General features: G+C 47.7%; 6 protein-coding genes across 8 annotated transcripts; 4 read left to right on the forward strand and 2 right to left on the reverse strand.

The window, feature by feature from the left end:
• The first annotated feature begins 1,063 nt into the window (after positions 1-1,063).
• LOC122364071 lies at positions 1,064-39,290 on the forward strand. 2 transcript variants are annotated; one of them, XM_043334131.1, is made up of 12 exons: positions 1,064-1,184; positions 12,049-12,113; positions 20,842-21,099; positions 21,378-21,507; positions 21,718-21,801; positions 25,321-25,463; positions 26,652-26,788; positions 27,793-27,947; positions 36,225-36,303; positions 36,597-36,759; positions 37,103-37,271; positions 37,619-39,290. In XM_043334131.1, the coding sequence occupies exons 2-12, from the start codon at positions 12,060-12,062 to the stop codon at positions 37,816-37,818; spliced, it is 1,572 nt and encodes a 523-aa protein (XP_043190066.1). In that variant the 5' UTR covers positions 1,064-1,184; positions 12,049-12,059; the 3' UTR covers positions 37,819-39,290. The 2 variants fall into 2 exon arrangements, with proteins under 2 accessions (XP_043190066.1, XP_043190065.1); XM_043334130.1 differs by lacking the exon at positions 1,064-1,184 and adding an exon at positions 4,934-5,051.
• A 3,803-nt stretch (positions 39,291-43,093) lies between these two features.
• Positions 43,094-58,384, forward strand: LOC122364053. Its single transcript, XM_043334098.1, has 3 exons — positions 43,094-43,447; positions 44,804-52,092; positions 58,127-58,384. Exons 1-3 carry the CDS (start codon positions 43,227-43,229, stop codon positions 58,288-58,290), a joined length of 7,674 nt encoding a protein of 2,557 aa, XP_043190033.1. The 5' UTR covers positions 43,094-43,226; the 3' UTR covers positions 58,291-58,384.
• Positions 58,385-71,677: 13,293 nt separating this feature from the next.
• LOC122364050 (PI-stichotoxin-Hcr2j-like) lies at positions 71,678-80,873 on the forward strand. The gene is made up of 2 exons (XM_043334093.1): positions 71,678-71,843; positions 78,653-80,873. Exons 1-2 carry the CDS (start codon positions 71,747-71,749, stop codon positions 78,910-78,912), a joined length of 357 nt encoding a protein of 118 aa, XP_043190028.1. The 5' UTR covers positions 71,678-71,746; the 3' UTR covers positions 78,913-80,873.
• A 2,067-nt stretch (positions 80,874-82,940) lies between these two features.
• On the reverse strand, positions 82,941-119,526 carry LOC122364052 (calexcitin-2-like). 2 transcript variants are annotated; one of them, XM_043334096.1, is made up of 6 exons: positions 118,861-119,526; positions 88,935-89,050; positions 85,868-86,058; positions 85,165-85,408; positions 84,308-84,405; positions 82,941-83,456 (listed from the first exon to the last, which is right to left on the reverse strand). In XM_043334096.1, the coding sequence occupies exons 1-6, from the start codon at positions 119,403-119,405 to the stop codon at positions 83,319-83,321; spliced, it is 1,332 nt and encodes a 443-aa protein (XP_043190031.1). In that variant the 5' UTR covers positions 119,406-119,526; the 3' UTR covers positions 82,941-83,318. The 2 variants fall into 2 exon arrangements, with proteins under 2 accessions (XP_043190031.1, XP_043190032.1); XM_043334097.1 differs by lacking the exon at positions 118,861-119,526 and adding an exon at positions 108,732-109,366 and having other exon boundaries at positions 82,945-83,456.
• Positions 101,561-108,040, forward strand: LOC122364051 (coiled-coil domain-containing protein 39-like). The gene is made up of 3 exons (XM_043334094.1): positions 101,561-102,167; positions 103,461-105,987; positions 106,308-108,040. The coding sequence occupies exons 2-3, from the start codon at positions 103,957-103,959 to the stop codon at positions 107,376-107,378; spliced, it is 3,102 nt and encodes a 1,033-aa protein (XP_043190029.1). The 5' UTR covers positions 101,561-102,167; positions 103,461-103,956; the 3' UTR covers positions 107,379-108,040.
• A 1,237-nt stretch (positions 119,527-120,763) lies between the features above and the next one.
• LOC122364072 (galactoside alpha-(1,2)-fucosyltransferase 1-like) lies at positions 120,764-127,637 on the reverse strand. Its single transcript, XM_043334132.1, has 2 exons — positions 127,450-127,637; positions 120,764-122,255 (listed from the first exon to the last, which is right to left on the reverse strand). Exon 2 carries the CDS (start codon positions 122,199-122,201, stop codon positions 120,936-120,938), a length of 1,266 nt encoding a protein of 421 aa, XP_043190067.1. The 5' UTR covers positions 122,202-122,255; positions 127,450-127,637; the 3' UTR covers positions 120,764-120,935.
• Between the last annotated feature and the right edge of the window lie 16,542 nt (positions 127,638-144,179).

The raw sequence follows: 144,179 nt of genomic DNA on the forward strand, positions 1-144,179 counted from the left end.
CCTGAAGGCCCCACTGAGACCCCTTTCCTCTCTTCAGTCCTCCATACCGGCTCTTTAGGCTAAACATCGGCTCCTGTGGCCTCCATCCCGGCTTTGGAGGGCCTCCATACAGGCTTTTGGGGTCCGATGCCGGTTTCTGGGAGCCCTCAAAAGACTTTCGAGGCTATACTGTCTTCTGAAACCTTTCAGCAACTTTCAAGGGACCGACCCTGATCGGAGGGCTCATTCAGTCTGGGGAGTCATGTAGGTCTCTGGAGGAGTCTCTATGTGGTCGGTTTCCAAGGGGCTTCTGACAGTCTTCTTGGAACGGTCTCGTAAGGCCCTCAATGGTCCACTGCGGATCCAGAAAAGTGTTTTGAGACGCTGCGGGCGGTGGCTAGAGTAAAAGATTAGCCGATGAAGAACTAGCTGCATTTGCTTCTTAATGCTTTCATTATTTGAGATAGGTTAGTACACTGCAATTTCAAACCTTTTGCAGAACTTGTGTGTATAGGGATAGTTTTCCAAAATCTTCGTTTTTCATAAATTTAATAATAATCACTAAAAAAACTGAAAGGGGGCCCAAAACTTCCAGAGGGGCCCCTTGAGAAAACTTTGCACCCCCATCCAAAATTACCTTCCGCCGCCACTGTTATAATATATGGAAAAGACAGTGTACGACGTAAGTCGATGTGCCACGGAACAAGCACTATACGCGCGCTGTGGTTACCAAAATTATTAAATACAGTTACCTACATATGACGTCTAAGACCATTGTGGTGCGCGTACATGAATGGGGCATAAATATGAGAGCGACAACCGTAAAGGTGTCAACAATGAACCACGGACACTAAAAACCGAAGGCATTTTAGTTGACCTCACGCACTCGGGGTTGGGTCTGTCCCATGTTCTCTGGCCAGGGGTGGGGGTGGGGGTGGGGGTTGGGGTGGGGGTGGCTGAACCGGCGCCGTGTGAGTGAACCCCGCCGTCCGACGTGTGACGTCACGGGGCCCGGCGGCGCCGATTGGCGGCTCGTCGGTGTCGTCGGCGCGCCGGTCGGCGGCGGCGCCGGCCCACCTCACTCGCCTCCCGGTCCGCCGCACCGCGCGAAGCGACGCCAACAGTGCGCAGAGGACTGAGCGACGGCGCCGACGCATACCGCACGCGCGCCGAGCCGCCGACACCGACACTGCCGACAGCACCAGGTGAGGAGCTGAGCGCGGGTCCAACAGCACCTGCAGCTCAACCAGCTGTTTCGTGGAGTAATACCTGATTTTCATGTCATGCATTTCGATGTTAGAAGTCAAATTTTGTTAATAGCAAAACGCAGGGATTCAAATAGATCTGTTCTTTGTTGCACCAAATCACCAAATCCAGAGACTCGGTGTTGTACAAGGGGATCAAAGTTACATATACGGGGACAAGACTGAAGTTTATTTAAATTCCCACGACAAGTATCCCTGATGGAAAGTTCGAATAGTGTCGACTGTCGAGGAGGATGGTGGGTTAACAGATGTTTTAATATTTGCAGTATTTTAACCTTCGCATGTGAAAGGGGGGGTTGGATAGACCCCCTCCATCCCCATGGCTTTTCGCGAATAACTCGCACAAAAAGCGGCCGATCCCGGCGAAACTTTCAGTACCCTCGAGTTGATCAATTTCACACCTACTCTGAGAATTTCATGACCCTGACTCAAGTGACCTTTGACCTGTGACCTATTTGTCGAGGCCATGTTTGGCCGGAATCGCGATTCGGCGAATGTCGGCTCGCATTAGCCGCGCGTTTGCAAGCTTTTCGTGATTTCAAACGTTCAAACATGTGATTTGATGTTGCTCCCATGCATAAGGGTAGATGTCAAGGTCACCTGAAGCTCAGGTCAGGTCATCCGAAATCACTTTCATGCCAATTCATTAACTTTTTTAAGGTGGGAGGGTCCCTTTAAGACCACTCAAGTCACAAAGCTGGTTGCAGGAGGTTATATTGATAGCCGGTCCCGTAGCTCAGTTGGTAGAGCGTTGGACTCCGCGTGGTGAGAGCACGCGTTCCCGGTTATAACAGTCCGGGTTCGAAGCACGATGGGCGCTTGACATTTACGTATGGGCCTCCTGACAGGTATGGTTGCGGTTGGTGGCAGGCCGTAGCCAGGCGAAGTCAGTGAGGGGGCCGGCCGTGCGCGGCTATGTGCGCATGTTAAATTTTGGACTCTAAATTCTGCCATAGAACCGGAATTGCGTGATCGGAGGGTAGAGGGCAGGGTCACCGCAACAAGCTTCGCTTAGCGGTGGATCTGTCCTTGTGAATCCTTCCTATCAAAAGGTTCGGAGTAAATTTATTAAAAAAAAAATCATTCAGTTCGACATCACTGTCAGCCCATGTCCTTTTGAGTTCATTGGCGACGAATCCAACTAGCTTGCCCAATGGGATCTGGAGTTATTGACGAAGTACTCCAATGACCTTAGTGACGCCATATGTGACGTCAGGTAAAGTTTATCATGCAAAAGCTAAGCTTTGGAGCCTGCAAGCGGTATGGTGCCGTCTATTGATAACTAAACGCTGAAGCTTCGGTTTTGTCCTCATCACTGAAAGTTGAAACGCGTGCGGCGCGATGTAATCAGGTGACAGGCCAGTGTTAAGGTACTGCTCAAGCCATGTGTTCAGGTGTTGCTGGACAAAGTGTAAAGTGTATCGGAAGATAAAGAGCTATTTCTTCGTGTTTTTTTGTTGTTTGGTTTTACGTCTTAATGGAAGTAAAAATGTTCGATAGAATGCTTTCCGAAAGCAATTCAAGCTTTTATATGTTGCCGGCAGCACTGTTTTTGGTGGCAATTCACAGCATTTCCAATGAGAATGTGTGATACTAAAGTGATACCACATGCTGCTTGATTGCTTTGAATGGAGTAATTCGTGTAAAATATCGGCATTAGTATTCCGTTCTTGAAAAGGAGATTGTAAAAATATAGGGGCATTCCACGTCAAATCAAACACCGAAATCCGTCATCCCCTTCGATTTTTCTGAAAATTTGTAGGCAGACTGGGCATGGTTCAAAACTGAGTTACGTATAATATTTTCGAAATTTGATAACGTATCGCTGAGATATAGGTCATCGAATATAGCGAAAAATGCCACACATCAATTTTTTAAATGGCTATAACTCTGGTTCCTTTTCTGGTATCAAAATGGCATTAACAGGGTCTTGTAGGCAATTGATAAGGCTTTGATTTTTAATTATAAAATTAAATTGAAGTGACCTTGAAATGCATTTGACCTTGAATTAAAACAGAAAAATTTAAATAGCAAAAAACACGTCACTTTCGATTTGGGTAATTTTTACATATTATGTCCGTCACAATGTTCCTAACCATCTGTGAAAAAATTGGAGTGGGCCATTCATAACTTTCGCGGCAAACGCCGTTTTCATGCATCAACATCACGCAACCGCGCGTGACCTTGAAAGACAGAGTCAAGACATGCTTGCTTGTGTACACTTTCTGAAATGAATGATTGCTGATTAGTGATATCCCAAACTCTTCGAGAATGGAAATGCATAGTCATCGTAGCAGACTTGTGCCGGGATCAAAAATCAAGATCCAGGATCCTCAAGGTCCCACGGCAAATTCAATTTTTAGAATCCAAGGTTTCCAAGGTCCAACGGCAAATTCAATTCCTAGAATCCAAGGTTTCCAAGGTCCCACGGCAAATTCAATTTCTAGAATCAAGGTTTCCAAGGTCCCACGGCAAATTCAATTTCTAGAATCCAAGGTTTCCAAGGTCCCACGGCAAATTCAATTTCTAGAATCCAAGGTTTCCAAGGTCCCATAGCAAGTATACTTTGCAGGGTCCACAGTCCCCAAGGTCCCACGACAAGAATGCATTGCAGGATCCACAGTCCCCAAGGTCCCACGACAAGAATGCATTGCAGGATCCACAGTCCCTAGGGTCCCACGACAAGTGTGAATTTCAGGATCCACAGTCCCCAAGGTCCCATGACAAGTACACACTTCAGAGTTCAGGGTCCACAGTCCTCAAGGTCCCACGGCAAGAATACATCTCAGGATCCAAAGTATTCATGGTCCCACAACAAGAACTTAAACAAACTAACATTCTGATGAGCAGACTTACTTCTAAATATTCTGCCAACGGATGCCCAGAAACATTGAAAGGGGCAGAACCTATGCAAACCTGTGGACTGTGGTGGTTTTATCGTTAACCAACATAGGTAGGGGGAGCTTCAACACAAGTTAAAAATGAATCATAATATCAATATCTCCTTCTTTAACCTGACAAATTCATAAAAAAATATAGGTAGGTAATAGGTACCTTGCAATTTGTATTGTCATGTCCCTTTCAATTCAATCTTACCTTATCAGTAGGCATGTAGGACAGCACCTTACAGCTATTGAAGACAGACATTCAAGTATTCTTTCAGGCAATATAAAAAAAACCAGAAATAAAACCTACAGGCTTCATAGAAATGGAAAAGTTGAATTGGATAGGTATATGCTTTCGATTTTCTGCACATTCAGTTACATAATGCCTAGGATAAAAAGTAAAATATGTTCTAAGTCTTGTTTGCGCGAGCGCTCACAGAAAAACTGATCGACTAAGCCAATAGAATTCGAGTATCAGCGAGCGTAAACCTTACTTACTGTTCATTCACATTAGATTGAAGGCTCTGAACAAAATTCCATCTGACAATTTTTTCGTCAGCCGGTTATTCGTCGGCAAATTTTCGTCTGACTTTTTCGTCTTGCATTTTTTCGTCTGTTCGAATTAATTTGGCGCATTTTTCGTCTGAGTATATTTCTGTCCGGCATTTTTTCGTCTGGACGAGGCGGAAAATGTCCTTATGAAAATAATGCGCGGACTTAAAAATGCACAGACGAACAAATGCATAGACGAAAGTCTGCGGACGAAAATCTGCAGACGAAAAATTGTCCGACGAAAACCTGCTAAACGAAAAAGTTGAACTGTCATGGAATCATTGCTTATATAGCTTGACACTTACTTGGTCAGTGGGTAGCTTCCAAGTAGCTTCAAGCCCGGCATATCACAACCCAGAAAATATGTGAGGTGAGATTAGAAAAGAACTTTCCAAACCACCACTGTCCACTGTTTGACAGTTTCATAATCCATGTTCATTGATAATGTAAAAAGCTACCAAGTCTCTTGTTCCAGTTCTGCCTCACAGCCATGGCAACGATTTTGCTCTATAGGTATATGTCTACACAGTCTGGTTCGTTCTCTTCGTGTAGCTATCTAGCCCCTTGCAGCTGGTCGCTCAACCATAGATATTTATTGAAGTGCTTACAGACAAAACCTAGTGCAGGGTCCTTAGTGGCCCATGTGCAACATAAACCTCATGGTCCAGCTTCCAGGATTCTTGAGGTCCCTCAACAAAATGATGGTGTAGGTCCAGACCGTTCTCCTAAGATCCCATGACAAATAATAAAACTGGTACTGAAGGTCTGCATTCTGCAGGGTCTTGCAGCATACCAAAATTTTGAGGTCCTAACCCCTGGGTTTCCATGGTTTTAGGGCATATGAAATGTTGAGGTCCTGGGTTTCTAAGGTCTCATGTCACATGAAATGTTGATGTCCTGGGATTCCAAGGTCTCACGGCATATGCAAATGTTGAGGTCCTGGGATTCCAAGGTCTCGCGACATATGCAAATGTTGAGGTCCTGGGATTCCAAGGTCTCGCGGCATATGGATGTTTTAAGGTCCTGGGATTCCAAGGTCTCGCGGCATATGGATGTTTTAAGGTCCTGGGTTTCCAAGGTCTCGCGACAAAAATGACAATGCAAGGTCCAGGATCCATCAAGGTCCCAGACCTTGGACTCTGCGAACCCTGGATCTCGGATCTTTTTGGGACCTTGGCACAAGTCTGCATCGTAGTCAAGCATTCACGTTCCATAGTAAAAGTGTCTCAGGCAAACGGTATTTTGCGGTGAATTTTGAGCCGTGTGGAAATGCATCATGAAGTAAATTCAACGAAAACATTATCACGCAACGATATCTTCACGTCTTTTGATCTTCACTATACGAAAGAACATACATTTTTTAGTATGTATGGGGAATTTCTAGTTAATCCAATAATAAATATGGCAGTTAGAGGCCTGCTAAGAGTAACATGTCGCCGGCTAAAGCGGGCTCGGCCGATGCGGGAAAGGCAGCAATCACAATTTTGTGTTTACACGTTCATATTTCAATTGTTTACCAACCGATTTTCAAAATTCTGTCACCATAAGATTGCCTGTACATTTCTTAGTCTTCTCACAAAATTTGACGCGAATCGAACGTAATCAGCGGTAGGGAGCGCGATGTAAAGACAGAACCGTTCCGTTCCGTTCCGGCACAGTCTACAATTCAGGCGGCGCGTAGCGGTCGGCGCCGGCTGCAGAGCCGCCGCGTCGCTGCGGCGACAGGATGTTCACTTTACACCGCATTACTAGAACAGTTGTGAACCGATTTTCTTATTGCTTGCACGATGAGATGTCCAATTCAATTCTTGACAGGTAGCCATAATTAATTTCGCATTAATCTTATGAGATATTGGCGAAAAACAGGAGGAGTGGGCGAAATTCGCTCTTCCCCCTCCACTGCGCGTGCTAACATACGTTTGCATATGTGCAATTTTCTTCAAAACTTATGAATGGCCCACTCTAATTTTTTCACAGGTTGTTAAGAATATGGTAGGCAATAAAATATATGAAAATGAGCCAAATCGAAGGTGACGTGTTTTTTGCTATTTCAAGATTTGTGCTTAAGAACAGAGTTAAGCAAATTTCAAGGTCATATATTTAAGTAGGTGCAATTCTAAACAAATGCTTAAGAAATTACCTAAACAGTAAGGTTTATTTCATTCAAATCAAACTAGTACAACCAAAGTTATGGTCGTTCAAAAATATAAAGATGCAACATTTTATAAAAATTTGATGCCCTATATTTAGAAGACCTGTGGTCAGAATGTGCAAAAAACATCAATGTAATGTCCGGGGCCACACAGGAACTCGCTCACAAATTTATAATGAAATTGCTGATGGTAAGGTGCAAAACAGCCGATTTTTGTTCGATTTGACGTGGAATGCCCCATAGCATCCTTTGGCGCTTATGGACGATCTTGCACCAATTTGGTGAAGTGATATGAACTGTAACGTCGGAGTAGGAGTCGAGAGTCGCAGTCGGAGTCGGAATCGGTATGATGAATGGGGAATCTGAGTCGGAGTCGGAGTTAACCCGCGCCCCACTGGGGTCTGTGTATAACACGCCCTACTGGGGGGGGGGGGGGCTATTCATAGCCCCCCCTCCTAACTCCGAAACTACTGGGCCGATCGTCAAAATTCAAACGGCGTCTGATAGCCCCGGAAAAACTGTCGAGCGAAACCTAATTTCATTGACCTCGAGGTCACCGATGACGTCACAGGTCAGGTCAAAGTAAAAATTATTAGCACTTTGGCTTGTTCACATTTTGGGCTCTGGCCGCCGTCTTACAAGTCAGATCAGGCTCATTTTTGGTTTCCACACTCATGAACAGATGCTCTAGATACCTTGAGGGTACCAAACTTGTACTTTGATTTTCAGGTCAGGGTCAGGTCATCACAGGTCACGAAAATATTATATCATGCGTCGGTCACGTGACACATGTTTTATGGTCCATTTAGGCCATAGATTTCGAATTTGATGTCGTCTGTGTCATTCGAGGTCATTTTGAGTCGAATTTAGCTTAGGTCAGGTCACTTTCAGGTCAAAAAAGGTCAAATTTTGAAGTTAAAATTTTTCAACAAAAAAGGTGTCTATTGGATGCAGTTTGAGCTCAGGAACACGATGGTGCCATTTATATTGGTGTACGATGTCAAATACGTACTGAAAAAGTGATTTGAAAAATTAATAACTGTGAATTTTTTGCAATAATGCGTATAACTTGGCCATTTTTGAAGATATTTAGCTAAAACTTGCTAGAGTTAGTCATAATCATGCGTTCTGTCACATATATTCCGGTTTTTTCGAAAAGTAAAAAACTTTTTGAAAAAATATAAAAATATAAATTTTGAATATTATTATATAAAATTTTCGAAATTTTCAAAATTTTGAAAATCCGAGATAGCAGTTTGATAGCGCGGTCAATTTTGAGTCCTTTCATGCAAAGAAATTGGATCTAGCTTAAAAACTGAGCTCTTGGGAGCGATTGCCGTGGTTCAATGTTTTGCGTCGAAATCGGACGAACATGACGTCACTCTGACGTCATTTCCGGCCGACCTATGGTAGCTACGAAGTTCAAATTTTGACACAAGGTGTCAAATTGATGCAGCCGAAGGTACTGAAAGTTTGGCGTCGATACGTCAAGCGGTTTGGAAGTTATTGCAGAAAAACGGGAGGGGGGCTAGAAATAGCCCCCCCAGTGGGGCGCGGGTTAAGAGTCGTATTTTGGACCCAAAATTGCAGTGGTTGGTCTAAGCAGTCGAAAGTAGGATTTTTTCTCGGCTTGACTACGACTCGAGTTACCGTGAGTTGCGTAGGTCCATGTGGCATTCCTGTCATGGACTTGAAGTTTATAAGTCCTCTAAAAAGTTTTCGCAAAGTTTCAGCAATTTATTACTTGCTCAAGCGAGTTTCAGTACTGCTTTGGTGACTTCATGCTATCATGTTTGCGTTCATTAATTTATAACTACATTTATTTTCTTGAATCATATTTAGTAAAAGATTATTGGTATAAATACGCAGCAATAAACCATAAACATGCGTGAGCCAGAAACAATCAAGCAACCGAAGACAAATCATAATATTTGTATTTGGGTATTTACTATTCTATACTTCAACTTGAACAAGATGAGCGCATAATTACGCGTTACATTAGTGACACTTCTGTACCTCTCAGTGATTCATTGACTGTTGGTACGCTTGGTAGCTGCTGTTCTGCCATCCATGCCCAACAAGTTCAACGACACTGGAGATGTGGCTAAAGTAATTGGCAATGCGGTTTATGGCTGTTGACGCCGTCATGGCTGGAACGAATTTCCGGATAACTCCGGAATGAATGATTCAGCATTAAAACTGGATTTTATGACGTCTCCCTGGCCGTGTGTTATCTTCATAATACGGCACGCTTCATATGTAATGCTATAACTTTGTGAGCCATGTTGATTGATTATGTTTTGGGTTAGGGTATCGGTAATAACATTAACAGAACATATTAATAATGCAAGACAAGTCATAATAACAGTTTGAAAAGAAGGTAAGATAAATAACCAATCTGCAGCCCATCACAAAAACTGATTACTGAAAAAGTACTGGCAAGCTGATAAATTACTCGCAATAACTCGGCGCCAACCGCAGAGCGCCACATCACCGTCTAATCAGGGTAGTGGCACGCACCGTGCGCCGTCCCGATTCGCCGGTGCACGCACTGTGCGCCGGCGTGCCCTGGGTGCCCTGGGTGCCCCGAGCGACCCGGGGCGGTGCCGTGACTGCGGGCGGGCGCCGCACGCTCCGACGCTCGTCTTGGTGTCGCCTGCCACGCTCCGAATACAGCTCGGCGAATAACGGGTCCCCGCAGCCACCGCCACTGCCGCCGGCGGTGTCGGGTCCGACGGCAGACCGCCCGGTCCTCGGGAGTCTGAGTCACTGACTCACTGAGTGCCCAACGAGTCGGGGAGGCACCCAGCTGACCAGTGCACTGGTCACGGTACGGTACAACTGTGACTCCCTTTGTATCCGACTCGGTGTGTACCTACTGAGTCCTATTGAGAGTTACAGCCTGGAACGGCCTCACATGTCGGCAGGGCCACTTGACTGCGCATTCGATAACCATAACAGGAAATTTAGTTAGTCAACCGGCAGATACTAATTATTTGATAAAAGAACATCTTCGAAAAGGTTCGTTGCATCAAATGGCTTTTTTATTCAACAAGAAAGGCATGGACATAAGCGATGGACAAAAACACGAACAAAGGCACTCCGGCCAGAACACATTCGTCACACTCAAAATCTTCAACATGTAATTTAAAACAAGAACCAAGCAATTGCAGCCCGGAAACCGCTTCAAGGCGTGTTCAATTTGTTGTCTGACAATTCTATTGTCGACACCTTCGTCCATTTGTTCTCACCCGTCTCCCGTTATTATTGCTCCGTTTTGAACATTCGATTAGTCCCGGACACCAGAGAAGGTCCGTTACGGGCGCCGCCGGGGCATTCAGCGGTCCTCAGAGGTCAGGTGTGGGCGGGGGAGTCACACCTTCCGATACCGGTGGCGACAGGGGCCGGCGCGCGTGAGCAGCTCCAGTCAGCGGCGCCGGCCGGACCGCGCCGTTTTTGCCGCGGCCGACCCGCGCTGCTGATGAGCCATTCGTGACCGGCGGCGGGCAGTTTTGGCGCCGGTTTCCTGGCCGTGGGAGAACCCCTGAAGGAGGGGGAAGGGGCGGCTGCCGGTGACGCGTCGGAACTAAATGGCCGTCGGCGGCAGCCAGCCACTTTGCAGGTCCAGTGGCTGGTCAGCGCTGGCCCTCAATGCAGCGCCGACCTGCGCGGGTAGATCTCCGATCAGAAATGTCGTCTATGATATCATACAACAACAACAACAACAACAACAACAATCACAAAACACATTTATTAAACATAAAAAGGAAATAAGCAAATGTAAGTCCAGGTGGTGGTACAAAAGCTAATGCTTAACTCGAGGCACCACCACCTGGCAACATAAACAGAATAAATGAATGTGGTCTAATCCAGGGCCGCGGAGGTCGGCTGTCGCGGCAATTAGCGGTGATAAGTGGTGATGGGCGGGCCAGCGCCAGTCCACCGAGATGGGGCTATATCAGTCTGGATCATGATGATGGTCACACACACATTCACATATCAATATAGCCAAACACATGTCGAACAGCAGCCATGATGCTAGCGCAGCTAGACGCCCAGATCGGCGCCGCTAGTGGCTCACACGCGTTTAACCTGTGGTCGCACGGAGGGCTCTCTCATGGTTCCTTCTGCTGATATGGTCGAGAAGACATTCCATTCTGACTAATTACAGACTGCATTTCCTGCTAACGCGCCGTGCCTATTTGTCACGGAAAGTGAAGACGATGACAGCCAAACAAAGTGGTGCGTGAGAGATGCTATGCCTGGTTAATCTGAGAAACATGACAAAACATTGCCAACCGCTCCGATTCAAAAGCCCGGAAAATTAGTCTGAACGCTTCTCGCATTTCCGAAGCTGGCGTAAGTGCCCGAGGTGTCATTTCACGTCATGGCGCACATTTTCTCACAGTTTTCCGGGTTTGTGTTCACACATTAATGGAGTTTTTGTTGGCCCAGACGGACGAGCTATGGTGCATTGTTCTATCCTTTCGTTTAGTTGCCGTAGTGAGAACACGGACCCACTTCTGAAGGCTGAAGCCACTTTGATTATTATAGCCTGACTTTATTATTAAATCAGTTGAGACAACTTCAACAATTGAGACACCTTCAACTTTAAATCAGTTGCGACAGCTTATGCCTTATCATACATTTAAATTTTCATTTCCTTGTTTCGTGCAGGCTTCAACGGCATGCAAATATGCGTCTTATGCGTCGTCACTTTTGTATTCTCATCAAAACAGGGAATATCTGTCTTAAAGTTTTATCAAATAGGATTGACGCACTTCAGTAAGTTTGTGGTTGAACTGTTGCGCAATTATTAGCCGTTTTCACGACGGGCTATCCGGCGAATGCACCTGATTTGACCAAATCTGCACCTAATCTCTTTTACAGCAAATATCTTTATTTTATGAATTTATTTCAGTGTTTTAATCGATGACACTCTCTGATAATATGACAAGGCAGGCAAATAAGCAAATAGTGCAACCTTAGCTGATAGCTACTAAGAGACACACTGAACCTGATTTGATCAAATCTGCACCTGATCTGCACCAGATGTGCACCAAATGTGTACCAGATGGCCGTCGTGAAAACGGCTAATGTATAGTCCATTTATCTTATTTGTTCAACCGTTCACCGCAATTGTTAGGCGGAAAGGACATTTCAGCATATGCTTTTGTCCTTGTGTTTTGACTAAATTGATGTTGCTTTGTTCCAGCTACTGACAAGATGCTGCCAAGGAAGCGCCTGTTTGCATTGCTGGTGGTCCTCCAGGCTGTTCAGGTATGTGCACTGCAATGGGCCGGGTCGGTTGCTGGTTATCATAGCAATGTGTGGAGCTTGGATCATTGGCTTTTGGACCTTTGGCGGCATGCAATTAACTTGCTGATATGGTTGATATTTAACATTGCCTTGTAATTTTGCATTTTGTGTCATTATTTTGCGTTACTTATTAAAAAATGGATCAAATATCTATCTCAATGTTTGTAATTTGTTCCATTGTATTTTGCCTTGGAGTTGTATTTTTCAGCTCTAAGCTTAAGATGATACTTCAACCACACTGGAGCTTAGTCAAACATTAAACATTTTCATCGGTCGGTATTTGGTGCCCAGGCAGCGTTCTCGGTCGGTCGTTCACTCTTTAATTGGCAGCTCGCTCGCTGAAGCGCACCTGACGAGCATGTCGCGAGCCCCGGCGGGTGGCCCCCGTGTATTTAGTCGCCAGGACGGACGCTTTTAGGGGGCACCCCTGGACGGTGCAACAATAACGAGCGCTTCTGCCAACCATCGCGGTGCACCCCTCGAAGCTCACGCGACCGAGACATCAGACGACAAGCTCAGCACAAAGACCTGACATTTGTGGAAAATGATGTCATTTTGTTTATGATAAATAATGGCTAATCATACTTAGTGAGGTTGCAATAGCTTCTTGAGCTCCTAAATATAGCCTTGGATGTACTGCAGCTCCCAGTTTGGCCAATCTGTTTTATGTCTACGAGCGTCATTTGAAAATGCACGAAAGTATCAAAATAGATAGCACTAGGGTGACCCGCGTGCTCCGCAACGCGAAAAGGGGTATTTTCGATTGACGGGTGTTCGGTTGTTCTTGTGTCGGTTGGGTTATCTATCCATTTCGGTCGATTGCTTTTTGACGGCTAAACGTTTTGGTTTGTGGAAAAAATATCCACCGCATCGAGGTGCCCGTGTCTGATAAGCATGCTTTCCACTTCAGAATCTGTCAAATGTGCTTTATAATTGAGGTGCGTAGTTTTAAGACAAATGAAAGGCGTAGATAATTTTCGCTAAAAATGATTTTGCAGAGGTTTGAAACATTTATATTTTTAAGAATACTGTTGCTTGACATGCAAACGTGATGATTGGATCTTGGAGAGAATTGAATGCTCTTTCCAATGATAGCATTTTCAATTGTCAAACGTATCAGGTTAAGCAGCAAAATCCGTGTAATTATTTAGTGGCACATTTTGGACAAATACCATTTAATTCAGCGATTTTTTCCACATTGTTTTTGATCAATTAGCTTTTCATAATTTTTCCATGAGAGACGGTACATTTTTATTGCTAATAGGCGCTGTTTCAACTCATTCTGTCTGACGATCACCTGAAATTAATATAAAATCCAAAATCCGTCCAAAACGTCCATTTTTCAAAAGAAAGTGTCCTCCCCGGTGCACGTGGCGCGTGCCAACCCCTGCACCGCACACCATTCGATAGCCCGTTCGATTCTCTACACGATGCTGTTTTCCCCGTACCGGTCGGGTCCACGGTTACCGAGATATTGCACCGGGACCGGACCCGTGTCGGGCAAATTTGGCTGTTTTCGCCCGTTTTGGCCAGCCGATTAATACATGTAAAGTCTATGACGCGAATTTGCACTTTCTGGGCACGCGCCACGCGCTCGCTATCGATCCGATCGAGCTGAGACCCATCAAAGGCACGTTGTCCATCCTTGTTCTATGAGTTGCGCAAACTTCAGCGCGGTAGGTGCAACGGTGTGACCTGTAACCCGCGCTACGTAGCACCATGTCGCGACCTTCGTAATAGACAGGAACTACGTCACCTCAAATAGTAATATAGACAAGCGGCTGCGCCACTTGCTTTGCTGCGTGGTCATAAAATGCGGCACCAGCCAATTTGCTTTCGAATGGTGTTCGATTCAAATCGATGCGTCGTCTAGAAGCATAAATATGGACAGAAATGTGAAGAGAATTTAAAAAAGAACTGTTCTGAGGACTTCGTTGGATGAAATTTGGGTGATACGGGGTCAAGACGGGTCGAGGGGGTCACCCCCGGTCACTTTGGGTCAGGCCAGGTCACATAGGTCACCGACTCACCTCCCGTCCCATGGGATCAGCCCGGGCCACACTTCTATTTTTGCCTCCACCACTACCCCTACCCCTACCACTGCCCCTACCCCTACCCCTACCACTACCTCTACCACTACCCCTACCCCTACATCTACCCCTACCCCTACCACTACCACTACCGCTACCCCTACCCCTACCACTACCCCCCTACCACTACATCTACCACTACCACTACCACTACCCCTACCCATACCACTACCCCTACCCCTACCACTACTCCTACCCATACTCCTACCCCTACCACTACTCCTACCCATACTCCTACCCCTACCACTACCCTACCAGTGACTACCACTACCCCTACTACTACCCCTACTACTACCCCTACCACTACCCCTACCCCTACTACTACTCGTACCACTACCCCTACCCCTACCCCTACCACTACCCTACCCCTACCACTACCCCTACTCCTACCCCTACCCCTACCCCTACCCCTACCAACACCGCTGGGTCATGTCAGGTCACATAATAATTGGATCCAATCAGTACTAAAATATCAGACTTAAAGTGTTCCCAGCCCTGCCCCTATTCGTGCCATTCCATTACGTTTAATCGTATTTGTCGGAAATGACGCCTTGTGGCATATGTGGCGCATTGCGACAAACGCGGCGCATTTTCACCCGGCGATTGAGCATGCATCTTGGCACCAAATTGTACCCATATCGGACTATATTTGACAAAACTGTGCGATTTGCGGCAAAAATGACGCCTTGTCACCAAAGTGGCGCCTTGCGGCAAACTCGGTGCATTTTTTAACTCGTATCACAAACTGTTCCTATTGAACGAAAATCAACACATTCTTTCGCCACCATTTATCAAAATCAATTTCACCATCCGCCAATGCGAGGCACCCGCCACCGATCGGCATGCATTTAGTTCACAAAGTTTGTCGACCCCGGCTCTCAATGAAGATATAAGAACCGATCAAAATTTCATTGGCGTTCTTCCGGCGCGCCCCACGCGCAAACCGTGCACCCCAGCGAGTCGGAACCTAGAAAAGGCACTGACCCGCTCTGTCACCTATAAGGTGTGCAAATTTCAACCCCCTACGATATACCGTCTGCCCTGTAGGCCGGCTAAATTGAACCCACTACACGGCGTGGCGGACAAACAAACAGACAGATGGATCCTGTTCAAATAGTAGTATAGACAAGCGGCTGCGCCACTTGCTTTGCTGCGTGGTGAGCAAATGCGAAAGCAAATTGAAAAAAACGCCCGTCCGCCGACGAACGCAAACATCGCACAAACAAAAATAAAAAACGACCGCCTCCAACCGCGAACAACACCGCAAACGCCGCAAAAAATGAAAACCGCCCGCATCCCGCGCCCGCCCGCCGCCAACCGCAAACGCCGCAAAAAAATTAAAACCGCCCGCATCGCGCGCCCGCCCGCCACCAAACGCAAACGCCGCAACAAATGAAAACCGCCCGCATCGCGCGCCCGCCCGCCACCAAACGCAAACGCCGCAAAAAATGAAAACCGCCCGCATCCCGCGCCCGCCCGCCGCCAACCGCAAACGCCGCAAAAAAGTTAAAACCGCCCGCATCGCGCGCCCGCCCGCCACCAAACGCAAACGCCGCAACAAATGAAAACCGCCCGCATCGCGCGCCCGCCCGCCACCAAACGCAAACGCCGCAAAAATGAAAACCGCCCGCATCCCGCGCCCGCCCGCCGCCAACCGCAAACGCCGCAAAAAAAAATGCCCGCATCGCGCGCCCGCCCGCCACCAAACGCAAACGCCGCAACAAATGAAAACCGCCCGCATCGCGCGCCCGCCCGCCGCCAACCGCAAATGCTGTAAAACTGAAAACCGCCCGCATCGCGCGACCGCCCTCCGCCAACCGCAAACGCCGCAAAAAACGCCCGTACCTCTACCCCTACCAACACCACTGGGTCACGTCAGGTCACGGACTAAGTTAATATAATAATAAGTACTAAAAATAAGACTTGAAGTGTTCCCAGCCCTGCTCCTATTCGTGCCATTCCATTACGCTTAATCGTATTTGTCGGAAATGGCGCTTTGTGGCGTATGTGGCGCATTGTGACAAACGCGGCGCATTTTCACCCGGCGATTTACCATGCATCTTGGCACCAAATTGCACCCATATCGGACTACATTTGACAAAACTGTGCGATTTGCGGCAAAAATGACGCCCTGAGATAATTGTGGCGCATTGCGGCAAACGCGGTGCATTTGTAAACTCTTATCACAAACTGTTTCCATCGAACGAAAATTAACACATTTTTCGCCACTTTTCATTCAAATTAATAACTTGCCGATCCGCCAATGCGAGGCACTCGCCACCGATCGGCATGCATTTAGCTCACAAGTTTGTCGACCCCGGCTCTCAATGAAGATCTACGAACCGATCAAAATTTGATTGGCGATCTTCCGGCGCCCGCCACGCGCGAACCGTGCACCCCAGCGAGCCGAAACCTAGAAAAGGCGCTGACCCGGTCTGTCACCTAGAAGGTGTGCAAATTTCAACCCCCTACGATATACCGTCTGCCCTGTAGGCCGGCTAAATTGAACCCACTACACGGCGTGGCGGACAGACAAACAGACAGATGGATCCTGTTTAAATAGTAATATAGACAAGCGGCTGCGCCACTTGCTTTGCTGCGTGGTGAGCAAATGCGAAAGCAACTTGAAAAAACGCCCGTCCGCCGACGAACGCAAACACCGCAAAACGCGCAAAACGCACGTCTTAAACGCGAACGCAAACGTCGCAAAAAATCGCTCAACCGCCGCAAACCGCAAAACAAAAACACAAAAAACGCAAAAAAGACGCCCGCATCGCACGCGCCCTAACTGCCAACCGCAAACGCCTAAAAACGCCCGCACGCCGACAAACGCAAACACCGCACAAACAAAAATAAAAACCGACCGCCTCCAACCGCAAAACAACACCGCAAACGCCGCAAAAAAATGAAAACCGCCCGCATCCCGCGCCCGCCCGCCGCCAACCGCAAACGCAGCAAAAAAAACGACCGCCTCCAACCGCAAACAACACCGCAAACGCCGCAAAAATGAAAACCGCGCGCATCCCGCGCCCGCCCGCTGCCAACCGCAAACGCCGCAAAAAGAAATTAAACCGCCCGCATCACGCGCCCGCCCGCCACCAAACGCAAACGCCGCAAAAATGAAAACCGCCCGCATCCCGCGCCCGCCCGCCGCCAACCGCAATCACCGCAAAAAAACGACCGCCTCCAACCGCGAACAACACCGCAAACACCGCAAAAAATGAAAACCGCCCGCATCCCGCGCCCGCCCGCCGCCAACCGCAAACGCCCCCCCCCCAAAAAAAAATAAAACCGCCCGCATCGCGCGCCCGCCCGCCACCAAACGCAAACGCCGCAACAAATGAAAACCGCCCGCATCGCGCGCCCGCCCGCCGCCAACCGCAAACGCTGCAAAACTGAAAACCGCCCGCACCGCGCGCCCGCCCTCCGCCAACCGCAAACGCCGAAAAAAAACGCCCGTACCTCTACCCCTACCAATACCACTGGGCCATGTCAGGTCACGGACTAAGTTAATATAATAATAAGTACTAAAAATCAGACTTAAGGTGTTCCTAGCCCTGCCCCTATTCGTGCCATTCCATTTCGCTTAATCGTATTTGCCGGAAATGGCGCATTGTGACAAATGTGGCGCATTGCGGCAAATGCGGCGCATTTTCACCCGTCGATTGAGCATGCATCTTGGCACCAAATTGTACCCATATCGGACTATATTTGACAAAACTGTGCGATTTGCGGCAAAAATGACGCCTTGGGACAGATGTGGCGCATTGCGGCAAACGCGGTGCATTTTTATACGTGTATCACAAACTGCTCCCATTGAAAGAAAATCAACACAATCTCTCGCCACTATTTATTCAAATTAAAACTTGCCCATCCGCCAATGCGAGGCACCCGCCACCGATCGGCATGCATTTAGTCCGCAAAGTTTGTCGACCCCAGCTCTCAATGAAGATATAAGAACCGATCAAAATTTCATTGGCGTTCTTCCGGCGCCCGCCACTTGCTTTGCTGCGTGGTAGGAAAAAATTGCGGCACCAGCCAATTTGCTTTCGAATGGTGTTTGATTCATGTCGATGTGTCGTCTAGAAGCATTGATATGAACGGAAATGTGAAGAGAATTTAGAAAAGAACTGTTCTGAGGGCGTTTTTGGATGAAATTTGGGTGATACGGGGTCAAGACGGGTCAAAGGGGTCAGCCCCGGTCACTTTGGGTCAGGCCAGGTCACATAGGTCACCTTTCGTCCGCTGGGATCAGCCCGGGCCACTGTTCTGCTTTTGTCTCCACCACTACCCCTACCCCTACCCCTACCACTACCCCTACCCCTACCACTACTCCTACCACTACCCCTACCCCTACCACTACATCTACCCCTACCCCTACCACTACTACTACCCATACCCCTACCCCTACCACTACCCCTACCACTACCCGTACTACTACACCTACTACTACCCCTACCACTATCCCTACCCCTACTACTACTCCTACCACTACCCCTACCCCTACCACTACACTACCCCTACCACTACCCCTACCACTACATCTACCCCCACCCCTACCACTACTACTACCCATACTCCTACCCCTACCACTACCCCTACCACTACCCCTACTACTACCCCTACTACTACCCCTACCACTACTACTACCCCTACCACTACCCCTACCCCTACTACTACTCCTACCACTACCCCTATCCCTACCCTACCCCTACCCCTACCCCTACCCCTACCACTACCCCTACCCCTACCCCTACCAACACCGCTGGGTCATGTCAGGTCACAGAATAATTGGATCCAATCAGTACTAAAATATCAGACTTAAAGTGTTCCCAGCCCTGCTCCTATTCGTGCCATTGCATTACCCCTAATCGATTTTGTCGGAAATGGCGCTTTGTGGCAAATGTGGCGCATTGCGGCAAACGCGGCGCATTTTCACCCGGCGATTTACCATGCATCTTGGCACCAAATTGCACCCACATCGGACCATATTTGACAAAACTGTGCGATTTGCGGCAAAAATGACGCCCTGAGATAATTGTGGCGCATTGCGGCAAACGCGGTGCATTTGCAAATTCCTATCACAAACTGTACCCATTAAGCGACAATCAACACATTTTCTCGCCACTTTTCATTCAAATTAATAACTTGCCGATCCGCCAATGCGAGGCACCCGCCGCCGATCGGCATGCATTTAGTCCACAAAGTTTGTCGACCCCGGCTCTCAATGAAGATCTACGAACCGATCAAAATTCCATTGGCGTTCTTCCAGCGCGCCCCACGCGCGAACCGTGCACCCCAGTGAGTCGAAACCTAGAAAAGGCGCTGACCCGCTCTGTCACCTAGAAGGTGTGCAAATTTCAACCCCCTACGATATACCGTCTGCCCTGTAGGCCGGCTAAATTGAACCCACTACACGGCGTGGCGGACAGACAGACAAACAGACGGATCCTGTTCAAATAGTAATATAGATTACGAGTACACAAATGCAATTTACATTTATGCCTACCACGACCTTGACTGCCATGACTGTCGGCTCGGCACGGGGTGGTTGACCCTGCAGGGCCTCCTGGGCGCCGTTGGTTTTAGTTATCATTTTGCAATCAGCCCGCCCCATTGTCCTGAATCGCAGCCGCCAGCCGGAACCCTCTGTAAGTGCCACGCGACCCGGGCTGTCCGATGAGCACCTCGTCACGTGATCAGCACCATCACAAAGGTTACATGTCATGTGACTCCGCGACCGTCTCCGGAGGCGGATGTCACGTGAGTTCCGTCATGGCCTTTTCGCGAGCGCGTAATGAACTAAGCGCGGCCACTGAGCATGATGAAAAGGACGTAAATAATCACTGGCGGACGCGTCCCGGTGGGCTGTCGGCCGCGACGGCTCCCTCCCTCCCCTCCCTCCCCTCCGCCGTCAGCCAGTGACCCCTGGCACTCGGCTGGCTGTGGTCACGTGACCGGCCGCCCGGAACGTCTCTGGCTCATAGGCCGGGAGTACGTGGTTAGGGCCGACCGCACCCGACTGTCTGCGGAGCCGCGATCCTCCACAGGTGGCATTCGGAGACCGTTTGGCACGTGGCTGTCTCTCGGTTCAGCGAGCTTTGAGTCATAAATGTGACAGATGGGCTGTTTCGGGCTTGGCACCTTCATTTTCAATCCATTCCGTTGGTTTTAATGATGTAGTTAGAGAAATGAAGATAATGGTCCAGAAAGCTTTCCATTTCACTAGCAACGAGAACCAAAACGAGAACCGCTCATTTAACTAGATGCTAGTAATGCGCCATCTGGTGTGTCGTCCAACATATCACCATCAGATTAGTTATTGAGCATTGAACCGTCTATGGAGTGGGAGGCCACTACGCAACACTTCGGAAGCCGGCTGAGTGACCACCAACGTCCCAACACTCTTCTCTTTGCGTCTGAACCATCAGGGGCCCTGGTAGGCGATCATTGACACACCGCTCCCACGTTTGATCACGGTTATTGCCGCTGACAATGACACTGATCTGCGCAAGGTCGTCCTGGACCCGCCTTCACCAGCCGGTGGGAGGCGGCGTGCGCTCCCAAAATCAGCCGACATCCTGGGTCTTTGTCGCCAGGTCCGCACTCAGTTCGACATGGGCACCTTCAAGGTGGTCACTGGCCGAATGTCTCGCGACATGACCACCGTCGCGCCCGACGCGTCGTCCTCGTCGCCCCAGACGGTGCCAACTGCGTCGGCGTCGACGGCGACAGCGGTGGAGACGGTGACGGAGCCCGGGGCTGCCACCGTGGAGCTGCGGACCACCACGAGGATCGCGGAGCTGCTGGACACGGTGGAGGACAGCCTGCTGCCAGCGCGGACCGCTGGAGGAAATGTGAGAGGAGGGGAGAGGGGAAGAGGGAGGAGGGAGGAGGGGTAGGGAGGAGGGAGGAGGGAGGAGGGAGGAGGGAGGAGGGAGGAGGAGAAGAGGGAGGGAGGGTGGAAGGGAGGGAGGGAGGGATGAGGAAGAGAGGAGAGACGAGAGAGGAGCGAGAAATGAGGGAAGAGGGAGGAGGAAGGAGAGCGGACTGAAGTGACGAAGTAAGCCAAGTGACGTGGATGACCGGGAGGCCGTTTCTGTTACCCATCAGTGACCATTTCCCTACCCGCCAGCCGGGCGCCGCCCTGCTGCCGCGCGCCGGCCGGCCGGCGGACGACCCTCCGGAGCTATATTCGGGCCGTAGCTCGTGGGACAGGATACGGGAGGTGCGCCGCAGGAGCATGAACATGACGCGAGTGGAGCGTAAGTAGATGGAGCTGGGCAAGGGAAAATTGCTCTCACATTCTGACGGAAACCTCAGATTTTCCCGCTTCAGCTTGCATCACCATCTAGCAATTATAACAACCATGAAATGAATGTTAATAATTGTAAATAGAGATAAGCCCAGATCGATCGTTTCATAGATAATTGTGCAGGTCGCTTATAAAATGTTTGTGTTGCTTTTCCCAACAGACATCGAAGCGGAATGTCAAGACGACTTCATGCGGATCATAGTGCATTTCAACGGTACCTTCAGCGGACTTATTTACTCAGCAGGTACGTCCCTTTTTAACAATCATCAACACAATGCTATACTCAGCTTTAATATGTATGCGATGTTGATCACTAAATCCTGAAATATCTTCATGCTGGCATGCTCATAAAATACTGCACAATGCTGATACGGAAGCGATGCGAAGCCTGCGTATAGTGCATGTGTAGCAGCGCTATAAGTATCATTTGTCACACCCTACTTATACGAGATATGCGGCCCGGGCTCAGCTTCTGCTCTACCTGTCCGTTATTTCTGAGAACACTGCAGCGGCGACAATTATTGCCACCGGCGGCGTGCGCTGAAGGCCGATTACAGCACCGGGTGCCCCATATCGGTATAATAAACCCACCCGTCGGCAGTATAGACACACATTTCGTACTTTAGAAGACGGGATGCAGTCTAGGACCGCACCTGGCGAGTGTTGGGAGGCGATTAGATACAGATGAGTTCAGATGCGGTACCTTTGCCATACGGCATTCGTCACTCCTCATTTTCCGAGGCTAGTCAGCAACACAGTTATTTTCAGAATGCATCAGAATATCCCTCAAGATGGGTTTATATGACATTTTTCCTGCTACTCACTGACACAGTTTTCTGACCTAACTTTGAGAGCACCGCTAAACGTGAATAGTTTTCGATATCCTGGCTGTACAGCCTAAATGGAAAACAGTTGTCGAATATGTGCATTCACTCTCCGTACTTTTTCAATCTTATGTGCGTGAGAGTTACAAAGTCGGTAAGCACTAAAACTGCGTATATTAGTTGCACCGCAATCGGTACTCGCAAGAGCTATCCTAGCCAGAAGCCGGCTTATGGAGACTGCACGAACACAATAGCAGTAGCACCAGGGAGACTGCATTATCTCACACAACAGTAGCACCAGGGAGACTGCATTATCTCACACAACAGTCCCGTAGCTCCCGTAGGCCGGTCCCGTAGCTCAGTTGGTAGAGCGTTGGACTCCGCGTGGTGAGAGCACGCGTTCCCGGTTACAACAGTCCGGGTTCGAAGCGCGACGGGCGCTTGACATTTATGGGCCTCCTGACAGGTATGGTTGCGGTTGGTGGCAGGCCGTAGCCTGGCGAAGTCAGTGAGGGGACCGGCCGTGCGCGGCTATGTGCGCACGTTAAACTTTGGACTCTAAATTCTGCCATAGAACTGGGATTGCGCGATCGGAGGGTAGAGGGCAGGGTCACCGCAACAAGCTTCGCTTAGCGGTGGCTCTGTCCTTGTGAATCCTTCTCATCATAAGGTTCGGACTAAATTTATAAAAAAACAGTAGCACCAAAAGACTGCAACACCTCCCACAACAGCAGCACTAGGAGACTGCAGAATCTCACACAACAGTAGCACCAAGGAGACCGCATTATCTCACACAACAGTAACACCAAGAGACTGCAACACCTCACACAACAGCAGCACTAGAAGACTGCATTATCTCACACAACAGTAGCACCAGATCGTGGAGCCTGCACGCACTCACAAAACAGTAGCACTAGGTCCTAGAGACTGCAATACATCACACAGCGGTAACCCCCAAATGTCGATTATTGTGCGGCATCAACGATAGGTCGTAAAACCAAGCTTGGGAGCTGATCCAAACTCACGGATGAATTCAGGTGAGGCGTCAAAGCCTTTATTTGTTCCACATTACGTTACCATGACCTCTGGTCATCAAACACTGCAGTCGCTAAATCTAAAATTAAGCCTCATAAGAACTTCTGTTTCTGTCTCACAAAGATTTATGAGATTTGATAGGATCCATAACATTTGACAAAGATCCATCCATTTAATAAAATGGCACATTGGCTATCAAATTACAATGGGGTATGCAGCGTTGCATCCGTTGTTCTCTATATATCCCGGTCTATCAAAGAACAGCTCCAGTGCAGTAAGTGCAGGGAGATACGCCGGTTGCACCGGTCACTGTGTCAGTGGTGGCGTCTGCGGGCCCATCTCAGCTTCCCCTCCGTGGACCGCTGACCATGGCAACAATGGGCCGTCCAAACACTCCAGACACTCACTATTGTAGCCGCTCTGCTTCAGGTTCCCTTTCCCTCTTCTTTTTTGTTTATTATTATCTCCAAATACCATGAGTGAACAGAAAGGCACCAACATCACGCTCCAATGTTCGGAACAGTTTAGTTATGCTCGAAGCCGAGAGCTGCTAACGGTTCCGACCGGCAATTTCCATGTCTGTTCCGTCGGAACCAGTGGAAGGTCTTGCAATGCCGCCGCTACGCCAAGTTCAGTAACCCTGGCTCAGTCTGCCCACCGGAGCAGAACTGCAACGTGGCATGGGTGCGCGTGCGTCGCGTTTCCTGCGGAAGGGGTAATACGCTCCGTCGACGGCGTCGCTCCGGCTCAGAGGTGTCATGTCTGTCATTATACGGCTGCGTCGCGCACTGTCAGCCGATGGGACGGGCTGCACCGTCACCGGCACGAGCTGTGTCAGTTCCGGACCCCTGAGGGCCCCTGCTGCACTCGCCGCAGCTGCTGGATCTTTTGCGGCTCGGCTGGCCGCCCGCTGCCCGCCGCACGTGCCGTCTTCATTACCAGTGACCCATGCTGATCGGTGGCGGTCGATCTCTGATCGGTTCCTCAAGGTCTCGGAAAACACGGAGCATGACGAAGGCATTGCCACCGACTCGCCAGGGCATTGGCGCTTGGCTGGAGTGGAGTACATAATAGTGGAATGGCTAACCCACCCCTGTGCCAGCCTCAAGATTCCGCGGCCAAGTGAGGGCATACTGATCCCGACTGTGCAGTGGATTCCGACCGAGGGGTTCTTCTGCCAGCACGGCGCTGACGCCGGTCGGTGGGCGGGGCGGCTCATGTCACTCCACGTCGGGTCACGGGCTGCCGCTGAGGCGCGCTGAAGCCGTTATTTTCCGGTGCAGTCGCGCGCCGTCTCCGTCGCACCTGCGCCGATTTGGGCGCCGGGCGCGAGCCCGACCCTCCGCGCCGCCCGGTCTGGGTTGTTTCACGCCACGCGACTCTGAGCGTCTGTAATGCGAACCGGCCGTGCCGGCGAGCGGCGGGCGGTACAGGGGTGAATACCAAGTCCAGCCGACAGCCGGGGTCGGTGTAGAGTCCCGCAATTGCCCCGGTGCCGACAGTGGTTTTTGCCGGACGCGCTATTTGTTGGGGCTCCCTCACGAGTTCTTATGACAACGCCGCGTTACGGACCGCTGCTCCTGACGCCGTACCCTGCTAATTGGGTACGTAATAGAGATGGATGGTGATCTTTTGACAGCGATGTGCAATTAGTACGTCACGAATTGTACAGGAAGTGTTTCTTTGGTTAAACTGGGGAAAACTCAGGTATATTCTAGTAGGTGCATGCTAAACTGTGACTAAGAAAAAGTGAATGCACTCGTATGCATGTATACCGATAAACCATGTATGTATACCGATAACCCACTGACGCTACCAAATGTTGAATGCTGAATCTGATTGGCTCACCTGCATGTTCAACTATTTGGTGTTTATCGTGACTCCAATTTGTCCTTTTGTCTCAGGTTACGCGTACGACCCGGGCTGTATTTACATCAACGGAACGGGCCGCAACGTGTACGAGTTCCTGATCCAGCTGAATCGCTGCGGCACCCTAGGCGGCAACAACAAACGAGATGTGGAGGCCCAGGGGCGCGACATTGCCGGGGTGAGTAAGGGTAGCACGCCGAGAAGGTTCGGTGGACATCTGAGCACATGTTATTAACGAGTGAACACTGACTCCAAACCGGAAACTGATAACTGAACACTCACCACGTATTGGATTGACCATGCATCTGACTACTGACTTTCTGAGTACATACCACGCAAGTCAATGGATTGAGCCGAGAGCGCAGGCTTCCTTCGGTGTTTGACAATGTATGCACTGCTTAATGATTCATCGAGTTGTGAAGCATTTACCTAATGGCATTGAATATTGCATTTTAACGAACCATTACTCCTAACAATCCATACATCAGTTGAAGTTGTTACATTATGCTTTAATGTGGTGTGAGTTATGTCCTGTCCCACACCACCCCCTATTCAAATGTCGGTGCCGGATAGGACACAGGGGAGCCTGTTATTGTTGTCCAATTTAGCGCGGACGATGAATGTTTCCTGGGCAGAGAGCCCCTTTACTACGGGAACCTCTTTCCTGTTCTTGTCACAGCCCTCTCGTCATGCTGATGAATAGAGTCGATTTTTTTTCCGGAGCAATTTGGGTGTGACATTCCAGTTATTCGATACACATTCGACTGCCCTCACCATCCACTATCACGTGGAAGAATAGCCGTGTGGATTTAGCAATATCATTGACCTGACCACAGTTGATCGTGATATAAAGCCTTTGGTGAGGAGAATAGGAGCTTGCTTCACCGTGTCCAGACCAAATTCAGTCACCTTTCTTCTATTTCAGCCTCGTTATCCCCTAAGTAACTCCTCATAAATACTGAATTAGAATCCCACAGTTCCCTCTAAAGTTCTGTTTGCACCCACGCTATAATCATCGTTTTCTCAGCACTTATTTGGGGAACAAACCGACTTGGAAGCGGTCAGTGAACGAGCCGGTGCAACGTGTGAAAAGTGGAAAATGCCACGCTTCCGTAAGGGCACCGTGGGAAAGCGTCATGCTCTAACTTCCGGTGAATTGCCGTTTAATTTCGCGATGAGAATTAACTCGAGGGAACACTGAAAGTGAAACGAAAAGAAGCCTGGGATTTACTTGATAGCAATTAAAGAACCTGAAAGCCCAGTGCACTGCATGTGGCTGTTGTAAGCGCGCTCTCCACTTCCTTCCGTTTCCTTCCGCTCTCGTGTTTTGTGTAACGTATAACATTCCATGTGTTTTGACCGGCAGAAAAACTTCATGTGGAATACAGTTTCGGTGCAGTACAACTCTATGATCGAGGAAGAGTGGGACGAGCACTTCAAGGTGACCTGCGAGTACGGCTACGACATCTGGAAGACGGTCACATTTCCCTTCCTCGACGTCGAGTAAGTTCATAAATACTATTTTACGTACTTACTGGCAAATGATACGTTTGAATTGATTGAATCGTCAATTGATCTTGCAACATTCACTTTCTATAGTATATCGTGGTCATAATAAATCAACTGAATAAGGCAAATATTCCGCCCTAGCGTCTCGGGTCCATGACAAATATCATGCATTGTAATTCGGTGCTAAATAGACTAACTAGTGAGAGCTCATTACAACTCAACCGTAAGCAAGGGATTTTATATTTAAAACTTTATTCTGTTTACATATCCAGAGCGTTGCAACTATTTTACAGCATGGCACAAACAATGGCATTCGCTCTTATCACAATAACCAGGCCCGTGTCACACTGCCCACTGACGGATCAGCTGGCCTCTCGCGAACCCTCGTGGCCCAGTGGCTAGCCCGTGACGAACCGTTTGTGGCCCAAAAACCCCACCGGCCGGTCACTGGAACAGTGTGTGCCGGCGCCACGGCGCTCCGCTAACGCGCTGTTTTATGTGGCCGTGATAAAACACTGCCCGTTGACCCAGCCGTCAGTGTGGGGTCCATTGTCTGGGTATGGAGCGGATGGGGACTCGCACTCGCGTCGGAGCGCGAAACGATGGAACGGTTACGTCAGTTGGTAACTGAAGGCCGGATCAGAATTGGTTGTCCCAATGAAATGTTTGAATTGAAACCACCCAAGCGTAACAGATCACTTATGGTCTTCTCATGACACAAGCAACTGCCACCTGACGTAATGATTAACCAGATCATAAACAGTTAGCTCCGTGTCCTTCCTCTCAATAGTATGCATGCATACTTTGCAAGCGCTACTAGCGCTTGCAAGCGCTACTGGTATTTCTTCTTCAGAGAGCCAACAGGCAAACCTGTGCTTTTCCTCTTTCGGGAGCCGCTGCTGTCCCCTCCGCAGAACATAAGACCGGTGAAATCAAAGGCATGAGTATGTGTTTTTCCTCAGAACCTAGCCGATAACCATGTATTCTTCCTCCTACAGAACGCAGACGGGTAACCCGGTGGTGTTCACTCTGAGCCCGCCCGAGTGCTACATGGAGATACGGTACGGCTACGGCACCACCGGTAACCGTATCACCGGTCCGGTACGAGTCGGAGACCCGCTCACACTCATCATCTACATGCGCAGTCAATACGGTGAGTACTGAGTAGGAATTTTGTCTTTTGGTGTTATTTCTCATATGCCATGACCCAGTGCCCTAGCCTTTCTCAAATAGTGACGTGTCTCATGGACCAGTGGAGTCATCCGTCACACACATCGCATCGATGTGATACGCGTATACCAGAACCGGTGCTGTACTCCGTCAGCTTCTACGGTTCCTTGATCCGTTATGCCGCTACGGCGCTGTAACACATCAGTCAACCTCTGCGGTGCTGTAATCCGTCTCAGACTGTGAGTTGGCTTTGATCCTTCAGCCTCTACGGTGTTGTAATCCGCCATCCTCTCCGGAACTGTGATCCTTTAGCCGCAGGGGCGGGCAAAGTCCGGCCCGCGGGCCGGATGCGGCCCGCCAAGCTCCGGCGTCCGGCCCGCGGCCTGGATAGGCAGCCAGCATTGCAATCCGGCCCGCGAGCCCTACGGAAGCCCAGTTTAGGATTATGGTTCATCCGAGTTCAGTAGCAATAGCACCACGGTGACCTGCTGTTCTTCAGTGAGGTACGCTGGCTGAGTCGCGGCGCCATGCTGTCCCGTGTTTGGGAGCTCAGGCAGGACATCGCGAGCTGCCTACATGAGAAAAGCTCGCCATACGCCGATAAATTCAGTGATTCCAGGTGGCTGGCTGACCTGGCACTGCTCACGGACATCAAATTCCACCTGAACACGTTGAACACAAAACTTCAAGGAAAGGGTCTTCTGCTCCCCGACATGTATGCGCATGTCACTGCCTTCGAGGTGAAGCTGCGTCTGTGGGAAGCCCAGGTAGGTCGAGGACAGCTTGACCACTTCCCTCGCCTGGCCACCTGTGCTGCGGAAGATGTCGACCGCGACGGATGTGCCGCTGCTCTTGCCACTCTGCGCCAGGAGTTCACGAACCGCTTCGCTGGCGTTCGGGAGCTCGCTACCGACTTCAAGCTGGTGACAGCACCGTTCGACTTCAGTGTCGACGAAGCGCCGGTATCCCTGCAGATGGAGTTGGTGGAACTCCAAAGCAGTGATGAACTTAGAGGAAAGTTCCGAACCTCTTCGCCTCTGCCCTTCTTCCGCGATGTCATTATCCCCACTGGCGGATATCCCAACTACATATCGCACGCCCAATGCATCGCTGCAATGTTCGGTAGCACGTACTGCTGCGAACAGCTGTTCTCAAAAATGAAGTACGTGAAGTCCCACCTCCGATCCAGACTGTCTGATCGTCACCTGAATGACGTCCTCAGGCTGAGCTCGACGATATCTGTGGCGCCGGATGTCGAATGGCTTCTTCACGGCAGGAAGCGGCACCACCCTTAGCACTAAAAACGAGGATGCGGAGATCGAAGGACGCATTCCGGTGCCTTTCTGGGACAGCATGAAGGGAGTGACGTGGAGTATCGTGTCAATACAAATAGCATGTGAATCACAAAGTATTTTGTCTTCTTACGATCGAGAAAAGTTTACGGCATAAACCAATAAACTAAACACAAACATCCAGGTGCCCGCCGTCTCCAGCTTCTTGAGGTACTTCTCAAGTTTTTCTTTTTTTTCTTTTGTTAATTAGGTGCTTCGGTCCAATCGGACCATTGCGCACCATGGGTTCACCTACCTAGTTAGTTAATGTAGACCTGTCTATCTGTAAATATTTATAACCGATGTAATAGACCTGTTGCGACCAAAAAAGAGAAGAGGAGATCCAACAATGAAGAATGCTCATCACCGAGAATCACAGGCAATGCCATAGGCACGCCATGTGTTGTACAATAATTTTGCAAAGGAATCCGCTCGTTATTGTATTCATGACAATGCAGTATAATGTGTTCTATTGTGAGTACTGTTCCGCATCGTGTACAAATAGGCCTTGGTTGTTTTGAAAAGATGAATGAATGAGTAAGATAAGTATGACCAATCCGTAGTCTTGCCAGTGCCTTTTCTTCCTTTCTTGAATGACGGTTCGACGATGTCCATTGTGATATACGTGGTTTAATGCGTTGCAAATGTGTGCCTGCGCTCTCTGTGTCCCATAAATGTTGCCAAAGGCGATAGCAGTGATACTTTACTGAGTTCCGTATACCACTGCTATCAAAAGATATCTCAGTTATATTTGGAATGGTTAAGGCTTGTTTGGCGAGTTGATCTGCTTTTTCATTTCCAATGATTCCACTGTGTCCTGGAATCCATAAGAATTGTACTTCTGTTCCTGTGCGAGTAAGGTGTTGGTGTATGTTAAATATAGTTATATGTATGTGTTTAGTATCATCTATTCGTTGCAAACTTTGAACTGCCGATTTGGAGTCGGAACATATGCATGCTTGTTTGATACCATGCTGCTGAATGAGCTGAAGTGCATACAATATGGCCTGCATTTCTGCGTGATATATTGATGTACCGTTGGGTAATCTTAAGATAGTTGGCGGAAGTCCTTGCGAAAATATGCCTAGACCAACCTTATCATCCTGTTTTGACCCGTCTGTAAAGAAAAAATGAAAGTGATTGTGCGTTGTTTGGTAAGTTAAAAAAGTTTGCTGGATTTCGTGACATGAGAGAGAAGCCTTGTGTGCTGTGAATAAAAATGAAATCAATAATGGGTGAGATGTCCATGGTGCCGATTGACGTGGAGGCAAAGGTGGAACGTTGGGCAATGCATACCCTATGTCGTCTTGATACTTTTTCATTCGCGAAGCGATGGTAAGGCCAGTCCTTCTCTCGCATCTCCCAAGATAGTTGAAATGCAATCTGGGTAAAACTGCTATTGCTGTGGAAGCTGCATGGACTGGAATTTGTGTTACCTTAACGACATATCTGAATGTTAAATCTATTCTTCTGATGTATAATGGTAGTATGTTCGCCTCAACCTGTAATGACGCCACCGGCGATGTTTTCAGGGCACCAAGAGCTATTCTCAAAAAGTTGTTCTGGACAGCCTCTAATTTCAATAAATTGGACCGACATCCTCCTGCATACAAAACAGAACCATACTCTATGACTGGCAGAACTATTCCTTTATACAAGCGAAGCAATGTAGAACGATCTCCACCACACGGTGTGCTGGTAAGGCAGCGAAATAGATTTAATCTCCTTTTGCATTTGGCTTGTATATGCTTCACGTGATGAGTCATTGATAACCTTGGATCTAGCACGACACCCAAAAACTTGAATTTCTTTACTAGTGGTATTTGAATACCGTTCAGTTGAGGTAGGGTGGATGGTTCGATTCTACTATGTCTAGAAAAAATCATAAACGCAGACTTTTCAGCCGAAAATTCTAAGCCATATCTAATTGACCATCTTTCCACTTCACGAAGTGCGATTTGTAAATGCTGAATTCCAGTGTCGTAATCAGGAGTTGTGAGCCAAATCGCACTATCATCTGCGAAAAGAGAAAAAGAAATATCGGCAGGAATGCTTTCAAATAAATCATCAATCATAATATTGAAAAGAATTGGTGAAAGACAACTGCCTTGTGGAAGACCATTTTGTGTTTCGTGAAAGTTGGAGAAAATAGAACGAAGCTTCAAGCGGAAACGTCTATTCCCAGACAGGAAGTTGATCAAATAATGTGCCATGTGGCCTTTGATACCAAGTCGTGCTAGTTTATATATAAGAGCTGGTTTATAGACCATATCAAATGCATTTTTGATATCTAAAAATATTGCTAGGGTGTGTTGCTTCTTCTTAAATCCTTGTCGGATAGCACTCTCCAGCCGAATCAAATGATCAATTGGCGAATGATGTTTGCGAAAGCCGCATTGAAACCTAGAAAGCATATTTTGTTGTTGTATAAGAAAAGAGAGACGTTTAGATATTATTCTTTCAAGAAGTTTTCCCATGCAGCTCGTCATTGCAATTGGGCGATAGTTCTTGGGATCGTGGCGAATCTTGCCTGGTTTTAATAGCGCAACGATGGTACTTTCTTTCCAGCCTTCTGGAAATAATTGCCTACGGAAGATGTCATTAAATGCGTCTAAGATAAAATGTTTTGAGTGGTCTGAAAGGTGACGAAAGAAAGCATAGTGCAGTTGGTCAGGTCCAACGGAAGTGTTCCCTGCAGAGTAGATTGCATCGTTGAGCTCATGTATGGTAAAAGGAATGTTATATTCTTCGTTGTTATGTGAGCGAAATACAGTCTGGTCGAGTAAGAATTCTTGACGTGCGTTATCTATGAATCCCGGACGATATTTATCATTTGAGCTGGTGTGAGCGATTGTCTGGGCCAAGCAATTAGCCACATCATTCGGCTCACTTATTGTTTCACCAGTTGCCGGGATCCTAAGAACCGGAAGTGTTGCACTGGACCGTTTTCCGGATAACCTACGCACCAAGTCCCAAATTCTACTCAGAGGCGTAGACGAAGTGAATGAAGTCAAAAAATGTTGCCAGGAGTCACGTTTTGCTTGCCGAATAATCTTCTTTGCATTAGCACGTTCTTTGTTGCGATTTATTAAGGCTTGATCTGTGCGTTGTCTCAAATATGCTCTAAAAGCACGTTTTCTTTTCGCAACGGCCTGCCGAACAGAAGGAGTCCACCACGGCACAGCGTTTGCCTTTTTGCACGGTTTAGTTTTAGGTATGCATCGGTTTGCGACTGATAACATTGTTTCGGTGATGTATGAAATATTGTCCACTGGATGGTCAAGGCGTTCATTGAGCTCAAGTTGACACAACTCTGTAAACTTGGTCCAATCCGCCTTCTCCAGATTCCATCGAGGTGAAAAGGAAGGTACTCCGTCTACATGGAAACAAAATTGAAGAAAAATCGGGTAATGGTCACTATCATGGATATCGCAATCAACTGACCATTGAAACCAAGTAGCTAGGTGCGGAGATGAGATCGACAAATCAATGGATGATTCGGTATTGTGAGACAAATTGAAGTGTGTTGGTTGGTTGCAGTTGAGTGTAACTAATCTGTGTTGGTCAATGAAATCTTCGATAATCTTTCCTCTACTGTCTAACGATTGCCCATCCCACCAAGCCGGGCTATGGGCGTTGAAGTCTCCGAGGAGAAGAAAGGGATTCTTTAATTGTCTTATAAGTTGGTCGAGTTCTCGAAGAAGCTCAGAATGATCGTAGTCAGGAGGTATATATATGCTGCATATGTCTATATTTCTACCATTGATGTACATAGTACATGCAACAGCTTGTAACTCTGTTTGAAGGTGTATTTCACTATGAGTGTAGTCATTTTTCACGTACAGCGCAACACCGCCGTGTCTGCGCTGACCATACAGCTCGTCGTGTCTATAAAGCGTGTAATTTGATAACTGAAAATTATAGGGATCAGTAGGCAAGAACCAAGTTTCTTGTAGTGCTATGAGTATAGGAGTAAGCACAGAAAAGAAGTTTTTCATTTCGGCCCACTTGGAAAGCAGGCCTCGACAGTTCCATTGGAGCATCCTGGACCTATTCATGATTGGTGACGTGAAGTGTTACCACGGCTGGGCGAGGCCCAGCTCAGCGCGCGGTTACGTCCCATCGCCACCCGAGTCGGTGGACGTGGTTGACGCTCCCTGGGTTGTCCATCACTCGTCTGAGGAGTTGAGGTTTTTGGGCGGGGGCCACCAGACTTCTGGACCCTCGTCCAGCTAGTGAAGCGGCTTGCACCGACGGACTTCGGCTTCTGAGCGATCTCAGGAGAAGCAGCTGGTGGGGACTCGAGAGACGGCATCTGCTCATCTGCATCAGTGGTCTCAGATGTCTGGGTCGTGCTGCTGGAGGCGGTCGCTTCGGGAGCCATAGGCTCAGGAGTCAGAGGCGAGAGGCACTTCAGAGGAGGGAGCTCTGGGATGGCATCGGTCTGTGTACCGCTGGAGACGGTCTGAGTCTGTGTGGCCTGGGCATACGACTTGACTGGTTGTTTGGAGACTTTCTCTTCCACTGAGCGGCGTGCTTGTGGGTATGAAACACCCGTGGTGGCTTTTACTGTGCAAATTTCTTTTTCTTTTTTCCACACTGGGCACTGGTTTGAGTTGGTAGTGTGGTCCGTGGCATCACAGCTGAGACATTTTATTGGAGCGGAGCAGGGCGAGCCATCGTGCGGAGCTGCACCACAACGGTGGCACCGTGCGGTCTGCTTACAAAATTTTGAGCCGTGTCCAAAGCGTTGGCAGTTAAAGCAGCGGAGAGGGTTTGGGACAAAGACGCGAACCTCGTAGCGAATGTGGCCGGCAAGCAGAGTGTCTGGCAGCTTCGTTGTGTTGAACGTGATCACCAGCAAGCTAGTGTCACGCCTCTGGCCGTCTCTGAAGGTAGTGAGGCGGCGGACATGAGCGACCCCCTCAGGACGGAGTCCGCTGAGGATTTCCTCTTCGGACATGTAACGCATCTCTGGAGCGAAAATCGTACCCTTCGTGGTGTTGCGAGCATGGTGCAGAGAGACAGTCACATCTTTCTCACAGAAGCGAGTGCATTTAAGCAGAGCCTTGGTTTGAGCGCGGGTTTCGGTCTTGACGATAAGTGTTCCGTTCGCCGGGGTTTCGATATCCAGGTGACCGGTGCCACAGATCATCCCTAGATATTTAGTGGGCCAGAACACATTCACCTTACGGAAAGAAACGTTTTCATCAACCGGCTTGATCACCAAATACGATCCAGAAGACTCAAGGTACGGCTCAGGCTTGTCCATAGACGGGCCAGCGGTGGTCAGGTTCGGGCGCGGGTCGGTACCGGGAGCGGCGGCTAGGGTCGAGCGAGGGTCAGTGCCGGGGGCGGTGGTCGAGGACGAGCGAAGGTCAGAGCCAGGGTGAGCGGTCAGAGGCGGGGCGGGGTCAGCAGCCGGGAGTTGGGAGTCCATCACGTGATCAGGAGAGTCGGCCAAGGAGGAGTCAGAGTCGGAGTCCGGGGGATCAGGGCGGCGTCTTTTCCCCGACATGGGGAAAAGCGAAGGGAACGAAAACGAGAAAGAAACCTAACTAATGGAACCTAGAGAAACGAAACTATCACCACCAAACGCTCAAAACCAGATAGAGCGTATCCAAAGAGCGGAATCAAAGGCCAATCACAGCGTGCGCGTGGAAAATCGTCCATGACTTCTCAAGTAAGGTGAGTCGTTATTTCTATGATTCCTAGTGTGTCTGTGCATTTTCCAAAAGCAGACTTGATTTTTAGTACGGTTGTCATGGGTCAAAAGTCATTCGTTAACTATAGGTAGTGTAACTATAGGTATTGTGTAACTATAGGTATTTGTCTCTGTCATGAGACAGTCATTGCCCGTCGTTAGTCAGTCGCGTCATAGCAACATAGCATCCATTTTAGTCATTGGCAAACGAAACTCTGGCGAGCTTAGCACTTAGGCCCCCAGTTGCTCACAAATGCAACACCCGGCCCGCGCTCCCAAAAGTTTGCCCACCCCTGCTTTAGCCTTTACGGTGCTGTAATCCGTCTCACGCCACGGAGCTGTGATCTTTCAACCTCTGCCGTACCGTGATCTGTCTCACGGCACGATGCTGTGAGCTGTTTCACACCCCAGGTCTCCTGTCCATCACCGTGTCAGTATTGGCTCGGGGCGGGCTATCGGGGCGCGTCTCGTGTCAGTTCGCCACCATTCGGGGAGGGCGGGGTGGCGTGCCGGTGGGTCACGGACCAGGGCCCTCTCTGGCGACAACGCAGCCCGGCCGAAACCAACCGGCCTAACGGAGTCTCCGGCGCACCGCAACACAAAACGGGCCCGTGTTTAACCGTGCCATATGATGGCTGTTGGCGATCATAAGCGGGAGCGAGGTGTCAGTTATTGGTGAACCTCTTGGTACAGTGATTTTCTGCGTGACAAACATGTCGCCACTCGCTGGCATCACTTTTCAGAATCGTGATGCATTCAGCTTCTTGTCCGTGGCCGATGCTCTAAATTCGTCTGAGCCCTGAGGCCAACAAGGAGTGAGGGCGCAAGGAAATTTTATGTAAAAATGGCAACTGAAGACGCAGAAACGCTAAAATATACAATGCTCAGACCTTTCCATGTTGGGTTCCATCATTCGGATTTCGGAGAATAGGTATGGTCCTCGACGTCAAAAGGAGCATTAAGGCCGGAAAGATATGATTTAGTTTTGTGAGAAGTGATGCTTGCCTGCACTATAGGATTTTCTAACGGTGTTGCAAATAAAGATCGAGCGTTTCTAAATGAGCAGGGAATCAACAAAATTGACTACCTTTTTGCTTTCGGTACGTGTAACGTGAATGGAAGACACAACAACATGTGTGTAGCCTTCGATAGGGGCCGAGTCCGCTACACAGGACCCCATCCTGTCTGGTCGGTCCCCAACTAACGCTCTATCCGTTACCCACAGACGGCTTCGATATCGTCGTCAGCGACTGCTACGCCCACAATGGAGCCGACAAGAAGATCTCGCTGGTCGACCACTACGGGTGAGTGCACGGAGCGACTGACGACCGCGGAACGACCCCGGCGGCACCCGCCGTGTCGGCATCGACACGACGGTGCCGAGTCGTCATCGACAGACGCACTGGACCCGGCAGTGAGGCGCGATATATGCTACCGCAACCCATGGCTGGTGCAGCAGAGCGTAAAGAATGAGCACCTAATGGGACGACTCTGCCCAACAGCGGAACGGCGACCGGGGCCCGGCACCCCGATAGCAGCGCTGGGTTTGTACCTAGCGTTAGATTAGAGTACTAACGATTCTCTCTGTTGCCGTCAGGTGTCCGGTGGACGAGAAGCTCATCAGCCCGTTCCAGGGCACGTTCTCCGAGGACGGCGTGTTCGAGACTCAGGTGTACGCCTACATGAAGACGTTCCGCTTCACTGGCAGCCCGGCGCTCTACATCGAGTGTGATGTCCGAATGTGCCACGGAGCCTGCCCGGTACGTGCAGCCCCACCGAAGGCAGTGTCGTATACGGGGATATGTGTCGGATTAATCGTATTGTAGATGTCGTATGAAGTCTATGACGTTGCACACTGGAACCCGTCTTTTATGGTTATTATGATCCAATAGAATAAAGGTCGCTCATTTATACGGAAAGCAAAACCGTGTTTTTATTGAACTCGGCAGTCAGCATGAACAATCACCAGTAGTTCATGTAGAGCGTAACTTTCGTTTTCGTTACTTTTCCGGAGCAATGAAAGCCCCTCCAGAATGCTTGTCCATCCATTTTGTCCCTATAATCTCGTCTGACCTCTGTCTCTGTCTCTGACCCTCCCAACAGACGCAGCCGTGCCACTGGCGGCGTGGCAAACGTTCCGTGCCGGAGCTGGACACTGCCGAGAACAAGACGGCCGAAGAGGCGCAGCGCACGCAGAGCCTGGCCCTCTTCCAGGCGCTGCAGGTTCTCAAAGACGACGAGGAGCTGGAGAGAACGAGGAGTGACTCTTCAGGTACGGTCCAGCCCTCAGCTAAAAAAGCACAAAGTTTGTCGGACAATGACACTTCCAAAAGAAATGGTAATGGTAACTTAGGCTGGCCCTGTATGCCGTTCACAGAGGTCAGACGTCTGTGTATGAGGAAATATGAATTACGAGTATTATGCGTAGAAAATCAGATCAACGAATAAAATGCATTTTTCAATGAGGAAAAGGCGCAACTTTCATCTATTTTTGAAATAACTCAACGGAGTTACCTCACAGCGTTAAGCTGAGGTTCCAGTAGGTAACAGGAAGGTATATGTGATCCCGCTATCCCTAAGAGTCACTGGCCTCTAACCGGTGATTCGCCGCTCTCCCAGGTCGGCCTCTGGAGGCCGACAGCGTGTGTCTCAGCTCGGGCGTCCTGCTGGCCGCCGCCGGCGTTGGCGCCTTCGTCGTACTGGCCTCGGCGCTGGCCTGCTGCCTCTTCTGTCGACGGTTGCGCCGTCAGCGGAAGGAGGACGAGGTGGTGGAGACGTTCCGACCTCCGCGCATGGTGCGCCCCTCCCGCCTGCCCTAGAGGTCGGTGGTCGTCTGAGAGGGCCCCCGTCCTGCCTCAGGGGCGGCTTTCGTCTCCCTAAGGCCGGTCCTTTTGTCCCAAGAGCCGCCGGTCTCTTATGTCCCAGAGACAGATCGTTCTTGCCTGCCCTAAGACCGAGCCGGACGACCGAGAGACTGCAGCTGAAGAGACTTGAAGTGCTGGTGTTCGAGAGATCGCTTGGTGTTCTTTGAAGAGCACAAGAGTGGCCGATGCCCTGATCCAGGCGCAGACATCAGATGTGCTCTCTCCCTCCCTCGAATGAGTCCCACAGAGCGGTGACTGTAAGACACAGTTCAGTGGTTAGAAACAGAATGGGCATCGAAAAACTGAGCTGAGTGATGCTTTTTGAGATTCGGAAGGAAAGTGTGCTTTTATCGTTCGCCAGGAACTCACGAAGATATGGAAGAGAAGGTGTGTTTCAATGGCGTGGTGGATAACGGATTTCCGAACCCAATGGGCATTTGTGGTTGGCTGCGACTCACCCGGGATAAAACCTGAGCTGAGACTTGTTTAGGGACTGAGTCGACAGTGTGGTGGAGACTTTTCCCTCCATGCTGCAGGCAGAAGCGATGGAGACAGTAGAGTCCATCACACGTCAGGACATCAGCTCGAGCCTCGATCGGCGACGTACAGATAAGAGGAGCCCAGTTCGACAGCTGCAAAACTGTTCGGATTGCAGGAGCCCGTCTGGTACAACGTACGGATTAGGTGAGCCCGATCTGACAAGACTGTACGGACTAACGGAGTGGTCGCACTTGGCAGCTTCACAGCTGCGCAGAGTGGGGCCTCTTATAAGCCGGCGGGCATTGTGCGCTTGATAGCGGTAGAGTGGAAGCCCAAAGCAACGGAAAACACTCGAGTTGTGACAACTCGCGAGACTCCTTGTGGATAGGAAGTGCGTCAAGGAAGTGTGGGCATTCATGTCGCCAGTATTCGCGGCTTTCGTGCTCTATTGTTGTCTGTTTTCGTGTCTCATGTCTTATGATGCAAAGCTTTCCACTCTGATGCGACAACGAAGATAATGCCTGTTGTAGATTTTCATTGTATTTTATTTTGTGACAGCGAATGTTTCACTCAATGGAAATATTCTTTCTGCTCTACATTGGAAGACGTAAATCAAATGTGGTCGATCTCATTCAGCTTTATGCTCCGTCTAAGATGGTTTATTCTGAGTTTCTTCAAGTCCGTTGCTTCATGAATTCGGTGGAGAAAACGTTTTGATCCGATGACCTCTTAGCCTCAAGACATCGCTGACCTGATCATGTATCTTAAGTAATGTGCATTGTGCAGCAGTGCATATTTCCGCTTCATAGTATCGTTGTCCAGAACATTGGCATTCACAGAATCAAAGTCAATGTAACATTTCACCTGCTTGCATCCCAGCTCGATATAACTTATCTCGCAGCGTGCTTGCTGAGTGGTTGTTGAAAATAAAATGATATTTGAACAAACATGTTTAACTCATGGTATTTCAAGTACGCATGACATTGTGGTCGTTGTGGTGCTACTTAAATGACATCGTAATTTATTATATAAACTTTGAGGGGGTTTTAATTTCGCGCGTAAGTTCGGCGTCATCTCTTCACACAAACGTTGTGTCGCCATATTGTGGTGGGATATTCTGCAGTGGCAATCTGTCCCAGTCGCTGTACTGCGGTCTGGTTAATGCAGTGAATGGAAAAAGGTAAGTACTTCTACTGCATATGCACTTGTGGGTGTTGTACAGGAAGGATATAGTGATTTCAATGTTTAAAAAACTGTTTTTTTGTGGATATGCTATTAACGCCGCAACCGCCGCAAATTTGGTTGACCTGACCTCGACCTGACCTGGCTTGACCGTGTCCCAAAGGGTTAAATGACCATCATCAGTGACTTGGAATTAGAAAGTAGCCCACAAGACATATTTCTTGCCCCGATTCCATTGTTTACCTTCGTGACTTTTCGTATCCTGACCCTGACCATGACCTGCAATAGCAAATTCACTATGGCAGAGCTTCAGTAGCAGCGAGAGTGAACACCTGTAATTTTGACCTTTGATCTGACCCTAACCTGATCTGTGACCTTTTAACCCGCGACCGCCTGGGGGAGGTCGGATCCGACCCCCCCCCCCTCCGTTTTTCTTGAATAACTCATGAACCGCTTACGCTATCAACTTGAAACTTCATATACCTTCTCCCTCATCAATTTGACGTCTTTTGTCAATTTCTTTTATGCAAATTTTTCAAAAACTTTTTGAGACATCGATTTTATTGATGCAGCTACATGTTTTTTTTCGTCAAAAATGGTAAATGTTTTTAAAAAAAATCACCAAAAATCAAGGGTTTAGGCAAATCGCAAATTAAATAAATGAATTGACGCAGCTTAACCCGCGCACCGACGGGGGTCTGCGCCAACTTAGTACCGACGGGGGGGGGCGGATGACCGCCCCCCCCTGAGATCTCGAGAACGAAGCAAGATAGCGACAAGCGGTAAACGGCATCGGATACGCACGGTCAAGATCTACAATTTTTACAAAGGTCATTTTCAGGTCAGGTCAAAGATGACGTCACAGGGGTCGAAAAAGTCAAAATGGCGGCGCTAGATATGGAGAGAGTTTTTCTCGAATAACTTTCGAATTAGTCAAGATAGGAACAAACTAAGGGCATCATCGTGAATCTCTCGTATCATATCCCATTTGAATTTTCATATAAGATGAGCGATGGATCACACAAAACATTATAATTATCATCATTTAGTTAGCACGGTACAGATCGCATGGGATAACTTATGATAGAGGCATTTCAGAGCAATGAATGCACAATCAATGTGCTCAGCACAACGATACGAATTGAATGACATGAAGCGTTAGGTACCTCAAATTATCCCTCGCCGGCCGGGGGAAGGGGGGGGAGCGGGTTCCGCCCCTGTATGATTTTTTTCCACGATAGCTTCGAACACGCTGGCGATGGAGAGCTGAAACTTTGCATACTTGATCTTTCATTCAAACCGGATCTTTTGACACCAACTGCATTTTCGGGTCAGGTCAGGTCACTGACCTATGACGTCATAAGTGAACCTCTGCACGGTCTTCAGATGTCGCAACTTCGCAACGCCCTCACTGCCAGAGGAGCTTTCACTGGGAGCTGAAACTTTCAGAATCTAGTATCCATTACGAGCCTCACAACTTGTTCATGTCAGATTTTTCTTAAAGGTCATATGAAGTCAGGTCATTTTCGTGACCTCACCAAATTAGAAGTCAATGGGGGAAAATGAAAACTGCTATTTTGGCGCCGGGAACGATCTCAAACTATCTCAACCATACGGAATTGAGATTTCATGCAATCATTGCAAGTTTTGATGCTTCACTTTTGCATTGTTGACCTTGCGTGATGTCATTCGTGACGTCACTAAGGTCATAAGAGTTTTTCGTCAATACCTTCTGATCAAATTAAGCTAGCGAGTCGGGAAAGCCACTAATGGACTCGAGAAGACCTGCCGAAGCGAATGGTATGCGACATGACCTCCTTCGACCAAGTTTGTGACCTGGGGGGCTCTGACCTGACCGTGACCCGAGGTCAGCATTTAAAGTTGACCTCAGCGAAACAAAAAGTATACCATCCGGCGGGCCTGAGCAAGGCGAACACGATGTTGTCAAAATCGTGGCTCTGCGATCAGTTTTTGCGAAACTATTCGCCAAAAATAGAACCAAAATCTTGGGCCACTTGACCTGACCTCAGAGGTCACCGAATGACCTGAGACCTTAAAATCGGGTACCGATCGCTGCACCTCGTAATGGCGCACACGCTCCTTCTTTTCGAGACGCTCTAGTTACGGCGAGGGGGGTTGTTATCCCCCCTTGGCAGGGGCGTATGTAGAAAACCAATAGGTCCGGCGAGGGTTATAATTCCTGCGATGCGTATCGACGAGAGGAGCGCGATGGCTGTAAAATAAATCTCACTCAAGCGTCAATTCAAAAGTTATTGTAGAAAAGGCTCGTCAACAATAGCTATCGAATTCACTTTTAAACGGTGATGTCGCTCATTTCGTTCACGAGTTATGCACCCATTTGTCAAATATGTCGAAATAAGCAAAATTTTGCCCTTTGCTAACATCTGGTGACCTGACTCTGGACTGGACACCTATAAAATTGACCACGTACCTACCATCTTGATGATTTCTGACACAATTTTGACCACCACCTTACCGCGTGTCGGTAAGTGCCGGCCAAGGAGCCGAGTTACGCCATCGCGGACGGTGCGGTTTTAGTTTGATGGGCTTGGCATTAGACACTTGCACCTGTTCCCTAATGTGTATGCTAATGCTTCGTTTCACATGTGCTGTGACAGCTATACTATGATGGGTTCTGTATCTCGATTCTGGAGGTGACAGGTATCACAACAATACTTGTTGCTGTGAAGGAATTCACTTTCAAATCAAATGCAAAATATAAATTAAGCGTTTAGAGCTTGGTCATGATTAGGATTAGATGTTTGTTTTATGCAAATATGTTGGTTTTATGAATGAACATTGTTTACTGAAGATTCAACACATTGACGCTTGGCAAAATTTGAAAAATTGCAGGTTAATGACTCCTAAATAAATTTGAATATGTGGTGAAATTAATGATTTTTTTTGCATATTCTGTTGGATATACTTTAGGCAAATACCATCTAATGCTTGCCTGATAGACGAAAATATTTCTGATGTTTCTGGATTTTGATAAGAACTATCAACAATTCGTACATTTGAGTTTAATTTCTGTCGTCAAATACATGATGATTATAGATGATTTATGCTATGCTTTATTCGAGACATCGAAAAAATAAACATAAGAGTTCGTCTAGAATACTAATTGTTTGAAAAAAAAAAACTGACAAAATATGGTGATAAAAATGTAAATAAACGTGGATAAGTCACTGAACTCTAATATATACTGGAAGGAGCATTGGTGACTTGTTTTTGTCTATCGATTTCCGCCATGTTGTGTATACCAGAAATATAAATTGCATGTACGGTAGCGGAGGTGCAGTTTAGTGAGAGGTACACTACTCAAAAGTGCTGCTGCTTCATGCTTGCAGTTTGATTGCAGTGATCAACTTTTCAAGACTTTGGTATACACAACATGGCGGAAATCGTTAGACATTCTGGCCCATATACGGCCAAGGCGAGTGCCTCCCCCTGGGATAAGTGCACTTATGCGGCCATGTTATTTCCTTTTACGAGGTATCAAATGCACGGACTCCCGTGCGCATCTTTAATGGCATATTCATAAAACATCATTGTCCGTGTTTCCAAATACTGGAGACCAATGTAGTTCACTAGCTATTGCTTTTTGTTGAAGAATTTATACAAACGCTAATGTTCCATTCATTATTTACAGCAAATGGTGTAATCACTTTGTAGTTCGAATGCATGCCATATCTAAAAATAGTTCGGAATGTAAATATTACTTGCGCCTGGATCTGATCAGGGCTGTAAAGGTCATGCTTTTGACAGTAGCCTTTATAACCATCGTAAATATTCTTGCGTTGTTCACAAGTCCTATTGTCTCTACAAAATCGACGCCTTGCTTTACTGATGGAGACTGCCCAAGCGCGATGGAAAAGTGTGTTTATGGCTCTTGGAAAGGGTAAGTCATGATATCGACCTTCATTGACATACCTAGGTACATTGTTGGAAACGTTTGGGCAGCATATATTGTTTATTTACCTAAAAGTCGTTCATTAATTATTTGAGCCTTCAGGATCTTCATTTTCATTTGTTACTCATATTTTGTATTTGTGAATATCGTGGCAAAGACCATGGACCTAAACGTTACAATTAAGTAGGTACTGGATGAGATGAAACTGGGACAGATGCAAGAAAAAATGCCTGTGCACCGTTGCAAGACGCTATGGCTACTGCCCCATGGTTTCAGATCACAGATCAACTGGTGACCCGGGAGAAAAAAAGCAAAGGATCGCGGTCCTGTTTTTTAGCATCGTTTTGACCTAGATAGTCACAGAACAACAGCTCTAGCACTGTTACGTTATTTTAATATCCAATCTTGAGCAACGATATTTTTTCAATAAAGTTTGCTCGAATGTTTGAATGGGCTGACGGAGCTTGGAGTCCACGCTAAGCAGTGCTTGTTGCGTAGACCCCGACCCCTGCCGTTCAATCGTGCAATTCCGGGTAACGGGAGAATTTAAATGTCAACGTTAAACGTGCCCATCAAAGCCGGACACGGCCTACCCCACTCAACTGACTTCAGCTGGCTGCGGCTGCTCCCACCAACCGCAGACCATCCCCGTCAGGAGCCCAAATATCGGGCGCCAGAGTGACTCGAACCCGGGCTCTCACTACCGGGTCCAACGCTCTACTAACAAGCTACGGGACGGACCCGTCAGAAAATTTCCAGGAACCAGTCTGGACCCATACGTGATACGGGTCCAGACTGGTTCTTTCCACCGGGTCCTCGGGTCTACATTTTACCACCTCTACTCTAGAATAGCCGTTTTCACGACGGCCATCTGGTACACATTTGGTGCACATCTGGTGCAGAGTAGGTGCAGATTTGGTCGAATTAGGTTCAGTGTGTCTCTTAGTAGCTATCAGCTAGGGTTGCACTAATTGCTTATATGCCTGCTTAGTCATATTATCAGAGAGTATCATCGATTAAAACACTGAAATAAATCATAAAAAAGATATTTGCTGTAAAAGAGATAAGGTGCAGATTTGGTCAAATTAGGTGCACTCGCCGGATAGCCCGTCGTGAAAACGGCTAATATTTCAAGTTGTTGGGGAAAAGTACTCATTGAAAGTTATGCGCTCTTACCCATAAGCGTTCGGGGACTATCGCAAATAATTGGTCGCCGCCTCAGGCGGGGAGGGAGGGGGTAGGCCGAAAAACGCTCCCCCCCCCGATTCCGTGAGGGTTAGAAAATACAAACTTATGATTAAGTCAATTAAGAATAAGACTGATGAATGTACCCATCTGTTTCAGATTGGGAAACTGTCACAGAAAGGGAAGAGATGTAGCGGGTGGGATAAGAAGATTAGTGCGGTCGAATGCCAGAGCCCATTTCCGCAACAGGCGGCTAGTCCGACGAAAAAGGAATCCATCCAACATCTGGAATGACGCTTACCTTTCTCAGAAAAGGTGGGACCCTTGGCCAAAAGCCAAACAACAAAGCCAATCAGCCGATCAGGATGCCAATAGTCTTCAACAGGAGCAAAAATCCAACGAACGATTTGCTGAAATAGCCGCTGATCTGTACAAGTTCGGTCGTTCGTACATAACTGTAGATAATGTTAATTACACGGTTACTGCGCTTCCGGCTTCCGATGGCGACTCTGATTGGCTGATAACGATTGCTAAAGACGATTATGATCCAAGGGAGAATAACAAAGCAAGTCAGGTGCTTGAAGAGCCTCGCAAACATACTAACGATGAACTGATTGGTAAGCATGCGCGGGCGTTTGAAGATGATCGGTCAAATACTGCATCCATTCTCCTAGAAAATTCGTTTGGAAGCTCCTCCTCCAGTGGTGGCGACGCGGTTGTGAATATCTCTGTTCGGTATCCAGTTCCAATGTCATCCGATCGGAGATACCGGACAGGCTCAGATATTCGTTTGCGATTTCGAAGACAGTTGCCAGGAAGGATAGCAGATCTGGGCGAAATCGATCCTCTTATAAATAAGTTCAAGCATGTCGAGCCAGTAATTCCGTCTGCTGAAAATGCATTTGGGAAAGTCATCGATAAAAGATCAGCACATTCAGAAAAAGAAATGCAGAGAATTCGCCGAGAACTAGAGGAAATAGAAGACGATGTTGCGCCATTACCAAAGATTTTGAGGAGTTCTGAAGAAGGTCCAGTTATAATCGAAGACATGTTCAATGGCAACGTGCGGACTTCAACGCTTCGTAAAAGGAGTCATTCTGTCACTGACAAAGCTAACAAGGCGGCTGTCAGTCATTTCTCAAGACCTAAGCGACATCACAAAGCGAAACACACCGAGAGATCTTCCACCAAAAATGGCTGGGCACGAGTCTTCGATAGATCTCCCAAAAGACATAAACGTAGGCTTTCTCGTGCTATGTCACAATTGATACCAAGTAAAAAGAGCCGATCAAATTTGAGCGTGAAAGCTCCGCGTAACACCTTACAGCAGCGGGTAAAGAAGAATACGGTCAGAAGATCAGCTAGACGTGGGCAAACGACTGGGAATAAAATGACAAGGAAAGTAGTGTCTAAATTTGCAAAAGACGCAAAGCGTTCGAATGAAGGTGCTCTAGGTACCGGCGCGATAGGTCCTGTCACCACAGACGCGCCAGATCCATTTGCATCTTTGAGAAACACGAAAGAACCTCACATCGATTACTACGACGTCAGCAAGCGAAACTCGTTTAAGGGTGAAGATGACGAAGAATCCGACCCCTCTTCCGATGATGATGACCCAGAAGCTTTTCTGGATGACGACGACGACGATGATGATGATAACGATAACGAAGAAATTGAAGTTGTTGAAGAATCGACGAGAAAAAAGCGTCAAACCCTGGCCGAGGAGCTGGAAGATGATGACGATCAGCAAGACATACCGTCCTGGAGAGAAACGGTTGAACTGCTGAGAAGGGCCAACACATTTGCCGTCCCTGCACACGACAGCACAGGTCATGTCATACTGGTCCGGAAAGTGCGAGACCTCGGCAGTCTGGACCTGGGAGAGTCACTCGCGAAGTTGAAGGAGACAATGGCTAAAATATTTGGCAGATGTTCCCCAGCAAGACGCCGAAAGAGGTCACATCCTTCTCCATCAGAAGTGGTCAAAGACCAACTGTCCAATGAAGAAACGTGGGAGATACAAGGCGAAGGGAACGAGGTGGTGGACCAGGCGAAAATTGATGTACACATGGATGATGACAAACCTTACAATGTGACTACCGTACTACGGCCGATGGGAAAGAGAAGCTATGAAAACGACCAAAAGACCCGTAGGGAATATGCACTGCGACAGGCCAAAGCGAGATCCGGCATATCAAGGCAGGGTCGAGAGATGAGAGACGTTCTGGAACAAAATGCTAAGTTAGATGCAATTCCTCGTCATAAAGTAGCTCAAAGAAACACAGCTGAACTGGAGTTAAGGAATGATGAACGCATCTCACGAACAAGTAGATCGAGGTACTCAAAACGGAATGACGAATACATACCTCTGAATAAAGATGTTCACATGGAGGCACAAGAGGGCGAACCTGTTGAAATAGATCTTACCGTAGACGAAGAACCTGGTGGTAGTCCGCCGGTCGCAGAGGTTCAATCAAACACACTGTCTGTGGATTCACCCCAGGCTGCAGTGACGAAGAGAGATCGTCACCAACCGTCTGCGGCAGCAAGGTCGGGACTAGCGCCAAAGACTGGCGGGCCATCCAGTCGTGTGATGTCCAGGAATCCATCGCACTCGGTCCGCGGCTCTCAGTTTGGCCCAAGGAACGACGCATTCAAAGGTGCTAACATGAATATGGTGCGGCGCGGCCCACATGCAAAGTGCATAGGCTGCAAGTCTCTGCATCAACCTGTTCCGAGCAGGGCTTTCAACAACCACAACAGCGGTAAAGCAGTGCGGGAGCCATACATCATAACGCGCAGATACAACGACTCCAAAGTTCGCCGAGCGCGGGCCGATGGCATTGCCGGCGCAGGGACTAGAGAGGCATCTGACGAGGCCAGCCTGGACAGAGCCAACCTGCTTTACCTGGCCGATGGCGACCCACTGCCCTCCAGCTGGCGAGCTCCCGTAGCCAACTCCAAGCGGGATGTGGACGTCGAGATCGAGGTGGAGGAGACGGAGAACAGCACCAGCACCACACCGCAGGATAAGACCACCACCACCACCACCACCACTACCTCCACGAAGGGTCCACCAGTTACAATCAAAGTCAAAATCGAAAAGGAAAAGGACGAAGATGTATTTAACGACAATCCAAACACCAAAAGTACAAAGATCCCGACATCTATTGAAGCGTCTGCCTCAATTACAGCGGAGAGGAGAATGCCCAGCCCTCGCCGATCGTCCTCCGTCGTCCTCGACAGCGAGGTGTTCTCTGAGACTCCGGCCAGGACCAGGGTGCTCAGCCTGTCTCCGGCGCGTCCCAGCTCCGTGCTGACGGTGGCCAGTGGCGACGGCAGGCCCTCGGTGGAGGAGACCATCACCTCCGGCGGGGGCTCGGACTCGTGGGGCGTCTCGGGCAGCTCGGACCGGCTGATGGCGCTGATCTCCAGCATAGAGAAGGCGCTGCGTGTGCCGCTGGGAGGCTCGGACGGTGCCGTCGACCAGTTCACGGTGGTTGACGACAGCAGTGACGCGGTCCAGACGACACGAGTCATCAGCAGTCAGCCAGACATCACCGAGCAGAAGACCAACTACATCTACTCTGTGAACGATCCCCAGCCACCCCTCGTTGTGGCCACTGCCACTCAAGAGAAAAAGCCAGACATGGTCAAAATGGATATCACTACCGGAACTGGTCAGGTGACTTCAAACGTGGGAGATCTAAACGAAAATATATATCTCAAAGGATTTGAGCTACCTCGAAAACCACCAAAGCCATTATTTGTAGATGGAGCCGCTAAGAAGATGATCTATGTGGAGCCCACATACAAAACTGTTGTTTCATCAGGGATTCCCAAATACAAATATCCGCTAAGCTACGCTCGGCTGTATAACGGTCCAATAACTCGCATAAGGCCAGCAGACCAATGGACACAAATAACGAACATTAAAAGCACAGACTCAGATACGGTCGAATTAGGCGATAGTAAACAAGTCACGGTTGAGAAATTTGCCGAGCAGCCATCAGGAGCGGAAATTACCGATGTTCGAGCGAGTAAGACTACGGAGCTAATCCAGCCACCCCCAACGCTGCTGGGCGTTCAGAGGAACATTGTGATGAGTGGTCAGGTGATTGACAGTCCCCCTCCCCCTCCTCCAGAAACAGACAGAGACACGACGGTAAAAGTAGTGTCCTCCGTTAGTTCAGAGGATCAAAATTCTCGTAAGAATAATCTTTTGAAGTCGTCACCAACCATTACCGTACACATGGATGGTCAGGAAGATGGAATGAATGCTGTCGGAAATAAGGGGCTGCCACCGAACATTCGGATATTTCATAATCGACGAGACTCGGACGGAAAAATAATCGCAGCCATTGGTTCACAGAGTAATATAAAGAAGAAAAAAGATCTACAAGAAATTCAAGACCTTTCTAGCATGTCAGTGGAAGATTCTAGTCTACTTGAATCAAGTGGCTTTGTGCAGTCTGCGAACAACCAGAACACTGCTCAGATGAAAGTGCACGGTAGCAAAAGGAGCGCTCCACACACATACAGGGTCCCAAATACACGCGGAGCACAGATGAAGAAACGCAAGGTCAACAGCAGAGGAGTTCCCGTGGCAACAAAACGGGCAGGCGCAGGCGCGGCGCAGCCTGCGCCGGTAGTTCACACCTATTCAAAGGACCCTGGTGTTCAAGGTGCAACAATGAATATGCTAACCGACCTGGCGTCCCAGCTGTCTACCAAAAATGCCCAGAAGCGAAAAACTCCGGCACTCTCCCGAAGGAGGGTGGCGTGTGCGGGAAGAGGGAACAACTGCCGCGAGACAAGGCAAATTAGACGAGACACGGCGCCAACGCACAATGCTGCAGATGAACATTCTAATCTGCAACTGCAATCGGAATTAGGAGACGCTCAAACGAAACACATTAGAAAACGGGATGTATCACGATCTGTTTTTGAACAGCCAAAGGTGTTCATTGTAAGTCCTAATACTATTGTAGAGGCTCCAGGTACAAAATACAAGTTTATGGACCCTTTGGAAAGAGGCAATATCACAGACAAATTGAAAGTTTACACCATCTCTGACATCGATGCAAAAACAATCAAGAAGATAACAGCTGAGAAGCTCAGCAGCAGTGATGGCTCATCAAGTGACGATGACGAAGAATATGATCACGAAATAGCAGCCAATCTACCGATGTCGCACGAAAAGGCTCTACAAGAAACCGAAGGCAAGGAACGCTTCAAAATCATGGACTCGTCTGAGGGGTTTTCCGTCCATGCTCCGTCATTTGACAAGAAAATCACAAGCGGAGGTCAGATATCAGAAGATACAATGGTGCCCATTCCAGTAGATATAAATAGAATCGACCTCCCTAAAGACGAAAATAGGCTTACAATAACAACAGATATTGAGTCCAATAAGCACAAACCTGGGCTAAAAATTAGTACGATTGAAACAGCCGACAAGAGCAGTTCCGATTCGGAACAAAAAACGAAAACAGTTGAGTACGTCGATGCTCCAGAAGAAGGTACAGCCACTGACGTAGATGCTGGTGAAGTTGTAGAGGTGATCGAGAGTCACTCTGCTCCACTGAATACGAGACAAAAGCGACGTTCCTCAAACTCTGCCGCAGGAAGTCGATCAAGCCGAGAGGACAAAATACAAACTCTCAGAACGGAACTGCAGAATTTAAACAGCATAGGCTCAAAATTGGGATTGAACTTCTTCGATAAGTCCTCTATTGACAGAATCGTGCGGGAAGTGTCAAGTGAAGGCCGGGAGGAGGAGCCTTCTCGAGTAAAGAAATTGAAAAGTGGAAGATCTGTAATAAGCCCAAAGTATAAACGTAAATTGAAAACTCACCAGTCAGTCAATCACCACGATTTAGAGAAAAGTCACATCAGAGCTGCAAGTAGAGGAAGGATAAGAGAGAAAGATATCAAAGGAGCCAGAAGATCGAGCGCCCCGTACAAAACAATCGTCAAACAAACTTTGCCTGGCCACACGGAAGCTAGAAATACTGGTAGTTATGAGTCTAAAGCAAAACAAAAACGACGCCATCATGGATCAATAAGTAGTCCCAGTCATGAAATGATCACGCATGAACGTGATGATCGCCGGGCACCATCAAAACGAACAATGCGATCTTCTGAAGACTTTGTTGAAGAAATCGACGTTGACGCCGACGATGAAAGCATAGAAGCTGCACCAAGATATCACTATAACAATAAAATACGAAACAATAGACCATTAGTCATATCTAACCCAGAAAGGTACGATCTCTCAAACAGCAGAGAAAGAGAAGAGAAGCTCAAAGTATCAAATCAGGAGAGTGAGCCACTGCACCTGACGGCCGTTCTGCGCGGACGAAGAAGACGGCGTGACATCGAGCCTGATGAACTGTTCAGGATCTCCCCACTGATAACGCGCGCAGTGCGGAGTCGGGCGGCGCCAGGAAATTCAGCGCCTGTGGGTCAGTGGCAGAGACAGGTGGCCCCGGTGTCACGCTTTCAAAGAGAAAGAGGGGAAGCAGTCCGTTCAGATTTTGATATTCCAGTGGCACAGAGTCCACTGTTTGCTGGTTCAAATCAGCAAAGGTCGAGCATTCAGGACATGTTCAACTACCCCAGAGCGGCTGCTGCTCGCCGACAGCAGCCCATTGTGCGAAACTCGCCCCAACGACTATCCAATTCTGAAATTGACAAGCGGCAACAGATAATGAGAGCGTTTTCATCTCAGAGAAACGCAGGACCACAACCTCGTCAAATAAACAGGGATTTATCTAACGTCGTGAAAAGCAGCGACGATAAGAACATGGCTGGCAATCGAAAGGGGTCTTTATTATACAACAACTTAGCCAAGAAATCAATTAGCCAAGATCCTATGAAATCGATAAGAACGGAAAGGAACGGCCCAAAAGAAGCTCCAGCCAAAGGCTCAAACGCAACAAAACAAGAAACTACTGCGCCAGCTCCCAAAACCAAGAGCCCCGATATGGGAGTGTGGAAGAAACTGGGGGAGATATTCGACATTGGGCCTAAGGAGACAGCGAGGCCGGAGCCGGAGACCACTACGCTGCCGACCTCCAGCCCGCCTCCTCCGCCTCCTGCGCCTCCTGCGCCTCCTGCGCCTCCTGCGCCTCCTCCTCCGGCCGCCAGCGCCGGCCGCGGACCCGTGGTGCTGCCGCCGCTGTTCGAAGGCCAGCCCGACGAGCGGGACGGCCCGCGAAAACCTCCCATCCCGAGTCCGCGACCCCCGGCGAGCGAGGAGCGCGCCAAGTCGGGTCTGCGCGCCGCCATTGTGGACCGTCTGCTGCAGGACCTGCGGAAGATGGCGTCAGCTCGCGGCTCCGAGATGGCGCGCGCCGAGTCGGACCTCATCGAGATCCTGCACGACTACCAGACCGACCTGATGGACGAGGACGAGAAAACCATAGCCGGCATGCCGTTCCAGGGTGAGTGACAGGCGACAGCCAGCCCCGGCATTGGCTGCGCCTTAGGCTAGGAATCCACACCATATGCAACATGCTGCCAGACATGGGGTGCTAAAAAATTGTTGTAGAAAAGTGTTAAAATAGCTTCAAAATCGCAAGTCTAACTTTCCAAATATGTATGTGATATATGGATACAAAGTCAAATGCTTACAGAATAAAATAGTAAAATAAGATAATCAGACGGTTACTGGTGGATCACTGGTGTCTAAATTCAAAATTGTTGACAATATGTCGACAATATGTCATGGTGTTTTCACCCATCGATTGAATTGTCACGCTTATCAACGGTACATATTTATTATTAACCCGCGCCCTGATGGGGGGGGGCCATTTTGGCCCCCCCCTGTGGTTTTTCTTAAATAGCGAGAAAACGGCGGCGCGCAGCGCCGCCAAATTTTGGGTACCTTGCCGGACATCAATTTGACACCTTCACACAAAATTTCAAGTCACAGGTCACCTCAGGTCAGGAGTTATTGAGGTCAAACTGATGTCATGTTCGAGTAAAAATGAGCAAAAAACATGACATCTTGAAACGCTCACCAATTCTACAGTTAACAAGCAATTTTAAAGTTCTTTATGTGGTTGTGTAGAGAAAAGACGGCGCTACAAAACTGCTATCTCGGATTTTCGAAATTTTTGGATTTTGACCCCCAAAAATCAAAAAAATTGATTTTTTTAGAAAAACTCAAGAAATTTCCAAAAAAATTTCGAATTTCGAAAAAACCGGAATATATGTGATAGTCCCTGCGCTCTTCGATATACATACCAAATTTTAGATCGATACCTCTTTTTTTGGCCAAGTTATAGCGAAAAAACTGTTAAAAATTGATGACGTCAAATTTTTGAACTCAATTTTTAGCAATTCTAGACCTCGTAGCGCAAAAAGGAGACCACCATTGAACTCCCCGTGACGAGCTGCATCGAATCGATACCCATTTTATGCAAAAATATCAACTTTGAAATTTGACCTAATTTGACCTGACCTTGACCTGACCTTGACCAAAACGTGACCTAAGCTGGCCCTAAAGTCTGTCTGACCCACATAATCGCATTTGTCATGTAAAATGGACCATAAAACATGTATCACACGACACTTTCATATTGTGACCCCCCAGTGACCTGACCTCTGTGACCTGACCTGGTATCAGTGACCTCAAATAGCAAAATATGTGTTTGAAGAACATTTCCCCATCGATGATTTTCAATGAAATGCATTTTACACGATTTTACAACGCATTTCTTGAAATGCCTGTAAACGGTGAAAATTCGACCTTTGACCTGACCTGTGACGTCATCGGTTTGACCGAGGTCAATGAAATTGGGTCACAAGGTAGTTCCCCGTTGGGGCTATCCAACACCGTTTACCGCTTGTCGCTATGTTGCGTGGTTCTCGAGATCTGAGGGGGGGGGGGCCAAAATGGCCCCCCCCCCCATCAGACCGCGTTGCTCGGCAGACCCCATCTGGGCGCGGGTTAAAGTGACCATCCCACCTTAACATTAGCTTTGAGTTGAGATAGCCAAAATGGGGTCCCTGGCTTGCACTTAACCCTATTAGTGGCAGGCTCCTGGCTACCCCCTATTAGTGGCAGGGGGGGCTGTTTACGACCCCCCCTTGATATCTCGAGATCTAACGGGCCGATTTTCAAAATTCAAATGGCATTCGATTTCGCTCAACGTGATCTACATTTCTAAAAAATAAAAATTGAAAAATGTCAATAGGGGGGGTAGAGGGGGGTAAAAACGGGCAAATTGCAGATACATTTTAGACTGTTTATCATGGCCAGGTTTCTGAACCAATCTTAACGCAACTTTTGCCGATCGATAGAGAATGAACCAGGAATTCACATGGATCCTAAAAATATGCATTTTCAAAAATCATAGGCGGATACAGATCATTGAGATTGGGGGTACACAAAAAGTATAGTAAATAAGGTTTTTGTTGGTACTCTTTCTAAAAAGGGTGGTAATGGTCTTGTTATGTTATAATTTTCTTATGAGAGAACGACTAAAATTGTATTGGTAATGCATAGGCGGTGTCAGGGCACCTATGTTGGGAGGTAAAACATAACCCCCATTTTTGGACGCCTGGATCCGCCTATTATAGCAAAAACGTGTCAAAAGAGGATGCACAATAACTGTATATAGGGTGTTCACTAAAAATTGACACAAACTTTTAATGACTGCACATCAAAAGTGAAGCAAGCTATTACGATGCAACTTAGCATGGAGATAAAAGGGACATTTTTGTATCATACCGAGCATAAAATTTCATGGGTGTAATGAAAACAGTCGCGTTGGAGGTCGTTTTAAATAAGGACCACCGAAAGCCAATTGGCACGCTTTCCCAAAATAGTTCGTCAATGGGAGAGTCTGGCACGTACAAATACCTAATGAAAGCTTAAAATGTCGAAATTAGTTACATACCGTATGGTGGGACGAAAGTTCTAGTGGGTGTGGGAGTCAGAAAATCTGAAGTGGTGCAAATGTGAAGATACTGACCAAAGGAAAGGTCGGGGCCCCGAAAATGCACGTGGAGGGGCTTTTTGGCACCTCACGATGCAATGCTGCCGATCAGTAAGGTATTAACTGTGCCTAAGCGAAGAACATATATCACACCTGAGGCTAGGATGAGTTACAACCGGCGTAAATGATTTCTCGAAGCGACTGGGAACAACATAAGGCAAGAGAAGTAAGTAAACAATGGTCAAGCAAGGGCCACAAATTGCAGAAAAAGACCGATCTATTTAAGGAAGAAAAATCATGTTTTTGTCAAAGGGCGACAATTAACTAGACAATAGAGTGTTCTGTAGTGATGTTATCAATGATACAAGAGCTAACGTCCATTTAGCATCCAAGCTAACGCTGGATGCCGTGGTACGTGTGTTATTTCAGAGCATATCATCAGTTCGACTTTATTCCTCCAGGCCGGTCCTTTACAATATGATACTTTCTGAGTCAAGTGTATTATTTAGCACTAGAGGTTCATGCAGAACAACATATGTAACCAGAAGGTGATCTTCTGGTCCGACCTCGCGCCAGCACACTAATCAAGGGGCGCCTTGGGGGCTCCTGCCGATGTAAAAATTGCATGATTGAAACAAGGCCCGATAAGCCATTCGCCACGACTGAAATTAACAAATGAGTATCTAATGTGATTTGCCGAAGGCTATTACGTATATTGGTGTCTTTAAATTTGATACAAAATATCAACTGGCTGCTCATTACCGCCATGAATTGGCCTAATTCACGGTCCACTGGTGCCAGACCTTGTGAAAACACTTACAAGAAAATGTCCAAAAAATGACCTACGGGAATCAGGCAAATCTGTTGACGCTCTACGGTTTGCAGCAGATGCAATGTGCATTACAACAATGCCCCGTTTGTTTAAATCGGTACATTTTTACCGAAGATACAGCCTGCTAAACTTTGTCTCAATTTTTAGTGAACACCCTGTATGTTATCACATGATACCTTTTATTCACTGTTCGTAAAACTGGTGCAGTATCGTGATCTTCGCCCAAATGACTCGCTTCACGAATAGGACCCCCCAATTCCCAGTGCTCTGGAGCCGCCCCTGGTAAAGTTATGAACTTGAAATTTTCAGGGAATGTGATCAATTTAGTTTTAGGAAAAGTCAGAAAATTTCAGCATCGTAGCTTCAGCGGTTTCGGAGATATTCCCGAAAAACCTGAGGGGTGGATAAAAACAACCCCCCCCCTGCCACTAATAGGGTTAACGGTTTGAGCACTCACAAGATCGAGAAACGCCTCAAATCGAGAATATCTAATTTCAAAGCTGCAGCACTTGGATTCAGAGGGGCTAATGCATTAGAATGCCCCCTTTGAATACATTTAAAAGATTTAAAATCCCTACATTTGTGCTGACGTCATACATGAATGACGTCAGCGCAGATTTGGGGGTTTTATATCTTTTACTAAAATGTTTGGTAGCACGCGGTGTTATATGCTGCTTTGCGCACAACAAATGCCGCACTTTCAAATAAAGTCGCTAGGAACAGCGGATATCCCAAAAAGAAAGCAAAAGTAAACAAAAGTAAAAGTCTAATATCTTGAAAACCGGTGAATATTTTTCGATGAAATTTGGTAGATAATCGTTTTTGCTCTATCTGAGCCGAGCGACATCACTTTCATGCCAATTCATTAACTTTTTTGAATGTGGGATGGTCCCTTTAACTTCGCGTCACGCCGCAATGTTGTGCATCAGTCGCTTTGATCCGGAGATAAGATGCACTTAAACAGTGAAAACTGAAAGATGACTAACAATAGTTTTCAGAAATTAAGTTTCTTCGCTGAATTTACTTTGGTTCAATCTGAAATACCAGAGTTACCATATATTGCAACAGATTGGCTGACCATGTGACCACCTTCCATGCTGTCCGTGCTAGCAAACATACTACGTGATGGCAAAAATATGGAGTCGAAAAGGATTCTTAGAAAGTTGTATTTCCTCTAGCTTCTCATGACGCCTTTGAACCACCTATCGACTTGCAACTTTTAGTTGCAGGGCATTTTGAAAGAATGGTTTTTTGTCGCGTTGATATTTGGTTCAATTCATGGCAAACAATGCATCTAAGTGAGTAATCTATTACTTTGTTGAATGAAAGCATAACAAAACAAGTTATTTGGCAAAGTCATCATGACAAAGCTTGCACAATGTCACGGATACAAGCCACAAGGCGTTATCCGTTTGCAGCATCCCACGTGACATAAGGAGAAGCATTGCGCATAGGCACCTAAAGTCAACCACGAATACAGTTTTTGGTCTGTTTATGAGATTTGTTCTGTCACCAGACATGTAAGCCTCCCTAAGAACTGCTATTACTTATGTGGGCACGGACGCAAATCTTATAGCATAAAACAACAATAGCTGCAACCACCGATGTTTATCTTCATACGTGATGGTGTTATTTTGCAATTAGGTATGTAGGTAGTTAGTTCATTACAATAGAAACGGTCGCCAATGTAAAATTGCATTGATTTGATAAAAACTGACCAGTCAGTCATCACGTTCTAGATGCAAACAAAACCCTATTTTATTCATGCTGTCGAGTCCGACCGGTTGATAAACATGAGCGTTAGGTTACTAATGTGCGTCGCTGGTTATTTCTTTTAGCAGAGTACCAGCGATATTTCAAAAAATGCTGGGAGAATAGATGGAAAACCCAATGGATGGGAAAACCAATAACTCCTTCCAAGTAATGCGACAGTCATGTGCCATGTAATGTTGCCTTTATTTGCTCAGTTCGGAGCACGTCACGTCCACCTGTTGTTATGTTGTACTCTCTTACCGCACGGTGGCCTTGGCTTCTCCTTCTCTTTCGGATGGTTCGGTCCAACTCCAATCTGGTTCACTGAGGTGCGAAAAAAACACTACAGTCGTTTGACGTCAATGTGCCTCTATGCGCTGCGACAGAAAAATATACCTGTCACAGCATGAACAAGATTCGGGCGTCCTAGTGAACATGTTCTTGAAAATAAGGAAGAGACCAATAGACCGTGATTTCAATCGTGGTTATAGTTGAAATTATAGGACGTTATGGTGACCGCAGCTGCCAGATTTATTTGAGGCCTCAAAGAACTGTATCGCGAAGTTTCAGCTGGAGGCAGCAAGGATTAGCTGAGGCTCGCGTGCAGGGCACTAGACAAAACCTAAGACATTAGTTGATTGCTATAAAAGCCGTGAACACAGCAGCTTAAGTGTGTATTCGCAGGCTGCATTCTAACGCATCAAAAGTCAATACAGATGGTTGCAAAAATATTTAGTTTCAAAATATTTTGTCCGTAACAAAAGATATCAAATACAGTAGCAAAATACATACAACATTTTTTCAGCAACATCTATCAATATTAGCATAATGGCATCGAGCTGACCTTAAACTCACGAACGTCAAGGTCGTGGCCACCTACACGGCGTCCCATCTCTCTCCGTCCGATCATCCGTTCCGCCCACTGACCAAAACCATGTCTTCCGGCAGGTGTTCGCATCCACGACAACGTGGCCATCCCGGTGGTGTACCAGGCGGTGCCCATCAAGCTGGAGGGTCTGTCGCAGCACAGACTCGTGGTGCGCTCCAGCGACCCCGGGCCGGCCCGTGGCCTGCACAACAGTTGGGACGACGCTCCGTACAATCCGCCGTAGACAGGAACAGTTGCAGTACCCACCATTCGTCGCGCTGTGCTGTCCGTGCCTGTCAACTGTGGTCGACTCGAATACACATGATGTATTTTGTATTGATGGTCTTTTTATGTTTAGAGAGGCAGCAGTGGCAAGGTGTGAGTGGGGAAATAGCTCTGCGAGAGAGTTTGGTTGGCTGAGATAGGCGCTTTGGTCGACTTTCTTCTTGATTTATTGCGGTGTGTTTTTCTTCGTGTGCTGATTCATGTCCTGGTTTCATTCAAATAGGAAGCACGTCGAAGAACTGCATAGCGAGTCGATGAATTGCAATAATGATGTCGCACAAGGTTGTATCGTAAATGACGCCTTCCTAAGAGCATACTCTTGTCGCCTGCCAGCTGGGAAGCTCCTTGTTTCATCCGGAAATCCGCAGGCATAGCTATCTGCTGCAGGATATCTCTCGCATCAACTGCCGTTGCCGCACGTCACAATTCACACTCGATTCAAATACAGCAGGTATAGACACAATCGCATAGCGTACCCAAAAATGGAAATGCAAAGAGTGAGGAAGTGAGTTCATCCACACCTTGCATGAAATCGAAAAAGACTTCCATTATATGACCGTAAAATACAAAGCATGATCAGTTATGTCAATAAGATGAAAAATCACCCAAATATGTTCCATTGCTTAGATGGTAATCAATTGGCAAATAGAGTGGAGATGCATATTCTAAATTTCCCCAGATACAGGAGCTAAGAAGGACATTACGATCGGATTTGTGGCTGATACTCAATGCAAAATACGTTTGCAATGTTCATTGGTCTGTGCATGTGTCTCGGTTAATGTCCGTATATGTATTTCTCGGCAGCGAACTACATGTGATAGAAGCGACACCATTAACCCAATATCTTCATGTCGTCAACTGACAAATGACAGTCGATGATAGGCATATGCCTCTTGCGGTTTCCTAGTTGACCTCTTTATCAAACCAAATCAATACCGGAAATTTATGAATAGTACTTTATGTCATAGAAATAGATACCATAATCAACTGTCACGGTGTGAAAGGCGCGAGCGGTACGCTGCACCCATTGAACTATTCTCATTGAATAATGATGTAAATAATAAACCAATTAGTACAAATCAAATATATTCAAAAAATGAATGGCGGATCTTGTCATGCAAGAATCAAGTAAATCGGTCCACAATTGGTTTGTACTTAGTAGTGGCGGAACACCTTCAATTAAGGGGGGGGGGGGGCACTGCCGACTTTTGGTTCCATTAATCTTTCCATGCAACGCCCATAGGTCTTATGTTAAAATGCCAAAATCAAAGGGGGGCACGGTGCTCCGGTGCCCTCCCCGTTCTCCGCCAATGTTTGTACTAATTGGTTTATTATTTACATCATTATCCAATCTGTCATGGATACTCAACTATTCTCATTGAATTACATGATATTTTTAGGTAGCGCACAGCTGATGATATCGGGTCCTAAGTGTGGACTGTAGTATTGTTTGTCATTCAATACCGGTGACAGACGAAGTGAGGCGGTTCAGAAATTGGGATGGGCTTGACCATAGACTACTGATTTAAATGACCATTGACTCTATGGCTTGACGTATACATTGAGCTAGTTCTGGCGCAATGGTTGCTTCATACCTTTATACTAGTCGTAAGACGTCAAACACAAAATAGTGCGCTGTTTGCCACGGCGTGTTCCAAATAATGTGAAAAGGACATACAATTCAGCAGAGCTTATTTAATTAAAAGAATCGTCGCTCAGAGTCAGGCCCCCATATGTCCATAAATGATTCCACATGTCCCAGGTGTTCATTATTTCTTGGATTTAATGCTTGTTTAATTTATGTTTTGATGAAGAGGAAGTAAGAGAGAGAGAGAGAGAGAGAGAGAGAGAGAGAGAGAGAGAGAGAGAGAGAGAGAGAGAGGAATAGAAGGAGAAAGAGAAAGAAACCAGAGAATGAAGAGACAGGAAGAAGACGAAAAGAGGAAACGAAAAACTAGTGAGATTGATAATGAAAAGATAAATGCTAATGGGAAGGCAAAATGAAGAAAATCGCAACAAGCTTTACAATATGCATTCGCATATTATTAGCATTCGCATATTACTTATCCCTCTCATGTGTGCGGCGTTTTCCAGCTTTTAATGTGTAGGGGGGGGGGGGGTCGGTTGGACACCCCTTGCCGTTTGGCCCCTGATCGAGCTAGAGCTTCGCGGAAACAACGAGCGTGTTGCCCGTGACGAGAGGAAGCCGATGATACCCAATTTTAAGGTCCTAGGTCATTGGTTGACCTTCCAGGTCAGGTCAATGACCCAAAGTCGGGAAAATCGGGACCTGTTAGAAAGTCGTAAAGTGTGGCTGCTAAGGGGTTTTTCGGGGTACTGATCACGAATATCGTGTTAGTTTTGATCACAGATGATGTCTTGAAGCATTTAGACCAGGTCGGGTCAGGTCAGGTCAGGTCAACCAGTAGGCGTCGTGACGGGTATTCGTAGTACGTGTCAACCGCCTCTGACAGCTTCGTAACATGTTACGAAGTCACCAAAACTACTTCGTAAATGTTCAAATGGTTGCTAAATTCGAATTCAGCTCCAAAAACTAGCCTAGAAACATGTAAAACTCGAAAAAGTGACCCGAGGTCACCCGAGGTCACCAAAGGTCAATGACCTGACCTGACCTTCAGGTGACCTTGACACACAACACACGGGAGTAACATCAAATCACATGTTTGAACGTTTGAAACCACGAAAAGCTTGCAAACACGCGGCTAGTGCGAGCCGACATACGCGAAATCGCGATTCCGGCCAAACATGGTCTCGGAAAAGAGGTCACAGGTCAAAGGTCATTTAGGTCAGGGTCATGAAATTTTCAGGGTAGGTGTAAAATTGATCAATGCGAGGGTACTGAAAGTTTCGTCGCGATCGGCCGCTTTTTACGCGAGTTATTCGCGAAAAACCATGGGGGGGTCCATCCGACCCCCCCCCTACACATGCGAGGGTTATATTCACATATTTTCCATGAAATCATACAGCTCGCATACAAGCCAGTAGCTCCGGACCAGAAGGGACGCTAATTCATTCGGAATATAAAGTTGGTGCCGTTGTTGATGAATTATAAATATTATATAAGCACTGGACATTGGCGGGCCAAATAATACGATAGCAGCTCGGCTGAATAAGATGTATGGCAGACTCGGTCGATGCACCTGCCTAACAATGCAGTCGATAGTTTGCCATACCATGTGCACATTGTGCAACCTGTCTAAAAATATGATCAGCCAATGTCTGTCTACATTACATCTCAATGTGTTTATCATTCCGAGAGGTTTCCGTTAGCCATCCTTCGCCCCAGTGGGGGGGGGGCATATGCTACCACCCCGTGGCGTTTTTTTGCGTGTGAATAAAAAACCGCGGTGCGTAGCGCCGCGCCGCTTGGGGTAGCTTTTAGTACATCAATTTTGGACAATGTGTGAAAGTTTTGACCCCAGGTCATGTCAGGTCAGGTCACCAGGTCAGGTTAACTGACCAAGCCTAAAAAAGTTTGCAATCATGTCCAGCCTGCAGTGTTTGTCAGAAAGGGTTTAAACTTGGTGGATTGCATGATGTTATGGGCGCCTACAATTTGTATATCTCTGATTTTTTATATCCGTGGCCTAAGGTCAGGTCAGTGGCGTGACCTTTCCATTACAAGTCATGGGAGAAAAATGAAAAGGCCTCTAGATCCGTGTGTACGCATAGGAACAGTCCAAATATTTCAGAATCACAATGATTTGGACCACCCGTGACGACCAAGGTGCCATTTTTGCTGATAGTCTCTAGAAAGGTCATCCGAGGTCATTTGAGGCTACAAACAGATTTTTGCCAATAACTCGCGATTGGAAAGAGATAGAACGCTGCGGATGGTCTCATTGTGTTTGTCTTGCTGAGACGCATCGACTCATATGCAACATGACCTTTCCCGGTCAGGTCATGATCTTGACCTGAGGTCAAATTTTCAAGTTGACCTTTCAAGGTCAAAGTATAGTTCATTCGACGCGTCTCGGCGAGAGGAACACGATTCTGGCAATAGAAATGTCGTGGCTTTTTGTAGTCGAAAGTTATTGTCGAAAACACTTTTCGTAAAAACAGCTATTTTTGGAGTTTTTGCCCTCTGGAGGCTAAACCGTTGTTTTGATTATGACCTTATCGAAAGAAGAGTTCAAAAGCTATCGGATGCTCTTCCATACGCTTTTCTAGCTACCATAGTTCCTGAGATAACGGCATGTTTTCTGAAAAACATAATGACCATTGGCAAATTTTGACCTTTGATGACCTCTGGTGACCTCAAATTGCTCTAAGATGAAAAATGACTCAAGTACTTTCAAACGTACGCATTAAGAGCTATCGACTGCTTTTTACCACGTCTTTCTAGCCCTCTTAGTTTTGAGTTAGAGGTGGGTGGTAACATATGCCCCCCCCCCCACACACACACACTAGGGCGAAGTTGGCGGAGACCGCTACTGGGGCGCGGGTTAATATCCCAAAACTACTCGAGGTATGCCATTCAATCTGTACTGATAATTATCCATCTGTCCATTTGAAATAACCAGGGGATCCGATATAGCTGCTCCTCGGGTAAGGTTAGGGATTCACCTTCACCTAATTGTCCTATACGTGCTGTGCTACCATTTTCTAAGAAAATTGCAACTGTCGCTGATACCAGATCGAAGTTTCATCACCCACCTGTGACTGTTCACTTGGAGAAGATGTCAAGTGAGGCAATATTGGTGCGTTTCAATGTTCACGGTCACAATGTTATGACAGCGGGCTATACCAGCAGTCGTGAATTAAATAAGATTGGACGTCCTGCCCTAAACTGGTTTCTGATGATTTAAAGGATAAAGTAGAGAAGCATTACCAATGTTTCCGGAATACCTATTACAGCGATTATAGTCAGATAGCAAACCTGCCAGCTGTTCGGCTAAAATACTTTTACTACCGTAAACCGGGGTGAGTTGATATGGATTTTGAGGTTTTTCTAGATTTCTTTAAAAGCCACCTTCATTTACGGAATTCTTTTTGTGCCAGTTTCATGGCACATGCCTTGGTGAGGTCATCAGCAAAAATGAATAAAAAATGTATATATTAAGCCCATTTTTTAAAACGCCAAAGTTCATATCAACTCACCACCCCCCAGGGGGTGAGTTGATATGGTTTTGGATTTTTCAAAATTTCTCGGCTAAAGAAGCTCAGATGTGAGTTGATAAAATGCCAGTGTTTAAAAAAAGGATGAGAGAACACATCCTGAAAGAAACCATCAGAAAAATGGTAGTAGATTGGCAGCAGACCTCACATTCATGAAAACGCAATCATGTCCAACACAGCGCTATCAAAATGGCTTGATTTTAGCAGCATCATTTTTTTCGCTTTATGATACTTAGTTTTACTTAAAACATTCTGAACTTGGCTAGTCACGTGTCCTCAAGCCAACGGTATCAAAACTGGCAATATATTTTGGAATTACAAGTGTATTTTCTTGTAGTTAAAACACATTGTCAGTTGCGGGTCAAGGTTGATATGCCTCTGACAGAGATAATGGATTGAAATGAAAGAATACATATACTTCTGAGCTTTTGTTGACTGGTAGTCAACAAAATATTAATGAAGTGAAGTGAAGCGAATCTAATTAGGACTGTATTCTATAAGGTGAAATAAGCGACATAAAAGAGAATTCGGCATCAAAAGCCAAAATTAACCCTCGCACTTATAGGCGGGCGAACAGACCACCTCGGCTTTTCGCACATAACTCGCGCAAAAAGCGGCCGATCGCGACGAAACTTTCAGTACCTCTCGTCAGTTTATCAATTTTACACATGTTCTAAAGATTTCATGACCCTGACTCAAATCGGCGTTTAGCGCAGCTAGGAGCTTTTTCCAATCGTATACGAGCGAAAAATTTTGTGGTACCATGACTTCTCTGTTTGGCCCTCTAGGGGCAATGAACCAGCGCGCGGCCGCTGCGCAGCCAAGACGTCCGTCGCGGTCACGTGACTTAGGCTAGGGGACGCGCGCCCGCGATAACGTTGTGTCCCATTTCTGCCTGGTCTGTCTGGCGACACACGCGTTGCCGTCCGCCTCCCCGCCGCCGCCATGTCATGTTATTCGCTTGTCGCGTGTTATACCTCATCGGGCTGTCACCTCACCCAAAGACGCTGTTTTCGTGAGAATATAGCCCCGAATCACTTTCGCACCGTCTTTGCTAGCGCGTAGGAGCATTGGAAAATGGTTTTTGACTTGTGACCTGATTCTCGAGACCATGCTTGGCCGGAATCGCGATTTGGCGTAATCGGCTCACATTATCCGCGCATTTCCAGTCTTTTTGTGATTGTAACGTCCAAACATGTAAATGATGTTAGTCCCACGCAGCATTGTGGGTGTCAACTGTCAAGGTCACCTGAAGGTCAGGTCAGGTCATTGACCTTTGGTGACCTCGGTTCACTTTTTGGAGTTTTGCATGTTTCTAGGGTAGATTTTTTTCGGGTCGATTTCGAATTTAACATGCATTTGATCATTTACGAAGTAGTTTTAGTGCCTTCGTAACATGTTACGACACCGTCAGTGGTAGTTGACACTTGACACTCCCTACGGATAGCCGGCAGGACACCTACTGGTTGACCTGACCTGACCTGACCTGGCCTAAATGTACGAAGACATCTGTGATCAAAACTAACATGACATTCGTGATCAGCAACAGCCAAAAAATAATAAACTCGATTTACGAACTTTAAATAACCCCCTATTTTCCCGACTTCTGGGTAATTGACCCGACCTGGAAGGTTAACCAATGACCTAGGACCTTAAAGTTGGTTATCATCGGCTTCCTCGCGTCTCCGGCAACACGCTCATTTTTTCCGCGAAGCTCTAGCTCCACCAGGGGCCGAACGACGATGGGATTCCAACGGACCCCCCCCCCCCTATACGTTAAACGCTGGCAAAACACGAATACGGGCGGGGGCTAAAACACCAGTCAATTTCTTTATATTGTTTGTTCCATTTCATTTTGTCACTCATTCTCGGTTGGCAACTGCCAAGCAGGAAAACTAATCAGTTTCACGAGATCAGAATTCCCGCGCTGTTAGCCATACAAAAACGACAGTTCTGTCATTTTCGAAACTACGAATAATTATAACAATTTTTTTAATCTGTATGCATATAGGTGTTCTATAATGTTCCTTTGTAGCTTGTAGGGAGCCACCTTGAGACTTGACAGGAAGTCATGCTGTGCCTTTTGCATGTTAGGTATGTCCACAGAAAAAAAACTTTGGGGTCACTGATGTTAGTTGTCGGACCTTCGTCCCCGTCTTGAGTTGAGATGTTAGTTTCACAACGTTTCGGCCAGTTACTCTCCGGCCGTCGTCACTCGTCAGTTGTTCTTTGACCCTCAGAAGGACCTGGATGTTGGTGACGCCGTACGCGTCAAACAGTTCGAAAGCTCCTGTAGTCAGCGGGAATCGAACTCGGGTTTCCCCGGTGATGGTCCACGGTTCTAACCACTCCACTATCGAGGCAAATTAGACTATGGCCGGAGAAGTTAATGGCTGAAACGTTGTGAAACTAACATCTCAACTCAAGACGGGGACGAAAGTCCGACAACTAACATCAGTGATACTAGCAGGCCTCGTCTCAAGCATTCAGAAAAAAAACCAAAGCTTTTGGGGGTTGATGGAATGATGTGGGGAAAGAAAAGGAGAAGAGTTGGTCTAATTGACTTTGTCTTACCTGCAGACCCATATTTCATGCTAATTTGCATGCATACCAGCCTGGTATCAGCTTTTATCATGCATATCAACTCACCCCTTGATGGCATATCAACTCACCACCTGTCACTTTTCTTAAAATTATAAAAAAGCGTTGTTATAGGTGAAACCCAAAACTACCTGGGATCAACAGTAAATTGATGGTAGTTTCTTTCCCAGTGCATGTTGTTCCATGAATATCCACCGTCTTTGCTGTAGGGTGGGGACTTTTCCTTAGTTTCAAAATCAGAAGAAAAAAAGGACTTTGAAAAAAAGTAATGTGTTAAGAAGGCACTGCACCACATGCATGTCTTTCTCAGCTATATGCATCACTTATTGGTTGCTTCACTTCACAGAAAAATAAAACTGAAAATTGGTTTACAAATGGATGAGCAGCACACATTTTAACATTTTTCGAGCAATTTATATCAACTCACCACCCCATATCAACTCACCCCGGTTTACGGTACCTAGTCAATCTCTCATCTTGCAGGTAATGATTTCAATAGAGTGACGTTTGTTTAAAGGTGCTGTGATATTCAGCACACTCAAATTTTGGCTATACAATCTTCTTTTGTCAGTATATGTATACCTGCGTGTAATATGTATTTGGCGTTATCTATAAAACTATATACATTCACAGACAAATGTTAGACCACATAAACTAACATCAAAAGTTACCCTCGCCCATATTGGTGGTTTGCCAGCCGCAAACGCATAGGGAGGGAAGGGGTCCAACTGTCATTCGGCCCCTGATCGAGCTGGAGCTTCGCTGAAAAAAGAGCGTATTGACCATGACGAGAGGAAGCCGATGATACTCAATATTTAGGTCCTAGGCAATTTATTGACCTTAGGTCAAGTCCATAACCCTGAAGTCGGGAGAATCGGGACCTGTCAGAACTTCGTTAAGTCAGAAATAAGAAATGAAAATAAAAATAAAAGGAAAAAAATAGCCTAGAAACATGTAACTCGAAGAAGTGAACAGAGGTCATCAAAGGTCATTAACCTGAGCTGATATTCACGTGACCTTGACACCCACCAAAATGCATAGAACCAACATCATTTCTCATGTTTGAACGTTTAAAACCACAAAAGACAGCAAACGCTAGGATAATGTGAGCCGACATACGCCGAATCGAGATTCTTGCCAAACATGGTCTCAAGAAATATGTCACAGGTCAGAGGTCATTTGGGTCATGAAATTTTCAGGGTAAGTGTAAAATTGGTTAACTCGAGGCCCGAGGGTTCTGGAATTTTCGTTGCAATTGGCCACTTTTTGCGCGAGTTATTTGCGAAAACCGGGAGGATCCGCTTGACCCCATAAGTGCAGGGATTAACCCTCGCCCGTATAGTCGACTACAGAATGATGTTCCACTTTTCACAGGCAATTATTTGCCTGGAGTGGTAGGCTATGCCGCATCACACGAGCTGAGTTCACAAATTGTAGCTTTGTCCCAATGCTCAAAATCGGCACGTTTAATTGTGTGATAAACGGCACAACTTATCGCTCTGGTCAACCGATAGCTTCTGAGGAGTGGAACATCATTCTGTAGACGACTATACATACATGCCATTTTCCCATCCTAGAACGCACATGGGGGGGGGGGGCAATCACCCCCCCCATGTGCGTCATTTCGTTCCTGTTGGAGATAGAGCTTCGCGGTAAAGACCAAAAAGATTCTTTGGGAAGAGACAAAGCCAATGATACCCAGTTTTACCTTCTCAGGTCAGTCATTGACCTTCCAGGTCAGGTCAAACTAAAAAATGTCGCTGTTTTGGGTCACCGTTGGATATCAAGTGCGCTGCGTGCTTATCAAATACCGATGACGATGCCGTTTTCTGGTGCCAAGCCATCTAGAACCTCTTTGTCACACTACCCGACCAGGTTTTTGCTGCTGAGGTCATTTCAGGTCAAGTTAGGTCAAGGTCAATGATAATTGATATGTGTTTGTATGTCTGTGTGTCTGTGTGTATACCGATGTGTGCACCGATTGTTTATGTGTCCATATTACATGAAATCATGATCTGAGAAGCTTTAACCAAAATGCAGTCAAAAAGCTTCACGAAAAGTAAATTCAGCTTGCCTAAAACGCAATTATTTTAGATGACCTAGGTTGACCTTGACCCTGACCTTGACATCTGTACATCGTCGAACAACATGTTCCATTAGGTGGGAGGTAAGACTGGCAAAAAAGGCCGAGAGCAAGGTGTCAAAAGCTCACAAGGCCCATAGCCAACGTAAGATGTTGAGAATTGGTCATTTGGGTCATGACATGACCTGAAAAACAAGGTCATATCTGGGGCATTCCATGTCAACCGGGACAGCCAAAATCGGCCACCTCTGCGATTTTGTTCAAACTTGGTATACTTGTTGGCTATTGGGTGAAACCTCTGAGGGTCAAAGGATTTTGTCATATGCCCTCGGGCTACAGAGATACAAGCCGCTAAACTTCTGCTTTTTTAGCAGAATTGGACGTGTATTGCAATCTTGAAAGATCTATAGCTTCAACATTTTTTGAAGCTATTAATTTCAAACAAACTGAAACGTGTACATAAGGAGTTATGCTAGTTAAATTTGGCAATTTTAACATTTTTTGGTGATTTTGAATTTATCTTTTTTTGAATTAATTTCTTAAAATCTAATTTGTGAAAAATGGGTACCCTTCGATTTCGCTCAAATTTAGATATTGTCTTCCACTACACGTAAGGCATACGTGCTGAGAAAATTAGAGTGGGCCAACGATAACTTTGGATGATATAGCAACAAGTAGTGCAAGGTAGCACGGGCGATGGAAGGGGCTGATTTCGCCAACCCCACCTGTTTTTCGCCAGTAACTCACGCCATAATTATCATATTAACGCCAAACTTTCAGCATCTGTCCAGAATTGAATTGAAAATCCTCCCGTGCAAGCAATAGGTAAATCGGTCCACAACTTTTCTAGTAATAACGGTGTAAAGTCAAACATCTTGCCGGAGCGGCGCGGCGGCCGGCGCCGGCCGTTGCCGCCTGAATGGTAGACTGTGCCGGCGCGGGACGGTTCCATCTTTGCACTGCGCTTCTTACCGCTGATTATGATCGATTCTTGTCAAATTTTGTGTGAAGGCTTAAAAATGTACAGGCAATCTAATGTTCAAATAAATACGAAAATCAACTGGTAAAAATTGAATTATTAGGGTGCAAACACAATCTGTGACTGAAACGTTTCCCGCGTCGGCCGATCCCCGTCTTTGCCGGCGACATCTTCTTACTCTTAGCAGGCCACTAACTGCCAAATTTATGATTAGATTAACTAGAGATTCTCATAACACTACAAATGTCGTATAAAGGAAGAAATAGGAAAATCGGCCGGTAACTCTTAGAGCTATGGGCGTATAAACGCAAAATAGTCACTATAGCAAATTTCATCACGATTAACCTCATTTGATCTTGAAGATATTGATCTAGGGCCATGAAATTGGCACACGATAAAGTTCCCCACCGCCCCACCTACAATTCAAATTCCGTTTTTTTGATTTTTTTTCTTGGCTAAACCGGGCCTTTCTCCCGTAGCGCTGGGAGTGTCAGGCGTATTTCCTTTTTGCAACCAAAGAGAGGCGCTGCCCGGAGAATGCCCAATTGCATTCTCCGGGCATTTGGGTAGCATTTGGCCAGTCGGCAACTGCCGTGAGGTTTGTACATATTTACGCGTGTTAGATTAGGTCAGGTCACGTCAGGTCAGGCTAGGTTTGCTTTGGTTTTGAGTAGAAAGAAGCATCTCCGGGTAGCGCCTCTTTTTCGTTGCTAAAACGAAACACGCGAGTGCCAGACATTACGAAGTCCAAAAGACAGTTACGTAGACGTCGGCCCATTCTGGATTTTTTATATGATGTAGCTAATGTATTGGAGAATAAAATATGTAAAAATCAGCAAAATCGAAGGGTACCCATTTTTCAAAAAATCAAAATTTATTTTTTGAATTTTAATTGAGTTCATTAATTAGCATATTACGTCAATACTGTCATCCTCAAATTAAAGCCTGATGTATTTCCTCCATTTCACACTTTGTCTCATGGTGATATGTCTAAAACTTCAATGGTTATGACGCTTTAAAGATGATAATGTGCCTTGCCTAAGTCAATGTTTGATGACGTGTATCTCTGAAACGTGACGTCATATCTTTACAAAAACATGTCTCCTTTCTTTTCACATATAGATGAGTAGTTTCACAAAGTTTCGTAAAAATCGGAGGAGGTGAGGTTCAAAATGGTCATTTTTTGTCTCACTTGACGTGGAATGCCCCATCTCCGAAACCCAAAACCACAGAAACTTGAAATCTTGAGTGGACATTTAGAAAGGATAGAGGAGCAGCTATCAGGCTTCTATCTCTAAAAATGTTGAGTGCAGAGCAGAAAAACTACCTGGGGGGGGGGGTGGCAACCACCCTCCAATGGGTGACCCCTTATGCGCGTGCCACGTGCAAAACGAAGAGTTGTCAGTTTTGTAATTGTTGCAATATCTTGGTAACTACTGGGCCGATTGCGCTGAAAGATGTCATGTAGGTAGGCACCCACTAGGCAATGCATATCCATGTGCCAGAGTTGGGGTGCTGCTGCACGTGCGCACGTGCAGGGTGTCGCTTCCAGATCTCGAGAACGGCTGGGCCGATTGCGCTCAAATTTGGCACCTCGCTAGAGACCGGTTAGTAGGGTGCCGTGCACAAGTCAGTTGGAGGTACCCCCTCGAAATTTCGCACGTGCAAGGCTCATCCTCTCGCTCGCTCCGTTAGTCGCCCCAAAAGGCGTTATACTGGTTTTATTTCTTACACACTATTAGTTGTTATAAATTCTTTAATTCTTTAATTCTATAAGCTCAAAACGGGTGATCTTAAGTTCCGGCCGGGAAAAGATCAAGTGATCTTTTCCTGGACGGGGAATGATCAACTGTTCTTGCCACGAACGGTTCATTACGATGTATCCTCGTGTCTTTGGTCAATGGATCTTTCGATTCGGTGTGTAAGAAATCCTGATCTTCCACTTGGAGCCATGGAGAATCCTCTATGAGAAGATATGCGTAGATTTCCCCCATGGCTTCCGTTGCCGGGTTCGATGCGCTCCCTTCATGGTCAGATTTGGCGTGTTCCGCATGGGTCTACGACTTGTCAAAGACCGGCATTCCACCGTCGCCGGTCGCCAATGCGACGCGACGGTCCCATGGTGACTTCCTGGTCCGAGGCCGGCACCCCTTTTCTCGGCCAAGGCCACCCCAATTGCAGCGTCCTGGCGCGTCCGATGAGATCAAAGTGCCGGGAGGGCCACCGAACGGCCGCTCGGACGGCCACTTCCCTCCGCGTGACGTCAGCGACTGCCTTCGGTCCCGCGGGGGGTGGGCCGACCCGAATCACCTCCCCCCCCCTCCTCTCCCACTGTGTCGGGGTCGCACTGCAGTCCCGTACCCTCCGGCGAGGGACACTACTGGTCGGTGTACTCCACCCCAGGGGATGGGGCGCACCAGACCAACCAGCTCTGCCGACTGCGTGCCAGCATTTTTGGCGGCCGCCGGTGCCGGCGTGTGACGTCACTGCAGAGTATAATGACGTCACCGTGCCAGGCGGTATAAAGCCGGTCGACTGTGGGGCGGCGTGCACAGACCAGGTGAGCACCAGTCGCATATCCCGGCAGCACACACTCGTCCCGTCTGAACAGTCATGATGTGCAGCGCAGTCCTCGGCCTGACAGTGCTGGTGGCAGCGGCGGCGGCGGCGCCCAACAACGCCTACTGGAACTGGAACCCGTCCTATAGCGGTAAGTCGATACTGCCGGCATATGCCTCAGGGCGTGGGCGTGCGGGCTGTGGGGTGGTATGCGTTTTCATCACACACTTTGTGGTGTAATCCATGCAAGATTTAGCTCAAGTTTAACTCAAAGATTTTTTTGTACCTCTGTGCTATTTGATATTCATCTGCATTATATCTTCGCATTATTTAAATGACATCCAACAGCTATCCAAAGAGATTTCATTTTCATGCATTGATAGGCACTAATGACTTCGAAGTTTCGAAAGCTATGCGTTTATTGTTCCGTAGCCTCAAAAAGGTCAAGTTGGCCTTTTATACGACCCAGGATGGGAAATCGGGAAAATAATTCAGATATGTCATCATGAAAACCGTTATTCCATTTTGGACAATGCGCAATAACAATATTTTTCATATCAATGTTATGCAAATTTAATGATGCAATATGCAAGCATGTCACATAGCACGCCAATCCGTAAACTTCCCGGAAAATTCTCGTCCCATTCTCTTTCCTCGTAGCGTTGTCAGCGTGGCCACGGACCTTTTTGATATGTTCTGGCGTTACCTTTTTTCCATTGAAAAAACGTACAAAATTGAAGTTTACTTGAACCCAAATAAAACTGGCGCAATGTGTACCGCCACCTTCAGCTTCAAAACGTTCCTTGTTTCAAGCTCTATCAATATCAGTCGGCTAATCGTGCATTTATTAAAAACTGAGGTGGTACCTGGGGGGTAGAAGCACCCAAAGTCGGGTCTCTTTAACATTGGGTTGGTGGTGAAATTCTATGATTTGGGACTTTGCTGGCTTCCTCGTCTTACATTATATCAGTGGGTACGCCACCTTCAAGCTATACTGATAGAGCTATCAATTCTAAAACTACTGGCGCTTGTTTCGGCATCATTCGACAAATACCCAACTGGTACCTTGGGGGTAAAAAAACTTCCGACTGGAAAATGTAGAGGAAGGTCATGGGTTCAAATCTCATCGCCGACAGAGTTTTTGCGTGTTCGGGTATTAACCCGCGCCCTGCTGGGGGGGGGTGTTTGAACACCCCCCCCCCTTGTGGTTTGTCGCGAATATCTCAAAAACGGCGGCGCGGAGCGCCGCCGTTTTTGGTACACCTTATCATACATCAATTCTACACATGTTGTGAAAATTTCAGACCAAGGTCATTCAAGGTCAGGTAACCAGGTCACTTGAAGTGACCTCACCTCATAAAAAGTTTCAATGTCTGTCATAGCTACACCGAGTGACCAATCGCTTTGAAACTTTCAGCGATTGCTAAGAGCAATAGCATGTACAAAATGTATATCTCAGAATTTTGATATCAATGACCTAAGGTCAGGTCAATTTTGCGACCTCCCCATTATAAGTCAATGGGAGAAAATTGAAATGCGCCTCTTTTGGACAAAAGACATTATAAACACTCCCAAACACCGAATTACAAGTGGTTTAGACACACTGAACATGAAAATGGTGTCCGTGACCCTTGTTTATGCCCTGAGGTCATCTTAGGTCACGAATGGTATCTAACCGTTTTTCGCAAATAACTTTTGATAGAGGCATGCTAGAGCGATGAAAACGCCTTAGATGTGTTCAGCTCGACGATACGGATCGACTGATATGCAACATGACCCTTTCCGGTCAGGTCATGACCTTGACCTGAGGTCAAATTTTCAAGTTGACCTTTCAAGGTCAACTTATAGTTCATTCGATGCGTCTTGACGAGAGGAACACAATGCCGGTAAAAGTAAGCTCGTACAAGGCTTGAGTCAAAGGTTATTGCAGAAAAACTGTTTCCGAAAAAAACAGCTATTTTTGCAGTTTTTGCCCCCTGCAGGCAAAACCGTTGACGTTAGGTCAAATCTGAGAGAATTACTCAGAAAGGGCTTTAATAGGGCTATCGAATGCGTTTTTCCGCGGCGCTGTAGCTCTATTGGTTCTCGAGTTATGCGTTGGCTTCTTGGAAATTTTCGACATTCGACCTGGAAATCGGCGAAATTTTGCCTTCAATGACCTCTGGTGACCTGACCTTTGACCTGACCAAAAAATTGACCGAAGTGATTTCGTCATTATTTTTGACGCTCTTTCGAACGCCGCCTTCCGCGTATCGCTACGTGGCCCAGGAGCCGAGTTACAAGGGCGGGTGTTCAAACACCCCCCCAGCAGGGCGTGGAAATCCAGGACCCCCAGCCGGACGCGGGTTAATATGACCGAACGCGTTTACCACTAACCACCGATATCTTAAGAGCCAATGATCCCTACCAAGTCCCGCGAGGTGACATTCGATAGGACTCTCCAAGACCTTTCCAAGGCGTACTTAATTTCAAGATCAAGGTCAGGCTTTATGCCGCTTCTGTATGGTGTAGCCCACGGCCAGCAATATCGGCGGCCTCTGCTCGAAATTCAGCCGAAGAGAGCGTTTTGAACTAGTGTACATAGATACTCGATCAGCAGAAGTGCGATAATAAGTACGTGTCCGGGGTCAAAGTTAGAGTCTTCAAAGAAGCAATGGCGCCCATAGTGCTGAAGGTGTCACAACAGTGGAAGAAAATCCTCAGAAAATAAGACATTTGTGATGAATATTGGAAATATTGAAAGACAATATTGTAAAAAATGTTTTTAGGACTCTGTTGATTGTATTTCAACTCGATTGGTACCACTTCATTCGCCATGACGTCTTTTATTTTCATGGCCATCACTACATCCCCCAATTACGGAACGGCTGTGCGTGCGGCCCGGGTGTTCCGTTATTACGGAAGGCGCCCAGCTGGTGGCCGCGCTGACAACGCTACGTCATGACATTATTTCTATCTTGCTTGCGATACCTTCGATAGCATCACCGCTCCATTGTGCGTTACCGCCACATAGGCAGCCTCACCCTGCAGTACTCGATCCCTCTGGGGACCGTCATTCCATTGCAGTTACGTGTGGCGTGACATGCCGCCAATCTCAGCCCACTGACACCGTTATATCCGGGGCATGCAGGCGGGAGGCTCTCCCCGTCAGCCACCGAACGTGGATGATAAACGGGCCTTTACGTCCGAACAGGGGCACCAGTGGAACAACTGTGGCTTACATACTTGCCGTCAAAACTGGGAACCGACTCTCAAATGCAGCTCTATATGTGACATAAGCGTTACCAAAGAATGGACCAGTCTAATGCTTTTCCGCTAAGAGTGCTATTGACTGGCCTTTTTGCCTTCTCATCTAGAGCCTGTGTCCTTTTGTTTGTTTTATTGGGTTAGGCCCTTTCGGTCCAATTAGACCATAGCCTGTGTCCAACGTCCCCGACCCTTATACCCAATGCCCATCCCAGCCGTAGCTCGCATTCACCCCATCATATCGGTCTGCTACTGCCCCGCAATGTGGCACCTCTGCACCCTGTTGTTTCCCGTTCCCGAACAGTTAAGACACTGCGCCGATTTCCCGGCGGTTCCCGTCACAATTTCACGGCCAAGGTCGAGGGCGCCGTACTGCGCCGGTCGCCGCCGCCCCAATATCAGCTGGCGGGCCAGGGACAGAACTGAACTGGGTCGGACTAATCACGAACCAGCAGTAATTACTGTGCTACGCGGTAGCAGTAGCTCACTGCAGCCAATCAGGTGACACTCAGAAGCGCTGCGAGGCTACATTACTATATCACAGCAGTCGCCAGTCAGGCACGGAATAAGAGGTCAGTATTTTGAAGCCATTAGCAATGGGTAGCATGGCAATTCATATTTCATGGTAATTAATGTTAGCTGAATTAGATGCAACCATCAGCGGCAAAACGATATGACGAGACATGCTACTGCGAAGCAAAAAGTTCTTTTGCATTTCTATCCACTATCAAAATTCGTGAGCATAACAGGGCGTATCACACTCATCCAAACTTAAATGGATGCGCAGCTATTTTAGGCAATTAATCACTGTTCTTCAATCTCAATCCACTATTTAGTGGCTTCCCTTGATTTGATAAATTCACCTAACACGGTGCTACAAGAAACAACCGGTGACTTTCAAGGCACTTATCACCGTTTCACTTTATTATTGCAAACAGTCATAATCTTTATATTATTGGTAATAAATGTAAACGTGTTAACATTGTGAGAACACGAAAATATCGCTTTTCGTGAATGCAGCATACCTACTTGTGACATATACCTATACGGCCCACATTCCTGTTGCCTCTGGGCTCTGGCCCTTACGTGACCTACTCAAAATAAGCATCACTACGTCATCCACCGACCATCCAGCCGTATTTGTGATGCGGTGGTGTGCAGCGGAGCGCACCAGGAGCCCGCTGAGCTACCCACACAGGCCGTGGTGGGTGCCAGGCTGTGAGCCAGCGGTACCACCCGGAAAAGACGAGGTCATTGGAGAGGATTTCCATGTCCTGAACTGACGGCAGATCTGCGCGGCGTCTGCCACAGCACGCTAAGAGTTTATGACTTCCATGTCATTGGCCGCTAAACATGTGCATGAACAGAAATACGACATACCGTGATTCATAATGGAGGGATTTACAAGTGTTTATTGGCATGTATCATGCTGCAATAAGACGTATGAGGTATGTACTATTTATGCAGTAACTCACTACAGCGTTTAATGAATCCAAAAAATAACATGTTTCTAAATAGTCCGCCATTCCCAAAACCGCTAAAGGCTGGAACACAGTTCTCACATGTGGAAATCGCGTCTCACTCCGCCAATTAAAATACATGGCATATTTTTTTCGCTCGAGACTTGCAGGGACGAGCTAGCTACGGGTTGTAGGGGAGGTGCCACGGCTCAATGCAATTATCAGAGCACTCGGTAGCTTTAGAATCTTTGAAGGCTCCATCTGAAAGGTTCTGTTCAAAGGTCCCTGTCGACAGCCATCCACCGCGCGTTGCCCCCTAAACAGCCCCAATTGGTTGCTGCATCTTCTATGCATCTCACCCACCCGGCAACAGTTGCAGTTCGGAGCGGTACCCACTACCCAGTGACCCAGTGCCCCGTGGAGCTGATGCAGCGGGACAGTCATTACCCAATCGTCCACTGAAGTGGGCCCGGCCCCTGTTGAGCTCCTCTCACTAGGCAGGACAGACCATTGCTCTGATGGATGACAACTAGGCAAATAATGGGGCCTGCCCGGCTGGGACCACATCGCATCGCTGTTTTGCCTTGGGTCATGCGCTGGTCTTCTGGCTGGCAACAAGTGAGCGGTCGTGTGTTTCTCTCCAATCAGGGGGCACGTTTGGGGTGCGCGGCGTCCAGAGCGAGCACACCCGGTCATTATTTCTGCAAATGATTGTACTTCACTGCGGACGAGCCCCCCACAATGTGCCGCCATGAGCCATCACCAGGACACAGCCGCCGGTGGCACAAACTACTATCGTAACGATTTGCATCGACTTACTGACCCTGTTCTGGTTCTGCAAAACCGTTGCAAATTGCTAGCAACGTTCTCGAACATCTTTCAACACAGTCATTATCCTATCTCGGACACCACCATTCGTGGCTATCGCTTACCGCGTGTGTTGCGCGGTGGGGTTTGCCGCAGCAGATGCGACCTTGTGCAGGTCATGTCGGACTCGACAGCCCCTGCGTTCGTGGCGCTATTCGTGTGCCAATGTTCCCAAGGAACCTGTCACTAGAACGTGACTGTAATGAGGCATTGATATCGACGGAAGGGACTGTTACCGCGGGGTGAAGGGACGGACTTTCAACGTGGAGTAAGCAGTAAGCAGGCACTAAGCAGACGGACCATAAAACCATCGAGGGTAAAGAGACCGGCTGCCAAAATCAAGGACAAGGGCGGGCACAGAGTGTCACAACGATGGGGGGGGGGCGTGGAAAGGACCTCATTGGTGGGACTGGGAGGACATCGCCAAAAGGATCAGACGATAGTGCCACGGCGTGTCACTTGGCACATTACCGAGGCTGCTGGCACAGAGTGATCCTCATGACGTAATGCGGGCCTCCGCGGCTTTTCCAGCTGTGAGTGTGGACCATCAGAGTTGACATCTGCCCGGGGCTTCCCAGGTTTGTAGGTCGGTTCAGCTCGGTCTGAACACAGAGCCTCGTGACGTAGGGATGAGATCACACCGGAGTTCATTTGGGGCTCACAGAGGATTGGAAATGAATGATGGCAATGAAAAGTGCGCGGCTGTTCCTAGCTCTTCACACGTTTGTCTTGCAATCCCTGAGCACGTAATCATTATACATTCAACTAAGATCTTTTGGCCAGTATCTTAATAAAGAATCTCATTTCTTCTCACTTATGTGGACGTGGCCGAAAGTTATTCAGTCGATACCAAAATAGCTTCCATAGGAAAAGAACGGAACATTGCATCGTGTCGTTTACTGCTAACTGAAACGTAATTCATTCCGCACATAGTTGTGGGTTCGTGACGTGGCTTCAACAATCCTGAAGCGCTGCACCAGTCCCGGTATTCACTAATCCGCAGCAAAGTTCGCTGAACGACCAGCCAATACGGTCGGGGCAGTGGTGCAGCTGGTGCCCCGGCTGATGGGATCAGTCACCTGTCCGCTCACGTGACAGATGGGTCCGTTTTCTCCTCAGTCACCTGACCAGTCACGTGGCTGGTCACGTGACTTTTGTCGACATGACTGCAGCCGAAACGAACAGCGACCGAATTTCACATTCATAAATGCTAAAAAAAGGTTGGAATTCACCACCCTGCTGCTTTCATCCACAATCATCTGTAGTCACTAGTCAGTCCACACATGAGTTGGGCTATAAGAATGATAGCACATGCATACAGAATAGTAGGCTGCTTAGTGCTCATTCTGACATCCTATCTAACAGTTCGTGTATTTCTGTGTTCCAGCGCAATTCGGCCGGTTGCCTCAGACATTCGGCAACGCGCCCCAGCACGGCACGTTCGGATCTCGTCAGGATGTCGGTGTCTGCAGTCTGCCCATCAAGAAAGGTCCCTGCAAGGCGGCTTTCGACCGGTTCGGTTTCGTGAACGGCGTCTGCCGTCCTTTCCTCTACGGCGGTTGCCAGGGTAACGGCAACAACTTCGTAACGCCTCAGGAGTGTCAGCGCGCCTGCGGCAGGGGCAGAGTCGGCAGGGGCAACTTCTGAGCTCCTGGTACGAAACCAGACTACATGAGAGAGAGAGAGAGAGAGAGAGAGAGAGAGAGAGAGAGAGAGAGAGAGAGAGAGAGAGAGAGAGAGAGAGAGAGAGAGAGGCGGATACACCGCGGGTCTCAGCCGGCCCAACTCACGCGCTATGGATGAATGCTGTGTTTACTTATCAAAGAGAAAAGTTGACTGAACGGGTTCGGTTTGGAGTTGTGGCCCTATGTGCGTGTCAAGCAGACAAGTCTGAGCTGTGAATGTATCATAATAGTGGATCTAAAATGCTGATGGTGACTCACACCCCATGACGTATTCCACCAGCGGTATTTAAGTCTGATTCTGACTATGTGCGTCGTAGGGGAAAGTGGGGTAAGACGGTCAAGGTAGGTAAGACGGGCACCCCCTCTGCAGACCAAACCAATAGCGCTACGAGCGAGAAAAATTAGGACCAGAATAGCCTTTCCCACTACACACCGCCATTGAAGTCTGGTGAATTTGTGTTCGGTCAATAATCTTTTATTTTGATTTCTTTAAAACACTCATTTCATTGAAAACATTCATAATGTATTGTGCAAGCTTTTGTGTGCAGCACTATAGAGTTAAAAACTGGCAATCACTTGTGGCACACTCATATGCCTCCAGTGTTCATTCACCGCGGATTTGCTTTGTCTGCATCAAATTGTCCACAGAGAAAAATCGTGCTGAACTTCTGACATTGAGTTTGGGGTAAGACGGGCAACTATGAATCCGATGGGTCTGTAATGGTAAAAATATTTTTGTTGCTGTAGGAAAAAAGAAGCATTTCTGATAAGAATATGTTCGATTCCGATACTCACAGACATGTTAGCAATATTCCTTCGGCACAGTTTATTCTCGAATAATGAATGTGAAAAACGGCTCTACATGGCTTCTGAACTAGGGCCTATATACGAGTATACGCCTTCTGCACGAATCTCGTATACTGCCATTTCCGAAGCACTTGAGACCAACGAGCGACTGTATCAATGCGGCTAATCTCGGGCATTTGCTGCGAGCTGTGCTGGTCGGTGAAAGAAGCTGGCCGTCTTGCCCTACCCATGTGACCGTCTTACCCCATGGAGTGGGGTAAGATGGGTTTTTGCAAGGTTTTGCAAAAATAGCTGCAGTTTATTTGTTGAGTCAGGTCTAAGTCTCATCTTCTGGCAAATGGAAGTAAAATGTCTGTAAAAGGTTTTCACTCAGTTTCCCGTTTCTATGATGTTTCTAACCGGCCGAAAAATGGCTCCAAAGTTAAGGTGCCCGTCTTACCCCACTTTCCCCTATGTGTGCGCGTTTATATTCATGTCAGTGTGACTTGTGAGTGTTTTTTATATTTAGTTTCATGCATTGCCTTGAAATAGATGTTATACATCATTGCAGTGTTCGCCACGGGCCGCAAAATCCTAGTCCAGCCCAGCCCAGGCCCATGGGTACACAGCCCGGCCCAGCCCGAGCCCATTCATGGTAAAAGTGTCAAAGCCCAGCCCGGCCCAACCCGTCAAAAATGAATGGGTTAAAAATCATTGACACCGCACAGGTACCCAAAGGTAGCAAAGAAACAATATTTTGCGAGCCGCATACACAATGCACATTGCGTGCGTGCTTTATTGACTCGTTTTTGAGTCTTGCACAGTAATAAGCTATGTAGTTATAGTTTTTGTCTCAGTTGTGAGCCCCTGACTCCACTTAACAGTTCATGGCCCAGCCCATCCACAGCCCATCGATCCTTCATATTTGAGGGCCCAGCCCAGCCCGTAGCTCAGCCCAGCCCATGGTCCATTGGGCTGGCCCGGCCCATGGCGAACACTGCATCATTGCACAGAGCAAATGCCTGATTCATGTGTCATGGTAGTCATCCCTTATTCATAAATGACGCGCTTTCCATCTTGCAATGTGATGTATGTACAAGTATATCATTTTGTTATGGGAATAAAGCTCACTATTGAGTTGCGTGTTAACCGGGGTGGAATTACTGTCAATAAATATGCAGTGATTATAACTGAGCGTTATCAATCCCAGCTCAAAAAGAGCATACAGGCACACCGATACGCTACTACTGGTCTGTTACGGTCGCGGGAAACGCTCGGCACAGAAAACGAGGGAACCATGACACATAGGAGAACGGTGGTGCCAGAGGACGGGGGCTATTGAACTATGCATAGGTGCGCATGTTTCGTAATGTTACGGAGGGTTTTCTGCATATTATAGGCATGCAATATGCATGTGGTCTCCTTAAAAGTTGAATAAATTGAAGGCTAGTATGCGCATAAAATGTGATCTTAGACTTCGCCTCAAGATGAAGCTAGGATGTTGCCCTGTCTTTTGGTCTACATATATATGCAGGCACACCGTGTTAAGAGTAAAACAGCTGCTGATGCTTTTCTTTAGGCTTCCTATTGTAGAGGGCTAACCGCTCTAGGAACTGACGGGATGTTATTCTACCAGCTGTTCCCGACTCCAAACAATATTCAGCCTTGAACGAATTAGCTGAAGCCAAGTGAGCCTGGGCCATCGAAACCGGTACTTCCCCGACTCCATAATCAGCCCCAGCCTTTAACACACAGACAACCCTGGCTTCCTATAACTGGGATCCGTTCAATATGTATAGCAGCCGTGTGCTGAGCTGAAATGTCAGGGTCTGTTGCTGGTTCGCTGAAGCGCCAGCCATCGCAAGGCTCTGACTCTGAGTCGGTGACCAAAGTGAGTTGGTAATTTTGATGTCCTGTATCCACACACGGGGAAATATCGAGCAATGTCAAGCTAAGTATACTCGTCAATAGCTCAAACGCTGCAAATGTCGGCTCTACTAAGTAAAATGTTGTTGCTATATTTTCGTGACAAATAAGCAAGACGTCCTTGACACAATGCAAAAATAAGTAAATGTATCACGAGTGAGCTCGTTTTTATCCAACACTTATAGGATAGCTCACAAACATAGGCAGTCATATTAACCCACACAATTTTTACCCGTAATAGGATAATGTAAAAGCATTACAGAAGTTCAGATATCAGTAACCTGCACTTCCTTATTCTGCCCAGTACCCATCCCTTTTCTTCAATACTCAATCATCCAGGGCGTGGTTGCATGAGAAACAAACTCAAAACTCATGAGCGTCACCAAGTCAAATGGAATGTGAACAAAATGCGGATGTATTTTGGGATTAAGCGTAATTGCTGACACGCTAGTGGTGAATAACGTTAAAACAGCGCTCATTCACCGCTAAACCGCAGCTGGGCAATTCCAACTATTATGAACGCTGTAGAGAGGTCACTAAGTGCTGACTGGCAGTGAACCAAAGCGCTGACGCAGCGCGAAAATCCAAAATATTGGCGCAGTGGAAACAGATAGACTGGCAAAATACTCTAACTCGTCCCAACGGCCAACCAATGCACAATGCATGGAAACGAACGGTTGAAGTGCGCCGAAGATGGCCGTCTGGCTGAACAGACGTCAAGGAGCACATGTGCGACTCGAACGTATTATCGCAGGGTGCGCGGTCCAAATCATTCAAAAGTAAGGATAGGAGAGTTAGATCCACGAATCATTTTTTCCTTATATAGCTCCAGTATTTCAAACGACGGATTAGCGGAACAAACGATTAAGCCAGGACGGACGAACCAGAGTCTATTGCGTGCAGGCTCCCAGCTCTGCTATCCTGACGGGAAATTCCGGATTGTCGGGAGAGTTTCGAGTCGAAGTTTATCGTGCCAACATAGTCATATAATGCTCGTCTGACTCACCGACCAAAGCTGACTGCAGCTGCTCTCAGCGAGCACTGACAATGCCGTCAGGGCTGTCGGGAGTCACTTATATCGAACCCAGGACTTCCTCCGGCGACTTTGGGCTCTATGCTGTTACCGCCCTGCGACTCTCGCGCCAAGTATGGTGCTCCCAGCAGTACTACGATAAGCGGGTGGACATTTTCATACTCAGCGCAGGCTCGTCAGCATTTGATTATTTACAGCATTGCGAGCCAACATCCGAAATATAGCGTGATGTCGCTCAAAAGTGCATCCTTTCTAATCCTCTTTAGAGAATGGGCTTATTACAATGTTCAAAAATTGTATTCATGCATGTGAGGCCACTGAAACGTGGAAAAGTTCGTTCCAGTACTTTTATGGACTTCTGAGACCGGCACCATTCACCACCAAATCATACTCATTTCAGCTCACCACTTGACATCTCACATCAAGGCACATTGGTGTCACATTACTTCGCGTAAGACACTTAAGTCTTCAGTTTCTACAAAGAAGTGCACCACGCTCTCATATTGATCGAGAAGGCACGGCTCTTTTTCACCACCGGAATGCCAGCGGCTAGGACAATAGTTCCAAACCACAGCGCTGCCCTACGAGACTGCACGCTCGGGCTATGTTCGTCACGCTTCCTCTCACATTTCACTGTACTCGCCGGCCACAAAGTCCAGTTTCCCCGTGAGGAAGTTGCCGGCGTCGGCTGGGTCGTTGCTCAGGTAGTACTGCTCGGCCAGCTGGCAGAAGAAGTCGAACGACAGACTCTCCCCGCTTCCCTGAGGGGAGGGGATGGGACGGGTGTCAGACTCTCCCTGCTCTCTCTGCTTCCTAATACTCTCTTTCTTGTCCTCTTTTACCCTTCTGATGACATGGTCTCATAACTTCCATGAGGGGAGTGGGATGGGGGCGGATGTCAGATTCTCTCTTTCCCCCTCTCTCTCTCTTTCTCTCTCTCTCTCTCTCTCTCTCTCTCTCTCTCTCTCTCTCTCTCTCTCTCTCTCTCTCTCTCTCTCTCTCTCTCTCTTGTCTTCCCTACTCTTCTGTTCTCCCCTCCCTCCCTGTCTTTTCTTCCTGCCCTTCTTTTCCCTTTATCATATCCACCTGTCTTTCCTTCCAGCAGGACCCCTCACACTCGAGCTCAGTATAGCCAGCAGCACGAGGTTATTGGTCAGAGAATCAGATTAGCTCTGCCCATGCACGGTCTGACCCTGAACGCTGCCCGGTTCCTGCCCGAGCGAACATAAGCCGGCTGCGGTGCGCTTCAGAGCACGCTGATAGCCGGATTGCAACAGGTGCACTGTGCGGTCTCGTGAACGGATTCGTGGACCGGTAAAGACGGCATTCTCTTGTCAAAAACACTCTGGTTTTTAATAACAAGATCTCGGGTTCACCGTCTTGCTCTGTTTTCTGGGGCTCGTGAGCTCTGGAATGCAATCCTTTGGTTGGTTTGCTAACACTTCAAATGATTTTTTTTTTGTTCTAGTGAATTGTTTGACGCCAAATAACAGCACTTCAGCCATGGGATGAACACTAGTTATAAATAAAAATTATCAATCAACAAATACTGTCAGGCATGAATAAGACGCTGTCAGGTCAGCAAAACGTATGCAACACCCCAGCTTGTTACCTGTGTGAACATTTTCCACGCCTGACGAGAGAAGCGCTCCCGGACGCCGAAATCGGTAAGCACATAAACGAACTCCTCCTCGTCAATGACGCCATCGCCTGAAAGACGGGTAGGTGGGTTCGGTGTACCGTTATCTGCAGAAAATTTATATCAACGCTGAACATTCCGCGCATAATTAGTTAAACAGTTAACCACTGTCTAAACGCCACATCATCGCAAGACAAACCTAAGGATTCGGTCTGTCACCCACACAAGGCTGGCGCCAAGAGGATACAGGCATAACGGCTCATAAACTGGAGCTGACAAATGAATCGCGACCTTCAGAGGATGCATGCTGATCGTAAATGTATGTACAATTGTGATAAAAGTGCAATCGTTACTGTAATCGCTTCTTTACAATTATGGAAAAGATATGTCCAGAGTTTGATCGCAATGTTAATGCGACAATTTGAAATGAATAGCAAAAACTTTTTTTTCTGTCCAGAGAACAGATGCTATGAAGCCTGTTACTGTTACACGGCAGACCATGACCTGATGTTCTGTGCTGATAAGTAACTCGTTCTACTCATGCTTATCCAAATATCCGTAATTTATCCGTGCACCTTACGCAACTTGGCTTACTTAACCTCATTCAGCGTTTCTGACCTGTGGTTTCTTAGAAGCCAGACGCTTCACACGCTGCTTCAGATTTCGAAATATATGATGCAAAACAAACGTGGGCTCTTTAAATCATACATATAACACGTAAAGGCTGTAGGCACTCAGCGAATTTGTGAACCTTTGCTTACATGATTATTATACACTCTTACCAGCAATCAAACATCACTCATGTGTTATGTGTGTTTTTCGACACTTACCTGTGCGATCATAGAGGTTGAACCTGTACTGGAGGTAGGCGTGGATCCACTCGGGCCAGGGATTTTTCTCCGTCTGTTCCTTGTCTGGCTCTGGCGAGTCCGCCGGTGCCGCCACCTCCGGGTCCGCAGTGAGGCTGGAGTTGGAGGAGGAGCTCTTCAGGGGCGCAGAAAGCAGCGCCGGGTGCTGCTTCTTCCGCTTGAAGTAAGCGCGCAGACCTTTGTATATGTTTTCCCACATTAAAAGCTGAAAGAAAATGTTTGACGGTATTCTTTTGTGGAATGACGAGGCATAATAGAATTTAAGAGAAAACTCGGCTGCAAAGTGCAAGGTGATTGGGGGGAGGATGGCAGAGTCTGTCAGTGCACCTTTGTCTGACTTAGAAAGCTAAGGCCCCAAAATATGTCCACAGAAAAAAAGATGTAGTTCCTCCCTTCATGATTGAGAAAGGTTATTGTCGTGATTCTTGACCCATGAGGACGACCCGCATACATGACGCATTTATATGACTCATTACCTATATACCGCTACAGAATGTTCACACCATACAGCTAAAACCGCAGGCACAAATGAAAACAACATAATTGGCAAAGTGTACGGAGACGCATGAGTATCTGACAACCATAACTGATGTGATACAAGAAAATCATCAACTCGACTCTCGGCAACGTAACAACCACATCCCCTCGCTGTAGGCCGCCTCACCCATTCGTTTGCGGTGATGACGTCGTCATGGTCGACGTCCGCCTGCAGTTGCAGGTCGTGCCACATGTGCAGGAACAGGTCCTCGGCGTGACGCCGCTTGGCGCTGCCCGGCTGCCAGCCACTCAGTTGGCAGATGTGGTCCCGCAGTAGACAAAAGTCGGAGAATGTCAGACGACCGTTCTTGTCGCGGTCTGGGGAAGATGTGTGATGTTATCGGATGTGGGACGAAAAGCATCACATGTGGGGGGCTGCGTGGAAGCAAATACGGTGAGGTGAGGATGTAAGATGTTTTATGCGATGGTTCGAGAGAACTTAAATGCCACATGCAATGCGTACGCTTCATTCATTCATTCATTCATTCATTCATTCATTCATTCATTCATTTACACATGACATAAGGGCATTGCCCCAAAGAAAGGTGATTCAAAAAATAGCATAGGTCATTCATTCATTCATTCATTCTTCATTCCTTCCTTTATTCATTTATTCATATTCAATTTGATTCATTCATTGGCCTGTTCGTTCGCTCACAATGTGTACGTAAGTCCGTAATGCTTTTTCTTCGAATATTTAACATTTTGATTAAGATATCGCCCTATTCATTTGCTCAGTTGAAAGCCGATTGGATTTTTGTTAGCAGTTTGACACTCCTTTTATCACCATGCATATTTCCAAGATTTCTAAAGAATGGTATTTTCATTCAAATGCTTTTAAGGAACAGTTCACTGAAAAACTTGTAAGGATCAAGTGTACATTTTCTTATGGACACACGGAGTTTGAAGCAGATATTTTGTTCACCAGTCACCTGCGTCGGTTACGGATCTAGTTACACTAGATCGTTTAGCAGGTCAGAGCCAGTTAAGTAAGAGTAACCATGCGTTATTCCTGGAACAGATCCTGCATAACATAATTCAATTAGATAAGTTTTGCATGAGTACCTAAACTACGGGTCATAGACAGATTTTGGCTAGGTCGATTGGAGGTAAACATGTTTTATCTCTTGCTAGGAGGATTTAATAGTGAAGAAATTGGAGCCCAAATGTGTACCTACTGACCTAGTACATCCAGCTTTTAAAATAGAGATCTAAAGATACAAAGATAAAGGTCACCCCGTGCTGAACTGATAATAGGATAACAATGCCAGCCTCATACGCAGCTGGTGAAGTAAAATCTCCGTGCTAGGCAAAATACAGTTCAGACTTCAGATGCATTTCCAGCTGTTACAGGCAGCATATAACATTTCGCACCCATTACCCAATAAAATGCATGTCGTCTGAGCTGTATGTCGTCTAGAAAGCTTTTAAATAGATTCAAACAATTCTTTCTAGCTTCCTACCAGATGTCTGTCCCAAGCGTTACAGAAGATTCAAGCATAATAACGTCACTTTTGACACGTGAATGTCTGCATGGCACTGTGGCACAGTGATAACCCTCTTCTGGTAAGCGTCTGGTATTACAGTAGTGCACGGCTGTCGTAGAACACATGGCCAGTCACGGGCACGTGCACGGTGCACGGATAACAACGGCGTTGAAAAAGAAGCGATGTGTCTAGAGGGCAGCAGCAGTCAGCACAGATGACGGGAGCGTCGAATCAACGCCACCGTCTCATCGAGGCCAGTGGGTGAGCCAGACACAACAGGGATGCTTATTAGTTATTACTTCAAAGAGATATATCCCGATAATTTGCAACTGAAGTTTGAATAATCTGTATTCAACGTTATATGCACAAATAAATGATAAATGTGGCTCTAAAAGAGCAATGGTAAGTGGTAACAGTGAAAAAGTAAAATCAAGAGTGAGACCCGTGTGTTTTCAGCTGGCCGATGTTAACGGTAGGTATAAGGCTTGTATGGCTTTTCAAGCTCTGAAGGTGAAAAGGCGGTCTTGAATAATTCGACCATAATCATCAGACACCAATGAGGTAACCTGCAAAAGTGAGTACAGTGCAGTTGAACCATTTAACCCTCGCCCATGTATTGGTGTTTTGCCAGCCACGAATGTATAAGGGGGGGGGGTCCGTTGGACCCCCTTGCCGTTTCGCCCCTGATAGAGCTAGAGCTTCGCGGTAAAAACGAGCGTGTTGCCCGTGACGAGTGAAAGCCGCGATGATCCCTAATTTTAAGGTTCTAGATCATTGGTTAACCTTCCAGGTCACGTCAATGACGCAAAAGTCGGAAAAATCGAGACCTGTTAGAACGTCGTAAAGTGTGGCTGCCATGAGGTTTATCGGGGTGCTGATCACGAATACATGTTACTTTTGATCACAGGTGATGTCTTCATGTATTTAGGCTAGGTCGGGTCAGGTCAGGTCAGGTGAACCAGTAGGGGCCGGTCCTGCCGGGTATTTGTAGTAGGTGTCAGCCGCTGACAGTTTCGTAAGATGGTACAAAGACACCAAAACTATTTCGTAAATGTTAAAATAGTTGCTAAATTCAAATTCAGCTAAAAAAACTAGCCTAAAATATGTGAAACTCGAAAAAGTGGACCGAGGTCATCAAAGGTAAATGACCTGACCTAGCCTTCAGGTGACCTTGACACCTACCCCAATGCATGGGACCAACACCAAATCACATGTCTGAGTGCTTGAAACCACGAAAAGACTGCAAACGCGTGGCTAATGCGAGCCGACATACGCCGAATCGCGATTCCGGCCAAATATGATCTCGAAAAGTAGGTCACAGGTGAAAGGTAATTTGGGTCAGGGTCATGAAATTTTCAGGGTACGTATAAAATTGATAAACGCGAGAGTAATGAAAGTTTTGCCGCGATCGACCGCTTTTTACGCGAGTTATTTGCGAAAAACCGAGGGGGCTCGTTCGACCCCCCCCCTACATTTTGTTATTTAACCCTACGGTATACGGGCGAGGGTTAAATAATTACAAAATGTATTCGTGGGTACGTATTTCATTATCATGCTCATGTGCTAGCTTACCTGCTTCAATTTCAATCAACCACTAACCAGTCAGCTATGCTAACAACTTGTCTAAAGTTGTTTTTGTCCCCAGTTAGTGAGAGACTCAGTGCCGTGATGTCCGTATTTACGTGCCGCGCTCTGAAACACACTCACCGAAAAATACGAAGAACTCGTGGAGTAGCTTCTCTTTTTGAAATGGCGACAATTTACTGTGCGTTGTTCCGTCCACGACATTTCCCATTTTGTCGCCGACTGAAGTGAAGAACTTCCTGCGGCAGAAGAAAAGGAAAGAATGACCGGAGAGTCAACACCGAAGAAAGGAATGTTTGGAAAGACGGAAACAGATCAGTTAGAAAGCGCCATTTATGAGACAGAGCGCATAATGAGCAACGCAAGGTAGAAATTAGAGATGTCAATCGGATAGCAACTTTTTGGGGTTACCGATACCAACCCGATGCCAACTTGTTATTTGGTATTTCAATCCTAATGCATTTGACCTTTCATTAGTGTTATGAGGCATCATTAATATACATATATTATCAGAGGGCCTCGGCTAACATGTTAACTGGTGGGCCAAATGGCCCACCAGTGACCCGAAATGGCCCACCAGCCTCAAAGATCTGGCCCACCAGTAATTTTCCAAAAAATATAAGTTTTCACATTTTTCACATTTCAAATTGAATTAGCAGATCTTATCGTACATTTTCAGGCTGTTAAGTACCCATCGGTGAAACATATTTTTGTGAAAAAAAACGTCAACCTATTGTTTGCAATACCCTCTTGCGGGTAAAAAGTGGACTATAATACCCGCAGCTTAAAAAAAAAATCCACCACCTCACCGGATTGGACCAATGGACGAGAAACGGACGGCGTCCGGTGATGTCCGGGGGATGTCCGTTCGTTTCCGTTGGACGTCCGTTTCTCATCCGTTAATATTCGTTCCATGTCCGGTTGTCCGGTGTGCTCAACCGGACACCACCGGACATGAAACGGATATTAACGGATGACAAACGGACGTCCAACGGAAACAAACGGACATCACTGGACGCTGACAGTTCTCGTCCGTTTCTCGGCCGTTGGTCCAATCCGGTGAAGTGTGACCAAGGCTTTAAATTTTATGCAATAATCGTGAAAGACGTCTGCCTCTGTCAATTACAGATTCGGCGGCTTCCAGCTGATCGAGGTCTGCGAGAGCTCTTGCAAGCTTTCCGATCGATCGAGTGGTTGCAGTCACATAAGCATCTGCCGCAGACCAGTCGGTTACAAGAAAAACTACGAATAAAGAACAGACCAGTTCAGACGGTCGGGGATAAGCCTGCAAGCGATCTCAGACGGCTCGCCGATAGACACGATATAAGCCAGAGTCAAACTAGAGGTAGTGTCGGCGACTTCCAGGCGATTGAAGTCTGCAAGCGATATTATGCGTCTTCACGACCGGTATGATGCTTGCAGTCACACATTTGACTAGTCGGACGAATTTCGAACCGTTCACAATCAGCGTTCCAAAAATTTCTCATTTTGGCTGAAGATGACACTCAAGAATAAGAATGGATAATTTTCCACTCTCACATTTTGGGTGGCTAGAATTTTCCACTCAGACGCCCAAGAGAAATCTGAAGTTTGGTTTGGGACACTGTTCACCAGAAGTGCACATAACTTTTTTTTATAAAATATTAGGGTTGCGCAGTGCGCTTGGGCTTTTGAGTGAATTCTTTTCCATGCGACACCAATAGGCTTAATGATCAATTATCATTTTCAGAGATGTTGGGGTTGCTGCTACAACCGCCTTTTGGGGTTCCTGCTACAACCCACTTTATATATAAAGTTGCACTCGTGCTGTTAACAATTCCTCCCGATCCACCCAACAACGCCCGATCCCGTCCGACTGCTTCCGAATCTCCGACTAGTCGGCGAGCGATCCACTCAGGGCTCGCTGATTTTTAACATCCGACCGGCCGCAAGCTATCGTCCAAAGTTTTATAATCTGCGTCAATATTTTGTGCATACTTGTGCGATTTTATGTGCTTCGCCTGAGTATCACCACTGAGAGAATTGTGGGTCCCTACTCTCTCCTCTCTCTGAAGAGTCGGGGGGGGGGGGTGTCGAGCCCCGTTTTTTACATTTTTAATGCCATCCTGACGTTTTTGCACAATAAAGTGGCCGAAATCTGGAGAGAAATCGAAAATTAGGGGGGGGGGGCTATGTCTAAAAAGGTCAGTCCATGTCGCTGCCCAAGTGGCCCACCAGTCAAAATTCCTTAGCCGAGGCCCTGTATATTATTCTCTGAATTTGGTGAAACTTGGTATTTCTAGCAATTTTACAAGTTGGCTTGGCTTTCGGTATTTTACCATTGTTGAGTTGGTATTCGGTTTGGTATCGGTTTCAAAACTTTATCTTTTTGACATCACTAGTACTAATTAACGATAATAAAAATCCACCGTCAGCCAATGAATGAGTACTTCCGAGTTTCGAGTCATATACGAGCAAATGCATGCCAGTTGGTCGTATGCAAAGCACAGCACACAGTTGCAGCTTTTATCAATCAATAATGATGAACAGGTGGACTCAAGGAAAACAGCTGATCGACCCTTTGTAAATTCGCACCATTTAAGTTGGTACAGATTGCAGCCTTTCTAACTTATTTAGTGTAGGTATAACTTTGCCTTGATTGTGTACTATTCACGCATAATCTGTTTCACGTTTCTTTGAAAGAAATAAACAACAGTGCAGGATTTCGGAGCCAGAGTCGGTGTCGGAGCCAGAGTCGATCAGAGTCGACAGTTCTGGCATTAGCCGGAGTCGGAGTCGGAGTCACCAAAAATCCATCAGCTCCGCAGCCCCATGGAACAGTGCTGGTGATCCTTGGAGTCTTGTGGACAAATGGATAGTGTTAGTGAGCCGTGAAAACTGGTGGCTTGCTTTAACCCGTGATCCGCTTGGGTGGGGAGGTAGAATCTGACACCTCTCGCTTTTTCGCCGGTTGCTAAAAAGAACACCACTCAAGAGTCACTTTTCACTATATCCAACTCCAATTTTCCAGAAATCCAATTTTCCAGACCCTTATACGTTGGCAGCTGGCAAAACACCAATACAGAATTAGTGTGGAAAGCTTGGCTAACAGATGTCTGTCAACAAACCAACTATTTTGCATTCCCTCAGAGCTTACAGTTTTGAGAAAATCCCTCAAGATCCATCTCGGATCCATGATCACGAGCCATGGATCCGAGATGGATCTTGAGGGATTTTCTCAGAACTGTTAACTCTGAAGGAATGCAAAATAGTTGGTTCATACCATAATTTCATTCATAGGCGTAGGAACAGGGGGGGCCAGGTGGGCAAGTGCCCACCCACTTTTCGAGGTGGGGGGGGGGGGGCCAACCATGTGTTTTGGCCCACCCACTTTTTACTCGAGGCCCCTCGTCTCGATTTGAGAGGACGTCGTCACTTTCCAGAATAAACAAACTCGGTAAAAATAAGTTCCACGAATCCACACGCACGGACTCCAAGGGGCCGTGATGGATCCAAGGAGGCCCTCTGTTCATACTTGTCAGCCGAAGCCCTTGAGACTGATGGCCTGAGAGGCCCTAGTGGATCTGAGGAGGCTCCAATATCCACACTGGTCTGGGGAGGCCCCTGACACTGGCGGTCTGGGAGGCCCCTCTATCCACACTAGTCAGAGGTCTGAGACTGGTGGTCTGGGAGGCCCCTCCATCCACACTAGTCAGAATAGGCCCCTGACACTGGAGGTCTAGCCGAGGCCCCCTTCCCTCACTAGTCAGAGGAGGCCCTCTATCCTCAATAGTCAGAAGAGGCCCCTGAGACTGATGGTCTGGGAGGCCTATCCATCTACACTGTAGTCAGAGGAGGCCCCTGAGACTGATAACCTGAGAGGCCCCTATAATCACACCATGCAGAAGAGGCCCATGAGACTGATGGACTGAGAGGCCCTTCTATTCATACTGGCCACATGAGACCCCCAAAACTTTCGGTCTGGGAGGTCCCTCAATCCGGCACCAGTCAGAAGAGTCCCCTGAGACTGATGGCCTGGGAAGCCGTTATATTCATACTAGGCAGAGGAGGCCCCTGAGACTGATGGTATGAGAGGCCCTCATATTCACACCAGTCAGAAGAGGCCCCCGAAGCTGATGGCTGTGAGGCCCTTCTGTTCATATAACTGGCCACTGGAGGCCCCTGAAACCGGTGGTCTGGGAGGGCCCTCTATCCACACTAGTCAGAAGAGACCCCTGAGACCGATGGTCTGAGAGGCTTTTATATTCATACTGGCCACAAGAGGCCCCTGAGACTGATAGTCAGAGAGGTCCACTCCTAATGAATCTGAGGGGGCCCTCTATCCACATTTACACTTTTCTAGGGAGGCCGCGAGACTGATGGTCTGAGAGGCCCTTTTATTTATACTGTCCACAGGAGCCCCCTGAGATTAATGGTCTGAGAGGCTCTTCTATTTATACTAACCAGAGGAGGCCCCTAGGATTGATGGTCTAACAGGCCCTTCTATTTATACTAGCCAGAGGAGGCCCATGAGACTGATGGTCTGAGAGGCCCTTCTATTCAAACTAGGCAGATGAGGCCCCTGAGAATGATAGTCCGAAGAGCCATGCGGCGGCAACTGGCCGTGGCCATATTTCGGCTCGGTAGGGCCCCACAGAGCTCATGAGAGCACCTCAAGGGCTCTTAAGCAGACACGTTTATCCCCATAAGGGTGCCACGCCGGCTTCTGAAGGCTCCTTGTAGGCATCTAAGGGCACTTTCCGGCCTCTAACGGCTCCACCCGTCTGTGATGGCTCCACACCAGTGTTTATGGGCGCCACACAGCGGCGTCCTTGAGGGTCATACTAGTGTCTCTTAGGGCCCTATATCGGTGGCTCTGGGGGCCCCACACCGGCGCCTCTGTGGGCCACCACACCTGTGCATCTCAAGGCTCTATAGGTACATCTGAAGGACCCACACCGACACCTCTGAGGGCCCCACACCAGTATCTCGGAGCTCTGAAGGCCCCACACCGGTGACTCTGAGGACTCACCGGCTCCTGAGAGCACCATGTTGATGTCTAACGGCTCCACAAGGCCACTGAAGGCACCACACAAGCTCTCACTGAGCTCTAATGTCCATGTACCGGCCTCTGAGGGATTTAAGCCAGCGCATTCAGCTCTCCACACCAGCAATTGCAAGGGCTTCACACTGAAGTATCTGAGGGTTCCACACCGGTGTCTCTAAGGGCCACATACCGGCATCTCTGAGGGCCCCATACCGGCGTCTCCGAGGGTCCACATCTGGCGGGCACCCATCAGCGACTGAAGGTCCCACACTGTCGACTCCGAGAGCCCCATCTGCGTCTGGGAGCACCATGCCGTCTCTAAGAACCACAGCGGCTCCTCCGTACGAAAGATGGGCGTCTGCATGCCAAAGGTTTGTGAAGGTTCCTGTGAAGGTTCTTGGCATAACTTTGGACTCTTATCTCAACTGGGACCTCCAGATATCTGTCGTCATCAGGCGCTGTTATGGCATGTTGGTGGGACTTGCAAAGCTGAGCCACCGACTACCACACGAGACCAAAAAAGTTATCATCGAAGGGCTTGTTTATCCCCACATCACTTACTGTCTGACCGTTTGGGGCGGCTGCACCAAAACCCAAAAGTATAGGATCCAGAAAGTTCTAAATTTTGGTGCCAGGATCATCACCGGACTAAAGAGGTCTCAGCATATTACTCCCGCTTTAAAAGAACTGGGATGGCTCAAAATTGATGAGCTGATTACTAAATGTGACTTGGCGGCACTCTGTCGGATTCTGGGGTCACCTGAGTCGCCTGAGCATCTCCGCACAATGATTGTGTCCCGTTCAGATGTATCAGAAAGGACCACGCGGGGATCGGAGAGTATGCTGCTGCAAATGCCACGCGTGCGCACAGAACTCGCTCGCCGTGCATTTATGTGCCGGGCTACCACCGCCTGGAACCGCCTGCCAGCCGAGCACAGGAGGAGTCGTTTATTGTGTCACCCACGGAGGTGAATCGCGAGACATGGGTAGTAGATGTGCTCAGTTTTATCGCATTTTAGCAATTTATAGTGATTTTTAAACCATCATTTTTTTCGTGTTTTATGAACATGCCCACTGTGTTTAACTAATGTACTGACTCTGAAATCGGAGGAGCCACGATGTGGAGATTTTTATGAATACAATACATACATACATACATACATACAAAGGGGAGCGGTTCTGAGACAGTAGGGCACTTACGTTCAATAGAGGGGCGCCTATGAAGCCCATAGGGGCGCCTCAATGCGAAAGAGGGGCGCCTCTGAGGCCTACATATATAGGCGTCCACATGCAATAGAGGTGACTGCAATTGATCAATGCCATGGGGGTGCATTCATAAGAAACAGGGCCGGGCGCCGGCATGGCAAAGAGAGGCGCCTTCAAGTGTCCATAAAAGAGAGACGCCTATGATAAGCGCACATTGTATGCGACAACGGGGCGACTGTGGGACATATAGGGATGTCTCTAATGACTATACATAGGGCGCTTATATGCCAAAGAGCAAATGGGGGCACCTGGGAAACGAGGAAGACATTTGTGTAAGGGTTTTCAGGGGTCATGCGCCGTTTGCGGCAAAAAGATTCTAAAAAAATCGGAGGGGGAATAAGTTTTAAAAATGGTGCGGACTTTCCGCACTGTTCGCTTAAGCGGTTACGCCCCTGGGTACATCTGCCCGATCTCAGAAGCTAGATTTGGAGGTCATACTTGAAAGCAGCCAGCAGGACGAGGCAAAAGTTGGAGGCCCCTGAAAATAGGAGGCCCCTGGAAAAGGAGGCCCCTTGACAGGGTGGCCCACCCACTTTTCATGACGTTCCTACGCCCGTGATCCTTGAAGACCGTCAATCTAATGGCCATCTCGATTTTCGTGATTGGTTGTCTGGGATTCGTGCCCATGTCTGCTGTATACCGAGAGTCATAAACCTCGGTATACATACAGGGGTCTAATGGACAAAGTTACACACGGAATTTAATGATGTATTAACTAGACAGTATGACGCATACCAGTTAAACGAGGAAGTTGTGTATTATTGTGTGCGACTCGACAAACACTACCTGATTACCTATGCAGTGCTATCGCGCAGAATTTGCTGAGCAAACACCTGCTAAAACTGTTCGCAATATCGAATTGAGCGCATCACTGACCTTGCGACAATATGCAGATTTTGAGCATAGGCGCGGGAGCCGGGGGGGGGCATGGGGGCAGCTTGTCCCCCCCCCAGCTCTGGGGCCGTGGGGGCGATGCCCCCACAGCTTTAAGACGGAATACCACACTTTTTTTGCAAATGTTTTCTTTTTTGTTGAAAAAGCCAAGGGATGAAAAATAAGTGGCCTAAAACCGGTGAGAAAACTAGATTTGGGGGTACCCTAGGTTGATCTCTATTATGGTGTGCCCCCCCCCCCCCAGTCTGAACGTAGTTCCCGCGCCCCTGATTTTGAGTAACCATGCTATCTCAGAAAATGCACAGTACACATAGCGAGTCGTAGGCGTCAAGAACTGCGCGTTGTTAAAACCAGCAGACCACACACGGATCAGGGTGAAAATCAAGCCAGAAATTGAAACGCAGCTAGCGGTGAAATTGCCGGCGGCCAAAGCACCTACCTATGTGTGAAGCAGACGGCGTCACATAGCGGTATGTCAAACTAAAAGCGCCCCATAACGGCCGCAGAAGCGGGTGCCGGCTGCGGCAGCGAGCTGGCGACCCATCAGGTCGACTGGGTCTCTGGGGAGGCGCCCGGCTGCCGGCGCCGCAACAGCTGGCAAAACAGGTGCCTGCGAGCCGAGCCGACACAGCGGAGCGGCCGATCGATATACCTGGCCTGTCACACAGCCACTGGCAGCCGACATACACGGCCCAACCGACATGTCTGACACAACAGACAACAGGTGATAGACGACAGGCATGGAGGACAATAGGCAAACAGACAACAGATATAATAGACAACATAAAAATGCAGATAACAAGCGCATCCGACAACAAGCCCGACAGACAGCAGATACAATGCAGACAGGAAGCACAACAGACGACAGACACATCCGACAAGTCCAACAGACAACAGACACAACAGACAGCAGACACAACCGGCAATTAGTCCAACAGACAACAGACACAACAGACAGCAGACACAACCGACAACAGGCACAGCAAGCAGAGACAGAACTGTCGAACTGTCTGAACTGTCAGAACTGACAGAACTGTCAGAACTGTCAGAACTGAACTGACAACTTTGTCACTGTGCCATGCCATAAACGTTGTTTCAGGCTGTATTATAAAAAAATATACATAAGCACTAAGCAGTGACTAGTGAGACAAAATATCTGACGGGCGAAATTGTTCAATAATTAAATTAGCTAAATAATAATTAAATACTTAAGTTAGATTTAATACATAAATTACCTAAGTAAATAAACGCTTCCCGAAAGAAGAGGCCGGGCAGGGCAGAATGACGTCCACAGCATGCCATTTCTATTTTCTCGTTCTCGGCCGCCTCCCATAAGAGCGCCGGCTATCTATGATGACAGTCGTATTTCCTGCGCTCTCCCCGTCCGGTGTCGGGTAGCTCTGTGTCTGGCGCCTCCCCACCTCCCCTCCCCTCCCCACTGCATGCAGGAGGCCCCAGCATGGCGGCCTCTCTGCCCGCCGCGCCACTGTCAGCAGGTTTTAGGGCACTGAGCCGCCGAAAAGATAGTAATTTGTAGCACTGATCGGGTCCGGACGGCGAGCCGACATGAAGGATTGAAGTGTGTGCCGCCGGCTTGCCATGGCTTAGTGCCGGCGCTGGTTTCGATCCCGGCGGGAAAACTCGGGTGAGAAACAGCCAACACCATTGATCTGATCAGCTCAGACACGGCGGTGCGGAGGGAGAGCTGAGGTCAGCACTTGGTCAGCACTGAGGTCAGTACTGGGTCAGCACTGAGGTCAGTACTGGGTCAGCACTGAAGTCAGCACTGAGGTCAACGCTGGGTGATCGACATCAGGTAGTTGACGAAACGTCAGGTGTCACAGAAGCATTAGCCGCGGCTGGGTTGGGCTGGATTCGGCCGCGGCTAGCGTCAGTCATTTGGAAAATAGGCAGGGTAGGGCTACAAGTGTGGAATATGTCACAAAAGCGCTGTGGGCTATGGCTTGGAACGGAGGCTTATGCGGACCTAAGAAGTTTGATTGTGTGAGCTGTAAGGATGTTTCCATGTGTAGAATCTTTATTTACGTTTTATATCTCTATAAAGTCATAGTAAGGGTGTAGAGCGCTGGATGGAATTCAATCAGTTGCAAGCTCACTAAATTCGTGTATGAAGCAAAAAACTATGCATTGAAGAGCGTGAGATTCACCCCAAACCTAAGCCTTTAATTAACTTTACGCCGTGGTTTCCGAGACCTTTCCACCAAGACTTAGACCATACTTCAAATACCACCTTGCTACTTCAACCAAATGTCAGGCCGTGGGTGATAGAACGAAAATTATAGCTCAGTGTGACGCAAATACCTTGGAAATAGTTTGAAATAAAGCCAATGGCCTCGAGACTGTCACGGCACATTAAATTTCAAGCATTCGCGAATTCTTTTGGAATTACCTCGGCGTATCAGTGATGATGGGCTGCGGCGACGGCGACGATTCGGCGTGGCGGACCGTGAGGAGTGCCGGCGACACGGGCTTCATCCGGCACCGGCCAAATCTCTGCCTCAATGGAACGGATCAGGCCCGGCTTTGGAGTCGGCGAATCGTGCTGCAGCATTCGGGCGTTACGGGCTACGGTGGGCGAGAGAGTGAACGGGTTCCAAAGCCGCCGCCGCCGCCACGGCAGAGAAGAGCGCCGCAGTGGTCGAACAGCGCCGGTCGACCACAAAGGACGCAGTGACAGGAGGGTTGGGGAGAAGAGAGAGAGAGAGAGAGAGAGAGAGAGAGAGAGAGAGAGAGGGAGAGAGAGATAGAGAGAGAGAGAGAGAGAGAGAGAGAGAGAGAGAGAGAGAGAGAGAGGACAAGACAAGGAAAAAGGGAACGAGGGAGGGATGAAGGAAAAGGGGAATGCAACGTAATCAAGTTGAGATAACAGACTGATCGAAGCCTAATGAGATATAGGTATGAAGATGAGTCTTATATGCAATTCGGCTTAACCCTATTCCTGGCGGGGGGGGCCTCAGGAGCCCCCCCCCTGAGGTTTTTTGGTTATTTCTCCCAAACGCGTTGAGCTAGGAAGCTCAAATTTTCTGACTTTTCCTAAAAGGCTTCTACGCAACATGTCTGAAAATTTTGAGTTGATCTGACCTCAGGTCAGGTCACCAGAGGCGGTTTGGTGACCCTACCTCAGAAAAGTTTGCAATCACGCCAGAGCTAGAGTTTTTGACCGATCAATTTCTTCTCTTCAGGGTTTAGTTAGGGTACCAGTATGTGCAATTTGTATATCTCGGAATTTTGATATCGGTGACCTAAGGTCAGGTCAATTTCGCGACCTCCCCATTATAAGTCAATGGGGGAAAAATCAACTCCCTGTTTTTACCACTAAAACGGGTCGGAATGGCCCCATATACCATACATGACTTCATATACGATCAACCTTCACTACCTTGAGGTCTGTTTTGCTGTTGGGCAGCTGTGAGGTCATGTGACGTCATCAAAGGTCACCAAAGGTTTTTGGCCAATAACTCCGTACAGGAACAAGATACAGACGCGTGGATGGTCTCATTGTGTTCAGCTCGTCAAGACGCATCGAATGATATACATGATGACCTCGAGGTCACGTGACCTGAGGTCAACCTTTGACCTTGACCTTTCGAGGTCAACATATATATCATTCGATGCGGATTGACGAGAGGATCACGATGATGCCCTTAGTTTGTTCCTATCTTGACTAATTCGAAAGTTATTCGAGAAAAACTCTCTCCATATCTAGCGCCGCCATTTTGACTTTTTCGACCCCTGTGACGTCATCTTTGACCTGACCTGAAAATGACCTTTGTAAAAATTGTAGATCTTGGCCGTGCGTATCCGATGCCGTTTACCGCTTGTCGCTATCTTGCTTCGTTCTCGAGATCTCAGGGGGGGGCCGAATCGGCCCCCCCCCCGCCAGTTTCTTGTCCCGGCGGAGCCCGCCAGGAATAGGGTTAACTCGCAGGGAAAAGAAACTCAGTCAGATAGCACATCGTCACATGCTTGCATGTAAAAAATCAAAACGATTGAGCTGTGATAACTGACATTTGCTCGATGTGTGCCTACTGTTCCCTTTTTAGACGCTAATGACTACGATTTAGCCGAAACGCGTTCGCTTATCATTTTTGTTCCCTGTTATTATATCAGTCAGATGTTTTAAAAAGCTCAGGAACATTGTGTTGGCTGATGATTTCATAATGAAGTAAAGCTATGCTTAATTTAAGGTGATGCCGATAAAAGCGATTCTGCGATTCGTTAGAAATATTTCTGGGAGACAAAACATGGCAAATTTAACACGCGCAGTGGAAGGGTTGCGAGTACTACGCCCAGTGGAAGGGGGGGGGGGCGGATGTCGCCCCCCCCTAAGATCTCAGCTCCCACTGGAGCTAGAAAGACGAAATTTGGAGGGTAGGTGGGGGCCATGAGAAACTCTGTTGTGTGTGAATTTCATGACCCTAGGTCAATATCTTCAAGGTCAAATGAGGTCAAATGTGGTCAAATCAACCATATTAGCGACTTTTTTGCGTTTACACGCCGATAACTCAAAAAGTTACCGGCCGATTTTTTAAAATCTTTCACTACACGATAGAACAAACATTTGTGAGTATGTATGGTGAATTTCTAGATAATCCAACAATAAATATGGCAGTTAGAAGCCTGCTAAGGGTAAGATATCGCCGGCTGAAGCGGCATCGGCCGACGCGGGAAACGCGGCAATCACAATTTTGTGTTTACACACTCATAACTCAAGTTGTTACCGGCCGATTTTCAAAATTCTTTGACCATATGATTGCCTGTACATTTCTCAGTCTTCTCACCGAATTTGACGCGAATCTAATATAATCAGCGGTAAGGAGCGCGATGTAAAGACGGAACCGTCCCGCCCCGGCACAGTCTACAATTCAGGCGGCGCGTAACGGCTAGCGCCGGCCGCCGCGCCGCCGCGCCGCCGCGGCGGCAGGATGTTTGACTTTACACCGCTATTACTAGAAAAGTTGTGAACCGATTTTCTTTTTTCTTGCACGAGAAGATCCGCAATTCAATTCTGGACAGGTAGCCGAAATTTCACATTGATGTTATGCTTGCGGCGCGAGTTATTGGCGAAAAACAGGAGGGGTGGGCGAAATCCGCCCCCCCTTCCACTGCGCGTGTTAAGCCTTTTGTGTGTTGCGTGGCGATTTCTACAATATTATGAGTCTTATTATGAATAAAGTGTTTACTAAACGAAATTAAATGAAAAGTGATATGATATTCCAAAGATAACATGAATCATGCTATCTATGGATATTCTAATACATTTTCCTTGTGAGGGCACTTACATAGGTAGGTAGGTATAACAGATTACTTCCCAAACCAAACATTACCTAATATTTCTGTTTTAACCATTTTAACTTTGCATAAAGGCAAAATAAAAGAAATTGATATAACTATAACATGGGTGTGCTGCAATGTTAAATAGCCATGACCGAGCTGAACCATGTAAGAACATTTCATATTCATCATCATTACGTTTGCAAAGAAAAAAAGAATACTTAAAAGATCAAGAAGAGTTAGAGCTGGTGCAAAAAAAAACTCGGATACTCAGAAGCAGTTCGGCCACTGCTACTGGCATCTCTTGTCGTGTAAAGTTAATTGTAACTGTCCAGGGCGTAGTTTGTCCCGCAAGGCAACCGTTTCCTACAGGGTTCATCAGGTCCGCACTCAAAAAGGTCGCCGACTTATGGGTTAGCCGCGATGAGTCACTAATACAGTTCCCGCGATCAGCCTCTACAAGCTCCATCAGTCAATTGGAATCGGCCAAAAATCCCAAAACAGCTAAATGAACAGGCACGAAACAGCTGATCACGCCCTCCCCCCCCCTGTCTGCGATTACCGAGTCACATAAAACACAGTAGACAGGGGTGAGTCACAGGAGGGGGCCGTGTGGCCAGGTGCGCAGCGACTCGAAAGTGCCGATTTACTAGGCGGTTACCATGGCAACGACGCTCAGCGTCACAGCGCCGGTGGCAATCGTTGGCTGATGTGAGGCGAAAACAACGCAGTGTTACAACGACGACGACGTTGTTTTGTCGGTGTTACTGCTGCTTCTGGGGAAATTGGCGCTCACCTGAAAACAACGGAGTGTTTGGCTTCGAGCTGTGTCATTTACCTCCTCGCTCTATTCTTCTTTGGATATCCGTGATCATGTAAGTACTTAGCTAGTTTCTATGTATATTACCGTGCACTTCGAACGCTGAAAAATACGTTAAAGCTAAAGACATTCATCCTATCATATTAATTGATGATTATAATTATTTAGGTATGTTATCATTTGTCATGTGTAGGTAGTGTTGAAATGCACGTGGTAGAAGCGAGTTTTACAAGGACTTGAGGTAGATGGTCTCAGCTTTCGTAACATTTTAAGTTTAACTTGTTTAAGTTTACTCATTTGGTGTTACTTTTCAACATTTGTTTGACTTTCAACACCTATAGATGTAGCGCTATTAAAGGGCAATTTTCATCCACTGCCAGGTTTGGCTTAGATACATCATTGATATTTTGCGTTGACAATTACCGTCCTAATGGCCATTGCAATATAAGTGACCTTAGACGGAAGTCAACTCAATGAACCTTTGTTTCAATATCGTACCTAAGCAACAATCCGTTTATGTTAATCAGTTTCAGTCTGCTTTGCTATACCACCTAAATTCATTTTAACCCTCCCAATTTCAGAGAGGAGGTCGGATGGGTTCATCTTCTTTTTTTTTGTAGTTACACGCAAAAGCGGTCAATCGCAACGAAGCCTAAGTTCCCTCGGGTTTATCAATTTCAAATTTACCTTAAAGTGACCATCCCACCTTAACATTAGTTTTGAGTTGAGATAGCCAAAGTGGTGGCCATAACCTGCAAATACCGGTTTGGGCACTCACAACATCGAAAAATGCTTTAATTCGGAGATATGGAATTTAAAACTTGTAGTTTTCGGATTCTAAGGGGTTAGGGCGTCGACCCGCGGTGCGGGCGGTGCCGGGTTCGGGTTCGGGTGCCAGGAGGAGGAGTAGCCCTCCTGTACATGGGAATACATGAGCCCGTTGGATGGACGCCTGGATAAAAAAAAGAGAAATCCTGAATTGGTTAACAGTCTTAACTATCATTCCACGTGTTGGCACGTTTATAACCACAAAAAGTTTGGAAACGCAAGAAAATTGTGCGTCGCCAAACGTTAAATGGCAATGCCGGTGCAAGAGCACTAACATGGTCTCGAGGAGAGGTGAAAATTCATTTGGATGAGGGTCATGAAATTGTTAAGTAAAATGACTGATTTTCCAATCGGATCGTATTGTGCTGCTTTTGCAGCTGCCAGTTCTCGACAGTCGAAACATCAGGCCCTTTGCCACAATATCTAAGGTACCCATTTACTGAACAATTTCCTTTTCTCTTGCCAGAGTGCATTCAAGGCCTTTGTCACACATTTAACTTCATATTTGTCTTCTTCTCAGGTGATGCCCATGCTACCTTCTTGCGCTCGGAAGAAACGCAAACAGAGGGGCAACCACACTGTGGCCCTGAGAGCGGATACCTGTCACAGCTGTCCTCTTCACCTAGGTGCATGTCGAGGAGAGCAATGTCTTCCACCGCCCACTCAAGCCCGTGGACGCAACGGTGAACGATGGCGTAGATACGAGGATAACAGCGGCCGAACGGTGGAGGTGGTGCAGTACTGGAGCAGAAAACGACTTCGAATCTGGGAAACATTGCATGGTCCCAGCTCAACTGATCTAATTTTGCATTTCCTGCTAGGAGGAATACTCATGGTCTTCTGTTTGGTGATTTTGGCTACCATTTTGAGCTATGACGATGATGCTACTGTGAATGAAATATGAAATAGCGTTTATTCAGCTAGCGCCCGTTATAGGTGATTAAAGCTAATGAGGATTACCGTACGATTGAAGTTCGGAGTACTTTTACCAATCCCAGCATAAAACGGAAACCAACATGGATGACATAAACAGCATCCTATCAGACATTGGGTGGGACCCAACTTTTAGGATCCCGTTAGCCAATGAGGAATGCAAGGCTCTTGAAGAGGAACTATTGAAGAAGCAGCAGACTGTTATCGCGCTTAAGGCGGATATAGCCGATCAAAACAGTAAGGCTTCGTTTATCGAGACGCATCTTCAAAATGTGTTGGCTGAGTTCAACCAGAACCAGAACCTCATGGAAGCGCGGGAGAAACAGATAGCGTCAGAGAACCATCTGCGGAACCTCGCTGAAAGAGAGTCGGGCCGACTTAATCAGGACATCAAGAGTATGGCAGCACTCATGCTAGAGGGCAAGCAAAGGCGCATCAATCTTGAAGGAGATGTCGTCAAGCTTCAGGAATCGGTTGATGCTTTGAAGAAGGAGATGGCGTTTGACCGAGAGGCTCTTGAGGCATGGCTTCGACAAATGTCTGAGAGAGACGACGACATAATGGCTCTGGAACACTACGCTCGCCTCGATGAGGGGATGATCAAGGACTTGAACCTGCAGCTGGAGCGGCTGAATGCTGAAGAGCGCGAAAGCAATGAGAAGCTGAAGCACGCCACCACGGAGCTGATGTCGGTCAGGGTGGAGCTGGACAAGCTCGGCGAGGATTACCGGCACGCTCACGCTGAGAGACAGGCCCTGCTGGACCAGTGGGAACAGACCCTGCAGCAGATCCAGAGACGTGAGCGCGACATCCAGAAAATCTCAGAGCAGCTGGACAAACTCCGAGCTGTGATGGATAAGCGACAAGTGGCCTTAGAAGAGCAGAAACGGTTTCTGGCCGATGAGCAAAACAACAACCACGAGCTTGAGGTCGAGACGGCCCAGATGGAACGAGAATGTAACAGAATCCGGGAACAGTATCAGAGAACCGAGCACGAGCGAGAAGAGTTCCACAGAGAGCTGGAGGCGCTTAAGACAAATGTGAACAGAGTATCAATCATGCTAGAGCGAGCTAGAGTCACTGTTCATCAACTGAAAAACCGCTTTGCTGAGAGGAATCGGGCATATATCAAACTAAAGGTTGAGAAAGACCATGTAGACAAAGCACTGATAGAAGCGCACGAAATGGCTATGAGTGCTGAAGAAAGGGCTCAAAAGCTGGCAAAGCTGTTAGAGGACGAAGAAGTCAAGCAGAAGAAGATGGATACAGACTTATCTCGCCTAAAAGATCTGCAGTTCAGAAAAGGCAATGAGCTCATCAAGTACCAATCAGATGAGACGGCAAAGAACGCCGAAATTCAAGGATGTGTGGCTGCTAGACGTAACATGATGTCCAAAATAAGAAAGATGGACAGTGAAGTCATGAAACAGCAAGAAATCATCTACAGCCAAGAACTCTTAGCGCAGCACCTGCAGAAGCGAATAGAGCGGATGTCCGGTACAAGGCGAGACACAGAGCGCATTCGTCTCGAGCAGCGTATCGCAGAGCTGAAGGCTGATCTAGAGCAGCGCAACCAGGCCAAACGCTTCCTAGATGAGCAGGTGAAACGAACCCTGGAGGCCCAGAGACAGGTGCAACGCGACCTGCAACAGAACAAGCTGCTCACGGAGCAGTTCGACTCGAAGGAATCTGAACTGAAGCTACACAACGAGTGTTCGATGAAGGAGCTGCGCCGCGTGGTGGAGCGGAAACAGACGGCCATGGTGGACGAGAACATGCTGCGACTGACCATCAAACAGCTGCGCCGCTCTCTGCACGCCCAGGCCGAGAAGGTATTCTCGCTGGACCAGCAGCAGCTTGACATGAGCGCAGCCATGAAGGAGCGTCGGCAGGAGATCCTGGCGCAAAAGGACCTCCTCAAAGCCGAGATGCGCGCCCTCGACGAGGAGATCCACAAGCTGGGTCGCGACCTCACCAACCGGGCGTCCAAGCTCGACAAGATGAAGAAGCGTTATGAAGTCCTGCTGTGCTCCATGGGTCCAGTAGAGGAAGGCACTGACGCGTCAGATTCGCACATATTCTACGTCATCAGAGCGGCACAGGAAAAGGAGGAGGTAACTATTGTCACAATTAACGTGCGCTTGCCATATGCCATCTAATTCGCCAATGTATATTATGCTGAATTACTATTTCGCTTGAGCGATTGCTCATGAAACGCTTCAACTCACGCCAGCAGTTTATAAGTAGCTAGCCTAACTGATAATCTCTGGCTTGATATACATGAACTTTGGTTAATAACTACGGTTTTTATAAACTATGTATTGAATAATTATGCATCTTCATTTGTGTGAGTAATGAAAATCACACGACGCATTTCTTCTGTCTTACAGTCGTCGTTAGCTTGCGTTAAAATCAGTACCCTTCTGTGCCACAGGTCCAGCGAGAGGGAGACGAACTGGACGCCAAAATTAAGAAGACGGAGGCCGAGCTGGTGGCGCTGGAGAACACGTGTCAGGTGTTGAAGGAAAATAACGAGGAGTACCGGCGCAACTTGTCCAGTGCGCAGGAGACGGAGGAGGAGCAGGAGACGGCTGCCAACCTGCAGCAGCTGATCGCCCAGACCGAGAGCCAGGTAAAGGACCGTCGCCTCCACCTGCTCAGCATACAGGACAGGGTGCAGGTGATGCAGGCAGAGCTGGACCAGCTGACCGAGGAGCAGAACACTCTGGACCGGCAGCGCGAGGAGCTGGAGCGACAGATGGCCGCCAAAGACAAGGAGCTGAAGGAGCAGGAGGCCAAGCTGGACCGCGCCACCAGGTTCAACAATCACGTCATCAAGCAGCTGCGCAGGAAGACTGGTCACATCAGCTCCACGCCAGAGGAGCAGGACATCGAGGTGCGGGTGCGCCGCGAGGAGGTCAAGCTGGCGGCGCGCAGTCTGTGTCAGGTCACCGAACTGGACGAGGAGGCGCGCGAGCTCGTCCTCAGCACGCTGGAGGAAAGTGGCATCAGCGTGCCCGAGAGCCGCACCTCCTCGCAGACCTCACGCCGCTCGGAGCTGCTCAGCTGCGCCTCAATGGAGTCGATCTGTTCGGAATCGAGCGGCGGCACTCCGGCCTCGCAGCGCTCCCTGCTGCAGTTCCCCACCCCGTCTGCCGCCAGCAGTCAGGCAGACGAAGACGCCGGCTCGACCAGCCGAGCCAGCAGTCGCGGCAGCAGCAGAGGCAGCAGCAGGGGCAGCAGCAGCGACGGCAGCAGCAGAGAGAGCAGCCGCTCCGGCAGCCGGCAGAGCACCCGAAGTGGTGTCTCTGGGGGCCGCCAGAGCGGGAAGAAGCCAGCCTCTGGCAGTCGGCCGGGTAGTCAGCAGGGCAGTCAGGTGAGCGTGGTCAACATCGACTTCTCCGACCTCGGACGACCAACGAGCAATGCGTCAGCGGGGTCAAAGAAGTCATCCACTGCGAGCTCCGGCTCATCGGGCACTAAAGCCAAGGCTAAAAAGAAATAGAGGTCTTTGTGGATAAGCATTTTTGGCAAGAAGCAGCTGCAAAGCAACCATAGCATTTTGCTCTATCGAGATGATGAAGACTTTATTTGTGCTGAAGGCGATGCAGAATTATGGTGTCTTTCTTGCTGGGCGTGTGCGCACCAATACTTGTGCGCAGTAATGGACCAGTGGGACAGTGTTCGAAGATGGAAGTGATTGCTGACATCTCATTTATTGAGTGCAGTAGACGGTGTACATTGGTAGGTCACTGTAAAGTGAAAAACATCCAGAGTGGTGAATAGCAGAGTATGGAAAGTCACGCCGACGAGAACGAATCGAACCGAGTACCGGGAGCAGCGGTGGCGATTCGGCGGTTGGCCGGCCGTTCTGTGCGGTTATCGGCGAGCCAGGTGGGTCGTTAGGGGTGGCAGCTGCTGCTGACTGACTGCGCTCACCGCCACTCTCCACGGCCGTCGCACGCTGATGCCGGCACTCAGCATCGATCGGTCCGCCTGAAGCATAGAGCTCGGTGGCTCGGCGCGGCTGCCGCCGCCTCATTCCGTCCCCGTCCCTCCGGTGAAAACTTGAACAGCGCGCCGCCTCACCGTCATCCATCATGGCAGTCGGACATCTAACATGCCGTGCCGAAATTCTATCGCCTGAATAAAGATGAATGGTGTGCAGTGGGCTGTTTGGTGGACTTTGATCGGTAACACGTGCTGCTGAGAGGCTGTCGACGGCGACCGGCGAACATCTGACCCGACGCGGCTGCTGGGGTCGCAGAGGGCGAGACACAAATGTCGGTAAACGGCGACGGCCAGTTAACCACCACCTGCAGTGATCCGACTCCAGGAAAACCCTGAGTAAACTTGAGTTTAAATGAAGTGGTTCCACTCACCGATTTATATTGTATTGTAGAAGCGAATTACACATATATTAGTGCCAGAACTTTGTGGTGCTTACGACGCGTTGTTGAAAATAATTCCAGCTACGCCCTAATAATAATTTGATCGGTTAGTGTTGACTGTCATTTTCTTTCGCTTAAAACAACTCACGAATAGTTATTTGTCAATGATTTCGTTCATTCCAATTCACGAGTCTAGTATGCAGTATTTTGAGCGAGCAGTCAATCTTTACATGCTTATGCTTCGACAAATCAATCGAAACTTAAGTTGTTAACGTATACTCATACTCATATGTATCAAATCATAGGCAGCATGGGACTTCCCAGTCGATGTAAACAAAGCTTTACTCACGGGCAAAATATAGCGTCTCGTTTCGTAAAAATCCAGCTCTACTCACGAACAGTAGTTGGTAAGAGCACTGACAGAATTTCGCACGTCGATCGGTACATACACCCCGGCCTCTACTCACGGACAGTGTATGACGTAGGCCATGCTGACGGAGGTGCCCTGTTGGAAGTACTCTACGGTGACTGGCGGCGGCCGGACGGCGGCCAATCTGCCGCGCCGCCGCGGCCGGCCCAGCGTGAGGGCCATCTGTGTCTGGTGGCGCGCAGCTGTCAACTGGCCGCCACAGCTCACTTGGCGTCAACTGAGTCGGACTGACACCGGACCGGCTGTCAACTGAGTGTGGCTGTCACAGCGGACAGGGATCGGGGGCGGGATTGAGAGGGGTGAGGGAGTTGAACGAAATAAATCGGGACGATACGAGTCGCGATGGGAAGGAATATAGATCAGCTGAGGAGGATGCATGGAATAGGGGAAATAATTAAGGATACTTGAGGCCACAGAGCAAAAAAAAACGAATAGGTCTGACGAATAGAATAGTTATATAAATAAAAAGGAAGGATAACAAACAGAATCAAGCGAAAATGCGAACAAGTGAGAAGTGCTTAGTTCAAACGGAAAAATAGAATTAACTCAAGCGTAAAGATAGTCGCACGAGTACAGACTGGGGTAGCGCGAAGAGCACTGGTCCGATCCACCGCCGATGGCCTGAATATGCGGGAACCGTTGTACGGACCACACCGCCGCAGCGCCAACTCTGACCCAAGGAGGGACGGCACCCAATGCGGGCCCACTCTGTATGTACCCGACACCTGTACTTGTCGACAGCCCCAGTTGCGACACAGATCTGCGCATATGATGGCTCAGTTACAGCTGTTTGTCGCGCTAGCTAAATCGCAAGCCTTGTGTCAACGTTATAAGAGAGGGAAAAAACAACATATCCACGAAACGCGTCAAAATTGACGTTTTCGGTCTCAACTGTAAACCACAGGTCCAAACTGAGCACACAATAGCAGAAGAAATTTACAGAGTTTTTTTTTAAAGGTAGTGTGCCAGCTTTCTTGGACCGTATGGAGTTAATGGCCCAGATAAGGAGAACCGGATTTTTAGAACTTATCCATACCTTCAAAACTCATGGAAACGTCTTAAATTCTTCAAATTTTGAGTACCCCAGTTCGAAATTCGCCCCGACGGGTTGTCGGTCGTACCCCAACCACATTTCACACCACTATGAACAATAAATGCACACACTGAAATCGCTATTACCGATATGCTCATCCAATCAAGTTTCGATAAACCCGTTCATCATCAGCTCCTGCGGTTTCGAACACGCCTGTTAGGTGGTGCGGTAGACCACGCCCAAAGCCAGGGCGAACGTAACGTGAGGTAGCCGAGTCAGGGCGAAGCGTGCGCTGACCCAAGCCGGAGCCGCGCGTCCTCCCGGTGTCATGTGATAGCCCGGGGCTGCCTGCGGGGATGCGGTAGACCGCGCCCAAAGCTGCGGCCCCGGCTTGGGTCAGCGCACGCTGCCGCGACTCGGCTACCTCACGTTACCGGGGCCCTGGCTTTGGGCGCGGCTTCTGCTCATACTTTGTGGTGCGGTGGTGGTGCGTCGGGCTGCGCGCTCTGACTTCGGCCAAGAAAAATGCGTCAGCTGATCATTGTCATTTCTGCCACTTGCGTGTGGTGAAATGGGGTCATAACTTATAAGACGGCTTTTTCATATCAATTATTTTACATAAAATCATATTTCAAACCATAAATAATGTTCGACAGCCAAATAAAAGAAACAATACCAATACGGGCTTACAGTTTAAGGCTCGACATTGTGTTGTCTACGATTAGACAGCTGATAACTCATTCCCGTACGTCGTATGGTCGTAACACTATAATGACCTTTGCTTATTGTCACAAGTGCGCCGCATTCGCGATTGTTGCCCGACGCCTGTTTGCAGGTGAGCCCACTACAGTTGTTATACATATCTAAAAACCGATAAACTTTTAGGCGAAAAAGGCACTATTCCAGGCCCATTTTTGATTTTTTTGCGATATTAGGTAAAAACAGAAGCTTCTTATCCTAGCAAAAATAAAATGGGAAATCTTTCAAAGGTGGCACACTACCTTTAAGTGTTACGGTGTCCAGCATCTCCCGTTTCCTAATTATATTACCTATATCATTCAAATTTTCCAGACTTAGTGGCGATATTATGATATTGTATGTGGCCGAAGCACAAGTTGCTAGGCGGAATGGTTTTACACCAGAAGACGAAAGCATTTGAAATTGTAAAAGCAAGCATGGTTTCTGATGGTTATCGCAATAAATTCTTTTGATTTCCAAGTGTTAGTTGAGAAAAATCGAGCTCCTTTGTCAGGGAAGAGCTCAAGTCTCAGGATTGTTTAGTATTCAGGATTGACATTCCAATTAGGATGCATAATTCCCGACCGAATTTCATCCAACTTATTTCAGAATCTATCGCATGGGTGAGCACAAAGCTAACGTCGCATTTTACGTCCCTCCATCTCTGCGGCGGATAACTGTGACAATGTGACGGCGAACTGCCTTGCCTCTGGTGTGTTCCAGGATTACCAGTGTATTTTGTGCATGAAGCAGTTGTGTGTTGCTCTCGGCTTCTTGTCTGCAGTCAGCAAAATCATATTATAGTTGCTCTACTTTCAAAATCAAATGTAAGCAGTTTGAATGAGAACATAACATAACACAAACACAGCTCATTAATGGGCGACCGGGGAATCACGACAGATGTGCTGCTTTTCGCTGATAACTGGAATAGTTCGCTGTTTAACCCTCGCCCGCACATGGGGGGGGGGGGGGGTTGCCACCCCCCAGGAAGTCTTTCTGCTCTGCACTCAACATTTTTAGAGCTAGAAAACTGATTTTTCGTGTAGCTGCTCCTCTATCTTTTCTTTATGTCCACTGAAAATTTCAAGTTTCTGTGGTTTTTGTTTCGGAGATATGACCTTGTTTTTTCAGGTCATGTCATGACCCAAATGACCAATTTTCAACATCTTGCGTTGGCTATGGGCCTTGTGAGCTTTTGACACCTAGATTTCGGCCTTTTTTGCCAGTCTTACCTCCCACCTATTATGGAACATGTTGTTCGACGATGTACAGATGTCAAGGTCAGGGTCAAGGTCAACCTGGTCATCTAAAATAATTGCGTTTTAGGCAAGCTGAATGTACTTTTCGTGAAGTTTTTTGACTGCATTTTTGGTAAAAGCTTCTCAGATCATTATTTCATGTAAAATGGACACATAAACAATCGGTGCACGCATCAGTATACACACAGACACACACACACACACACACACACAGACACACACAGACATACAAACACATATAATGGACCTTGACCTAACTTGACCTGAAATGACCTCAGCAGCAAAAACCTGGTCGGGTAGTGTGACAAAGAGGTTCTAGCTGGCTTGGCACCAGAAAACGGCATCGTCATCGGTATATGATAAGCAGCGCTCTTGATATCCAACGGTGACCCAAAACGTTTTTTAGTTTGACCTGACCTGTAAGGTCAATGACTGACGTGAGAAGATAAAACTGGGTATCATTGGATTTGTCTCTTCCCAAAGAATCTTTTTGGTCTTCACCGCGAAGCTCTATATCCAACAGGAACGAAATGGCGCGGAGGGGTGACAACCCCCCCCCCCCCCCATGTGCGTTCTAGGATGGAAAAATGGCATGTGCGGGCGAGGGTTCAACACGGTGCTTTGATGCAGATACTATGTCATGTTATTTGATCATGTGATCATTCGATCATCATTCATCTTTATTCTTTAATCGTTCTTTACCACAAACGATCGAGTTCTGGTTTCCACGCATCACAGATGTCTCGTCTTCCTCCTCCTTCCTTCAACCGGGTGCCACCGGCGGTTTATTAAGTGCGAAAAACAAAAATGATGAACCGTACTCAGCAGAACAAACGTAACAAGTGAAAGAGTGCGAATCTGAGCACACAATAGGAGAAGAGATTTACAGAGTGTTTTCAAAAAAGTGTTACGGTGTTCATTCACTGTTCAGCATCTCTCGCGTTTCCTAATTATATTACCTACATCATTCAAATTTACCAGACTTAGTGGCGATATTATGATATTGTATGTGGCCGAAGCACAAGTTGCTAGGAGGAATGGTTTTACACCGAAAGACGAAAGCATTTGACATTCGAAAGTCTTATGCTGGCAGATGGCAATTTATCTAATATGTGAGAACTTGCAACTAAGAACGAAAGATGCACGGTGCGCACACCATTTTATTGCATGCCACACCACACAAATTTTCCACCACGCGTCTTTCTATCCACATCGAAAACCTGTGCAGTCTTCCCTTCCCGTTGCCACGAGGAGGTGGGAGGACAGGGCCGACGGCTGGCCCCGTTAGAGCCGAGCTGAGGTCAGGCCAGCCGTCAGCTCCCGGGTGATTGGCTGACCGGCCGCCAGCTGCCCGCTGATTGGCTGGTCGGCACACTGACGCCCGCGGCGTTCAGTGTCAGGGGTCAGGGTCAGGTCGGCCGCCAGTTAATTAATTGGCTGACAGAACGGACTGGCGCCCGGGTGAACGGGTCAACGAAGCGTTGGCCTCTGTAGAGCCGTACTGGTAGAGACGGAGGTCAATGAAGCCTCCTAACTGTAACGCAGAAAATCTGATCCAGCAGCGAATAAAAATTAATCGCCAAGATCCCTCCGATCAAAAGGTAAGTTCCGCCTCGCGGTGCCATACATGGGTGCCGTTAAAGTAAAAAAGTTTATTGTCCTAATATTTTCCTTTCGTTCATCACACAAGTGTTATCATGTGGGAGCTATTGGCAAAAGATCTTGTATTTTCAAGTACCGATTCATTATAAAGAAGCATGTTTTTTTTTTTGGCTTTAAGTGCTGACAGGTATGATTTCTTTTTTTTTAATCTCTTTTACTTTTATGAGCTACACTAAGGTTAACAGGTCGTGAAACCATTTTTTTCGGCTGCGTCAAATTGACTTTTTCACTACTTTTTATAACTTTGTTAGCATATTAAGTCAAACTAGTGAAAAAGCCATTGAAATTTCAATGTAGCAGCAGTATTTGTTTTGAATAACTTGCTCACCCCAGTGTAGCCCGAAAGGAAGTCAGAAATAAAATAGTTAGGAACATTAACCCGCGCCGGGCCGGTGCTCCGCGACTTCCGCGCCGGGCCGGGGTGGTGTCTGAACAGCCCCCCCCCCCCCCTCCGTCTAACTCAGCTCCTGAGCCACGTAGCGTTACGCAGTAAGCGACATTCGAAAGAGCGTTAAAAATAATGACGGAAGCACCTCTGTCGTTTTTGGGTCGGGTCAAAGGTCAGGTCGCCAGTGGTCATCAAAGGTCAAATTTAGTCCATTTCAACAATTTTGGTAACTGCCAACGGCTAACTGGGAACCAATAGAGCTACAGCGCCGCGGAGAAGTGCTTGGTGCAGTCGATAGTCCTTTTACAGACCTTTCCGAATAATGTTCTCAGATTTGACCTCAGGTCAACGTTTTAGCCTCCAAAGGTCAAAACTCCCGAGATAACAGATTTTATGAAAAACGTTTTTTTCTGCAATAACTTTTGACTCAAGACAGTGACGACATTTATTTTGCCAGCATCGTGTTCCTCTCGACGAGACGAGTCGAATGTACTATAATTTGACCTGTAAAGGTCATTTTGAAAATTTGACCTTAGACCAGGGTCATTGTTATAGCAACCGCTTTTTATTGACCGCCTTCGTCAGTTTTATTATTGCAAGATGTGGATGATGAGTAGAGATGAGTGAAGATGAGTAATTGAATGCGTCTGCGCGCATGCATATATCATGTAGTCTAGCACACGCTCCAAATAGGGTTGCAAAACTTTATCGACAGGTCTGGGTACGCACGCACAGCAACGTAAATCGTGTGGCATGGCCTTCACATGACCTGAGAATGACTTTTTAACGTTGGGTTCGTGACTACTGACTGATTATGCCCTAAGTAACAAATATGGGGTTTGGTGTTTGAATCTTTGTTCATGAATAGTTCATGAATAATGTTTGGTTGTTTGCGTATTTAATAGTTAACGAATTCCTTCATTCAAAGTCACGTGTTCAAGAACGATTTTCTCTTCACGATCAGTTCGTGAACGTTTATGAGGGTTCATGAACAAGTCATCATTTCTTACAGTTTTCACGCCATTATTTTCATACAGTGACACACACGGTTGCAGGCATGCTTTACAACTGCCAAATGCGCCAATCTTATCTCAAGCACATAGGTATAATCGTGATTTATTATTATTCGTAAATTGCTGAAGCTCAAATGGTGCATTTCAGACCTCGTATGACGCCATATCAGACGTCAATAAAGTTGTTTGACGCAATTTGGGTTTTACACTATGATTACGGAGCGAGCGAAGCGAGGCCGGCCGTGCGGACGCTTTTGCGAGGCTTAGGTATATCTCAGCAACCACTTGACCGATTTACATGCGGTCATTTTTGCAGGGTAGCTTCATTCCTTCTGCCAAGTATTGGACTATTCCTGAAGCATGTGGGTGACCCCTTATGCACGTGCCACGTGCAAAACGAAGAGGTGTCAGTTTTGTAATTGTTGCAATATCTCGGTAACTACTTGGCCGATTGCGCTGAAAGTTGGCATGAAGTTAGGCACCCACTAGGCACTGCATATCTATGTGCCAGAGTTGGGGTGCTGCTGCACGTGCGCACGTGCAGGGGTCGTTTCCAGATCTCGAGAACGGCTCGACCGATTGCGCTCAAATTTGGTACACAGTTATGGACCGGTTAGTAGGGTGCCGTGCACAAGTCAGTTGGGACCCATTTTGCACGTGCGCACGTGCAGGGTGCCGCTTCCAGATCTCGAGAACGGCTGGGCTGATTGTGCCCAAATTTGGCACATCGCTAGAGACCGGTTAGTAGAGAGCCGTGCACAAGTCAGTTGGAGGTACCCCTCGCAATTTCGCACGTACAAGGCCCACCCTCTCGCTCGCTCCGTAAAGGCCGCCCCACACTGGAACTCGCATGCGGGTTGCGAGTTTGCGGGTTTTGAGTTTGCGGGCATAATATTAATTCATAGAGTGACTAGACTGTTCCCTTATGGTAACTTCATGAGTGCAGTGAAGCCGATGCACCTTCAGAAAATCGCATATAGTCACAATACCAGCGCAACGAACCAAAATTCGACTCCAACGAAAAACCCGCAAGCCTCGCAGAACTCGCAGACCTCGCAGCGAGGAAAATCGAAAGTTGACTCAAAATAAGCTTCTGGAATGCGATGCAAGGTGGCTCGCAAGCTAAAAACATGCAGACTCGCTTGTTACGTGGTAGTGTGGGTCACTCAGCTTAGATTGTATTATTTGCTTTTAAAGAAACCAGAAAATCCAAAAACCCGCAACCCGCATGCGAGGTCCAGTGTGTGGCGGCCTTTAGTCGCCCCAAAAGGCGTTATACTGGTATATATAATAACTATTGCTGATCAAATTGAGCTAGCGAGTCGGTTGCGCGATCAAATAACTCATAAAGAACTGCCAGTTGCCACATCGAATGATATGCAGCATGATATCCTCCAAGCAGCTTTGTGACCTGAGTAGCTTTGACCTGACCTTGAGGTCAACATTCTAAAATGACCTAGCCCAGACAAAAAGTTTATCATTCGACGCGCCTGACCACGGCAGACACGGTGGTGCCACAATCGCGACTCTGCTACCATTTGTGGCGATCGTATTTACCAAAAACAAAACTCTACTTTGTAGCACTTGACTTGACCTCAGGGGTCACCGGTTCACCTAAGACCTTGAAATCGGATACAAGTCGCTGTGTCTCGTAACGAACAAAACGCAACGCACAAAAGCGAACGCACACGTTCGCTTTTTCTGCGAGGCTCTAGCTCAATTTGGAGCAAAGCGGCTAGGGATGGGGTCTTATCCACCCTTCTACCGTTTTTGCGAACAGTACATGAACGTTCGCGAACTGTTCGCTGTTTGTTCACTAATATTTGGCCGATGACGTCACAATTGTTGAACACAATTGATCGTGAACAGTTTGTTCATGTTCGTTTATTTACAAAAAAAACACCCTGAAAAAGATAAAACATTATAAGAGGAATAGGCATTAACGTTATGAATTCAACTGATAATCAAATCAAATGTGTTATGGAAACGCCTGTTGAGAGACAAATAAGTGAACGTTGTTTGGACTCTGCACAGTGCACATGCCCACGTGCAGACTGGGGTCCCGGCTGACCTGACAGGACTATAGATAAATAGTATAATTATAACAGTGCAAGAGATTTACTCGCAATCGGCCGCGGCCCAGCCGTCCTTAAGATGTAGAAAAACGCCCAAGCATGGAGCCGGGCAACGGACATTGATACAGCAGTGCCCCAGCTGTATGTATGTGCTGTATGTGCGCCACCCACCGGGCGGCGCACATATGAAAGTGTGCCGCCCGGTGGATGCCCAGCGATAGCGATAGGTTCGGCGCAATCGGCCAGTCATGCTGACTGTGGGGCCATGTAAGCGGAAGTCTTTTGATATCCCTGATTGACACATGGCACGTGTTACTACAGTGACCCAGTGTGCTTGAAGTATGTTGGTAGCTGGATTTGTAATAGAAGGAAAGAATGTGTCTCTGGGTCCAGAAAACCATTTGTCGATCCGTTGAGGGGCTGCCGAGATAAGCTGCGTGGCTGTGTGATAAGCGTCATAGTCCCGAGTTCGGACCGGGTCAGGCCGCTCACAGGATTTTTCCTTTAGATCTTACATGAAGTCGCTTACTCGCTCAGCTCTTTCGTAAATGGTAGCGTCTAGCGTATCTAGCAAGGCTCCCCAAACTAATGGAAGTGCAAGTTTGTTAAGCGGTGCAGCCTACCCACGCAGGCAAGACACTAGCGACATCTTCTGCGAGATTACAGAAACAGTGACGCTGTCTTGCGGAACAGTCTACCAATGCTGACGATAGGAGGCCAAGGAACTCTTCGAAAACTAATCAGCTGCGTTGCTATACTTAATTGCAGCTGCGTCTTGTTACATCATAGGAAGTGCTACACGATGTAGGCAATATGTCATCAAAGTTTTAACAAGGTTACCATTTACCAGCCTTGCCGTACTTATAGTCGGGTATTGCTGCTTTTTGTGTGCCTAATTCCTAAAGGCTACTGACTAGCCCGTCAGGGGACGGACAAATGCCATAGTTGTTGTCCGGGTGTTTCATTTATCACTGTGCACTAGGATGTACGCAATGATAAAGATCGAGTCTTTTGAAAAGGATCTTTACTAGATCTCCCTCTCCACTGCATGCGACCGCCAGCAGAACTGGAAATAGGTACTTAATGGAAGTTGTACTTACCAGTAAAACGCCTTTTGGGCGAAGAACGAGCGAGCAAGATAGTGAGCCCTGCACGTGCGGAAGGGTGAGAGGGTACTTCCAACGGGGGTTGTGCAAAGCACCCTTCTAATCGGTCGCTAGCGGTGTGCTAAATTTGAACGCAATCGGCCCAGCCGTTCCTGAGATCTGGAAGTGGAATTCTGCACGTGCGCACGTGCAAACGGGATCCAAACTGACTTTTGCACGGCACCTTACTAACCGGTCCCCAACCGTGTACCAAATTTGAGCGCAATCGGCCCAGCCGTTCTCGAGATCTGGAAGCGCCCCCTGCACGTGCGCACGTGCAGTAGCACCCTAACCGCAACACATGGGAATGCATTGCCTGGTGGATGCCTACCTGTATGCCAACTCTCAGCGAAATCGCCCCAGAAATTACCGAGTTATTGAAATGGAAACAAATTTGGCACCTCTTCTTTTCGTATTTTGCACGTGCAGTGAGGGTCACTCGCATAGATCAAGAGTATCCGACCATTGGTAGAAGGGATGCAGCTACCCTACAAAAATTACCACAAGACAATCGCCCAAGTGGCTGCTGAGATATGAGCCTCTCAAAATCACTACTTTTGCAAAACAGCTTGAACACCCTTGACTTTTCACGTGGCACGTGCCACGACGGTCACTGAGATGTGTCAAGAGTAGTCAATTACGGGGTAGAAGGGATGGGGCCGGGCCGGGCCGGGCCGGGCCGCTCATACTGAGATTTTCCCCTTATATTGAAAAGACTTCGCTTCGCTCGCTGCGCTCGCTCGCTCGTAACAAGTCAGTGGTCACACCTGCAGGCCTGCTCTCTGGCCAGTATCCAAAAGTCCCTGCCAGCCCCCACCAAAGCCCTTTGTACGCGCCCCGTGCAAGTACTCACTGTACTCTGTCGCGCAGAGCGTTGAACCGACCGCTGAGCTGCGGGCCGTACTTTTGGCGCAGGTCGACCATGCTGCTTGCCACCGACCAGGTGGATGCCCGTCGCGGCAGACAGCCGGGCCGGCCCGCTGCCGGCTCACTCCCCACCACCGACCCGCCGCCGCCGTCGGCAGGTGCGTCGTTTGTCTCCCCGTCCGACGAACGATCCCCGGAGCCGCCCGCCCGGGGACCCCATCTCGGCGGTTCGACATGCGAGTCCCCCGAGACGTCTGCCTCCGCCACCAGTGCGACGCTGCTCCCATTCCTGATGTGACCTCGGTGACCTTTGCTCGGCCCCCCGGGACGCTGGACTGCCGTCTCTGGGGCGGTCGTCGGCGTCTCGGCGGCGGCCGGCGCGTCTGGTCCGGCGGCAGTGCCGTTCGTATCCACCGTCGCCGTCACTGTCGCCGTTTCGGTCGTCGTCTCCGACGCGTCGTTTTTCACGGAGGACGGCCGGCGCGGCGCGGAATTGGAGGCGGTCGAAGAGCGGCGGAAGCGAGACAGCATGGTATCGCTGACGGGGCCCGTGACCGGTCAGGAGGGCGCTGAGACGCGGCCGGCCGGAGGGTGCGGAGGACAGCTCTGCCGGGACCGGGCACGCCCCGTCGCGCGCCGGCCAGCACACGTGCCACTGTTCTCTGACCGGTAATTGGCGTCCCTCCGAGCCGTCCGACCAGCTGAGGACACATGTGCGCGGCCCGGGCGCAGCTGCTGACAACTGCTCCTGACCTCGGGCCGTTACAGGTGTATGTATGGGTGCGACGGCCTCCCACTCGTCACACCCACAGGGGTCACGCGGCGCCGGGGGCGATCGGCAGGGAACTAACTAACCGACAGGTGGGGAGGGCGCCAGGCCACGGGCACTGAGCTGACGTGATTAGTAACTCTACTAATCGGGTACGGATTGTCAAAATATATACCTACTGCTTGGGGCGGGAGCCCTCAACACTCGTTCGGGATGTGTGGGAGTTGAACTGCGTCACTAACTATATCAGATAATAAAAAACATGAAGTATACCAATAGGTAAGAGCATGCTTATGCTTGAGCCCTTCGCATGCAACTTTAATTGTGCGTTTACATACACGTCGTTTGTATGCATGGTATCAATATGTTTTACACTGCTGATCATTAATATTTTTGAACTGTTTGCTGAACTAGGTATGTCACTGCACGTACAAGTGCAAATGACTAGTTATATAACGTAGGCATGTACTACTCTTGTTCGGGGAGAAAAGTATTTAAACTTTACGTGAGATATTGAGAGGGTTCCTAATGCACACAGGATTAGCTTCTTTCACAATGTCCCGGCTTAGTTACACCCGTATCGTGGAGAGGGTTGATCACTTTTGCATTGACGTGGCAATCAGAAGCAGGGCGTGGTCTGCGGGACACATGGGCGTAGCACGATGGGGCACTTGGTATAGGTATCGTCATTCGATTCGGCCATGATGTTCCGCAGGCTGCAAATATGCGCAATATGTACATACATGATAGCAAATGTATAAACTCTTGTCTCTGTGTGCTGAGCAAACCAGCACTCGTTTGAGGACCAATGGCTGCTTGACGATATCGAAGTGTGCTCGTCCATTATCAGTAGCGGTCCCGTAGGCGCTGTGTCTCATAGGGTATGGTGCATACCACACAAAGGGAAGGGAGGGACGGGGGAAGAAATGGGCGGAGAGAGAGAGAGAGAGAGAGAGAGAGAGAGAGAGAGAGACAGACAGAGACAGAGACAGAGACAGAGACAGAGACAGAGACAGAGAGACATGTTTTTATTACTGCGCTGCACAGCTCCACTTGAGGAGTTGGAAGCTTTTGCCCGGTGACGCAATGTTTCATTTCTTTTTCTTTTTCAAACATACCCTCAGTGTTGGTAACTATCACAATGCAATATAAACACATTTAAAAGCATATAAATAAAAGCATCGCATGCACAAAGCAAAACTTCCTGTAACAATGATAATGATTTCTTCTCAAAGACAAATGGCTGAAAGAAATGGCCTACTACATAAACTACAGACACACCGGCGCACTAGTCATGGCGGCCTGTTTTCCGGTCCCTTTTCAGTTGTCTGTTTCTGTCCAGCGATCTCAGGGGCCGCCGTGGTTGTCTGAGGAGAAAAGGCCGGTATCCAGGTCCAGTTGAGGCCGGCGCGTCGCACGTTACCCTCGACCCCCGTCTTTTTTCGGCCGTAGCCGGTCGGTTTGATCACCTCTCCACCGCCGAGGTAGGCCCCCCAGAAGCCGAACGTGCCGTGTGTGATGATGGAGTGGTTGCAGGCGGTCAGCATGGCCAGGTCGCCACCGGGGTGCAGCTGCTGGCCGTCACCGGCCACCACCACGTCTGTGGCGCCGGTGCGTGTCACCATCTCGCGCCGGCACCACTCGGGGTCGTCCGAGACCACCACAAACAGCGCGTCCCGGTGGCGGCCCCGCATCAGCGCCAGGGCGCGCTCCAGGAAATCGGCGCCCACCAGCCGGCCGCCGACGAACTTGGGCAGCCACTGGGCGTAGTCGGTCCGGCGCACGTGCACGCCGATGAACGTAGGCGATGTGACGTTGACCTGACGAGCCAGCTCTGCCAGCCGTCGGTCGGCGTGCTGACGCAGCTCGGGCCGGAAGGTGAACTCTCGTAGCACGTCTTTGCGCATGGGGTGGAACAGGTGCACCGCTGTCGGAAAGTCCACGATGACATGGTTTGGATCCTTGCCATTGGGCTTTCTCCTAACCAAGGCGTCAATCTGGATTCTACTCCAGTTGTATCTACATTCAGAGGGCAGCGCAGGAATCGACAGGGAATCAAAGTACACATCGAGAACTTCTGCCATCTCGGGCAGTTGCCAGGCGGGTCTGTGCAGCTTGTCTCTCGCCACCAGTAGCGCCGCATACTCAAACATGATGTTCCCGAGTCGGCCGCCCTTCGCGGCGGAGAGCAGGCCTCCTGACGGCGGACATTGAGACCGCTGGTCGCCCGGCGTGGAGTTTAGAGGCTGCTGGTTCCCCGGCGCGGAGTTTAGAGGCCGCTGGTCCCCCGGTGCGGAGTTGAGAGGCTGCTGGTCCCCCGGCGCGGAGTTCAGAGGCCGCTGGTTCCCCGGCGCGGAGTTGAGAGGCCGCTGGTCCTGCAGCGCCGAGTTCAGAGGCTCCTCCTGCGGAACGGCAAACGGAGCGCCGACTGGTTGGAGCTGACCTTTAGAGACGTCGAATACCAGCAGTAGCGTGGCACAGCACAGCGCCAGTAGCAGCAGTGAGACAGTGCGCCGAGAGCAGGCGATAGGCCAGCGCTGGCCGCCGAGCGTCGTCATTGGGGACCGTGTCGAAACTCCGGCCACCGATGGCGGCCAGTCCCAAACAAAAGCCTGAAAGAAGATAAAGAGACTTAGTTTAACATTCGCACTTGTAGGTGGGGGGGGGGGGGGGGGGAGTCGGATGGATCACTCAGTTTTTTGCAAATAACTCGAGCAAAAACCGGTTGATCGCGACGAAACTTGTAATACTTTTGAGTTGATTAATTTATTACGTACCCTAAGAATTTGATGACCCTGACCCAAATGACCTTTGTCCTGTGATCTACTTTTCGAGACCATGTTTGGCCGATATAGCGGTTCGGCGTATGTCGGCTCGCATTAGCCGCGCGTTTCCAGTCTTTTTGTGATTGTAAGCGTTCAAACATGTGCAATGATGTTGGTCTCTCTGTGGTGGATGGCAAAGTCACGTGAAGGTCAGGTCAAGGTCATTCATGTTTCTAGGGTAGTTTGTTAGTGCCTTCGTAGCATGTTTCGACGCAGTCAGTGGTGGTTGACAGTTGACACCTACTATTGACAGCCGGCAGGATGCCTACTAATTGACCTGACCTGACATGACCGGACCAATGTCTTCATGACATGCCATGATGATTGTCTTCATGAATTTGCATGAAGACATCATCTGTGATAAAAAATAACATGAAATCCGTGATCAGAACCCTGAAAAACCCATAACAGCTTCACTTCACGAAGTTCTAGCAGGTCCCGATTTTCATGACTTTTGTGTCATTGACCTGACCTGGAAGGCTAACCAATGACCTAGGACCTTAAAATTGGGTAGCATCAGCTCCCTCGTGTCACAGGCAGCACGCTCTTTTTTCCGCGAAGCTCTAGCTCGATCAAGGGCGAAATGCAGGCGGTCCAACCGACCTCCCCCTCCCTCCCTACACGTTAAACGCTGGAAAACGCCACACACAGGCGAGGCTAAGCGGGTAAGAAACTGGTTATGTTGTTGTCTAAATGGAACACAGAAAACTGACACCATGTGACACAATCAGCTGAATGTGTGACATCTTCTTCGACCCAGAAATGGTGTCAGGTTGTCGGTCAAAGAACAACCCGCTACCCCGATTACGAAAGGCCGACGAACTTCTGTTATAGGTATGTACAGTTGGAGACCACGCGAAACAATTTCTAGTAGAGTAAGTCATTTCACCATGAAATGATTACGCACATGCAAGCTATTGAGGATAGAGACAATATTTATATTAAGTCTATTGGATGACTTTTTCGAAGTTCTCATGCTGCTATTTTACACTCTGTAAACAAGTACTGAATGCGATGCCCATTGACATGTTGAATACTGTTGCTTTACCTTTTCATTAAAGCACGAGTTATGGGTTTGAGCCAGCGCCTGGGTGGGGCCTCAGCCAGCTTTATGATAGTGGGGAGGGCGTATTTGGCCACACCAGACTATCTTGGTAGTTAGGAGAGCTATAAGAACGGTTAAAATATAAGAGGCAAGATAGAGGCCCAAGAAAGCATGCGAACTTTTACTTTCAAATCTTGAAAACACGATTTATAAGAAGCTAAAATCAGAAAATCAAAGGATAATAGTTCAAGAGTGCTTCCGACCCGGGACATTTATACCGCCCGGCGGCTGGGTGCCACGGCGAGCGACGCGGCACCCACACGGACCCGCCAGAGACGCGCCTCGGCGGAACAATGGACACGTCCCACACGCAGTATCGCGCTGCTGATAGTTCTAATCTGGGTGGTCTCTTTGCCAAGTGGGTATATTTGTGTGTGGTAGAGAGAGAGGGGGTCTGCAGGCTGGCAAATTTACTATTTGAGACTGCCGGAAGCGAATATAGATAGCTAGTCCCTGAATTTTTTCCGAGTTTTAAAAAAAGAAAGTTAAGTATTATTTGTCCTATGGTTGTTGCAATCATTTCGGGTCGTAACTTTCAAAATGCATTAGGTACAAAAATTGGTTAGCGTGTCAATGAGAGTGGGGATAAACGGCAGACCGCTAGGCCGAACTCGATTACGACAGGACGGCGACTTCTTGAGATAAAGTTCAAAAGCCTCAACCAGAAAGAATCCCTTTCAGAGTAAATCCTCATTATCAACCAGTAAAACGCCTTTTGGGCGACCAACGGAGCGAGCGAGAGGACGGGCCTTGCACGTGCGAAATTGCGAGGGGGTACCTCCAACTAACTTGTGCACTGCACCCTACTAACCGGTCTTTAGCGATGTGCCAAATTTCAGCGCAATCGGCCTAGCCGTTCTCGAGATCTGGAAGCGGCACACTGCACGTGCGCACGTGCAAGCGGGGTCCAAACTGACTTTTGCACGGCACCCTACTAACTGGTCCCCAACCGTGTACCAAATTTGAGCGCAATCGGCCCAGCCGTTCTCGAGATCTGGGAGCGCCCCCTGCACGTGCGCACGTGCTGTAGCACCCCAACCTGAACACATGCAGATGAATTATCTGATGAAGACCTAACTGTGTACCGAGTTTCAATTCAATCGGCCCAACCGTTGTGCCGTTATTGAGGTTGCAATTTTGGGGGTTCTTAAAAAATGTCCAACTTTACCACGCGCCACGTGCGGTGGTTGGCAAGAACGCATGGTGGCCATCACACCACAGAACTTTTACGTCCAAGTGACATTCAGTAAAGAAGACCGCTTGTCAATCGGATGTCCCGTTCCTGAGATATTAGCTTTTGAAGAGCGTCCCCACGGCCGGCCGGCCGGCCGGCCGGCCGCTCATACTCAGGATTTTCCCTTAATTCAGTATGAGACTCCGCTCGCTTCGCTCGCTCCGTAATTAAAGGGACTATCCCACCTTCTAAAATGTTGTTAAAACCAGTTAAATTGTGCCCGACTTTATAGATTGGATGACCAGGAACACGGTTCTGGCATTTATTTTTCATTGAACATCTTAGGCTTCCCATATTCCAAACACAAACTTTCAAATATGTGACGTCACAGCCCAAAATTACCTCCTTCCCCAGGCCACATTACTGTCATAAAGCTGATTCTTTTTACTCTGTAGGCACCACAACAAAGTTCAGACCAGGTTTTAAGCGATTTTTCAACGAACAAACCCATTTAAATCAGAATGACTAAACGAGGTGACGTCACACTAACGGTCGCTCCATGTTGAAGATAGGGCCTTGTACAAGGCCCATTTTCAAATGAAGGGAACGAATTTCTTCAACACCAAGAGGCCGCGGGGGTTGCAACCTAGATAGATAGTGGTTTCTGAACCTCGCCGCAAACTTGGCTATCTCAACTCAAACCCCATGTTAGGGGAAGTTGGGGGAACGCCGAAGACTTTTTTTCTGACGCCCGTAGCACGCAAGGTAGACAACATACGCTATTCTTGTTGGCGTCATTCGAGAGGCCAGTCTTTTGCCTTTCAAACATACCAGGCGCATTTGATGAATTCGCATACCGTTAAGCGCACAAACTAAAAATATCTAAGAAGTGACTTTTTCGGCGTTGCCCCGGACTGCGGGGAAAGCCGAAAATGGGAGAAATGATCTACGGGGAATGCCGACATTGATGTTTTGCCATTTTATCTCAAACTTTATCCAGAATTCATCAAAGCTGACACACGTTTCGAGAGCTTGAGGACGCGGTGCACACTGGAAGTTATAATTGTGTGATATAATAAGAAAATGTCAGGTAAATCATTGCTTATAGGTAACAGGCCGTTGTGTCGGTTGAAAGTGTAATTTGTGTGACTAAAAATACGCGTTGCTATTCTACAGCAGTAGAGTCCACGTAGCGTGCTTTTAACACGTGCGTAATCGCACGTTTTCGGCATTACCCCAGCCAGCCATACTTTCATTTGCAGGCCCATAACTTTTCAACGTGCTGTATAAATTTCAAATAGGCAGCACACTTATGCAAAGACATGCTAAAGATTACTTGACCGAATTGGCCAGACAAACGGTAGCATAATGAGTAAAAAATGCAGCTTCAAAGGCGCATGTAGTACAAGGGAAACGTACCTTGAAAACGCTCTTGGCGCCCTTACAGTCGAAGTATTCCGAATGACGACTCGTAACAAACATGCGATAATTGTAGTCACTTAAGCTTCAGAGCATCACTGACAGGTGGCATCCATGTCTTATGGTTTTCGAAATATCTCGAATTTCGGCTTTGCCCCAACTCCGGCATTGCCCCAACTTCCCCTAAAGGTGGGATAGTCCCTTTAATACTAATGTGATTATTGATGCTGTTGAACATAGCGACACCATTCGTCTCTCGGGCCGATTGGGTGAATTTCCAAAAGAGATCGTCTCTTCAAACAAGCAGCAAAGTATAGCAGGCGATGCGCATTGGCATATCGATTGCCTTGATGTTTTAGGTTTGTTTTAGCTGTACATATTTATATAGCATGATGAAAGCTCAAAGGATCGAGCGAACTTTTAATTACAAACACTTAAACTAAGCATTAACCTGAGGGCACAAGAAATTCGCAACGGCACGAGCATTGATTCACAGATACGGCACCGCGCAAATTTGGTTTGATGATTCCAAGTGTCATAAAAGCTCATTCTTAGAGGGTTTTGTCATCCTCAACCGGCCACCTAATGAAAAAATGCCTAGCCGCGCGGGGATACAACAGTTGATACATTTGACTTGATATGCATTACCACGTGCTATTGCGAATGTGCATAACTTTTGTCGTTTATTTCAAAGACGTGAAACGTTAAGTTTTTCTTAGAAAGAGGAGTGGAGACGATGTTTAGCACTTTCACGTCAATTAAGCACATTGCTCGATCGTAAATTGATATTTTGTAATATCAATTTGTCACGCTCCAGTAAAAAGCGAAACAATAAGATGTAACTTGGACAGAAGGCCGGAGTAGTCCAAGCATTTTATTTCATTGATTTAATTTCAATTTTATTTTATTGTGACAATGGTTAAGGAGAGTATACTCCATAGATATAGGAACAGGGGGCTGGGGCGGGGAGCCATGCCCCTCTCCCCATTTTTCAGTCAATTTAGCTACAAAAATAGGGGCAGGAAATGGTTCAGCAAGGTGAGATGAGCACAAAACTGGAAATAACTACTTCATTTGGGTATTGGGGCTCCCACAAAGTGACATTGTAGTTTCGCTCCCCCCCCCCACACACACACACACACCTCTCGTGAGGCTCCTGCGTCCATATTATACTCATTTACAATGTGGTTATTTCAATTGTTTTTAAAAGATATTACTTCCAAGTGAAGGTAAAGTCACAATAGCTATCGAAATAAATAGGTACACGAACTACAGACACTTACCGGAATTCGATACGATATAAGAGATAGTTGATGTTACATTTGCAGTTCCTCTACAGTACACCATTCGAAACTGATTAAAACAGCATGTCAAAGAATTGGTCAAATCCACAGCGCTACCGGGCCCGGACTATCATCACCCGATGGCTAACTGCCACGGCGAAAGGCAACACCCAGCCGTGTCCGCCAGAGACGCGAGAGTGGAGCATGTGTGTGCCCGCGCCGAAAACGCACTATCGCGCATGCTGATAGCCCTTATCTGGACTATCGTGTTGCCGGGCGGGGCTGCTGTGGAACAGTGGACAGCTGAAATTACCTCCTGCATTGGCTTTGTTGAGTTACATATGTAGTGTACTGACAAACTGATGGCATAACAGTGCCGGATAATTTCGCTGCTGACATTTTCCAGATAATGTAAAAACTGTGGTGTGTAGCATCCCCAAAATTTGCACGACTGCTTCGACAATCATTGCATGCGTGTTGGTCTTTATGCTGGCTCCAAATCTTAACCCGCGCACCGACGGGGGTCTGCGCCAACTTCGCACCGACGGGGGGGGGGCGGATGACCGCCCCCCCTGAGATCTCGAGAACGAAGCAAGATAGCGACAAGCGGTAAACGGCATCGGATACGCACGGTCAAGATCTACAATTTTTACAAAGGTCATTTTCAGGTCAGGTCAAAGATGACGTCACAGGGGTCGAAAAAGCCAAAATGGCGGCGCTAGATATGGAGAGAGTTTTTCTCGAATAACTTTCGAATTAGTCAAGATAGGAACAAACTAAGGGCATCATCGTAATCCTCTCGTCAATCCGCATCGAATGATATATATGTTGACCTCGAAAGGTCAATGTCAAAGGTTGACCTCAGGTCACGTGACCTCGAGGTCATCATGTATATCATTCGATGCGTCTTGACGAGCTGAACACAATGAGACCATTCACGCATCTGTATCTTGTTCCTGTACGGAGTTATTGGCCAAAAACCTTTGGTGACCTTTGATGACGTCACATGACCTCACAGCTGCCCAACAGCAAAACAGACCTCAAGGTAGTGAGGGTTGATCGTATATGAAGTCATGTATGGTATATGGGGCCATTCCGACCCGTTTTAGTGGTAAAAACAGGGAGTTGATTTTTCCCCCATTGACTTATAATGGGGAGGTCGCGAAATTGACCTGACCTTAGGTCACCGATATCAAAATTCCGAGATATACAAATTGTAGCTACTAATGACCTAATAACATCCTGCGACTTTCAAAGGCCTCCGACTTCTACTGTAGCTCTGGCACGGTGACAAAGTTGAAAAAAGTGATTTGAGGTTGGGTCATTCAAAGTGACCTGGTGACCTGACCTTGAAAGGTAGGAGGTTTAAACTTGCACACCATGTGTAAAATTGATGAGGGAATAGTCATACCAAATTTCGCGGCGCTACGCGCCGCGGTTTTCCCGCTATTCGCGAAAAACCTCAGGGGGGCGGATATCCGCCCCCCCCCCCGTCGGTGCGCGGGTTAAAATAAAGCACTCATAAAGTCACACTTAGAGCTAGCACAATAGAATACATTTCCCTTTGTTCTATAGCGCCATTGTTTTACCGCGCTCCAATACTAGCTTCACGGAGTTACCATGTAGCCCTGTAACTGTACTATTGGTCTCAAGATAAGGGTCCAGGCGACCTGTAGGTTTGATGCGGTGAATACTCCCACCTTCGCCACACTCGCTCGGTGCTACGGAGCTCCGATCTCGCGACCGGCCACCTGTACTTGTAGACTGTGCCGCATGGCATAGCAGTCGAGCGGGCCAGCGGAGCTTAGGCGGAAACTAGCGCCGCGTTTGACAGAGAAGGACGCCCACCATTCCGGCGGGAGGGCCGCTCGCCATTTTAACTCCATGTAGCGTCTCGCTGACAATGAAAGACACTACAGGACGACAATATATCATTCCGCAAAAGTTATGTCCACTACCTATGACAACACTTTCCTGTTCCTAATCGTGTCCACACCTGAGGGATGACGATTCAGGCTGCACTCCTGCATTGCGGGGTCCTTGACCGCAGAGCATGAGGTGACGAACGAACCTCGGGTCACGGATCACCGAGCTACGGCCAGTTTCACAGAGATTATCCACCTGAACGGCTGCGTCGCTACGTGAATGTCTGAAATTTCTATCAAGGGAGCTGAACCAGACAGTCGGCATGCTCCAGGCCGAAATGACACAGCGTGTCATTGCTGATTGGTTGGGACATCTGCCTGCTGTTTTTGTTTGCAAGTCTTAATTATAGACGAACTGTCTGCACAGTCTGGCATTGGTGGGATAAGCATACGGCTGCTGGCAGTGTTGCTGATCGTTCCAGTTTGCCGGCGTGCGCCTAGCCTACCATTTCAAATGTTACAGAAATCGCATTGAGAAAGGCGACCGGGAAGAGGGGCCAGTACTTGGCGACAAAATTGGCCAAGCGACTCGCGCTGAAGCGCTATCACATCTCCAAACAGGACCGTGAGACGCAATTGGAAGAGCTCTCCAAGGCTCATTACCTACCTTCGGCCCAATACTAAGCCAACGCATGGTCAATGACATGTTGACATGCATTTTCAATCAGGACGGTGCGCCAACTCATTGCTCTGCCAAGGCCTAGCGGTGGTGCGAATTGAACGTGCCAGACTTCTGAAGGAAAGAGATGCAAGCCGGCCGCCCTCCGGACCTCATCCTGATCGACGAACTTCGGGCTGTCGTCCAGCAGGACCTGGACAAACAGAAGCCGGCGGCCAACCTCGGCGCCTTGTCGTTACAGCTCAAACGGGCATGATAAAACATCCAGCCGTATTTACTGCACAACCTAGTTGCCAACATGCAAATTTGCGTTCGTATGTAAGTCCCTGTTCGTGGGGAATAAACTGAACGCTAAAGAGAATCGCTGTCCCCTATGTAGTAACTTAGAGAGAACATTTTTTTTTTAGAGGATAAAACTTATGCCGGACCATGTAGCTCACGCATCATACATTGCAGTTTCACCTTAGACTGCAAGACGTGGCAATTTGTTTAGGACATAGCAATTAATGTTGTCATGATCGGCATACCGCCAAGAACGTCACTATTTATATCATTATCTTAACGGATGCATATTTCAACCTTCATAGCTTTAAATTTCCTACTGTTTCATATAATTTCATTTATGGCGCTGAACAAGTGTTGAACAGTTCATTTCAATAATTGCATTGTTAAACCTCCGGTAGGGTTAACCATTAAACAATATGCTATGTGTTACTCTCGCCCCGTTTGCTATGTGTTCGCTTTATAATTCTATCAAACGTGATATCATTTCAAGAAAGCACTAATAGTGTAGAGTGTAGAAGCCATTCCCACTGATGGGACTCGAAGCTATGTAGCTAGGTAATGCATAAGGCTGATTGGCGAACTTCAGCTTGTAGACAAGACAAGGAAACGTTCTCAAAAATCAAATCCACACGTAACAAACATATTTCAAGAGTGCACGTATCTCGTTGTCGTTGTATCCGTTATTCCTCGTCGGACCTATCGGCTTTCTGAATACCGAGAGACGTCTAGTGTGTGTGTGGGGGGGGGGCCGCCGCCGTTTCGCCCATTATTAAGCTAAAAGCCTTGTAAACGAAAACAACACCCAGCGATTCACAATCAAGTTAAAAGTGTCAGATCAACATGTTACCTCTGAGGTCAGGTCACGTGCACAAGTGCAGGGTGTTCATTAGCGAATGACGTAAAGTAAGCCCCCGCTGGAGCCCCAAATGATCGCCGACCATCGTGCAGACGAAGCCTTCGACGACTCACGGCAGCGTTCAGTTCATCAAGGGTCTTGGACTCTTGAGCTCGCTCCGCAATTTGAGTTGCTTGAGGTTAAACGGTGAAGTCCAAGCAGGAAAAATCCAGACTGCAGAGTGACCAGGGGTGCTGGGATCTTGTTCAGTTACTCGAAGGTGAAGAGAGTCTAGCAATTCTTCAGTAATCTGTCCAGTATTAACGTTCGCAATTGCTTAAGAAACCTGGGAAGACATTTTTAAATATATTGTGATGTCAATTATAGAAAGTCGTGATACCGATACGAAACCAAATACCAACAGGAGCCGTGGGAAAATACCGAAACCAAACCGACTTGGGAATATCAGGGAAATGCCAACTTTTTACCAAAGTCACAGTCTCTTTTACAGTAGCGAGGATTCACAATACCAACAAAATACCAAATGTGTTAGCCTCAAAACGCCAAATACCAAGTTGGTATCCGTTTGGTATCGGTATGCCAAAAAGTTGGTATTTGATTGACATCTCTAATATGGACAATCCTCCACAAGAAGAAACTGAACTGGAAACATTATCGTCCCATCCTAATGACCGTCATCTCCCCTGACAGCATGGTGTCGAGGGTGGAAGCGTGCACCTTTTGGCTCACAGCTCAGTGAAGCGGAAGAATGGTTCGAAAGGGTGATATTGAGTGACGAAAAGTGGCTCGCGCCTCGCGCTACAGCAAGCAACCGCAAGAATAATACAGGCTCCTTCGCCGAAGAATCCACAAAAGTTGATTCCATACAAGGATGTGCACGGAGCCAAGGTCTTGGCCGAGGTCTGCCGCACGGAGAAGCAAGTTTTCTTCGAGCGAAACAACTGATTTCTGTTTGTGCTATGTAAAATGTCTAAGATTTATCATTTCAACGGTGAGCTGTTTATGCAATATGTCTTAGGCCTCTGGCGGGGCTGACTTTATGTCATCTTTTATTGATGACCCTGTAATTTAGAGGATAGCGCGTGGATGTTTAAATGTGGTTATCCCGCACCGTAGACAGTGTTTACAATTGCCTCACGTGCAAAGAGAGAAAATTATCAGATGTCGTGTAACTGATTTTTTAAACGTCTAGACGATTAACAAACTGTTAAACGTCTAGTAGACATTTCGTCTATAATCTTAAATAGTCTGAAATATGTCGTATGTTTATATAAAATGTATTCCTTATCATTAAGCGCCCGAAAGATATCGGCGATACGGGATAAAATTATTTAACCGCGAGTAGGTAGAACAAATTTTTTAAACGTCGAGTCGATAGGCGAGACGTTTAAAATATTTGTCTACCTACGAGTGGTTTAATAATTTTATCCCGTACCGCCGGCATCTTTCGGTCACTTAAGTTAAAAAATACATTTTATGTAAAAATACGGCATATATTTCAGGACTAGACAAACGTCTAGACGCTTAACAAATCAGGTAAACGACATCTGACAATTTTCTCTTTGCACGTGAAGCAATTGTAAACAGTGTTTACGGTGCGGAATAATGACAAAAAAACTCCAATATCTATGTAACGTCGTTTATGACGTTGCATATGGTTCACAACGCAAAGGTTGAACATCGATCTTGCAAGGAGTGAAGCGACACGAGAAAGACTCCATGTGCAAGCGATAGTCGTAAATCTTTTTTTTTTGTCATCAACATAAATTTTAACATTTCCCTTGTTGAATTATGATGGTTAGGGATGTCACGTCATTGACCTAGCTTTACGTGAACTTCTAGAAATTACGAGACATAAAAGTTGCAAGGTCTCGGAAGAATATGAAGTCCTGTGAGTTTTATTCATCTGCAGAAGTTGACCTAGCAATGGCGGAGTTGCCAAGCCGGAATATTTTGGGACCGAGTGAAGTCTTTTATGACGCCATAAGTCAGTGACTCGACAAGAATTGAAAATGTAATTGGTCGTTGGTGTTACCAGAGAATCGGCTTGAATCAAGTCAGGTGTGCTATTTTTCAGCTTTCAGGTTTCCTTGTTGAGAGCAATCGCAAGAAGCCTGGGGTAGGTAACACCCGTCACCCTCATCTATGGAAAGTTATGCTTTTGCGGAGCGATCTTCAAAGCTAGCGCGCCCCCATGCACTGTCGTGTTTTCAGCTTGCCGTCGGTCGGTTTTCCAATATATGGAAGCCAGTTACAGGCGTCTCTTAGTCTCTCATTTGTCAATCGCACACACCACGTGTGGATCATCAACGACCAATGAGAAGATGAGAAACGCCAGCAAACTGACAGCATGCTGATTTGGTGATCAAACAGCGCCCTGACCACACCCCTCCCATCTATCGCTGACACCCTGCTCGGTAACTCGTCTCGAGACGCGACTGAGCCAGGCCCTTCGACCGGTTACCGCCGCCGGCATAATTCCGCCTGATTCCGACTGCACCGCTGGACACCACACTGCGGCGAGCGACCCCGCCGTCAGACTCGGGCCGAACGCACCCCCTCCCCTACCCCCACTCCAGCTGTGGCGAGGATGAGGGTATTCACCGCATCAAACCTACAGGCCGCCTGGACCCTTATCTTGAGACCAATAGTACAAATACAAACCATGTCAGACGTAACAGGACCAGACGCGGTGCTAGCAAACTAATTTGGTGAGGATGTGATAGTGCATCTTCACAGCGCATCCGGTGCAATCAATCAGTATGCGGGTTACTCCCGCCAAGGGATAGGCATGTGGTATTTACTCGTAAGCGGTGTGGGATCTGTCCAGCGTGCCCGACCGTACGGCTCTCGCGGGTTTAAGCGGTAGGTTTCGCCTTTTAACATTTCCGGCAATATCTCAGAAACTAATCGATATGCGATGAAGCCATTTTAGAGCATCATGGCAAGCATGTGTTCGAATAAATCAATGGCATCTTCAACCCTTAAAAGCTTAAGACAAAGAAGATATAGCCGGGAAATTAGTAAATTTCATAGGGGCAAACCTACCGCTAAAACCTGCGAGACCTGTACATTGGGAGACAGTCGGGGTACTACACATTGCGGTAAGGAATGTCTTCGTGCTCCGTCAAGTGTCCACACAGCCCGCGCTTACCTCAAGCTATGCCACGAGCCCTAAACAGGACGCTGAAAGTCATTAACCCTGTTAGTGGCAGGCTCCTGGCTACCCCTATTAGTGGCAGGGGGGGCTGTTTACGACCCCCCCCCCCTTGATATCTCGAGATCTAACGGGCCGATTTTCAAAATTCAAACGGCATTCGATCTCGCTCAACGTGATCTACATTTCTAAAAAAAATAAAAATTAAAAAATGTCAATAGGGGGGTAGAGGGGGGTAAAAACGGGCAAATTGCAGATACATTTTAGACTGTTTATCATGGCCAGGTTTCTGAACCAACCTTAAAGGGACTATCCCACCTTCTAAAATGTTGTTAAAACCAGTTTAATTGTGCCCGACTTTATAGATTGGATGACCAGGAACACGGTTCTGGCATTTATTTTTCATTAAACATCTTAGGCTTCCCATATTCCAAACACAAACTTTCAAATATGTGATGTCACAGCCCAAAATTACCTCCTTCCCCAGGCCACACTACTGTCATATTTCATAAAGCTGATTCTTTTTACTCTGTAGGCACCACAACAAAGTTCAGACCAAGTTTTAAGCGATTTTTCAACGAACAAACCCATTTAAATCAGAATGACTAAACGAGGTGACGTCACACTAACGGTCGCTCCATGTTGAAGATAGGGCCTTGTACAAGGCCCATTTTCAAATGAAGGAAACGAATTTCTTCAACACCAAGAGGCCGCGAGGGTTGCAACCTAGATAGATAGTGGTTTCTGAACCTCGCCGCAAACTTGGCTATCTCAACTCAAACCCCATGTTAAAGGTGGGATAGTCCCTTTAACGCAACTTTTGCCGATCGATAGAGAATGAACCAGGAATTCACATGGATCGTAAAAATATGCATTTTTAAAAATCATAGGCGGATACAGATCATTGAGATTGGGGGTACACAAAAAGTATAGTACCTAAATAAGGTTTTTGTTGGTAATGTTTCTAAAAAGGGTGGTAATGGTCTTGTTATGTTACAATTTTCTTATGAGAGAACGACTACAATTGTATTGGTCATGCATAGGCGGTGTCAGGGCACCTATGTTGGGAGGTAAATTATAACCCCCCTTTTTGGACGCCTGGATCCGCCTATTATAGCAAAAACGTGTCAAAAGAGGATGCACAATAACTTTGTATGTGTTATCACATGATAATACCTTTCATTCACTGTTCGTAAAACTGGTGCATACAGTTATAATACATCAGCATCGTGATCTTCGCCCAAATGACTCGCTTCACGAATAGGACCCCCCAATTCCCAGTGCTCTGGAGCCGCCCCTGGTAAAATTATGAACTTGAAATTTTCAGGGAATGTGCCCAATTTAGTTTTAGGAAAAGTCAGAGAATTTCAGCATCGTAGCTTCGGCGGTTTCGGAGATAATCCCGAAAAACCTGAGGGGTGGATGAAAACAAGCCCCCCCCCCCCTGCCACTAATAGGGTTAAAGGGACTTCATAAAAAATGTGCTTGAAAAATTGAAAATGTACCTCTGCAGAAACAATCGATCACTGATGATCATGATCACGAAATCAATATCACTGAGACCAGTTGAAACCAGTTCAAATCACTGAAACCAGTACCTGCACGAGCGTTTCGAGTTCACTCATTGATTTCCGCGGCCTGTGTCGCATTAATTCTTAGCACTCCACAGGTTCTCTACGTGAAAAATGGCTCAGAAACGTGACGTCATCAGAACTAGCGATCATTGACGGTGATTGTTGCGATTCTAGCCTCGATTGTCGGGAGGTTCTGAAGCCTAGGAACTGCAGTCCAAATCCTGGTGGTGGAGCGAGCAGCGAGACTGCCATAGACATGCATGATAGGCAGCTGGGTGACACGTTCCTTGGTGAGCCCTTTGCGGCTGAGTGGATAAATCGCATTGATACTACGCTGGTTGATTTGTCAATTACCTCCATATGTGACGTAGGCTCCATATGTCGATGCAAATGTATTCCGTAGCACTTTTTCGGAAATATAGGCGTTTACAGAGCACCATCTGCTGCGCTCAGGAGGCCCATGCAGTGGCCAGCACCATGTTAACCCTCGCCGGACCTATTGGTTTTCTACATACGCCCCGGCCGAGGGGGGGGGGGGCGGGTACGACCCCCCCTCGCCGTTTCGCCCCTGGTGGAGCTAGCGCGTCGCGGAAAAAAACGAGCGTGTGCGCCGTTACGAGACGCAGAGATTGGTACCCGATTTTAAGGTCCTAGGTCAACCGGTGACCTCTGAGGTCAGGTCAAGTGCCCCAGGGTACGGTTCAGTTTTTGGTGAATAACTTCGCAAAAAACGGCCGCAGAGCCGCGATTTTGGCAGCATCGTGTTCGCCTTGATCAGGCGCGTCGAATGATATACTTTTTGTCCGGGTCAGGTCAACTTGGGGTGTTGACCTCAGGTCAAGGTCAGGTCAGCACCCCCAGGTCACGAAGTTGGTCGAAAGAGGTCATGTTGCATATCATTCGATTCGGCAGGTCTTCCTGAGTCCATTGGTGGCTTTCCCGACTCGCTAGCTCAATTTGATCGGGAGTTATTGACGAAAAACTAATATGACCTTGATGACGTCATAAATAACGTCACGGAAGGTCAACATTGCAAAAGTGACGCATCTAACCTTGCAAGGAGTGCATCAAATCACGATTCTGTGTGCTTGAGATAGTTGGAGATCGTTCCCAGCGCCAGAATAGCAGTTTGAATTTTTCCCCATTGACTTATAATGGTGAGGTCACGAAAATGACCTGACCTCATATGACCTTTAGGAAAAATCCGAGATATACAAGTTGTGAGACTCATAATGGATACTAGATCCTGCAAGTTTCATTTCCCTGTGACATCTCCTCTGGCAGTGAGGGCGTTGCGAAGTTGCGACATCTGAAGACCGTGCAGAGGTTCACTTATGACGTCATAGGTCAGTGACCTAACCTGACCCAAAAATGCGGTTGGTGTCAAAAGATGCGGCTTGGATCAAAGGTCAGGTATGCCAAGTTTCAGCTCTCTATCGCCAGCGTGTTCGGAGCTATCGCGAAAAAACCCTATGGGGGGGGGCGGCACCCGCCCCCCCCCCCCCCCCTCGGCCGGCGAGGGTTAAGCGTCTGCCAATATTGCCGGTCCGTTCATGCTTGTTTCGTAGTCCAAAGTCATGTTCGTTTCTGCGGTGCCTAATGCTACACTGCATTATTTGCAGTGTGGCATTAGCATTATTGTGGTAATACTAGCATTAGCATTATTAGCATTGTGTAGCATTATCACTTCCTGGAGAATATGTTACCTATATTCATTTGATAGTGAGCGATAATAGTGCTTTGTATTTCACCCTCTTTGTTTAAGACAAAAGTTATACCTAAATTTGACTGTTGCCACATCCGATTTTCTCAAAGTATAATGCTAAGAAGACGCAGACAACGGCAACAGATAGCTTGCTAAAAGATCTTTTAGAATTACGAAGGCCATTTTTTCTCTCAGGCAGTCGCTGAGGTTACAGAAGGTCATCAAAGTTAAAATTATCACGAAAAAATATTCTTGTTTTGACATTTTTCACAAATAGGCGCATAACTAAAGAACCGAAAGAGCCAGAGAGTCACAGAATAGGTATAGCATATTCGATAGCTCTTTGAAAGCTCTCTCGCTAGCGCATCCTCAGATTTCACTTCAAGTCAACGGTTTGGCACACAGATGGCAAAATCGCCAAAATTACATCATCATTCAATAGTCAAACAGCTATTATCAACAAGTTAACTTCACAGTTAAAAGCAGCACCTCTAAAACCCACGCCGCAAGCGTTGCCACACTCTGCTGACGAGCCTGCACCCCACCCGTCGGCGCCGTCTCTGGCCCGCCGAACGCCGGACGCTGCTCACCCGCCATCGTACTGTGTACTCCCGGTCCGGCGCTCAACACGGCCCCCCTCCCGCGGGACAAGACAAGGTAATGCCGCCGATATTGCATACGATGTATTGTCGGCCGGCCGATGGCGAGCGGCCTGGTGTCGGAGGGAGTTAGCCATCGACCGCAGACGAGGGCCGCCGAGAGCAGATGGGACCGGGGCGCTGTGAGCGACCGCACGGGCTGAGGCCGGCCGCCACCTCCTGATCCCACCCTATGACACCGCTCACAGGCGGTAACATCGCGGTGGAATATCGCGTCACTTTTCATGACATCATGGCATAACAGTCACTGCTTCTGACTTCACCTTGTGACGGCGGATTGACCGACTTCTGACCGCTGAAGAAGGGCAACAGGGCGATGCTACAAGTGTGCACGCGCCAGCACAGTACTTGAGTATCCTTGAGTAATTCTACGCTTTAAGCACCTTTTCATTATTGGTAGGTACTTATTGGTGGAGCGATTCAAAACCTGCCGTTCAGTTCAAGTAAACCGAAACAAAAGTCATGTTTTATGAAAAATATGTGCGCTCCTTATTTCCACCTTATTTCTTTTTTAACCCGGCAGGCATTGGGCCTCCCGGACACCTTCCGCGCGGTGGGGGGGGGGCATTTTTGCCCCCCCCCCCCGTATCTCCGAAACTACTGGACGGATCCGGAAAATTCAAACGGTGTACGATAGCCCTGTCAAATTTGTTGAAGGACACCAAATTTCATTGACCTCAGGGTCACCGATGACGTCACAGGTCAGGTCAAAGATAAAATGTTTCACCGTTCACGGGTCTTCTAGGGAAAACACTATAACACCGAGTAAAACGCATTGTGTCGAAAATCAGCGATAGGGCGTCAGTTGTCTAGTACATATGTTGCTATTAGAGGTCACTGGTCATACCAGGTCAGGTCACAGGTCAGGTCACCAAGGGTCGACTCACCACATGAACCCAACTTTACTAAGGGGTTGTGCGATGCATGATTTGTGGCCAATTTTTCATTTCCAACTCAACGGTGTTGGTTATAAGACTATCAGGTACGGTTTAGGTCACTTTCTGGTGGAGGTCAGGTCAAGGTCAGGTAAAAAAAGATCAAATTTCAAAGTTGTTAGTTTTGCATCAAATGGGTATAAATTCGATGCAGCTCGTCACAGGGAGTCTAATGGTGGTCTTTGTTTTGCGCTACAATGTCTAGAATTGCTAAAAATTGAGTTTGAAAATTTGACGTCATCAATTTTGAACAGTTTTTTTCGATATAACTTGGCCAAAAAAGGAGGTATCGATCTCAAATTTGGTATGTAGATAGAAGGTGGTAGAGACAATCACATATATTCCGTTTTTTCGAAATTCATTTTTTTTGGCTTTGTCGGTTATTATATTCAAAAAACCTCTTTTCATATTTTTGGGAGTCAAAATCCAAGCATTTTAAAATCTAAGATAGCAGTTTTGTAGCACTTTTAATTTTACACCTTTTATGTTTCTGTATCTCTAAAGCTGTAGGCCAAACAACTCTTCACGCGAAACCTTTTTTTGGGTCGAAAATGGCAGAAATGACGTCACTCTGACGTCCTTTGCGGCCAACCTATCATAGCCTTTGGAAATAAAATTGGTCACAATATGCAATAGCTATTCACGGGAGGGTACTGAAAGTTTGGTGACGATCGGCGCAGCGGTCCTGGAGATATGTCGAAAAAACTAAGGGGGGAAATGCCCCCCCCCCCCACCGCCTGGAAGGTTAAGAAAAGCATTTTACGTCATGATGCAAACGTTGCAGCGGATGGTCCCCACTAACAGTTTCACAGCTAAAAAGAGCAGACAGACGAACCATTGGAGCCTCGAGCTGCTTAGTGTTGCGTGTTTGCACGTCGTTACTGGTGCAAATGGGGCAATTTAGCATCCGGAAACAAAGTGTGCCTATTTCGTAGATGAAAACAGAGCAACCGGACGGAACGTTTATTTTCAGACGATTCAGACTATCGCATCAACTCTCACACTCCTCACTCAACAACTCTCACAACTCTCGCACCCATATGAGAAAATTCGCAGAATTCGTGTCAACGGTGTTGTCAGCGGTGAACATCACGATATTGGTGTTATATCGGTGAAAATTGCTAGTGATGGGATGGTAGCTGTAATACCATTGGCGGCATTAGGTAGTGATTGTGTCGGTGATGATATCAGTGGTATCTGTCGCTAGACGGAACGTATTGGTGCAGTTATCAATTGTCAGTGGTTACATCAGTGGTCATATTGGTGACGGTATCCGTGGTGATATCAGGCTGGCGTCTGTCTTGGTAATGATGGCGGTGTGGGTAGTGAAATCGATGGTAAAGTAAGCAGCAGTGACAGTGGAGAGTTGGTTTAGGCGATGGCTTTCGGCGGTGTAGAGCTAGGTGAGGCGAAAGAGAGCTGGTTTTGTCGAGGAAGAGTCAGTTTGAGATAGATAATTGGTTTCGGGGATGGATTCTGGTTTCGGAGATGAAGAGTTGGTCTCGTCGCTTGGTGTTGGTTTCGGTGGCTGTCGGGCTATGCGGTGTCGGACTGATTGGGTCGGCGGCGACCATTGGCGAGCAGTGGACAATGGCCATTGTTCGAACGGTAGATTACCTCCGGCGCATTTCCCCACGGCCCTGCTTAGGAGGTGTCGCCGGGCATTGCTGGCCCCTTACACCGATTGGGGGGGGGGACGTAATGGCCGCGCTGGCTGCCCAATAGTGGAGGGCATGGAAGGGAGGTGAGGGGGACGATGGAAGAGGAGAGGGGAGGGAGGAGAGGAAAGGATAGGAGAGATGAGAGGAGGAGTGCAGGGCAGAGGAGGCTAAACGAAGCGAGAAGAGGGAAAAGAAGGGGAGGAGCTTAAATTGGTGTTTGTCTAGGCTTATGCGGTGTCAGACCTGAGACATGAAGGGCTTATGTTGGCCCAGACATGATCCATGGAATATTTCAAGGATGGCCTACCACGAACGGCAGCAGTTGCAATATATAACTTTTTTGCCATTTATCGCACTTCTATAATATAAATACTGTTTTACTTAATAGTTATATTGTGATTGCATCAAGTAACCTAGGTATCTCTTATAAGTGCGTATATTTACTTGTTTTAACTTTATCTTCAGTGTGTAATGTTCCAAAGTACCATCAAATTTATTACACTTTCAAGTATGTAGGCATTAGGTTGAAAAGGCTGGTGTATCCGTCAGAGATTAGCCGACCAGCAAAAAGCGCAAATAGTTTTCCTGAGACAACTTACACCTAAAAATTAATGTAATCATGATCATGTATAATGAATACAATGTGAGGGGAGTTTGGGCCGGTCCTGTAGGCCCTTCGTTACCTCCCCTCCTGATTTCTACTTTACTCTATAGGAGCAGTGGTAGGCCGGGACGTCTCCCAGCTTTTTACCCGTCTGCCACCCGGGCCACTGTCCTCTAAACTAATTGAACTAAATTATGCAGCATGGACCAGGTGAATTTCTCCGCCATTTTGGGCACGCATGGTACGTGTCCTAGTGGGTTAGGAGCTAGGCTCATGACTTCATGAGCATTGATGACTAAACTAGAGCACCGATTGACCCATACTCCGCTCAATCTCCGCTCTCCTCCAGCTCATCCCGTCTCCAAAAGCAACTGATCAATTCATTCCCCTTTATACTGTCACAAGTCGAAGTTAAAAAACTGCGCACGAGCTATATTCCGAATACGACGATAACTTCCTGCTTACCGCAAATTTCTTCCCTACATGAATACCTAACGACTCGCAAATCTGCCCAATCCTCCACCCCAATGCCCCTATCGCAACTAGGGGATGTCCTTGAGCCCAGCGACAATCCCTGCGTGACAAGAACCTACCTCGAGCCAAGTGAGCCGGCAGCAGATGATCAGTTGGGCACACAGCAGCCAGCACTTCTGCAGGCAGACAGTGAGTCCCGACTCCTCCTCCCGCCGTGCCTGTGTACTGAGGTTGAGGTGGAAACGCCCCCATCAGTCGACCCGAGGCCAGGCCGACCAGCCGGCGCGCTCGATTCCTAGCACGCTGATGTCCACCTGTCGCCCACCTGCACGACGCATGGATTCTGCACGAGCCTAATTAGGTAAAGCTGACGTCACAAAACGGTTAACATCACGAGCCCACATATCAAAGCGTCTGCTTCACATCTGCTTCACACCAATGGGTCCAAAACTAACTACGGAACATAAACTTGCACTTGTATATCCCCACATAAACCTACATCACGATTAATATATTCCACATAAACCTATAAAATTCATACTACAAAAAAGGTTATTTCCTCCACTTTTTTAAGTCTAAACATTAAGGATCAAACAATCAAACACACAATTTGTGAATAAACCTGCCTACTGAATTCAAAATACCACGGAGTATCCTGGAAACCTAATCAAACTGATATGATAATTTAGGTGATAATATCACAGACGAAAAGGAAAAAAGAACGTGATTTTCTTAGTGTAAAGTAACCGAAGGTTTGTTGTCAATAGTTAAAACACTATTCTTTAGAATTGTGTTTTTCTATTGAAAAACAAATCTGAGTTCCCTGACAATTTGGCAAAAGCTGCCTGAGATCAGTACAACTTGATGCTCTTGAAAACGGCTGTGTAACGTGGCGCCCCTCGTGCTTCTTGGTGTTGGTGAAGCAGACTCGGCTCCGAAGAAAACTCAGATGTCAGTTGTTTCTTCTATTCAGCCAAGCAGGGGACACGCTAACATGACGACCCGGTGGATCTTGCGCCGCCCTAGGACAGAGGTCTTGATGGTACAGTGCCTCGGTCCGAACTGAACTAACCTACCTCGCGACAGTCAGCTTTTATACGCGCGGGTCACGTTGCTGGCCTCGTGACTTCTTTGTGCGTACATTGCTGATGCAATACCGTAGCCGCTTAACATAAACGCAACGCCGTCACTTATGCAAGAGGCGGATCTCGCCCGTCGTTGCACAGTCGCGCACCATCAGTCTCCACGGATACTTTGCATACCGTCCCCTGTCACTGGTTGATAATAGCCAGATGTCCTGAGCTCGCTTTTTTCCTATACAGATGTCACAGTCTGACGAGAGCCAACTACGAACCTGTCACAGAGTGATAAACCGTGTCGTGTCGAGGGCTGGTCTCGGTGACAGCTGGTACGTGACTCGAATGTTTCGAGTTCGTGGCGCCGCGCACGGTCAGTGAGGCGAGCGATGGTTGAAAAAGTTAGGGGTGAGTACCGGGTCAGACGCTAGGGTCAGACGCTACAGCTGGTCCAAAAATTCTGATTTTTTCAGGATTTCTAGTGGGCCAGGTGATCTACGTTCTGGTATGGGTCTCCCCTCCGCGGACCATCTGGTGCACGTGCCACGTGACTTTAAAAATTCCCGTGTTAAGCCAATGGGGAAAATGAAAAAATGCGTTCCACGGCAGATTGCTCGAAAACGATCCAAACGACCCCCCATTTTCTTACATGCGGATCAACCACCATTGGTGCACTACCCATGGGTATGTCGCAAAGTGGCCGGAAAAGTCCAGAACCACGTGCCACGTGCCGTTGAAAATGACCCTGCACACCGGAAATTGGGACTTTTGGTCATTTCGGCGCACCCATGATGCATACTATGGCGTGGGTGACCAAACAATGGGTGTCATCCGGTCGGCAACTGTTTAAGGTGTCGTCCAGTGGGCCAAAGTGGTAGTTTCAAACTTTTGGGATCCACCATTCTGGGGATTCTTTTTGACAATATACTTACGTTTCTTGGCGCAATGTTCATTCCACCCAGCCGGTCGTCAATGCGTTAGATGACCCAAATGACGATTGACCTGAAGGAAGTTGGGGGCGAGGAACACGCACGTGCCATCCGTTTTTTAATCGGGCGCTTTCATCTAGGAGATTTTTGCAGATACGTCAATGCGTTAGATGACCCAAATGACGATTGACCTGAAGGAAGTTGGGGGCGAGGAACACGCACGTGCCATCCGTTTTTTAATCGGGCGCTTTCATCTAGGAGATTTTTGCAG

Source organism: Amphibalanus amphitrite, unplaced genomic scaffold, assembly GCF_019059575.1.
Source record: "Amphibalanus amphitrite isolate SeventyFive unplaced genomic scaffold, NRLGWU_Aamphi_draft 000654F_arrow, whole genome shotgun sequence".
In the NCBI taxonomy this organism is placed as follows: domain Eukaryota; kingdom Metazoa; phylum Arthropoda; class Thecostraca; order Balanomorpha; family Balanidae; genus Amphibalanus; species Amphibalanus amphitrite.

Excerpts from the sequence above, each read along its gene's own strand:
- LOC122364052 (XM_043334096.1), bottom strand. The coding sequence starts at position 119,405 with ATGCTGTCTCGCTTCCGCCGCTCTTCGACCGCCTCCAATTCCGCGCCG. Across the intron at positions 84,406-85,164 it reads CAACCTCTATGATCGCACAG|GCGATGGCGTCATTGACGAG; the intron begins GTAAGTGTCGAA and ends CCCGTCTTTCAG. Across the intron at positions 83,457-84,307 it reads CGTGGAAAATGTTCACACAG|GGAAGCGGGGAGAGTCTGTC; the intron begins GTAACAAGCTGG and ends CCCTCCCCTCAG.
- LOC122364053 (XM_043334098.1), top strand. The coding sequence starts at position 43,227 with ATGCATGCCATATCTAAAAATAGTTCGGAATGTAAATATTACTTGCGC. Across the intron at positions 43,448-44,803 it reads GTTTATGGCTCTTGGAAAGG|ATTGGGAAACTGTCACAGAA; the intron begins GTAAGTCATGAT and ends CATCTGTTTCAG. Across the intron at positions 52,093-58,126 it reads AGCCGGCATGCCGTTCCAGG|GTGTTCGCATCCACGACAAC; the intron begins GTGAGTGACAGG and ends GTCTTCCGGCAG.
- LOC122364071 (XM_043334131.1), top strand. The coding sequence starts at position 12,060 with ATGCTGCCAAGGAAGCGCCTGTTTGCATTGCTGGTGGTCCTCCAGGCT. Across the intron at positions 12,114-20,841 it reads TGGTCCTCCAGGCTGTTCAG|GTCCGCACTCAGTTCGACAT; the intron begins GTATGTGCACTG and ends CTTTGTCGCCAG. Across the intron at positions 25,464-26,651 it reads AGGGGCGCGACATTGCCGGG|AAAAACTTCATGTGGAATAC; the intron begins GTGAGTAAGGGT and ends TTTGACCGGCAG.
- LOC122364072 (XM_043334132.1), bottom strand. The coding sequence starts at position 122,201 with ATGACGACGCTCGGCGGCCAGCGCTGGCCTATCGCCTGCTCTCGGCGC.
- LOC122364050 (XM_043334093.1), top strand. The coding sequence starts at position 71,747 with ATGATGTGCAGCGCAGTCCTCGGCCTGACAGTGCTGGTGGCAGCGGCG. Across the intron at positions 71,844-78,652 it reads CTGGAACCCGTCCTATAGCG|CGCAATTCGGCCGGTTGCCT; the intron begins GTAAGTCGATAC and ends TCTGTGTTCCAG.
- LOC122364051 (XM_043334094.1), top strand. The coding sequence starts at position 103,957 with ATGGATGACATAAACAGCATCCTATCAGACATTGGGTGGGACCCAACT. Across the intron at positions 105,988-106,307 it reads CGGCACAGGAAAAGGAGGAG|GTCCAGCGAGAGGGAGACGA; the intron begins GTAACTATTGTC and ends TCTGTGCCACAG.